The sequence below is a fragment of the Chenopodium quinoa genome, unplaced genomic scaffold (assembly GCF_001683475.1).
Source record: "Chenopodium quinoa cultivar QQ74 unplaced genomic scaffold, ASM168347v1, whole genome shotgun sequence".
NCBI classification, from domain to species: domain Eukaryota; kingdom Viridiplantae; phylum Streptophyta; class Magnoliopsida; order Caryophyllales; family Amaranthaceae; genus Chenopodium; species Chenopodium quinoa.
The window spans coordinates 2,094,388-2,219,940 of record NW_018742987.1 but is presented as its reverse complement, the minus strand read 5'-3'; the positions used below and the strand labels follow the sequence as shown (position 1 = coordinate 2,219,940).

Below are 125,553 nucleotides of genomic sequence, written 5' to 3'. Positions count from 1 at the left end.
CATTTCCAAGTCATGTCATATTCGGGTTCAACTAAGTATAAATTGATAATTATCATTTTATCAAGCTAATTATTTCCTTTGACTATAATATATATGGCAATATACTAGCTGTGGAACTATAGTCTATAATTTAGGAAGATAATTATCTCCTTTGACCATACCACAAATATATACTATATTTAACTCTTACATTTGAGGATGATGCTCCTTTCTTTTGCTCGCCTGGACTAACTTGGTCTCCCAAGACAAAATGCTTTGATCAACAATAATAAGGTGGTCTAAATTGCATTTAAAGTGGTTTGAAATCGGGTCAGGAACAATTTGGGTTGAATGTAGGTTGAGTCAATAACAAGCGTATTAATTTCGAGTCGGGTTAGTAATAGATCGGGTTGAATTTTTATGTTGGGTAAAAGGTATAAAAAAAATTCGGGTCTGATCAATAACAAGTCGAGTTGAATTTGGTTCAGGTCAATAAAAAGTCGGGTTGATTTCGGGTCGGGTTTGTAACAGGTTGGTTTATATTCGGGTCGGGTTAGGAACAGGTCGGGTTGAATTCAAGTCAGGTTAGTAACAAATCGGGTTAAATTCGGGTTTTGACGTGTTAAAACGGGTTTGGGTCAATTTTGGTTCAAGTCGGGTTCGATGCAAGTTAATTATTAAATTGGTCGTTGTAACCGATAAATAGGCATGTTGTAAACCAACAAATTGCCCGTTTAAAAGCAAATTGAATGGTTCCACACACCCAATTGGACTCACGTAGGGTATTAGGGACCATGGTGAACATTTCAAAAAATTTTATTTTCGGGCGAAAAAAAGTCAAAATTTTCACAAATTAAAGGTATTATATCCACGTATTTTTTGAGAAATTTCGGAGGTTTCGGGGGCCGGTGACGAAAAGGCTTGAAATTTTATGGGATACATGTCGGGGTCATATAATGTCGTTTGGAACCATATATGATCATTATTTGTTGTCATAAATGTTTGTGGTAGGCTTGAATTATAATGAAATCGGTGCAAGTTGTAAACCGCTAAGTTGGTCGTTTAAAGGAAAATTGGATAGTTCCACCCACCCAATTGCACTCTCGGAGGGTATTAGGAACCATGGTAAACATTTCGGAAATTTTTATTTCCGGCTGAAAAAAAAATCAAAATATTTCAAATTGAAGGCTAATTTCCACGCTTTTGAGAAAGTTTGGAGGTTTCGGAGCCCGGTGTAGAAAAATATTAATATTTTAGGGGATACATCTCGGGGTCATATAATGTCGTATGGAGCCATATATGATCATTATATGTTGTCATAAATGTTCATAGTAGGCTTGAGTTAATGAAATCCGTGCAAGTTGTAAACCGGTAATTAAATTGTCCGTTTAAAGGCAAATTGGATTGTTCCACCAACCCAATTGGACTTTTGGAGGGTACTAGGGACCATGGTAAACATTTCGGCAATTTTTATTTATGGGCAAAAAAAAGTCAAAAAATTCCAAAATTGAAGGCTAATATTCACTCTTTTTAAGAAATTTTGGAGGTTTCGGGGCCCGGTGTCGAAAAGTCTTGAAATTTTAGGGGATACATCTCGGGGTCATATAATGCTGTTTGGAACCATATATGATCATTATTTGTTGTCATAATGGTCGTGGTAGGTTTGAGTTAATAAAATCGGTGCAAGTTGTAAACCAGTAATTTGGTCGTTTAAAGGCAAATTGAATTGGATGGTTCCACACACCCAATAAGACTCTCGGACGGTATTAGGGACCATGGTAAACATTTTGACAATTTTTATTTTTGGACGAAAAAAAATTAAAATTTCAAAATTGAAGGCTAATATCCACGATTTTTGAGAAATTTTGGAGGTTCGGGGCCCGGTGTAGAAAAGTATTAATAATTTAGGGATACATCTCGGGGTCATATAATGCCGTATAAAACCATATATGATCATCATATGTTGTCATAAATGTTCGTTGTAGACTTGTGTTAATGAAATCCATGCAAGTTATAAACCGTTAATTAAATTGGTCGTTTAAAGGCAAATTGGATGGTTTCACCCACCTAATTGGACTCCCGGAGGATATTAGGGACCTTGGTAAATATTTCGCCAATTATTATTTCAGGGCGAAAAAAGTTAAAAATTTCTAAAATTAAAGTTAAATATCCACGCTAATACCCGACCCGGCGATTTGATCCGACCCACTCTTTCCGACCCAAACCCGACCCGTTTAATAGAATTCACATCTCTACCCTAAACCCCCAAAGTTTCTCAAAAAACGTGGATATTAGCCTTCAATTAAAAAAAACTTTTGACTTTTTTTTGCCCGTAAATAAAAATTACCAAATGTTTACCATGGTCCCTAATACACTTTGGGAGTCCAATTGGGTGGGTGAAATCATCCAATTTGTCTTTAAACTACCAATTTACCGGTTTACAACTTGCACCGATTTCATTAATTCAAGTCTACCACGAACATTTATGACAACAAATTATGATCATATATGGTTCCAAACGGCATTATATGACCCTGAGATGTATCCCGTATAATTTCAAGACTTTTCGACACCGGACCCAAAACCTCCAAAATTTATCAAAAAGCGTGGATATTAGCCTTCAATTTTGGAATTTTTTGACTTGTTTTCGATCAAAAATAAAAATTTCCGAAGTGTTTACCATGGTCTCTAATACCCACCGGGAGTCCAATTGGGTGGGTGGAACCATCGAATGTGCCTTTAAACGACCAATTTACCGGTTTACAACTTGCACCAATTTCATTAACTCAATTTTTAAATTTTTTGATTTCTTTTTCGCTTGGAAATAAAAATCGCCAAAATTTTTACCATGGTCCTTAATAGTCTCCGGGAGTCCAATTGGGTGGGTGGAACCATCCAATTTGCCTTTAAACAACCAATTTACCAACTTACAACTTGCACTGATTTCATAAATTCAAGCCTACCACGAACATTTATGACATTAAATAATGATCATATATGGTTCCAAACAACATTATATGACCCAGAGTTGTATCCCCTAAAATTGCAAGACTTTTTGACATCGTGGATATTAGCCTTCAATTTTGGATTTTTTTGACTTTTTTTCGCCCAAAAATAAAAATTGTTGAAATGTTTGCCATGGTCCCTAATATCTTCCGGGAGTCTAATTGGGTTGGGGGAACCATCCAATTTGCCTTTAAACGGCCAATTTAATTACCGGTTTACTACTTGCACGGATTTCATTAAATCAAGCCTACAACGAACATTTATGACAGCATGTAATGATCATTTATGGTTCCATACAGAATTATATGACCACGAGATGTATCCCTTAAAATAATAATACTTTTCTACACCGGGCCCCGAAAACTTCAAAAATTCTCAAAAAGCGTGGATAATAGCCCTTAATTTTGATTTTTTTTGATTTTTTTTTCGCTAGGAAATAAAAATTGTCGAAATGTTTACCGAGGTCCCTAATATCCTTTGGGAGTCCAATTGGGTGGGTGGATTCTTCCAATTTTCCTTTAAGCTACCAATTTACCGGTTTACAACTGACACCAATTTCATTAATTCAAGTCTACCACGAACATTAATGACAACAAATTATGATCATATATGGTTCCAAACGGCATTATATGACCCTGAGATGTATCCCATAGAATTTCAAGAATTTTTTACATTAGGCCCCGAAAACTCCAAAATTTCTCAAAAAGTGTGGATATTAGTCTTCAATTTTGGAATTTTTTGACTTGTTTTCGCTCGAAAATCAAAATTGCCGAAACATTTACCATGACCTCTAATATCCTCCAGGAGTACAATTGGGTGGGTGGAACCATCTAATGTGCCTTTAAACGTCCAATTTACCGATTTATAACTTGAACCGATTTCATTAACTAAAGCCTACCACGAACATTTATGACAACAAATAATGACCTTATATGGTTCTAAACGGCATTATATGACCCCGAGATGTATCCCATAGAATTTCAAGGCTTTTCGCACCGGGCCTAGAAACCTCCAAAATTTCTCAAAAAACGTGCATATTAGCCTTCAATTTTGGAATTTTTTGGCTTTTTTCGCCCGAAAATAAAAATTGCCGAAATGTTTACCGTGGTCCCTAATACCCTCCGCGAGTCCAATTGGGTGAATGGAACCATCCAATTTGCCTTTAAACAACCAATTTACCAACTTACAACTTGCACCGATTTCATGAATTCAAGCCTACTACGAACATTTATGACGTTAAATAATGATCATATATGGTTCCAAACAACATTATATGATCCATAGTTGTATCTCCTAAAATTGCAAGACTATTCGACATCGAGCCCTGAAACCTTCAAAATTTCTCAAAAAGCGTGGATATTAGCCTTCAATTTTGGAATTTTTTGACTTTTTTTTGCCCGAAAATAAAAATTGCTGAAATGTTTACCATGGTCCCTAATATCCGTTGAGAGTCTAATTGGGTTGGTGGAACCATCCAATTTGCCTATAATAAACGGCCAATTTAATTACCGGTTTACTACTTGCACGGATTTTATTAAATCAAGCCTACTACGAACATTTATGACAACATGTAATGACCATTTATGGTTCCATACGGAATTATATGACCAGGAGATGTATCTCTTAAAATATCAATACTTTTCTACACCGGGCCCTGAAAACTCCAAAATTTCTCAAAAAGCGTGGATATTAGCCTTCAATTTTGAAATTTTTTGATTTTTTTTTCGCTAGGAAATAAAAATTGTCGAAATGTTTACCGAGGTCCCTAATATCCTTTGGGAGCCCAATTGGGTGGGTGGAATCATCCAATTTGCCTTTAAACTACCAATTTACCGGTTTACAACTTGCACCGATTTCATTAATTCAAGTCCACCACGAACATTTATGACAACAAATTATGATTATATATGGTTCAAAACGGCATTATATGACCCTGAGATATATCTCATAGAATTTCAAGACTTTTCGACACCAGGCCCCAAAACATCCAAAATTTATCAAAAAGCGTGGATATTAAGCCTTCAATTGTGGAATTTTTTTACTTGTTTTCGCTCAAAAATAAAAATTGCCGAAATGTTTACCATGGTCCCTAATATCCCCGGTGGAACCATCCAATGTGCCTTTAAACGACCAATTTACCGGTTTACATCTTGCACCAATTTCATTAACTCAAGCCTACCACGAACATTTTTGACAACAATTAATGATTATATATGGTTCTAAACGACATTATATGACCCCGAGATGTATCCCACAGAATATCAAGACTTTTCGCACCGGGCCTTGAAACCTCCAAAATTTCTCAAAATGCGTGGTTATTAGCCCTCAGTTTTGGAATTTTTTGACTTTTTTTGCCAGAAAATAAAAATTTTCGAAATGTTTACCATGGTCCCTAATCCCCTTCGCGAGTCCAATTGGGTTGGTGGAACCATCCAATTTGTTTTAAAAAGCCAATTTAATTACCGGTTTACATCTTACTCGGATTTCATTAACTCTAGCCTACTACGAACATTTATGACAACATATAATTATCATATATGGTTCCATACGGTATTATATGACCCGAGATGTATCCCCTTAAATATTAATACTTTTCTACACCGGGCCTCAAAATCTTTAAAATTTCTCAAAAAGCGTGGATATTAGCGCCTTTAATTTTGAAATTTTTTGATTTTTTTTTCGCCCGGAAATAAAAATTGTCGAAATGTTTACCATGGTCCCTAATTAATACTCTCCGGGAGTCCAATTGGGTGGGTGGAACCATCCAATTTGCCTTTAAACTACCAATTTACCGGTTTTCAACTTGCTCCGATTTTATTAATTCAAGCCTACCACGAACATTTATGACATTAAATATTGATCATATATGGTTAAAAACAACATTATATGACCCTGAGATGTATCCCCTAAAGTTTCAAGACTTTTCGACACTAGGCCCCGAAACCTCCAAAATTTATCAAAAAGCTTGGATATTAGTCTTCAATTTTGGAAGTTTTTGACTTATTTTCGCCAGAAAATAATAATTGTTGAAATATTTACCATGGTCCCTAATATCCTCCGGGAGTTGAATTGGGTTGGTACGTGGAACCATCCAATTTGCCTTTAAACGGCCAATTTAATTACCGGTTTACTATTCGCACGGATTTCATTAACTCAAGTCTATTACGAACATTTATGACAACATATAATGATCATTTATGGTTCCATACGACATTGTATGACCCCGAGATGTATCTCCTAAAATATTAATACTTTTTTACACCTGGCCCCGAAAACTCCAAATTTTCTCAAAAAGCGTGGATATTAGCCTTCAATTTTGAAATTTTTTGATTTTTTTTTCGTCAGGAAATAAAAATTGCCGAAATGTTTACCATGGTCCCTTATACCCTTCGGGAGTCCAATTGGGTGAGTGGAATTATCCAATTTTCCTTTAACTACCAATTTACCAGTTTACAACTTGCACTGATATCATTAATTCAAGCCTACCACGAACATTTATGACAGCAAATAATTATCATATATGGTTCCAAACGACATTATATGACCCTAAGATGTATCCCATAGAATTTCAAGACTTTTCGACACCGGGTCTTGAAACCTCCAAAATTTTCTCAAAAAACGTGGATATTAGCCTTCAATTTTGGAATTTTTTGACTTTTTTTCGCCTGAAAATAAAAATTGCCGAAATGTTTACTATAGTCCCTAAAACCCTCCGGGATCCCAATTAGGTGTTTGGAACCATTCAATTTGCTTTTAAATGACCAATTTACCGATTTACAACTTGCACCTATTTACCAATTTACAATGGCCAATTTAATTAACTTTCACCGAATCCGACTTGAAACGAAATTGGCCCAAACCCGTTTTAACTTATCAAAACCTTAATTTAATTCGACTTTTTACTAACCTGACCTGAATTCAATCCGACCCGTTCCTAATTCGACCCGAAATCAACCCGACTTGTTATTGACCTAGGATTTGATTGATATTTTCATTATCTAAAATTAATTAAACTACAATTTTACAATTGTATGTCAATTTTGTTAAAAAAAAAAAAAGAAAAGAAAAGAAAAACAATTGTATGTCAATGAATTAGGATTTTTTTTTTGGTGGGAACTGAATGCCTTTTAAGATCAAGAACTACTCAAAATCTCAAATTTTGCTAAAATTCCAAAAACTAGGTTCGATATTTCAACCATCATACCTTTTAACCCCAATCTTCATGATACTTCAATCCAGATTTTCCATGCAATTTATTAAACCCTTTTCACGCCAATTAAGCAGCTTCACTTCGATCACCAAATCGCAAGAATCACCCAGAAATTCAACCTCAATCGACGCCATTAAAGAGCTTCATGGCCATTTGATCAGAACCCAAAAACACAAAGACCCAGATTCAATTTCTCTAGTTTTGCGCTCATATTCTCTCTCCTCAACCACATTACACAAAGCCCAGATTGTATTTGATCAAATTCAAAGACCCCCATTGTTAATATGGAATCATTTGATAAAGGGATTATCCAAAAGTGATGATCCAATTAAAGCAATTTATATGTATAATGATATGAGAAACTATGGGTTAACTGGGAATAATTTGACTTTTATATTTGTTCTTAAGGCATGTGGTCGTGTTTCAGATGTTTTGCAGGGTAAAAAGATTCATGTTCATGGATTAAAACTTGGGTATGAATCATATTTGTTTGTGTCAAATGCTTTGATACATATGTATGGATCATGTGGGGAAATGGTTTTTGCACAGAAGGTGTTTGATGAAATGACTGAGAGAGATTTGGTCACTTGGAACTCTTTGATTTGTGGGTATAGTCAATGCAATAAGTATACAGAAGTTCTGGGTGTTTTCGATTCGATGCAGGTGGCGAATGTGAGGGCGGATGCTGTGACAATGGTGAAAGTTATCATGGCCTGTAATGTGTTGAGTGAGTGGAATATTGTTGATTCAATGGTGGATTACATTGAGAGAAGTGGTGTTGATATAGATGTTTATTTGGGGAATACTTTGATTGATATGTATGGAAAGCGTCGGATGATGGACTCAGCCCAGGGGGTGTTTGATTGGATGAGTGATAGAAATAGCGTCTCTTGGAATTCTTTGATGATAGGTTATGCAAAAATCGGAAATTTGGTTGTGGCAAGGAAGCTCTTCCATGAAATGCCAAAGAGGGATGTGGTTTCTTGGACATCAATGATTACAGGGTATTCACAAGCAGGCAAATTTTCTGATGCTGTGAAACTTTTTCAGGAAATGATGTTGAATAAGGTTAAACCAGACGAAATTACAATATCGAGTGTGCTTTCTGCTTGTGCTCATCTAGGAATGCATGACATGGGCAAGGAAATTCATGAATTCATAATTGAGCATAATATCAGAGTAGACATGTATGTTGGTAACTCTTTAATTGATTTGTACTGCAAATGTGGGGATGTTATGATGGCATTACAAGTTTTTCAAGGTATGAGTGATAAAGACTCTGTCTCATGGACTGCACTTATAGCAGGACTTGCTGTAAATGGTTTTGCTGATTCTGCTGTTCAGCTATTTGAGGAAATGTTATGCAAAAACGTAAGGCCAACTAATGGAACCTTTGTCGGCTTATTGCTAGCTTGCTCGCATGCTGGATTGGTAGACAAGGGGATGGAATTTTTCGATAGTATGTATAGAATCTATGGAATTATCCCACAAATGAAACATTATGGTTGTGTTGTTGATCTCTTGAGTCGTTCTGGTGAATTAGAGAGAGCATATAACTTGATACTCAAGATGACAACACCTCCTGATGCAGTATTATGGAGAATCTTGTTGAGTGCCTGCAAGCTACATAAAAATGTTGCCTTAGCTGAGATTGTTTCAAGTAAGCTTCTTGAATCAGATGCTAGTAATAGTGGAAACTATGTACTTTTATCGGATGCTTATGCAGGCGCAGAAAGATGGGATGCTGCTATGAAGTACAGAGATTTGATGGAGGAAAACCGCGTGCAAAAGCCATCAGCCTGGAGTTCTGTTGAAGCAACTAGGTAAAATTCACGGTGTTTATGCCCCTTTGTCCACGAGAAATTTTGTTGTCATAGCCTTCAGTTTGGGCATACGGTTGCTTCTGCAGCACATTCAAATTAGCATTGGGTTAAAGCCAACAGCCTGAAGCAGTATAAAATAAGTTTGAGCTTTTGGTGCTTAGAGCCTGCCGTGTGCCTGTGTCCTTCCAAGGAGAAATTCAAGTGTGTTAGCCTTCAGCTTGGGCTTGGCGTTGAGCTCTATAGCGCGTTTAACTGTCTTAATGATCATTACAAATATTGTGCAGAAGCCATCATGTGAAGTTCCAAAGGCGTAGGTAGCGAGTTCGTGGTGCCTAGCCATCTGAGCCCAAAGCCAATGCCATGAGCCCAAAGCCGATGCCATTTAGGGTTTCGTAGCACATATGCTGTAGGCTTTGGGCTCATGTGTGATGGTCGCTTCCCGGGCCAAACATTTTGTTCACCACCCGGAAGGCCAGGAGTACTTGTAGGCTTTGGGCTCATGTGTGATGTTCGCTTCCTGGGCCAAACATTTCGTGTATCACCCAGGAGGCCAAAAGTACTCACATAGTCACATGACTCACATCAATGCTCCAGCCCAGTGATACGTATGAGTCAGCCTGTGGTCACCAGACTCATCATGCACTGGTGGAAGCGTCATTCTAGGTACTCTCAGGTGCATGTAATAATTTGTGTCGGTGCTACTTCCCGAATTTAGGAGCTGATGGCCTGATGCTCAATATATGTAAAGAGATGTTACACTTGTGGGAGAAGGGAGGTGATTTTCATTCAATTTTGGTGGGTCAGAGAACAAGACTAGTCTTGCTTGCCTTCTTGGAGGTGACTGTACAAGGATAAGGTCCCTGAAATTTTGAAAGTTAGTTACAAAAATTTTGAACTAAATGAAAAAAACAAAGACACAGTGTGGAAATCGTAGCTTAGCAAATTGCTTTCATGCATTGGATGATTTTTGCATTCAAACAAAATCGACAAAGTCAGCAGGAATTAGAGCCTCAGGATAAGCAACAATTTTGGAAATCGATATTATCAAAGCAAAAATTTATGTTTCGTAAAAAATGGAACATGATATTTATGACCTAGGTACTACACCAACAGAAAACATGGTTATCCAGTAAATTCGAGTCACCCTGTAACCGATTTGATTACCCAATGTGAATTGCCAAATCAAATTTACACGATCCAACACCCAACTGAGTTTTTTTTTTTTTTTTTTTTTTTTTTTAATATTTTTTGCTCACTAAACTGGTTCAATAACGAAGTGAATGAGATGTTAGTGGGGTTAGTAGATCATTGTAGTAGGGTTAATAGTATATTAATTAGTCTCGTGTGCATAACATAAAGGTTTTCTATCATGTTAAAAAGGGTTTCTCTCCTCCGTGTGAGTTTGGTAACTTGGTGAGGGATATCCTTAGGCTTGCTCGTGGCTGTTAGAGATAGGGGTGTTCGCGGTGCGGTTTGGATCATAAACCGCATCAAACCGCACCAAACCACACTTTTAAAAAAACGGACCACATCGCACCGCAAGATGCGGTTTGCGGTTTAACCATATTTTATTAAAATTGTAATTATTCTTTTTAAAACAAAACTTTTATTTTATATTACAATTATTGGTTGATAATTTAAATATTTAACTCTTTTTATTAACCTTTAATTAACTAATAGTAAAAATTAGCTCTTATATTTTAGTTCTTTTATATAATTTTAATGAAAATATAGTATAAAAATCGCAAACCGCATTAAAGTGCGGTTTGATCTCAATAATTTTGGAAACCGCACCAAACCGCAAACCGCGGTTTGATCATTTTGAAAAACCGCACCGCAATTTTCAAACCGCAAAATTGTGGTTTGGTTTGGGGTTTGGTGCGGTCTAAACCGCACTCTGTACAACCCTAGTTAGAGATGTTCCTTTTCGTTTGTTAGAAGGTCGGGCAATGTGGTTGCTCATAACTTAGCAAAATTAAGTTTTTATTATATATAGTGAGTATCGTGTTTGGCTTGAAGAGTATCCCACTGAAATTAAGGGGTTTTATGTAACGATATAGAACTTTTGGTGAATTTAATAATATGAGCTAATCTGCGGGTTTTGTCAAAAAAAAAAAGTCTCGTGTGCACGAACGAATTGAATAATTTGTTCTAGATTTTGCTAATGAGCGTTTTGGGGCGTTAGATAGTATTAAGAATTGCATGACAAATCAAGCATCAATCTGTGTATTAATGTTAATTTTACTTTGATATTTCTTCATTAGCTCTCTTATCGGAGTATTTATTATTCGGATTTCATACATTTTTCTAAAAGTTTTGTAAACAAGAAATATTTTTTATATAAAAAGATGATGTTGTAAAAAGTTTAATATTTCAAAAAAAATGACATGAGGTAAGCAATTACTTGTTTTAGTTATAGTTGATAGATGTGAGAAAATCAAGGGATATGAGATGAGAGAAAAAAATTCCCTCAATTTTTATATAAATGGAACATTTGATTTTTAACGTATTTACATAATGCTCTTTGACCGTCGGTTGTGACTTTTAAGTAAGTGAAAAATATAGTCATGTTATCAAATCATCTTGATTTACTTTCAAAATCATCGGATAAGGATTTTTTTTCATAATACAAATAAAAATTAGAGTGATACCAAACAAGTCCTAAATTAATTCTAGCCCTTAAAAAAACATGTAATAGATACACCATACACATATGAACCACCCAAACCGATACACGGAATTTCACTTAATCTTGACCGAAATTGAACTTGATTTCAACAATCCAATTACTTTATCTACATAATTGACTTAGTTAGAACAGATATAAAATAAAATATTGGAAATTGTAGTTGAAGTTGTGCAACCTCAGCTCAAAGTTGTCAACTTTAAATAGCCCTTCAATCAGTTAAAAAAAACTCACCAAGAAACACAACACCTAGTAAGAGAGAGAAAGATAAAGAGCTAGAGAGAGAAAAATGGGTAAGGGAGGAAACTCTGAAAAAGATGGAGAGCAGAACATGGCTGCTTGGTTAACTGGGATTAACACTCTCAAAATCCAACCATTTGAGCTCCCTCCTCTTGGTATTTACTTCTACTTCAACCTTTCTTTGTTTCTTGTTTTTTCCTTGTTAAAAATCTAATCTTTTGCATATTTTCTTGTGAATTTCTCAAGGACCATATGATGTAAGAATCAAGATGAAGGCTGTTGGTATTTGTGGAAGTGATGTTCACTATCTCAAGGTATAAAAATCCCATCTTTATTATTCAGCTTTCTTTTCCTGCTATTTTAATTCTGAAATTCATTAAAAAGAATTGGTTTTTTCTTCTTATTTTAGCTTAATTTATGCTTGATTGCTGTTAATGGACATGCATGCTAATGATCAAGCCATCTCATATTCAGATACTAGGAGATTTAATTTAGTGAATAAAGGAATTGATTTTGCTACTTAATTTAGCTTATAGTATGCTTGATTAATTATATGAGCATGCATGCTAAAAATGATCAAACATCAGATACTAAGGAATTGAATTGGGTGAATAATAAGCTTATTCACTTTTTTCTTCTTTTTTTTTTTTGTGATCTTGTAGACCTTAAGATGTGCTGATATCATAGTGAAAGAGCCTATTCACATTTTTTTTTTTTTTTTTTTTTTTTTTGGTTTCTTGTTTGATTTTGTAGACCTTAAGATGTGCTGATTTCATAGTGAAAGAGCCAATGGTAATTGGACATGAATGTGCTGGGATAATTGAAGAAGTTGGAAGTGATGTTAAAACATTAGTACCGGGCGATCGAGTGGCTTTGGAGCCTGGGATCAGTTGTTGGCGTTGTAATGTCTGCAAAGACGGCCGCTACAATCTGTGCCCTGAGATGAAGTTCTTTGCAACTCCTCCTGTTCATGGCTCTCTTGCAAATCAGGTAACTATTTTTTGAAACCTTCTAGTGCGGTTATCCGGAATTAATAGCTACATTTAGTAATGGTTTATGACTGAATTCCTTATACGTCTGTACTTGAATTTAACAATGTGAAGATAATGGAAATAAGGTAACATGATATAAAAAAATTGATTTGTGACATGATGTCATACTCTTAAATATAATAGGTTGATATAATGTGATAACTAGTTTCGAATGGATGCCAAGATTTTATGTTGACATATATATGGTGGTTTGTTTAATGTATATTTTTGTACTCATATCACAAAGAATGTTTTGGAATTCTATTGCTGGTAATCCAACTTAGGCTCATTATCAGAATTTGATCAATCAATATGATGTTTTACTCATGTATATAAGGGGAAAACGAGGGAGATAGTTGGAGGCTTCCTCATTGGGATAGATACAGGGTGTTGTCTTTTTCTTTCCCGCTTAACAAAATCCTCCGGAAACTCAGTGTTAGCTAATGAAGTGATGAACTTATATAAGTTTTCTTGATGCTTTTGCAATTAATGTTTTATGCAACAAATAATAGTTTAAAGTTAATATGAAAACATGTTTCTATGACTTGTGGCAGGTGGTACATCCTGCTGATTTATGCTTCAAACTCCCAGAGAATGTTAGTTTGGAAGAAGGAGCTATGTGTGAGCCCTTAAGTGTTGGTATCCATGCTTGTCGCCGTGCCAATGTTGGTCCTGAGACCACAACATTGATCATGGGAGCTGGACCTATCGGGCTTGTGACATTGCTGGCAGCTCGTGCTTTTGGAGCCCCTAGAATAGTCATAGTGGATGTAGATGAATATCGTTTATCTGTTGCAAAGAAACTTGGTGCAGATGAAACTGTCAAGGTTTCAACCGATATGCAGGTTTGCTTCTTCTTTATAAACAATTTTCTCAACATTGGAAATCCTTAAACTTATAGGGCTTCTGTCACACAAACTACTTAGTCCAAACATGGTAGTAGTGATGACTTAACCCCCCATAATAACTTTTTTGCAAGTCTATTTAAGCAAAAGGGTCAATTTAACTCTACTTAATTAAATTTTTAAAAAATAAATTACAAATACAGTATTTAAAAGATAATTATTTATTATTTCTTTCAAAAAAAAATATTTAATATGGAAAAGACATACAAATTCAGAATATTATCAATTTAAAATACACATCATATGTGTCAAATATTACACGTGTAACATGTGTGCAATATATATGATTTTTTTTTAAATGATTTTAAAGCAATTTCAATAGTGTTTATACTAGTAAATGTTTTATTTAATTGATTTGAATACTAAAATCATTTACATTTAAGTAAGAACTAATTTTAATGAATTTCAACCGCAATAAAAATGCTAGCTCCGCCACTCTATTTAAGATGGTATAAACCGAAAACTTTATTATAAAAGGTGACAACTTTTTGTAGATATTCTAAGAGTATAGTATGTGATAATAAATTTCAATTGGAAATTTAATGATTTTATGATACATTAATTATGCTCCTAATTATTCTTTCCTTCCACAGGACATACCAGAAGAAGTTGAGCAAATTCGCAAAGCTATGGGGAGAAGTGTGGATGTTACTTTGGATTGTGCAGGTTTTAACAAGACCTTGTCAACTGCTCTTCGTGCAACAGGTGAAGGTGGTAAAGTGTGCCTAATTGGGATGGGCCATGGCGAGATGAATGTTCCTCTCACCGCTGCAGCTGTAAGGTATTGTTTTTTTAATAGGAAAAAATGCAAAGCTTATAAATAGGCCACTAACTATATGTTTAGACTCTAATAATGTGTTCCATTCTTAATTTCAGGGAAGTAGATGTTGTGGGTGTTTTCCGTTACAAAAATACTTGGCCTCTATGCATCGACTTTCTTACTAGTGGTAAAATCGATGTGAAGCCTCTCATTACTCACAGGTTCGGGTTCTCACAGAAGGAGGTAGAAGAAGCTTTTGAAACCAGTGCTCGTGGTGGTGATGCGATTAAGGTTATGTTCAATCTGTAAGGAAGTGTGCAATGAGTATTGGTTACCAAAAGTTTGTGAAGCTAAGTTTACACAGCAGAGTTCAGAAATACTTAGACAATAAAAGCATAAAAGATTACTAATTGCTGCTTTATAGCTTTCCTATGCAAGTGTACTTTGAAAACCATAAAACCGGGTTTTAATTAAAATAATATTATTATTGATGCATCATGTTTGTTATAATTAGCAAAGCCTCAAGGGAGAGGTTACTGCCCATACAGGTTCTACTTCCTCATATGTTAGCGTTTTTTTTTTCTTATGAGCAGCACACCCAACATAAATAGCTTTGCTTGCTACTTTTTAACCACCACAATCCAAGTAAGAAGTTAAGGAGTATATAAGGTGTAAAATAAGGGAAGATTTAAATAGAATGCACATACTATAAGAAAGATGTTGGACTGATTCATAGGACTAGTTAGCCACTTAGCCCCAACTTTAGAACAAAACTTGGTAAAAAGCATATAGCAAAGGGAAACTAAGTGCAAAATGTACACTTTAAATTGTCAATTATTTCAGTTCTTTTTGGGGTTGATACAAGGTAATCATTAACATAAAACTAAGAGTCAAAGAAAATTAAGCTTTAGGTATGCTTCTTCCTCAAAGAGTAATGATATGAATTTTACTTCAAAAAGGGCTAAATACACTAGCAAAATCACTTAATGGTTACATACACAAGCATTACACAATATCATTCCCTCATTTGCTATAAATACATAATAAATCACAGCAAAGCTGCTGTGGAGTGTAGTAACAATTTGCTCAACCAAAAGAGTAGTCCTTATCATTGTAGAAGACAACTTCAAAGGTGCCAAGTTTGTGGCCAATAACAAGGAACATCAGCCAGGATTATCTTCTCGCAGTTCCTCAACAACGATGACCAAAGGAAACAAAAAAATAGAGAGAAAACTTGAAGGGCTAACTGCCATGAAAAATAAATAGTGCTACATAGCTGTCTTTGGTTCTGCTAACCAGTTCCAAACCCTCACTTGACCATTTCCATCACCGGTAAAGAATAATCCGCTAGGACCTGCTTGAATAGCTCGAATCTCTTGCTTTGAAATAATCTTGCCCCTCTCCATAAACCTAAAGAAGAACAGATAATTATCTATAACATGCATAATCATTAAACACATCACGCACACAACCTGACACAAGTAGAATATATTCAATTCCATGATGTATAATTGTACAAGCCAAATTTACCCAGCTTTCAGGGCCAACACCAGGCCAAAACTAGCCCATTTAAATTTGAGTGAGGCCCAACCCATGACCAATGTTAATAGATTTTCTAAGTATGGTGGTAGAATGACATGGATTTCCTACACTAGGATAAAAACTTACGATGGCAAGTCATATATGTGGACAAAATTGTCATTGGTGGAACACAGTAACACTGGCTTTGCTTCTGCATCAAACATCCCGCAGAGAGTGAGTATACCCTGCAAATTAAACAACCACAAATCAAAACTCAATTGGTAACTTAATCAAAGAAGGAAGATTATGGAAGGAGTTAAAACCCAGTGGATTCCTACGCCAATTAAGGGTAATCTACTAAACAAGCAACAGAACAATCACCCCGGCACCAAGGAAGTAGGGCAATGATAAATTTATTTTGTATAGCTGGAGGCCTGGAGTGAGATGGTGAAAGAGTGAATGTAAAGTTTAATCCTACCTGTAAACATGTGCTTTACAAACTAGAATAAATGGTTGACTTGGTGGGGCTTGGAGTTGGAACAATTTGGCTCTTTTGTGCATAGAAGGTTGGCTTGATTCATTCCCACAAGAAACAAGAAACAAATTCCACATAAAATGATTACATATAAACTACAAAATGCACACCTAATTCAGTCAGATTAACTGCACTACAAAAGCTCTTTTGTGCATAGAAGGTAGTGTAGTGCTTTAGGTGGTAAATAACCACTGGTTATTATCAATGAAATGGTGTTCTCAAGTCTTCAATCCAAAACTACCTCTTCTACCAAGCTACCAAAAAGAAATAAAATCCTTAACTGATCAAATCTTGGCTGAATCAAAGCAATGCCACAGCCAAAGATGATCTCATATTCTTTATTTTTTTTTTTTTTTTAAATAATAATAATAAAAAATAAATAAATAGTTAAAGCAAAACTCAAGGAGGTGATAAGCAGACTTCATTGCTTTCACAGAGAATGCATCATTATTTTAAAAAAATGTTTACACAATGAGAGAGGGTTGTGATCAAAACTGGGAACAGAGCAAGCATATCCACGTACACCCCAGACAATCACAAGTTAGCAATAATGCACTTAAGTTACTATGCGGTTTTTCTTTTGCTGTCTACCTAAGCTAGAAAAAGTAACTTGGGCTTCAACCTCAGCCTTGGAATAAACTTAGACAAGTATTTATGCGCATGAAGTTTCTGCTGACCAGCAATAATGAGAAGCAGATTAGATTGATTAGAGAGTAACAGTGTGTTTGGATTGAAGGAAATGGAGGGAAAGGAAGGGAAGGGAAATGGAGAGATGGAAATTCTTTCATTTGGATAACAAATGAGGAAGGAAGGGAATTGGAGGGGAGAGAAATGGAGGGATTAAATTGTTGGAAATTGATCCCTCCAACAATGGAGAGATTTGAAAGGAAAATTCAACATTCTTCCCTCCCCTCCTCTTCACCTCCCTCCCCTTCTTTTCCTTCCTCCTTTTTTATCCAAACACAGTGTAAAGTCTATTAATTTATACCAACATGTCAGACACAGTAAAACACAATTCACATAAACCCAGGTACGACCTTAATTTGGGTATCCCCCACTCTCCCCCTCTCTACTTCTCATATTTCCCCCACAAACCCTACACTAAATCCTTAGACCTCACGAACAAAAAATTGCAACCAGGCATGTTTTGCAAGAAGCACTACCTCAACGTCTCATGGGATCAGGTGCACACCTAAGTGCAACAATCTAACCCACATAACCAAAATTCAATCCCCAGGATCACCTTTTCCTAAGCTATTTCATGGGATACAACCTCACTGATTAAAGAAAGAAATTGTTGACCAATCGAATAGCTTTTACATTGTTTCTTAGCAGAAATAATTTAGTAGTTTCATAAGAATCATGGCTAATTTGTGCACCTCAAATATGATACAGCTTCAATGCAACTAAGTCCAAATTGTCAGGTACTGAGGTTATGCCTTACAATACTAAACAAAAACTTCAGACCAAATGGATGATCCTTAGAGCAAAGCAAAGAGATGTAGCTTAAAATCACTAATCGGAAGAAATGTAGCTTAAAATAGCAAGCAAAGAAATGCTTAAAATGACAAGAAAATATTTTAAACATACATGCTCTTCAGTATGAGTATAAGTCACTTCCAAGTTTCCGCTTGGAGTAGCAGCCCAGACCTGCACAAAAACAATCAAGTTGCAGAAGGGTTAAGGAAAAAAGAAGTCATGAAAACGGTGGCCAAAACAAAGCCATACAAATTCCATTTATTGGCCAAAATTATCAACTAGGCAAACAAATAACAACCTTTATAGTGTTGTCCAGTGAAGCTGATAATAGAAACTGCTCCCAACAAAGAACAGACATAACAACAGAAGTGTGCTCTGTCAAAATCTGTATGCATTGCAATGTCTCAAGATTCCACACCTGTAAAAGGCAATATTAAGATCAAACTGGAGACTATAAATAACAATACCTCGGAAAAGCAAAGTAAAGCATTAATAAACACTGATATCAATATCATGAAACAGCTTACCCTTATAGAATTATCCATTGAACCAGAATAGAGTCTATTAGCTCCGGCAAACATAGTAACAACAGCACTTGTATGCCCCGTAAGGGATGCAGCTGGTTCAAAGCAATTAGTAGCCGGGTTGAATTTCCAAGCCAATATATTCCCATCCTACAAGAAAAAAAGATACCTAGCTTTGAATAAACTTAAATACAGGTATAAAAGCATATCAAAGTTTCAGCAGAAAGAAACATTCCTCAGTTCCAAATCTTCAGACTTTAGTTTGACACAGAAATTAAAAGTAGTAATAAAAGGAGAGTAAAAACATAAGCAGATAAATAAAGAAATAGGGTTGAAGATATAATATATGGATTGTTGCCTTCATTGGACATTTGGATAAATATTTGATAGTGAAACTGAAGGTCTTTTTTAAGGAATTGGGATAAGTTTTTGCATCTTCTTTCCTAAAAACTATCACTAAGGAAAAAGGAATATGGATAAATGGTAAGAATTACAAACTAAATATAAAAAGAAGTAATTTGAGACAATCCAAAGAAGATGTATCCTATCATTAATGGACGGCGAGAGTCATCAAAACTGAAAAGCATCTACTGTAATAATGAAAACAATATTAGCTTTAGCTCAAACATTCAAGCAACTCACTTATATCCAGAATCTAATGATGCTTAAAAATAAAGAAAGCTTTCAGCAACAGAAACCAATAAGCCTCTGTAATTTTCTTTTTCATGGTAAGCCAACACTAGAAACAAATATATACTACCAAAATCATCAAAACACTAATTCAGACTGAACAGAAAAATCAATCACCTGTATGCCAGCAAACAGCATATCATTCCCCACCACCAGAGAATAAACCTGACCAACAGGTCCACTGAGACTCATATCAGTGACAGTCTCAATGTTCAATGCCTGCAAATATGACGAATCAAGAAACTTCACACATTAGCTTATTATAAAAAGTAAGTGTGAACTTTATATATTATCTCACAGAAAATCTTGCATCCCACCTCACCTTGACCATATTTGGCAACCCTATAAAAACCCAGGGCCCTTCATTGATCATACAGCCAATTTCTCCGCCCAAATGAACAGCACTGACACACTACAAAAACAGGCAACAATGCAGAAGTATGTTCCCAATAAGAAGCGCATATTTTTTTTTTTAAAATGAGAATAAGAAAATCTCAAGACCTAAGGATTTGTCAATGGCTCACAAAATTGGGAAAAGCAAGAGAAGTGAACACGATGACACATCAGACATCACATATGTCAAAGTTGCACACTTTCCAATTAATCTAGGACTAATCCATTTACAAAACAAGCAAATTCGACAATAAGCTCCATAGTTACAGGATGCCATAGCTTCACTTTTAACAACTTTCGCAGACTATGATATATAATGTCAAACCTCCAAATATCACACACATACATTGATACATGTTAAAAGTTGGTCTAGTGCAATTGATTCTACAAGTTCTTACATTAACCTAAATCAACAATTCATATGATTCATTCAAATAACTCTATACAATTTTATTGCCTAAATTAGGTTCTCTAGCATGTAAAGGTCTTTTACATGTAGAAGCCACATGCACTTATGCCCAACAAATTGTACACGTAACCAATCTTGTCTATGTGAAGGACACACCCATATCTAATTTATACGCCATAAAGAGTATTCTAGCAAAGCAGAGTATTTCAACCCAGGTGATCGAGGAGACGGGGAGGCTATTTTTAACAAACCAAAAGGTTTTAAACTAATAAAATACATAGGGTCATAGCCCAATATAGAGTATATGTTAGGGGTAAGGGAATAAATTGCTGTGCATGACCACTTATACTGCGCCCAAAAAAAAAAATGCAAAAAGGTAAGTAAAGTATGATAGCATTTGGCTGATTTCAGGTACAGCTGAATGATTTTGGTCTACTATCTCCATCCTAAAAATAAGTTTATTTTAAGAATATGATCAAAAATTAAGAATATGATCAAAGGTTAATGATATGAGAGTTTATAATGGTAATAATAACAAGTATCATCATTCTGGTATTTTAAGCCAACCCATAATAGTGCATTGATATTTTAAGTGACAAATAATATGATGCAAAAAGTGTTAGTTAAGTGGACACTTGTTCAAATAATTTCCAAACAAATCGCGTTGTACACTGTAGTCCAAAATATATAATAAATTAAAAAATTAGGTATGGAGTGAAAAGTCCAAATAGCATCAATACATCAACCATACAATAAAGAACAGCAATCTGCTAATCACTAAAACAAAAGTTAAAGAGCATATTCGAATAAAAAAGAACAAACCTGTCCTGATGCACAATCCCAAATCCTGACATGCTCGTCTTTACTGCCTGTGTAAAGCTTATCCCCTGATGGCAAAGTGATCCCAGTTACAACCTGACCCGAAAACACATCAATTCAAACGCACTGTAAATCAAGTCCCCCTAGGAGGAGGATATTTCCAATTTTAGCATCAATCAAAACATAGAAACACCAAATAAAACAGCATTCAACCCATCAAACACAGCTTCAAAAACCCGATAAACCTAACCCATCAAATTCAGGCAGCATTAGTTACTATGAGTACACTGTCATGATCATGTAAAATTCACAAGTCTCAACTACAGTTTGATCAGATTAAATAGTGAAGATTGCATCAAACAAAACAATAAAATTACTCCCCGAACAAGAATTCAACCCATCAAACACAGCTCCCAAAACCCGATAAACCAAACCCATCAAACTCAAGCAGCATTAGTTACTATGTGTAAATTATCATGATCATGTAAAATACACAAATCTCAACTACAGTTTGATCAGATTGAATCATGATGAAACATAAACAATCCCTAATATAAACAAAATCAAATTAAACAGTACTAAAAACAAATGAAAATACCTTCTGATGACCCTCAAGAGTAGTCAAAAGTGAAAAGGAACCACCAATCGACCAAGAATGCAAGAATTTACAACCATCACCATAATTACATTTCCCTTGAACCCAGAAATTACAAACTCTTTCCATCTTCTTCGGAGGAACCCCACCACTAGTACCACCAGGTCTACCCCAAGTATTATTAAAATTAGGGTTTTTACGGCTCGAAAAGCCGTCATTTCTCTGACCACCACCGCCCAAACCACCATGAGCCCTCTTCGCAGGGCCATTAAACGACGACGAAGAAGATGAAGAAGAAGAAGGGTGTGTAGTAGGAGGAGGAAGAGGAAGTTCTCTGTGAAGAAAAGAACACGGGTTTCTCGCACATCTTCCAGCTTGCCAGTGATAACAAACTTTTTGATTTTGAGGATAATGAGATTGTTGGTGTTGGTGATGAGGTTGAGATTGTTTGTTTCCGAGTCGATGGAATACTCGTTTATTGCCGCCGTTTGAATCAAAATCCATTATTGGGGAAAAAAATTGAAATTGATGAATTGATTGAATTGGGGAAATTGGGAGGAGAGAGAAATTAGGGTTCTTTGATTAGAAAAAGGGGGTTTTTGTTTTGGTGGGTGTTAGTGGAGGAGGTGGGGAAGGCGGTGGTCGGAGGAGAGAGAAAGAAATACGGCGGTGGAAGAAGAAGATTTGGGTTTTGGTTTTGGGAGTAAATATTTATTAGTTAGTACTAGTTGTAACGCGCCATCTACACGCACGAGGATAAAATTTTGTTTTGGGTAGGGATCGAAAACGGAAGAGTTCACAATGGAACTTTGGAAGTGGAAGATCCGACTCGATCATCGCCACCCAAGATAGTAAGGGCGTGTTCGGCAAAATTGATTATTACTACCTCGTATTGTAGTTTGAACTTTGAATTAGTTGGTAGCTGAATAGATGTGGAAATAAATGATATTGTGTATTAGGTATTTGGTATTTGTAGGTTTTATGGAGCAGATGTTAATTGATACTCCATATGAGATATATAATTGTCAAATTAACACTATGTGAAAATAAAAATAGTTAAAGCAGTTGTTTAGTGAAGATAAAAGGCAAAATTTGAATGTTAACATTTTAAGGGAAATTTTTTTGTAGTTTTTAACAGAAAGTGCTACTTTAAAAGCTAAAAGTTACCATCCAGTTCGCATTATCAAACACTATTATTTGAATCAAGTAAATAGTGCTAGTTGTTACCCAACTTACCTTAATGTTTAATAACAAAAAATTTTGCTTGACAAACTTGTTGGTATGAACGATTTTGTACCTATTCATAAAATAGTTTAAATCAAATAAAACCTACAAAGAAAACACATAAGAGTACTCCATAGCATTGTTGTGTTTCGTCAAATTGAGAATTGAGATATTAGTATTTGATGGAAATGAAAACATATAAACTTATTTTGATTTATTTGATGGAAATGAAAAAAATATAAACTTATAGCTTCTTTTCATTACTAATGATCCAATGGAAATTTGCACTTCTTCAACCCATTATCACCTTCCATTGTCTAAATACACGAAGGCACGACTCCTGTTCCTCCCTTTAACTCTCTCCACATATTACTCTTCAATAAACTCATAAGTATTAGAACATTATTGTCAACAAAGCATTTTAGATATTTCAATGTTGTTAAGCCCGAAACAGGAAATGTCATTTAACATTGCTAGTCAAGGAAATTGATTGAAAAAACAAATTCCCTACTTTGGGTGTGGCAAGGAAATATTGTGACCTAAAAAAGGATAGCTACCATTGGAGTAATAAGACTTAAAAAATGAATAATTTTACCAATAATTCAATCATATAAGGATGTAGACACCAGCTTTAATATTTTAAAAGTTATATCATGGCGGAACACCTATCATGCATGGAGTATAATTAGCTAAGTAATATTCCTCAAAGTAATGTTTCTTACTCACATTTTTTTTAGCAAATTTGGTAATTCAAAGCCTACTAGACTCCAACTAATTCAAATATGAGTCGAGTTAAAACCTAATTGAAAAAAGCTCTTCCAATAAGTGTTACGGAATAGGACATTCTCAAATCTCGAGCCCAAAACCTTAATTAAGTTGGAATAACTTCCTCACAGATAGATCAATACACTCCTATTTTATAACTAAATTTCAAAAGAAAAAAAAAACCTCCTTTACACTCTATACTCTTACAGTTTACACCAGGCACCAGCAACTAAGTTGAGTCTCCTGTTCGACTGTTCGTTCAATCAACTTCTACTGTCGCCAAGGTTCTCTTATTTATTTTACAGATTTCTTCTAATTTATGTTGATGAAATTATAGATTAAACAAAAATTCATTGCAAAATTATAACCTATAGTTTCAATTTCCAGGATAACTGCCAAACAATAACAGAATTGATGAGTGCAGCTCATCGAGCTCTTTTCAAGGAGGTTGTAAAGCTTACCCAAGAACAAAACCTTCAAAAGGGTAAATTGATTCATGCAAAAATCATCAAATCAAATTATTTTTCCAATGTATACTTAGCTAATAGCATAGTTAATTTGTATGCAAAATGTGGCCAATTAACCCATTCTAAGCTTGCTTTTGAGGAAATCCCCATTAAAGATGATGTTTCTTGGAGCTCAATTATTAATGCCCATGCTCAATTTGGTGGCAATAAGTCATCTTTCTATGTTTTTGATTTGTTTCGTCGAATGCGGGTCGAGAATTGTCTCCCCAATGGTTATTCATTTGCTGGGATTTTTAGTGCAGTTTCAAATGTGGGTGATGTTTGGGCTGGAAAACAGGTGCATTCGTTGGTGATTAAGACTAATTATGGTGGAGATGTGGTTGTTGGAAGCGCGATCCTTAACATGTATTGTAAATCGGGTTTTATGGATGATGCACGCCAGATGTTTGATGAAATGCCTGAGAGGAACTCTGTGTCATGGGCGACTATGATATCTGGGTATTCTGCGAGTGGTATGGCTGAAGAGGCTGTGGGGGTTTTTAAATTGATAGTGAAGGATGAAGAGGAGCGAGGGAGTCCCTTTTTCTTGACTAGTGTGCTTAGTGCATTGGCTATTCCGGAGTTGGTTGATGTTGGAAGGGAAGTTCATTGCTTTGCTGTTAAGGTTGGGGTGATACGAATTGTGGAAGTTAGGAATGCTCTTGTTACTATGTATTTGAAATGTGGGAGTGCAAACAATGCGCTTAAGATGTTTGCATTGTCTACTGATAAGAGTCCTATTATGTGGTCCGCGATGGTCACTGGCTTTGCGCAGAGTGGGCACTCTAAGAAAGCTCTGGAGTTGTTTTCTAAAATGCATTATTCTGGGGTTAGGCCTAGTGAATATACTTTCGTTGGGGTGATTAATGCGTGTAGTGACGATGGTGCCGTTGAGGAAGGCAGGCAAATCCATTCTTATTCGGTTAAAATGGGATTTGAGAATCAAATGTATATTATAACTGCACTGGTTGATATGTATGCGAAATGCGGTAGCATTGCTGATGCTAGGAAAGGTTTTGATTGTTTGCAGGAGCCAGATGTTGTTTTATGGACTTCAATGATAGGAGGTTATATACAGCATGGAGATAATGAAGAAGCATTGAGTTTGTATGGCAGGATGGAAGCAGAGGGAATTTTACCTAATGACCTAACAATTGCTAGTGTATTGAAAGGCTGTTCTAGTCTTGCTGCTTTGGAGCAAGGCAAACAAGTCCATGCCCGGGCCATAAAGTATGGGCTTGCTGGAGAGATGACTATTGGAAGTTCTCTTTCATCCATGTATGCAAAGTGTGGGTGCATTGGCGAAGGCAACATGGTCTTTCAGAGGATGACCACAAGAGATATAGTTTCTTGGAATGCTATGATATCTGGTCTTGCTCAAAATGAGTGCAGTGACAAAGCTTTGGATCTATTCGAGGAGATGAGATCAGAAGGTGTAAAGCCAGATTATGTTACTTTTGTTAATATTCTTTCTGCTTGTAGCCATATGGGATTGGTTGAAAGAGCCTGGGAATACTTCAAGATGATTTCCAGTGAATATGGCCTACAACCTGGATTAGAGCATTATGCTTGCATGGTTGATGTGTATAGCCGTGCTGGGAGGCTTTTTGAAGCCAAGGATTTCATTGAATCAGCAACTTTGGATCATGGGATGTGTTTGTGGCGAATATTATTAAGTGCATGTCGAAATCATGGTCATTATGAGCTAGGAGCCTATGCAGGGGAGAAACTAATGGAGCTAGGCTCACAAGAATCATCAGCTTATGTCTTATTGTCTAGAATTTATACTGCACTAGGAAGATCAGATGACGTGGGACGAGTCATGAGGCTTATGAAGCTTAGAAGGGTAGGCAAGGAGGCTGGGTGTAGTTGGATTGAACTGAAGAGTCTTGTTCACGTGTTTGTTGTTGGAGATCAGAAGCATCCTGAGATAGCAGATATATGTAGCTGGTTAAGAATTTTAACTAAACAAATGATTGATGAAGGTTACCGACCAGCTTATGATCCATTTTTGACGACCTCAACTTAACTATGGGAAGATCGAGTAGAATCAGACTTGATCTCTGGTACCAACCTATTTTCATTTAAACTTTGATATCATGAGATTTTTGATATATATATATATATATATATATATATATATATATATATATATATATATATATATATATATATATATATATATATGTTTAGTGCTGTTATTCAATGTGTTTGGTCTTTTGCCCAGTGTCTTCACATAACAGGAGAATGTAGGACTTGGAGGTTCCAAGCTTGAATTTCCCAATTTAGTTTGTCCAAAATTCCAAACCAACTTATTTTCTCTAGGTTGCTAAGAATGTCTATTGTTTCTAGCATATTGCTTGGCTTCAGTTACTATAGAGTTTGTCATTAGTAGGTTCTGTTAATAGTTGGCCATCAAATGTCAGACCCAGGGGGGTTGGTTATATCAGATGGCCAACTTATATAGAATACTTATCTTAATTAATTATTTGGTCTAAGACTTAAATGGGCCATATGATGAGTTTGGTAATCTAATTACTAACAAACACTTTATATAAATATGCTTTATTGCCGCATGAAAGAGATGATTTGCATATCAACTTCAGGTTTATTCACTATGGGGAACTTTCGTTTGCTTGGGTTTATCGGTGCACTGATTTGCCTTATTGTTGCATGCAGAGCCACCATGTACATGGTCGGTGATACCTCTGGTTGGGATATTAGTACTGATCTTGATTCATGGGTGATGGGCAAGAGATTCGTTGTTGGAGATGTTCTTGGTAAGGCTCTTTCCCCTTAATTTCCCGATTTTCTTGGGTGCTGTCTCGTAATTTGAACTTGCGTGAATAGATCGAAGTGCCATATCGTATAAATATTCAGATATTTGGCTCCAAACTCAGCTTTTTTCTCTCTCTTTTTCTTCTTTTTTTCTTTTTTTTTTTCATGGTGTTGTTGCCATCTTATGCAACAACTCCTACATTTCTGGATTATAGACCACATTTCTACCTAAGGTCATTGCAAAATAATTAGACAACGTCTTAATTAATTACACTTTGTATTTTCCCATTTTGTTCTTTAATAGAACCCTTGAAATTCCAGATAAAATTTAAATATATGTACTCTGTAAATAGAACAGATGCCAGCTGAATAGCTGATGCATAGATTTATCAGGCTAGTTTGTACCAGTATTCTTATTTTCTTATCATATTTGCAGCATTTCAATTCTCATCATCATCAGTATGTGAGCTGACAAAGCAAGAGTTTGATAGTTGCGACACCAATAATGCTCTGCTTAGAAGTACCTCAGGAAACACAACCTTCCCTTTAACAAAACCAGGAGACAGGTACTTTGCTTGTTGCAACCGACTATACTGTCTAGGAGGGATGAAGCTTCACGTACATGTTGAACCCAACTCAACTGCTGTGTCAACTGCTTCAACAGCAGGAGCACCTGAAGCAGCTCTTGCACCAAATTCCGTGGGCTTACTGCCCAAAACTTCCAAGAGCAATCACCCTGTTCTAGCTTCCTCAGCTGAGTTTGTCAGAATTGGCGACGCTTTCTTCCTATTTTTGCTTGGTTTTCTGGGCTTCACAATTCTGAGTGTGGGTATTATATGAGATTATTTCTGGTTATATGTTTGACCATTTATACATAATACATGAGTTGAAGAAGTATCGTATACATATTCTTTGTGCTAGAAACATAAGCTATTATTGAAAAGAAATATACATTGTATGTAATATTACAATTTTGTAAAAAAAAAATTCGTTTACTTGGAAGACAAAGCACGGCCTTTCTGCTACAACTACCAGACTAGAACAACGCCTTTTCTCTCATCTGTGGAGAACCTCGCCTTTTAACATAGAACTATGCACCGAAGAGGATGTTATTGTATTGTATTCTTTCATATTCTTTAAGATGTCACAGGATTAAATTTAGATATGCAAATTAGGCGCAAGGAAACAAACTCGGTTCCTCAATTCAATCCTTGACTTTGCTTAGTATTCCTTCCATTTGAATAATACTTGTAGGATGAGAAGACAGGTATTTTAAACATACAAAGTATTTTAGTAAAATCATGTTGAATCCTCAAGTATGAGGGGTTAAGACAGCTATTACTCTAGCATGGTGACAATTTTCCATTGGCTCAATTCATCTCAGCTAAGAAGTGAAGATAATAAAAATGACAGCATATATAACACAACTTTTGCAGGCTTATACAAAACCACTGGATTGCTCAGCTGTCTGCATCGCAAAAGCTAGTAGGGTAGTAGAATAAATGGATGAATTTGAAGAACCAACATCAATCATATTGTCAAAATTTGCACTGTTACAGGATCTCTGTATTGTATCTATGACAGAAGTGATAACTAGAAGTATGTACAAGAACGACACAGTACCCTTAACGTTGAGTCCCAGGTCAACTAGCTAGTTTGAAAGCATCAATAAATAGACCATATGTAAATCCCATCTTGAAATTGTTGAGAAGGGCGATTGGAAATGTTACCTTCGACCGACTGTAATAGAATTTTGTTGCATATTCAGTGAGGAGCACACACAATACAGCAGCAATAACATCATTGACCCCTAAAGCTCCAAAGGACAAAGAAATTGTTTGTGCGACGTAAAACCCACCTAATAAGGCAATTCCTCCAAAGAGCGCTCTCCTTGAAGGTCTCTTGAAATAGTTTCTTGAAATGTCTGGTACAGTACGAATAATGTCTACCAGCCTTCGAGGGCCCACGTTATCTTGCACAGCTCGAATAGGACGAAATCGGACTGGCAATTTTGAAACAAGGGAGTCAAATCTTCCATATGAGCTCTTTTTATTGATATTTAGGCCATAATTAAGCAACCCAATGGGGCTCATATCCACAGCAATCGCCATGGAGGAATAAAAAATTTGTTACCTGCAGAGAAAGGTATGCTATGTCAAAGAACTGAATGCCACAGTACACAGAATGTTCCTAATCTTAGCATTGTTACTTTAGGCATGCTAAATAGAACACAATCAATTCCTCTTTCAATTACAATTATTGGCTACATGATGCTAAATACTTCGTATATATGTTTCACTTCGTTAAATAAAGATAAGCAAATGCAGTTTTAAATCTTGCACAGGATGACAATGTATCAAGCCAACCGATGCTAAAGTTTATTATGTAAGCTTTACACATAATGTGAATATTAGAGAATCAGCAAAACATCCCAAGGGAATAATATCTGAGCAGATCCCAGCCCAGAAATGCTTCCGCACAACCTATGTATACATTTCTTGCTTTCCTTCCCCTCCTTATGCCACCAATCATTTTCCTGGTCCAGGGATGGAAAGGTTGCTAAACAAAGTCGATTAATTTGGAAAAGAAAACAGCCACACCACACCAATTCTACAGCTATATATGCAACAAAGCATGCAATTAGCTTGTACCCCATTGGCGACTAAACCTGTGAAAGATGAAAGAAGAAAAAAGCAGATTGTAATGCACAACAGCAGAACATTGCTTCAATTTCCCAAACACTTTCAAGCTTCAATGTCTCACCACCAAAGTGCTCTTCCAAAATTTATTACTCTTCCAAAGACATCAATGAATCATAAGTAAAGCTAAATAGGTATCAGAATTAACTCTTACAGAAGATCAAAAGAACAAGCATTCCTAGTTATAGACAATTGCGCATATAAAACTATTACAAGGGCAGATAATTAATCCCAAAAACAATTTCTTTCTCTACTCTCCCTTGCTCTCTTCTTTCACTATAGCCAAGCTAATAACCATGACCTTGCCATTTGCATAGGAACACACAATCAACTACGGGAATTAAAGTTTTGATCCAATCTCAATTCTTTTTATTCCAAAATGCCCTTTAGGTGTACCACTGTACCAAATTACCAACGAACCATAATATCAAACAATGCTATCAAAATTTGATTATGAATTCATCATTTCTCGGTCTTGCCAATCTTGCACTCAACAAAATACACTCGAGGCTGAATCGGGTGCTAAGGCTAATGCTCACCTCTCTCACCTCTCATAATTCAGGTAATTTTATCAAAATAGAATCTCAAAAATTCAGAACTCAATAGCTCCAAAGTTCTCATAGATGATACTGCTTCCCAGTTTCCTACACCACCAACTACAACAAGTCCAATACGATTAAGAGTTTTCCTTTAACTTCAAAAATCGAGCAAATTACACAACAAAAAGCTGAAATTAAACCCCTAAAAGCTGAAACTTATTAATCGGTCAGTCATCCTAAATAACAATTTGCTAATTAAAAATTGCTTTGATGCATCCACAACAAAAAGAAATGGAAACCCTAACCCCAAAATTGTATTCAAAACTGGCCAAATTACACCACAATAAGTCATTAATCAGCCCCCAAAATCCAACCCAGAAACAACATAATCATGCAATCATATATTGAAAAATTAAAACACAAAATCAAATTGAGCAAAACAATCGACAAAGTAGAGCTTAGATAATTAGAATAATATAATTAACCTTAAAAATCACAAATTTAGTCAACAAAATGACAAAAAAACTAACCTTGGCAGAAGCAGATAGGTCGAGAGAGAACTAACAGCAGAGATATGAGTCCACTCTGTGTGTTTGGAATTGATAAAGATTGTCTAAGCTACATTCATTCCAAACCTTTTGGATTCCTTCCTTCTTCTTCTTTTTTTTTTTTTTTTTTTTAAAAAAAAAAAGTCACTATCATGTAGTCATGGTCTCATGGACTATTGTCATGGAGAAATGATGGATAAATTTCTCAATTTTGAGTTCCTTAATTTGGTTGAATTTGGGGGTGTAATTCATAATTTTTAATAATCTAATCTTATTTCACTTTAAACATCTATGTCAGATTCTCGACATTTGGACATGAGTATAACACTTACACACATTACTTTTAGTTCGAATCTTGAAATATTTCGATTGGACATGTACCCGTGTCGACCATGGGTATCCGACTATCCGAGTCCATGTAACATAGGTTTTAAGAATAAATATTTAATGCTACTAGCGTTATATATGGAAAAAATGCGTGTTTTAATGAGGAATGATAAATTTATCTCTAAACAGGTACAGTAACATTTTGTGAAATTATAAGTATATGATCTATACAAAGTACAGGGTATATTTTAGTACATCATGAGTTTCTACCCTCTTGTAAATTATTTTTGAAATACAAAGAATATCTACCTATTATCCAATCATATATTGAAATGAATTTTATTATTGATGTTACACTACTTTAAGGTACTAGGGCAGCTAATGCGCGCGTCATAGCTGACCATATCTTGAAGGTTTTTTTGGTTTGGCTTTTAAATCACAAAATTAGTTAAATTAACAATAAGAGAAATTTTTCCTAAAAAAACAATAAGAGAAAATATGTAATCAACTATATTTAGGTGATATAAATGTTCAAGACAACTAACATTTATGAAAGCATAAAAGTACATAAATATTTTAGAGGGTATAGTTGTCTAAACACTATTCATTAAAATAGCATCTACATATTAATGAGGGTATGTATGTAAATACACATTTTGAAGGGTATAATTGGCATTACACTATTCATAAGAGTATGTTTCTACTTTTTATAAGGTAGGGATTTATTATAAGAAAGGAACACATGCCAAGCTTAATAAATCTTAAGTCAAATATATTTAAATGATTTCCTTAAGCTACACGAAACTTTAAATATTTGAATTTATTAACTTTGAAATAAATTCAATTATCACTTTTTTTTTTCGGTTAGGAACTTGTTGCATGAACTCAATTAAATTGAACTTTTACAAGCCTTAAATTGAGCTAAACTAGCTTACCAAATTAAATTCTCAATTAATAACGATCCAACTTTCAACTAACATATTTAACTACTTTTATGAAGAAAATCACTATCAATGTTTTTATTTTATTTTATTTTTATTTTTTTGGACATCGTTAATATTTGTCTTATTAAACTATTTACGTTATACATTAATGCAAGAAGCGCTTATATCGCCTCTTTCTTACTTTAGCTTTGTTCTATGTGTGTTTTAATTGTATATGTAAGTTTACCTAATCGGTCACTAACTTTCTCTACTTTTTTTTTTAACTATAATAAACCTATTCTCATGCACAACTATTGAAATGTTAAGGAAGTACAAGTAGCTCAATAATGATATAGAAAAGAGGAGAAAACTTTCTCCTAAAACCCTAATACAATAGATTACCTTAAATGCAAAAACATACTCGTATTAGTAACATAATTTTTTTATTTTTATTGTTGTTCGAAATAGAATACTTATAAGGAAAAATCGCCTAACCTTTAACACTGGAGTAATAAATATTGATAACAAACTAATCAAACAAGGTAGAGATGGAAAGACAATTGACAACTAGACAAGGAAGAGTAAATTAAGCAAATAAAGAAAGCAAGCAAAGTAAACATAAATTAGTTAAATTATAGGAATAGTTACTCAAAAATCACACTATTAAATAATCTTCAAACTCAACTTAAACAAGCAAGTTGGGCAATTCAGAGCCAGAGTAGACCAGAGAAGGCAGCCCCCACTTTCAGAGGGCCATCTTCTCCAACGTCTCCCTCTTTCTCTCTCTCTTTCAATCTATTCTCTTCTCTGCTTTCTCTCTCCTGAATCTTCCAGGTTTCTCTCTCTTCTACTCTGCTTGTAATAATTTAAAGAATTTTTTTTTAAAATTTTTTATACTGAATTTGTGCTATGAACTTTGTTGCTCGCTTTGCTTTTATGCTAGATTTTTTGAGTTGGGTTGCTTTCTTTTTGGTTTAATTTTTGTGGGTGTCTGCTGAATTCTGCTGATTTTACTCCAGTAGTTGGTTTTCAGTTTGTGGGTGTTCCACTGTTTTTGATTAATTAATTTGGGTTTGAAATTTAAATTTACTTAGGGTTTAGTAATTTCCATGGTTTTTCTAGATTCATTTGCCTAATTTTGATAAAAATGGTATCAAATTTGATACTTTGAATTAGTATATCTGGGTTTGTTTAAACTTGAATTTTTAGTTAAGTGTGATCTGTTAGATCATTTATAAGGTGCTTTGTTTGGTTCAATTTTATTACTAATATTTAGCGTAAAAAGTGCATTTTAATTACTTTTCTGTAGAATAAAATTGGGATTCTAAGTTTTGGTGCACTTATTTTTAATTTGCAGATCCAGGTATTACAAAATTGTTTAATTGGGTAGCTTGAACTTTACCTGTTCTGCTTGATCTGTTGAGCGTGGAAATTTAGCTGATATAACGCCATATAATCTAGATGCATTTGTTACTCAAGTTGAGTTTCATCGTCAAAATTTAAACCTTTAGTAGCTAAAGAGTGGTTCTTTATTCCGTTTGAATTTTGACCTTTGAGTTTGGTTTTGGTACTGGGGTGGTTGCGAAGCTTCCAACTTCAAACGTTGAATTTTATTTTGTGTACTCATTTCTTTTGAGGAAGGTAGTGCGAAAGCTTGGCGAAAATTGACCAACTTTACATAGAAGGAACTTTGTCTTCTGTACCCTATAGTATTTGCTTTAGTCCTGGTTTTGGACTTGTAGGTTACGAAATGGCTGTTGGCAAAAACAGTAGCAACTCTGGACAATTAACTCGTCCATGCCGTTGTTTCAAGGTGGCGGACTTGAAGGAAACTATCTTGGATGCAACTGAGACATCTGATTTGAAAGATCGTTATGTTTTGGGAGATCAGTTGGGTTGGGGGCAGTTTGGTGTGATCAGGGCGTGTGCTGATAAGTTTACAGGAGAGTTATTGGCGTGCAAATCAATTGCCAAAGAAAGGCTGGTAACCCAAGATGATGTTCGAAGTGTGAAGCTTGAAATCGAGATCATGAGCAAGTTATCGGGTCATCCTCATGTGGTTGATCTCAAGGCAGTTTACGAGGAAGAAGATTATGTCCATTTGGTGATGGAGCTCTGTGCTGGTGGGGAGTTGTTCCATCGATTAGAGGAAAAAGGAAGGTATCCCGAGTCTCAGGCAAAGATCATATTTCGGCATCTAATGCAGGTAGTCTCGTATTGCCATGATAATGGTGTTGTTCATAGAGATTTAAAGCCTGAGAATATTCTTATGGCAACCAAGTCATCTTCTTCACCAATCAAGCTAGCCGATTTTGGTCTTGCTACTTATATTAAGCCAGGTAGAGCACTCTTCTACTAATTTGTTTACCTGTGTTACCTGAACTCTTTCATTTCACCTCGATATTAATCCATGTTGAAAACTGTAGATACTTCGACATAGGATAGACACTTGACACTCTGATGAAAAGATGCAATTTTTTCATATGATGGTCAGTTTGATCATAAACAATATTGAGTAATATTGGGTTTTAGCAAGTGGTTTAAGCATTTGGTTTTTGGTCAAGCAGGGCAGAGCTTGCATGGGACAGTGGGGAGTCCATTTTATATAGCACCTGAAGTTCTGTCTGGAGGTTACACCCAAGCTGCTGATGTATGGAGCGCTGGTGTGATTCTCTACATTCTTTTGAGTGCTATGCCGCCGTTTTGGGGTAAGACAAAGTCAAGGATTTTTGAAGCAGTCCGAGCAGCTGATCTGCGCTTCCCATCTGAACCGTGGGACCGAGTATCAAAATCTGCCCAGGAACTGATCAAGAAAATGCTTTGCATAGATCCTTTGAAGCGCTTGACAGCTGAGCAAGTTTTAGGTATGATTTCGTCCTCTTTGCTAGATACAGATGACGAACATCAGTGTACAAATTTTGTACCACAAAGTGGTTAGTGTATCTTATTATATGTCCTGATGGAGATGACTTCTAGAAGGCATCAAGCTTGAATGACAAATCTTCTTTACCTAACATTAATGAATCAACTATACCTGATTATTAGTCAAATTAATAATATCTCCTTGGTGTCCTTGGACACTTGAACCATTATTAGTAAATATTGTTGCATGCTTAGTTTTTTGGAAGTACTTGATAAATTAACACTCCGTGATTAATTTCATTGCTTTCCAAACAATATACTGTACAGATTACAAGCTAGAATTATGGCTCCAATTATGTTAACGAAATCATGATGTTATAAGCTAATTATACATATGCTAAGTATAAAAGATTATTAACATAGTACTAATAACCATATTCTTTTGATTACCTGTAGCTCACTCGTGGATGGAAGAGGTTTCTTCAGCCACTGAAGATTCACATGAACATGATGGTTTTAGCTCCAGGCAATTAAAAACTCGAGATAGCTCATTTATAGCCAGAGATCACGATATTAGCTTTGGCACTGGATCAGCAGTAAACTGTGAGCCTCAATCACCAACATTTACATGCAGATCATCTTTCTCAGCGTTTTTTGTGGAGCCATCCACACCCACCCTCATATCAAGTGGATTCTCTTTCCGAAGCAGCGGGGATTTCTCTGCTATTGAGTTTGTTTCGCCCATTCCTTCCATGCCTAGTTTCACATTTTTCAGCCCTAGCTCAGTAGCTGAGCATGTAAGTCAACATGGGAGGTTTTCGACCGACGGAGAAAGCACTGATGAAATTCATGCAGGTAGATTCCACTTTTCTATTCATCATCGTTTCTTATTGGCAGATTTGCCACAGGTTCCCTGGTGTCAAATTTTCAACTCCCTTGGTCATGAACATACTTTAGTCTCATATATAGACCCTCGTAACTAAATAGTTATTATCTTAATCTAATGTTGGATTTGCAACCTAAACGATTTGAGTTTGTCGGGAACTTCTTGTTGAATTTCCATTTATGCCCACCACATCAGTAGATAAATAACATTTTTACGGTGTCCTATTGCACTTCTAGAAAACATAATTTTCTGTTTCTGTTTCTTGATGATTGATTAATGTAGTGTGTTGAGCTTCCTAAGTCCTAACATCTAGGTTTGATTGATACCATTTGTCCTAACATCTACGGAGTAGGTTTTATTGACGTCACTTCATACAACTGATTTCAATGTTTGTTTATCAGGAGATGTCTTGGAGAAACAATCTGAATCACCTGATTCTTCCCTGAGCTCGGAAACTGATGCTAGGGACCTGGATCAGAAGTCATCAGACTCTAAGAAAAGTGTAGGAACAGGCTTGAGGATTTTCGGTATCCACAGCAAGAGAAATAGAACGATTGGGCTTGGAGAGTTTGACCAGCTTGATATTGTGGTGACTGAATCAGTTATCCGATGGGCTTCATGCACCAACCTACCTACCGGATCATCACTCAGGTCTTCTCTTGTATGCTGATGGTCTTTGGACCAATCCATATTTATCGATAACATCATATATCATGATACAAAGTTGGACAACATGAAACCGTGTGGATCCTGCTGTTCTTGTACAAGATTAAATTACGAGGGGTTGAAATTGCGTGTACTGTTGTTGATGATAACTCTTAAGTTAGAAAGCTAATGTTAACGGTTAGATTGCAATGAATCTGCAGAGAAAAAAGAGCAGATTCTTCTTCAAAATGTGTAAAGCATGGATTTTGAAGGCACTGATTTCCTGAACTTTTTGGGTCATAATTTTACAAATGTATAGAAAGCTTTTTTGTTCTCATTCCATGTCATGACCAAATTCCTTGCACATTTTTTTTAGGTCCAAAGGAGCTACAATGACATTTGCTAATCTATGACGCCCTATCATTTACAGATCCTCAATCTTTGTCACTAGGCCAAAAACCCGTGATTATGTAAGGTACTGAAAACCTATAATCTCCAAATCAAGACCAACCAAATCATGAACATGTAAATTTGACTCAAATTAGTACTGTATAATACTAAAGTTCCCATGTTAATAAGATGTTATTGGAGAGATATAAACGTGTAGGCATCTTTTGAAATTATTACAAAGCTGTTGACTTTTTTCATGTGTGGATAAAATTGAAAGATTGATGTATAATTTGATACCCCAAAGTGAAGTAAGTAATGAATGTTAGAAGATGTTACAGTAAGAGAGTAGAGAAGAATCTGACATTAATAATGAATTCAAAGAAATGGCCGACCGAATCACAATGATCTGGACCCAGGCTGGTTTATCTTTGGTATAAATGCTTCATGTACATTTACGTGATCTTTACTAATATTATCATGATGGAGGGACCATGCATGTATTGATGTATATGTTATATATTCGCTGGAATCAATACATTGAAATCATTCAAAAGGGGGCATTCAATGTCTAAAGTGGTGCAAGTATATGATTTTGTACACCGGTGTGGCACGTGTAAAGACGAGGTGAGCGTGGGATGTTCATGCACGGCGTGTGACATATATGTTTCAACGTGTGTTATGAATGTAGTATACGTTGTTGTACCATACGTTACAAATAATACCTTCAAATATACTACTATGTAACAAATTTTGAGAAGTTCTGCTTTAGTGATTACACTTGAGGTTAACATGTTTTGATTGCATCCTCTAATTTCCAACATTTTTAACTAACACATTTATTAAGTTCCAAATAAATGAAATAAAAGTATACTATTATTATTACCCATAATCATCTAATAGACTTTTCAATAAAGTTAAGGTAAACATATTATGCGCCTCCACATTATCCTTCTTTAGAATACACAAATAAAAATCTCAATCTCGAATTTATAAATCCAAAATAGGAACTATCCCTGGACTTGAGATCTGTATAATTTTCTTTACAAATAATTGATTTCCATATTTAAATAAATAAAAAGGAAAGTCCATAGTTGTTGATGCAAAATTCATGTGAGGTGTTGATGATGACAACTAGTCAACCACCAACAAGTCAACAAGTGTGATTCCCTTTGCAGATTCTTAACAACAGAAGATTGATAAATATACATGCCCAAATTAATTGAAGGTCATCATATTTTATCTTGAATTCTTGATTCAAAAGATTTGAGGGGCCTATTATATTTTCTTTACCTAAATTTTTACAGTTCAAGGCATAAATGTTTACATACTGTTTTCTGTTGCCTGTTGGTCCATATGTAAGACATTTAAAAAGACAGTATAAATCACTATTAATGCTTATGCCTTTTCTTTTCTTCTGTTTCTTTTTTTTCTTTTTTTCCAAAAAAGGCATGACTATTACTAACCGTTTAATTGTAGTTTTCTTTCTCTAAAGGTTGTCAAAAAAAAAAAAAAAGCTTTTAATGACGTTGACTTTAAAATTTGAAAGTTGTTTGATTAATAATTATGATTAGTGTTAACATATAATTCATACAACACTTCATAAAAGAAATTTATCTCCATGCACAAACTCTGTAATTCTTAAATTTGAATCGTAAATCAAACAGTTTCAATATAAACTATCAGGTTCTGTTTACTTCATACTTATTTTCAAACCATTTTTGTTTTTATACAACATCATTACATGATAAAAAGTTAATTTGTCCCACATATTGACTTCTTTTAATACAATATCATCACATGATAAAGTTGTTCCCATTAAGAATGGTTTATTGTCTGTGCTTGCTTGTTGCTTCCATGATTTAATAGGTATCTCCGTTATGTCCTCCAAAATGGGCCGTGGAAAAATTTTGATAACCCAAGCCCAATTTACAGATCATATCTAATGAAAAAGCTGCCCAAGCCCAATATTCAAAAGAATTTTTTTTTCTCTAAGATAAATTTATTTTCGTATGGTCCACCAATTTGAAGCTTGTGGCACTGATATGATGAACAAAAACCTGACCACACACATTCATGAAACAACATTATGTTCATATGCTTTGTTTCATATTAAGTCCCAAATATCATATTTCATAAAATTATTCCTAAAAAAAATGAGTTATCATACTAATTTCTCCCTAAAACCTCAAAATCCATGCACAAAACTTCCTACTAAAAAACCACCAACATTATTATTAATCTCATCATATTATTTGTCACAACCTAAACTACATAAAACTCATGTTGTAGCTCTATCTTCATCCACCCAAAAAACCCAAGAAAATAATCAGAAACTAAGCTCACCAAATTCTTATAATGTTGAATTTAAGACAAAGGGAGGTTGTAAGCTTGGAATAGCAAGATATCCTGATTTTGAGTATGATGCTGAAGGTGGGTTTGGGAGTGGAAGTGGTAAAAATGAGTCAAATGGTAAAATTTTGGTAGAATTTGATGTTGATAAGCTTTATATTCCACCATTAACAAGTGGGACTACTAAGTTTTTGGGGTTGCCTTTGCCACCTTTTTTGAGGATTGATATTGTGCCTGAGATTTTCAAGGGATGCATTGATCAAGAGTCTGGCAGGGTTAGAGATGTTTCAAATTTCACTGTTTTTTAGGCTACTTTTTATGGTTAAGGTTTGTTCGTCAAAAGATAATTAGTGGATAAAGGTTAGCCGTCAAAGCATGTGTTTGATGTAAATGTTCGGCATAAATAGCTATTGAAGTAGTATTGAAAAAAAATGAGATTGAAACTTACAGCTGAATATATTCATTGCAGGTTGATCTTGAATTCAAGGCCAAATTCTGGTTTTCAATGGGGACAATCTACAAAGCACCACCATTACTGGTTTCGACGAACTTGACATCTGAAGAATCACAAGGAAAATTGAGAAAAGGGAGAGGGCAAAGAATGGAGAAAAATGGAAACTGCATGTTGGTAGGGGTGGCAACAGTGGATCCTATTGATGATCTCTTCATGAATACCTTTCTTGGCCTTCCTACTGAATGCCTTGCCGTTATGAACGCCACCATCTCTTTATAATACTTCTACTTATATGGCTTAGCTTCATATTCCCAGCTCGCTATCGACGATAATAGCAGATGAGTAATTATAGACTATTGTTAGTAGATATCTAGTGCGACCATTGTATATCCCAGCACAATAAAAAAATATGGTATTAAGAAACTTTTATATAAATATACTTTTTGAGGTTGGCAAATAATCTCATTCATGCTTTGAATGTTAATTGCATGAAAAAAGAGATTTGTTTTTTTTGTAAAACAAGAGTGAGCAGGTATTTAAATACACCTAGTACCAATATTACAACTCTAATTACAGCTTGTACATGACTAAAGAAAAAACTCCAATCTACAAACAGGATCAATGGTTATCTCCTTCATCCTTTGAGTCTTCTTCAGCCAGCAACCAGAAATGCAGTGCTCCAATTCTTTCGCTGTAAACCAAATTATTGTTTCTTAGACACAATTATCAAACAATAGTATTACAACAATGAAGGATTTAGACACTGAATGGCTGCAAGCTGCACATTTCATTACAGCTATAACGGAAGTGGGAGATGGACCAGAAACCATATCAAATCAAGAACGATTAAGTCAAAGGCCAAGTTCCAGTCAGATAAGATTTTGACAATCACAACACCACAGTTTAAAGGGTGAATCCTGCTCCCACCCTCTTGTGAAGACTGATATCGTCTTTGAAATCATCCAACGAGGAATCTGGAAAGGTACATACTGAGTACTGACTATATGGATAAGAAATACCATAAAAATTACTTCAGCATACTCAGATAAAAAATTGTAAATAGACCAATTCCACAGCTAATCCTCTGCTACATACGACTTCAATCATTGATTTGAAAAAGCTGTTTGTGTGAAACGAACAGCAACTTTATGCTGTGCAGTTTGCCAGTACAAGTCGAACTAAATTAATCCAAACTCTTGGTTTCCATAAGGAACCTCCTCTCCCCATAGATATGATATTTACAGCTGAAGGGAGCACCAGAGCACTAACAATGAGCAACCGAGGGCAGAGGCTGGCAAAGATGGGAGTTGCAAGTTGATCAGTGTGGCTTGAGTTGATCTTCTTGATGACAACTACATAAATATAGCTCTTGGCCTGCCTTCTGAATGCCTCACCAGATTGAAAGCCACTATATCTTATTTCTAGTTTAGACTCAATACAAACCCAAAAGTTCGAATGTTCTGGGACAAATAAAATAAGAAAGAGAACCAAAGCAAAGCGCACAGAAGGATCAATTTATCAAATAGTTAGTCAACCATGAAAGTTGCATGCAATAAAAGGAAATTCCCATTGTTTCTTACCATGTTTTACAGCAATGAATCAGCAGCCGACTGTAACAATTGATTGTTGAGCTTCTTTAGATGAGAAATGTACTAAGAACTTTCTTAGTTCTTTATCTTGTTATAGTGTTTGAAGTATCCCTTTGAAACTGAAGCATATCTTCTAGAAAAAACAGACAAATAAAGAAAATTTAAAATAAATTATACGCAATAGTGCAAATGGGATCATTAAGAGAACAAAAAATTGCTAGGAAATAACCTTTCCACCTTCGGTAGCGCTTTATGATGGACATTGACAGCCATTATGGTAATATACTGCAAATTCACTCAAACGCAAGCCTCTGGGATCCCACTAATGAAGCATATTGGCCATCTTGTGACAACAATTCATAATGTGTCCCAAGTTCTGCAATCCTCCCATCAGAACAAAGTGCAATTTGATGGGCATTCTGGACTGTGCTTAAACGGTGAGCTATTACCAATGTTGTTCTTCCTTTCATAAGATGATTCAAAGCATCCTGGACCAAACGCTCGCTAACTGTATCCAAGGCACTTGTAGCCTGCATGAAATTTAATTATAAGTCAAATATTCAAATCTATTTGTCTATGCAGCCTGAAGGCTTGGAAACAAGATCAATATACTGATGTCAGTATGCCTTTATCAGAGAATTAATATTCATCATCATAGGAAACACTTTTCTTCTATAAAAATAGATAATTTTCCTTCACTGGTGGGATGGTCCAACTTTTCAGTTACTATTGTTTTCCTTTAAAAAAAAGAAAAAGAAAAAAGGTCACCAAGATGGTATTACATACCTAAGCAAAACAATATGTTTCACAGTTTTCACATAAAATCAATGTTAACAAACGGAAAAATTAATAAGGGCTTCATCATTTTCATCTTTCTTTGTCACCATAGCTTTCACGAGAAATAATACGAGAGGCACTAATACACAAAATAAAGAATAACAAATGAATGAGTGATATGCTGAAGACAACTAATGATATCCATTGACGTGACTGTTTATCAAAATCAAGAAGTTATATTTAGGGAGACAAAGCAAAGTACTTGGATTTACGGCCCTGCAGGGAAGGGGAAGATATAAGAGAGGAGAAAGAGCTTTTTCTCTGACACAGCAGAGATTGGTAACTACACAGTGGCTATTCAACAACATTAAGTGTCAACCAAGAGGGTTACAAGAATAAAATATCAACAACAAGCAGCAGTCAGAAGGCAATAGAAACACAAATGATTTATAAATACCTCATCAAGAATCAAAATTGGAGCATTTTTTAGAAGCGCCCTCGCAATTGCAACTCTCTACAGAAGTATAGAGAACAGTTACAAATTAGAATGTATACCTAATCTTTTACATCCTCCGTAGAAATTCAACAAAATATTAAAACATGTTATACCTGCCTTTGCCCCCCACTAAGGAGACCTCCACGCTCACCAACTAGAGTGTCATAACCCTTGAAACATACAATATTTAGCAAGGATATTATCATTACATTTATATTTTCCTGTTTCAAAGGAGCCAATACAAACCTGTGGGAGTGATATGATAAATTCATGAGCATTAGCGGCTTTTGCTGCTTTTACTATATCATCCTTAGATACATTAGCATCCGGTTGACCATATGCAATGTTCTCTGCAACAGACACAGAGAAGAGAACTGGATCCTGCATTCAGAAAGACATCATAAGACTGACAATTTGAGTATCAGATGTACCCAGATGATAAGTATAAGTATACTTGATGTAAATACATGTATATGTAACCAACTTGACAGTTTACCAGCGTGTTGATTGGTACACTGGTTTGACAAGTTATACCAAATAGCATCTTCAAATGTTTGACTGAACTAGCAAGAAGTCCAGCTCAGCAGTCTGAGCAGCCAGTTCAGTACAGTTTTCAAAAATAACAGTTCTAGTTACAGGGAGCCAACTGGTAGGACAGGACATATTTACAATGGATGTACAGTGGGTTTGGTAATTCCAGGTTCAAATTACCAAAGGGTCGGCCCTCAGACATATATTAGGGTTCAGGTTGACCCAACAGTTGAAAGCACCTTAGAATCATTACATATTGCTGGCTACTGAAAGCATTTCAAATTTTTTAAACGAGTCTAAGGAGAAAAGGTTTTCCTTTACTAAGAAAGTAAATAACACATTAATAATGTAAAAATCTACTCAGAATTTAGTTGGTGTCTAAAAAATCCAACAAAAAACTACTCCGTACTAAATTGAAAAAGAATAATTAACAGGGGAAGGAAATTGTAGTAAGGAAGATCAAAAGGAAAGCACGAGGAGAAAGATATATAGATCTTGAAGAACATGAATAGAAGAACAGTAAAGCAAAAGACTCAATCTATAGATTCACAGACAGAGCATAATGGTCAAAACATAAGAGTAAAAGACCAACCAAAGGCACTATCTCCTAATGGTGTGAACTTTATGCAATTCAATTAATTAGTTCATGAAAGGTTTAACTGATTGATTTGTGATTAGACAATCAGACCCATCCCAATCCAGACTCTTCTGGTTTAAATGGACAGAGATGAATTTGGGAGGGTTTCTTTTCTGGTGTATGGCGGCCATAGTTTAAGCTGCATCTGATGCCACATAGAAGCTATCTAGATTCAAATGCCCAAAAAAAATAAAAGCAAAAGTTAAACAGCTAAAAGCTTAATTGCTGAAAACCTACTTGGTTCACTATTGAGACAGCTCGAGCCCATTCACTTTTATCAAACATTCTAACATCTTCTCCAGCCACAGTTATGCGGCCACTGGTTGGCTGCAAAACATTAACAAGGCTTGGTCGTGTTATAAAACAATAAGTAACCACACTTACAATTAGGAGAGAGAAAGAATCAATAATGCAAACTAAACCTCATAAAAACGTGCCAGCAACTGTACAATTGTACTCTTCCCTGCACCGCTTGATCCCACAAGAGCAGTAATAGTTCCACTCTTTAATGTAAGGTTAAGACCTTTAAGGACCTCAACATCAGGTCTCAATGGATAAGAAAAGTGGACATCTGCAGTGATGGGGAAATGTTAAACTAGTAGCTGGCATCTAAAAGCAGATTCGTTTTACTAGAAGAAGTGCAGAATTGATTTTCCAACAAAGCTGAACATATAACAATGGCAAATTTTCAGGTTTGCTTCAAAATGAACTTCAAATGTCTCACTACTATTCAGTCCTTTAATTCTTATTAGTAGTGAAGTAAAAGCTCAGTCAACCACCCTTTTCAAACCAAGAGTGCACCAAACATGGTCTCTAGGGTAATGCTTATAAGATCCTTTCATCAAATGAGGCAATGGATTATAATATTGATAGAAGCAACAAATAAGAAAAACAAAGCAGGAGAGACTCACTTAATTGTAGATGTTATATGTCAGTTGTACAGACACTACTATATATTTCAAACCCCGGAAGTTAAGAAGGTTCTCCAAAGGAGAAAGCCCCTCACCCCTGACATTACAAGGATTGTTGTTCAACATGAAACTATATCAATAAGGCACAATAAACATTCAAAGATCAAATTTTACGACCTACATCAATCTCTTAGTACTATGCAGGCTCAACAGTGTAAGCATATTAACATAGACCGCTAAGAATTTTTTTAGGCTTTTTAACAGCTTAATCAATAAAGCATATCTTTCGTCTAAAATCTTGTCTAGGAAAGTATAGGAGCCCAGATGCTGTGGTGTTGACAGCATTTGGACTCTATGAACTCATAGTATTGAGAGTAATGCTGCTAGCGTAATTGATAGGATTGGAGAGGAAATCATAATGATGATGTCTAAAGGGATTGCAAGGTGGGGATTATAACAATTGGAATGCTTACTACTATCTTCCTATAACAAGTTCATAGAGCTGATCCTAGAAGAAGTGCTATGAATAGGGGGACAAGAAATCAGGACTTCCCCTCAATGGGCACATAACCTTCATTTTTGGTAGTGTAGCAATTGGGAAGCCAGGAAAAGCAGCTTGTAAAGGGCTTATAACTGCCTTCAAGATAATGTTGATTGTTGAATATCTTGTTGGGGGGCCGGTTTCTAGTCCCCAGTAGTTAAGGATACAAGTGATGCTGGAGTGCTTTCCATTATGCAAGCCAGGGTAATGCTACTGAGTAATGACTCACAACTGTAATTCCCTGGATCAAGAAGCAGTAAAGACCTTGAGCAAACTGAAGAATATTTCATTCAGATGAATTGTTGTCTCGAAAAGGTAGGAAAATTCTGTTTTTCATACTGCAAGGGGAAAAAAAAGAGAAAAATATTGCTTATTGTTTAGATAGGAAGATTTTGAATAAATTTTTTGGGCACAGAGCTGCATTGCATAATCTCTTCTTTTTCCATTTAAAGGGTTTTAGGATGCATAATCTCTTCCTTTTCTATTTATAAGGCTTTAGGATGCATGATCTTTTCTTATCCCATTTATAGGGATTTAGGATGCATAACCTCTTCCTTTTCCATTTATAGGGCTTTAGGATTGGTTAAATTGCTAATGAACCGTAAATAGCCTCCTAACTGATATTTTTTTGCAGTTTTTTTTCCACATTTCCAGGGTCAAAAGGTACCTGGACAAAGCACATTAACGCTGAATAACAGGTACACAGTAGGGAGAGAGAAGATATACCAAGTAATTATAGCATCAACCTGACACAAGTACAAAAAAACAAGTTTGGAATACCTTCAAGACTAATGTCACCGGACCAGGCTACGTTATACACATCACTTGATGAGCCCAAGGCTGACATGTAATGCATATGATTAGATTGCTGTTTCTCATCAAATCCATTGACAACAAATAATTGAAACTTTTCGTCCTGAACATCTTTTGGTTGAATCTGTCTTTCTAAACCATAAGCAAGAGCTTCGTCAATTTCTGACCCAGAGAGAATCGAATTAATCCTCTCGACAGCAGCAAAAGCCCCACGTAGATCTCCAAATGTATAAACCAATCCTTGAACCTGCATAGTATATATAATAAACATGGTTACAAGGGACAGTAATAATTTTTAAAAAAAAAATGTATAACAGCTAAATTATTAGCCAGAAGCAAGAACTCACAGCAAATGTCAGAGTAAAGGTATATCCGATGAAAGAAACCACGGTTCCAACTGAGAGTTCACCCTGCACATTCCATTGAACCATATAAGTAGACTAATTAAACATGCTCATAGAGTTTGAATTAATTGTTATGATACTAAGGTCAGAGATCATTGACAAATAAATATATAATGAGGAAAAATAATATAGCTGCTAAACAAGTTGAGAAAGGAGCAAAACAAAAACCCTATGCTCTAGAAGATTAGTACCCTCACTGGAAAACTGCACTCTTGTTTAAACATGAAGGTCACACTTCTAAAAGAGGATTAATAATTTTTTAGCCTTAAACCAATTCAGCGTCAAATGACTCACCTTTCTTTTCTGAAGGGCACAAAAATTTGCCCACATACACTTCATAATTTAGATGCAAGATTCTCATCCCATCGGTCAATAAAGGCTATTCCTATGTTACCGTGTTTTACATTATCATAAGGACTAATGAGTCTCTTTCAGTCATGTTCATTTTCAATTAACATTCCAATTGATCTCTTTTCTTTGACCTCTATCACAAAAGCTTTTAAAAAATCTGCTTCACCCTTCCAATATCCCAATTCAATGGAGCTGTCAAAAGTTGACCCGACCAGAAATACCGACTCAAACCCGACTATAAATAGACCCATCTCAACCCGAAAAAATGGTGACCCAAACCCGACCTGAAACCAACCCTAGACCCGAGTTGACCCAGGTATGTGAGACCACGAACCCGAACATGAACTGACCGACGCGAATGTAACCCGTAAATTATTGACCTCAACCGAATCCGACTTGAACCAGAATTGACCGAAACCCGTTTTAACCCGTCAAAACCCAAATTTAACCCAACTTGTTACTAATCTGACCTGAATTCAACCCGACTCGTTCCTAAACCAACCCGAATTTAACTTGTTACAAACCCGACCCAAAATCAACCCGACTTGTTATTGACCTGACCCAAATTCAACCCGACTTGTTAATGACCCGACCCGAATTTTACCGATCCAAAAATTCAGATCAGTTACTAACCCAACTCGAAATCAACACGAATTGTTATTGACCCGACCTAAATTCAACCCAAATTGTTCCCGACCGATTTAAAATCACCTTAAATGCAACTTGACAAATATATACTTATTACTGTTGATCAAAGCATTTTGTCTAGGGAGACCAAGTCGGTCCAGGCCACCAAAAGAAAGGAGCATCATCCTCAAATTTAAGAGTTAAATATAGTATATATTTGTTGTATGGTCAAAGGAGATAATTATCTTCCTAAATTATAAAGTATAGTTTCCTAGTATATTGCCATAAATATTATAGTCAAAGGAAATAATTAGCATGATAAAAATAAAAATTATCTATTTATAGTTAGTTGAACCCGATTATGACCTGACTTGGAAATGAACCGACCCGATTGTAACATGCAAATTATTGACTTGAACATAACCCGACTTGACTCCAAGAATGACCCAACTTGGAAATGACCCAACCTGAGTATAACCCGCAAATTATTGACTTGAACCGAACCCCACTTGAACCTAAGAGTGACCCGACTTAAAAATGACCCGACCTGATTATAACCCGCAAATTATTGACTTGAACCGAACCCGACTCAAACACGAGAATGACCCGACCTGATTCTAACCCGCGAATTATTGACTTGAACCGAACCCGACTCAAACCCGAGAATTACTATAACCCGTATTAGCCCGTATTAACCCATAAAAACCCGAATTAAACCCGACCTATTGTTCACCCGACCCAAATGTCACCCGACCTAAACCGACCCAAACCCGATAAGAAGTATGACCAGACGTGTCCCGACTAAAGCATGACCCGACCCGCATAGGTTATGGAATTAATCGAGTTGACCCGACCCACTCTTACCGACCCAAACCCGACCCGTTTACCCGAATTGACAGCTCTACCCGTAACCTCCAAAAATTCTCAAAAAGCGTAGATGTTAGACTTCAATTTTGGAATTTTTTAACTTTTTTTAACCCAGACATAAAAATTGCCGAAATGTTTACTATGGTCCCTAATACCCTCCAGGAGTCCAATTGGCTGGGTGGAACCATCCAATTTTCCTTTAAACAACCAATTTACCGGTTTACAACTTGCACCAATTTCATTAACTCAAGCTTACCACGAACATTTATGACAACATATAATGATCATATATGGATCTAAACGGCATTATAACCCCGAGATGTTTCCCCTAAAATCTCAATGTTTTACGACACCAGGCCCCGAAACATTCGAAATTTCTAAAAAATCGTGGATATTAGCTTTCAATTTTGGAATTTTTTGACTTTTTTTCGCCCGGATATAAAAATTGCCAAAATGTTTAACATGATCCCAAATACCCTGCGGGAGTCCAATTGGCTGGAGGAACCATCCAATTTACCTTTAAACGACCAATTTACCGATTTACAACTTACATCGATTTCATTAATTCAAGCCTACCACGAACATTTATGACAACAAATAATGATCATATAATATGGTTCCAAACGACATTATACGACCCCGAAATGTATTCCCTAGAATTTCAAGACTTTTCCAGACGAGGCTCCAAAGACTCCAAAAATTCTCAAAAAACCTTCAATTTTAGAATTGCGGACTTTTTTCACCCGGAAATAAAAATTGCCGAAATATTTACCATGCTCTCTAATACCCTCCGCGAGTCCAATTGGGTCGGTGGAACCATCCAATTTGCCTTTAAACGGCCAATTTACCGGTTTATAACTTGCGCCGATTTCATTAACTCAAGCCTACCACAAACATTTATGACAACATATAATGATCATATATGGTTCCAAACAGCATTATATGACTCCGAAATGTATCCCCTAAAATCTCATTTCTTTTCGACATCGGGCCCAAAACCTCCAAAAAATTTCTCAAAAAAGCGTGGATATTAGCCTTACATTTCAGAATTTTTTTACTTTTCTTCGCCCGGAAATAAAAATTGCCGAAATGTTTATCATGGTCCCTAATACCTTCCGGGAGTCCAATTGGGTGGGTGGAACCATCTTTTTTGCCTTTAAACGGCCAATTTACCGGTTTACAACTTGCACCGATTAAATTAAATCAAGCCTAATGCAACATATATGACAACATATAATGATCATATATGGTTCCAAACGACATTATAAGACCCCCGATATGTATCCCCTTAAATCTTAAAATTTTCGACATCTGGCCTCGAAACATCCCAAATTTCTCAAAAAAAAAAAGTGATTTCAATTTTGGAATTTTTTTACTTTTCTTCGCCCGGAAATAAAAATTGCCGAAATGTTTATCATGGTCCCTAATACCCTCCGGGAGTCCAATTGGGTGGGTGGAACCATCCTTTTTGCCTTTAAACGACCAATTTACCGGTTTACAACTTGCACCAATTTAATTAACTCAAGCCTACTACAAACATTTATGACAACATATAATGATCATATATGAATCCAAACGGCATTATATAACCCTGAGAAGTATACCCTAAAATCTCAAAACTTTTCGACACCGCCTTAAACCTACAGAATTTCTCAAAAAGTGTGGATATTAGCCTTCAATTTTGGAATTTTTCGACTTTTTTTTGCCCAGAAATAAAAATTATCGAAATGTTTACCATGATCCCGAATACCCTGTGAGAGTCCAATTGGTTAGGTGGAACCATCCAATTTGCCTTTTAACGGCCAATTTATCGATTTACAATTGTCACCGATTTCATTAACTCAAGCCTACCACGAACATTTATGACAACGAATAATGATCATAAATGGTTCCAAACGACATTATATGACCCCGAAATATATTCCCTAAAATCTCAAGTCTTTTCGACACCGGAACCCGAAACCTCCAAAATTTCTCAAAAAGCGTGGATATTAGCCTTCAATTTTGGAATTTTTTTACTTTTCTTCGCCCGTAAATAAAAATTGTCGAAATGTTTATCATGGTCTCTAATACCTTTTGGGAGTCCAATTGGGTGGGTGGAATCATCCTATTTGCCTTTAAACGACCAATTTACCGGTTTACAACTTGCACCAATTTAATTAACTCAAGCCTATTACAAACATCTATGATAACACATAATGATCATATATGGTTCCAAACGGCATTATATGACCTTGATATGTATCCCCTAAAATCACAATACTTTTCGACACCGGGCTCCGAAACCTACAGAATTTCTCAAAAAGTGTGGATATTAGCTTTCAATTTTGGAATTTTTGACTTTTTTTTTCCCGAAAATAAAAATTGCCGAAATGTTTACCATGGTACCGAATACCCTCTGGGAATCCAATTGGTTGAGTGGAACCATCCAATTTGCCTTTTAACGGCCAATTTGCCGATTTACAACTTGCAACGATTTCATGTACTCAAGCCTAACACACACATTTATGACAACAAATAATGATCATAAATGGTTCCAAGCGACATTATATGACCCCGAGATATATTCCCTAAAATGTCATGTCTTTTCGACACTAGGTCCCGAAACCTCCGAAATTTCTCAAAAACCATGGATATCCATCAAATTTGGAACTTTTTGACTTTTATTCGTCCGTCAATAAAAATTGCCGAAATGTTTACCATGGCTCCTAATACCCTCCGGGATTCCAATTGGCTGGGTGGAACAATACAATTTGCCTTTAAACGACCAATTTACCGGTTTACAGCTTGAACTGATTTCATTAACTCAAGCTTACCACGAATATTTATGACAACATATAATGATGAGATGTAATCCTAAAATTTAAAGGCTTTTTAGACACCGGGACTTGAAATCTCCAAAATTTCTCAACAAGCATGGTTCTTAGACTTTCATTTTGGAATTTTTTTAATTTTTTTTTGCCCGGAAATAAAAATTGCCGAAATGTTTACCATGGTCCTTAATACCTTCCGGGAGTCCAATTGGATGGGTGCATCCATCCAATTTGCCTTTAAACGACCAATTTATCGGTTTACAAATTGCAACGATTTCATTAAATTAAGCCTTCCACTAACATTTATGACAATATATAAGAATCATATATGGTTCCAAATGGCATTATATGACACCCAAATGTATTCCCTAAATTCTCAAGACTTTGCTGACATCGTGCCCCGAAACCTCCAAAATTTCTCAAAAAGAATGGATTTTAATTTGGAATTTTTTGAGTTTTTTTCACCCGAAAATAAAAATTGCCGAAATGTTTACCATGGTCCCTAATACCCTCCGAGAGTCCAATTACGGCCAATTTACCGGTTTACAACTTGCACCGATTTCATTAACTCAAGCCTACCACGAACATTTATGACAACAAATAGTGATCATATATGGTTCCAAACAACATTATATGACCCCGAGATATATTCCCTAAAATTTCAAAGCATTTCGATACTGAGCCCCGAAACCTCAAAAATTTCTGAAAAAGCGTGGATATTAGCCTTTAATTTTGGAATTTTTAGACTTTTTTCGCCCAAAAATAATAATTGTCGAAATGTTTACCATGGTGCCTTATATCATTCGGGAGTCAAATTGGGTGGGTGGAACCATCCAATTTGCCATTAAACGGCCTATTTACCGGTTTATAACTTGGACGGATTTCATTAACTCAAGTCTACTACGAACATTTATGACAACATATAATGATCATATATGGTTCCATACGGCATTATATGACCCTGAAATGTATCCCCTAAAATATTAATATTTTTCTACACCGGGCCCCGAAACCTCCAAAATTTCTGAAAAAGCGTGGATATTAAGCCTTTAATTTTGAAATTTTTTGATTTGTTTTCGCCAGGAAATAAAAATTGCCGAAATGTTACCATGGTCCCTAATACCCTCCGGGAGTCCAATTGGGTAGGTGGAACCATCCAATTTGCCTTAAAACGACCAATTTACCGATTTACAACTTACACCAATTTCATTAATTCAAGCCTACCACAAAACATTTATGACAACAAATAATAATCATATATGGTTCCAAATGGCATTTTATGACCCCGATATGTATCCCATAAAATTTCAAGACTTTTCGACACTGGGCCCCGAAACCTCCAAAATTTCTCAAAAAGCATGGATATTAGCCTTCAATTTTGGAATTTTTTGACTTTTTTCGCCCGGAAATAAAAATTGCAGAAATGTTTACCATGGTCCCTAATACCCTTCGAGAGTCCAATTGGGTGTGTGTAACCATTCAATTTGCTTTTAAATGGCCAATTTACCGGTTTACAACTTGCATCGATTTACCGGTTTACAACGGCCAATTTAATTAACTTGCACTGATTTACCGGTTTACAACGGCCAATTTTATTAACTTGCACCAAACCCGACTTTAACCGATATTGACCCTAACTCGTTTAACCTGTCAAAACCCGAATTTAACCCGACTTGTTACTAACCTGTCCTGAATTCAACCCGACTCGTTCCTAACCCGACCCTAATTTAACCCAACCTGTTACAAACCCGACCCAAAATCAACCCGACTTGTTATTGACCTGACACAAATTCAACCCGACTTGTTATTGACCCGACCCGAATTTTACCATACTTGTTACTTACCCAACCTAAAAATTCAACCCAATCTGTTATTAAGCCGACTCGAAATTAACACGACTAGTTATTGACCCAACCTAAATTCAACCCAAATTGTTCCTGACCGGATTTCAAATCACCTTAAATGCAATTTAGACTACCTATTGTTGATCAAAGCATTTTGTCTTGGGATCCAGGCCAACAAAAGAAAGGAGCATCATCCTCAAATTTAAGAGTTAAATATAGTATATATTTGTTGTATGGTCAAAGGAGATAATTATCTTCTTAAATTATAGACTATAATTCCCTAGTATATTGCTATATATGTTATAGTCAAAGGAAATAATTAGCTTGATAAAAATAATAATTATCTATTTATAGTTAGTTGAACCCGAATATGACCTGACTTGGAAATGACCTGACGTGATTGTAACGTGCAAATTATTGACTTGAACATAACCAGACTTGAATCCGAGAATGACCCAACTTGAAAATGACACAGATTATAACCCGCAAATTATTGACTTGAACCGAACCTGACTTGAACCCGAGAATGATCCGACTTAAAAATGACCCGACCTGATTATAATCCGCAAATTATTGACTTGAACCAAACCCGACTCAAACCCGAGAATGACTTGACTTGATTCTAACCGGAAAATTATTGACTTGAATCGAACCCGACTCGAACCCGAGAATTCTCCTAACCCGTTTTAACCGTAAAAAACCCGAATGAAACCCGACCTATTGTTCACCCGACCAAATGTAACCCGGCCTGTTATTAACCCGACCTACACCCGACCCAAAGATAAGAAGTATGACCCGACGTGACCCAACTCAAGCATGACCTAACCCAAACCCGACCCGCATAAGTTATGGAATAAATCTGAATTGACCCGACCCGAGTTGACCCGACCCACTCTTACTCGACCCTAACCCGACTGGTTCACCCGAATTGACAGCTCTACAATTCAGCAAGATGTTGTTGTTTCCTTTCTATATCTCCTCGACATTTTATTATATATGTACTAGTCAAAAAGACATATGAAACCTTCGACACAAGTCAAAAACATCCCGTACATGCATGTCAATCAAGAGGATTTATTGCAAAATATTATCATGGAAAAAACAGGGAAAGAATATAATGAATAACAGGCTTGGTAAGAAAAAGGGCAAAAATACTACTGCCATTGAAGAAACCTCACCGCTTTAACTTTGTTTCCTCCAAGGATATACAAAGCCAATAATGATACATAAACTGCAATTCGGGTCACTGATTCATTAATGGATTTGTAAGTCCCCAGCTTAATGCCACTCGCCTGATAAGCAAGTATCTGCCACATCAAACAGAATAAATATCAACAAACATAACGCACAAAATCCCTCAGAAACCAAAACGGATTTCATTTTCCGACTCAAGGACATGACAGATAGATTACCTGGTTACCAAATGCTGACATTTGGCGCTTTTCCCCACAAAAGGATCTCACCTGAAATATTATATCAAGAGTTCAGTACAGCATATGTGGATGGATCATAGATCCCATTACGCAAAAGCCAAAGTTATAGTTTATGATTATCCAAATCACCCTTAAAAGAGCTAGAGCTGGCATTGGATGCTAAAATGCTATATTGCACAACTGCAACTCACTGGAACTCACAGTGCGAATGGCCGAAATTGTTTCTGTCACACAGTCAGACATTGAAGACTGTGCCAAACCATGAGCTTTAAAGATAGGCATAGTTGACCGCTTGTAAACAGCTGAAGAACAAGATGTTAAAAACAAAGTATATAGGTGGATGGAAATCAGAAGAAAAGCAAGACTAATCTTCAAAGGAGCTAAATGATGATACTCAATGCAATTATGCAATCGAATCTACGTCAATAAGTACATTGAATTGAACTACATGATAAGAATATGCATCAAGATATATTATTGACTTACAGAACATACAATTCTTTGATTTCAGCAAGTCAAACAACTAGATTTGGATCCATGAATTGTTTCAGGATGCATGTTTATGATGTTCGCAGTATAAGTATGGTTGTGTCATAGCAACAATGAGTTACAAAACACATGCACGCAAATGCACACATATAGATATGCTGGATCTCCTTCTCTCAAGTCTCAACCCTCGCCTCCATGTTGACATGTCTCCTTCTGACATTGTAAAATCTAATGGATATCATATTTGGCAGTTATGAGGTTTTAGTCTTCAAAATCTACATCCTTAGGTGGTGGTCATTGTTAAAGGGGTGAGTATGGGTCAGGGGTGCGTTGTTGATTGCACAGATGGTAGGCGTATTGGGCTTAGTTACTAGGAATGACAGATGAAGGGAGAAGGTGATGGAGAATTTGGGTTGGTGATGATGGCTTGGCAGGTAACACTTGAAAATGATTATGTTAAGAGCAATGACCTGCGATGGGGAAATACAAAGTCTAGGGCAGCGTAGAGGAATCAAGAAGGCATTTGGGGTTAAAGGGGTACCCCTTTTGTTCTTACAAAGTGGGTTCTTGCCGAGCCCACTCCAAAAGCTTAGCTTTAGCAATTACATACATAATAGAAAGTTATATTGATAAGGTAAAGAAAATCCTACCTTTACCTTAGGTATTAATAACAGTGGATAAAAAATCGCGAACATCCACATTTCACCCTCGGACATGTATGTGATTAGCAACAATGAGATAGGTTGATTTTGACTCAAAGAAGTGGATTTTAAAAAAAAAAAAAATTAAAAAAGAAAAAAAAAAACACGTCACAACAAAGGGAAAGGAGGTGGACAATTCCTTTTCTATACATGACATCCTATGAGAAAATTTATGACATTAACATTTAGGTGGAAATCTTTCAGAATATTCCAAACAACCTTTTCTTAAAAATGAATCAATTTCTAAATAGAGAATTGATATGCAATGAGATAGATGAATAATAAAACAAAAGAGTCAATAAATAAATTTTAAAAAAAAAAAAAACATTTACCTACTAAAATGGAGACAATAAGCATAAGCAAACCCAATATTGGTGCGAGTTGTGGTGAAAGAGTGAACAGGATGCAAATAGTTCCAACAATCTGAAAGTTATGAGGATATTTAGAAATAAGAATCAACAAAAAATTTACAGAAACATGTATGGATGAGATCATACCATGTTACAAAACAACCTAGATTATTGACAATCTTCAGTTGACTAATTTTATAATACAAGTAATAAAGTTATACTCCCTCTGTCCCATAATACTTGGGACGTTGGGGTGGTCACGTAGTTTAAGAAAACTACTAGTGGGTTATTTTAAACATTTGTTTATTTTATACAAAATTCTCTTTTGTTTTTTTATATTACAACTTTTACAAGAAAACACCAAGTGAGGTGGGAGTGGGGTAGGTGATGAGAGAGAAAATGTGGGAAAATACTTTTTTTATTAGTGGTTAAGTATTGTGGGACGGACGAAAATGGAAATTGTATCAAGTATTATGGGATGGAGGGAGTAATAGAGAATATATATCCACATTATTCTGATTCCTTTCCCCTGTAGTAAGAGACTGAAGGCTCAGTCCACTTCAGATAAAGCTAGTTATGGATTCTAGCATTCTACACCTTAAGAAGAATCATTCCTGTTTAATTAAAGTAGCTTGCCTCGGAAAGTGCTCTGAATCCTCTGTCCCTTGAAACATTTTCACTGACAATGTCTTTAACAGACCCCAAATCAGAGGTCAACAATCCAGTCAGTTCCCCAACCTGCAAAATTTAGAAACCACAAATGTTGAAACTGAGAAATTATAATCATTTTAAGTAACCATGACTAATGCAACACATGAAGAAGAAAAAAGGGAAAGAAATCTAATGTCCATGAAACAAAAGCAGATTTTTTTAAAACAATTACGAAATTCTGAGATGAAATTTTCCATCTAAAACAACATAGTAATGTCATATGCAATTAATAACCTGATTCAAAAGTCCCATCACCAAAAATCTCAGAGAAAAATGAGAAACTTCGAGAAGTATGATCCCAAACATCGAAATGTGAGATACGCCAGGATCAACATGCTATAGAGCCAATAGCTGACTAAAGGAGAAAAAAACATATATATCATTAATATTCAAAAGCACCATGGTGCTCTTATTATCAGAGTATGACCTTACTACAAGGTCAAGGCATCTGAAGGTGGAGAATACTTATGAATGGATGCACCTCGTTTCTGGGAATAAAATGCATCCAGCACAAACTATGTTGCATCAACAATGATGAAAGGCGACAGGAATAAAATATATATATTTTGCCAAGAACACACATAATATAAACCATTTCAGAAATGTGCTGGTAAGATCACCTAAAATAAAGAGGAAAAGAGATCGACAGATCACAAACTATGAGCAGCTGTAGAGATTGATAAGAATATGAAAACCACACCATACCTTGTAGCGGTCAAAAAATTCCACCTGCATGGAACAAATGAAAAAGTGACAAATTAGAATTAAGCAACTAATGAGTTTCGGAATACTACACAATGTCTTATCAAAATGTCGCATATACTAAAGCAGACACAGATCATGAAATGTGAAAGGCAAAAGAGATTTTTCTATAAATCATATGTACATTTAGGTGGCCCAATTTGGTATTTACATTTAACAATCATAACAGTGCTACTGCAAGGCATTAATGCTACTGCTTTTCAGGCATGTAACATATTCATGTTGGTGAAAAGGCAAGAAAAATTCAACCAATATATATGATCTTGCTTAGTACTGCAGTCTTGGTCCATCCCACTGAAGTGCTCAAACCTCAAGATAATGTAAAAATCAAACACTCCTATTCTACTAAGCAATTTGGTCCAGAAGCCAGAAAGTCATGAAATTGTTTAATGCCGCTGCAAATTTATAGAAGCTATGTGTACAGCTATAGTCGTTACAATTAATATTAGTGTACTTCTTACTGGTACAGTACAGTCTCACATGCACATAAGTAGATACAATTACCATATTTCCTTGGGGGTCTTAATAAAGTATTAACACAAGCATACTAACAGCAATACTTCCTCCGTTCATTATTCATTGCAACAATTGGATTTGACACAAAGAATATAAGGGAGGAAAGTGGGTGAGGTGGCCCACCCTATACTCATGTGATTATATGATTAGAGGAGAAACAAAAGATGATAAACTAGGGCAAAGTTGTAGCTTTTAGTGTGAAATGTTTCCCAAAAGAGAGTTAAATTGATTATTGTGAAACTTCTATAAAAGGCAATTGTTGAATTAACTAAAGAACGGAGGAAGTAACAGTTAAATATGTTGTTCTGTACTAGACGGCTAGATGCATGATCCTCATTGGTCACCTATGTTTTTTTCTTTGATTTACTATCCCATGGATAATGTAATATGTTTAAACAAAACATTAAGAGGTTTCCTTGTTTCAATTGTTTTATTAGTTACACACTAGCACGGTATAAGCATATATGAAATTATAATGCCTGATAAGACAAACAATGAGACTAGATAAATTCAATGGGCTAGGATATGCAATGCTACCTTTTGAATTAACATCCTCCGGAATATCTGAGCTCTTAAAACAGACATAACCTTCTCCCAAATTTTGTTCATGTTTATGACAAATATCACAGTGAAGATTGGTTCTAATGAATATACAAATGCAATTTTACTCATTACTTTCCACAAAGGCTCGGGTGTCGTTCCTGAAAGAACTTCAAAAAACCTCCCTGCATAATCACGACACATAGAAGCATATAAGGGTTTTTTTATTTTAGCAACCAAAAAAATAAGATGGGGGGATAAACCAAATATAAATCAAGTAGAAAGAAGATACATCAAGAATTGTCTCCATACTATAAGAAAAAATTAGCTAATATGCAACATGCCAAGGACCAACAAAGTAGAGCCTCAGTGAAGAATCCTAAGCTGCTTACAGCTGCAGTGTCTATGTGATCATCTGGATCAAAAATTGGAAAACAGATGTTGTCCCTACCACTAAAACCCTCTCTCAGCCATCTTCTTCACAATCATAGAGGAACCATGAAGGTAAGGGGACACAGGGTACGAGGAGATTGGATCTCAAAAGAGATGTTGGGTTAGAAATTGGGAAGAAAGTACATGGAAGTTTTCTTTCTTGAGGTGAGGAAGTTCTACTGCAAAAAAACAGTATTTCCTTCACTAGTAACCGTTTAGCCTCCAGAGGTGATACTTTTCCTACTACTAAAGATGGCAAATTGGCAAATCAGCAATACGGATGAGGCAGCGGAAAAGTAGACTGGAAATTGGAGTAATGTGTTAGTTGCATATGTGATAATAAAGGTTAAACCTGAGATATATGTGCTAAATCACATCTTAATTACCACAACTATGGAAATTATGTCAATAAACATTCATCTGCTGCATATGATCGAGATGAAGTCATACATTCAAGTTTTTACTCCGCTAAGCGCTAACATCAAACCTATGGGCACTACATAAGGACAGGGTTGAATGTGAATTGTTGCAAGCTTATTTAAACTAAGCCAAGCTTGACTTAGAGAGACATCAGCCAAAATATATACTTAAGTTGTGTTATCCCAAGGACTCAAGGTGAGTCATAGTTGATAATATGATTGTTTTGTGTTAAGTGAAAAGTATACTTGAAAACCAATCTACCTTGTTTGCATATTTAACTTTATTATCCACAAGACCGACAACTTCTTAGATTGTGGTTTCCTAAATTGCCTTTCTATCTCATTTCTTTCTAGGACCATAATGTGTATTTCAAAAATTCCATGCATGATAAAAGAGACTCCTCATCCAAGCCTCTTTATGCAATAGCTATAAGACATTAATTATAGGTTATCATTCAATACTTTTTAGAACGAGAAAGGATTAAAAATCTATTTATTCTATGGAGAAAGAGTATGGTTAGAGAAATGTCCTTAGTTAATAATCCTGTAATGTCGAATACACCTATGATCACTCGCCTAAAGGTCAATTTAGCAATTTCCACACATTAACAAAATTAGATAAATTTAGTTGAAGTTGCATTGCTATTGTAAAGTGATATTTAACATTACATGTTGGATTTTAGAGTGAGAAAAGCCAAGCTTCAAGGCTCCATCAATAAGAAAAGGCGTCGCCTACGGGATTTAACTGCTTAAGTGTTGTCCGAGTGAATATGCTATTCATCTATTCTTCTCTGATGATCAGATACATTTACGACAAAACAATTCAATATCTATCTCTACTGTTCACCAATTACTAAGTACAAACAATCATAACAAAATTGAAAACCCTAAATTATCATCAAACAATTCAGCTACAATTGTAACCCATAATTCCAACTCCAATTAAATCAAACTATCTGATTATTTAAATAAAACATAAACAACTGAAGAATTAAACAGTACCTGAGAAAAGAGGCATAGAAAGGGTACAAGCAGTACCCCCAACAAGAGCAGAAACACAAAGAGCAAGACGCCATTTTTGGTCCACCAACAAATTCCAGAAAGTTCCCCAACTTATGGCAACTTCTGGTTCAACTTTCTCTCTCCCAAACCCCTCGACTTTCGGGTCCGGGTTCGGGTTCGGGTCAGATACCGAATAGTCTGAAGCGGGTCCGTGTACGTAAGCTGCTGGTGCCCATTTCTGCTTCGGAGTTAACAGTCGGAGGTTGGTGGTGCGGCGGAGGTGGATCGAGGAGAGAGAAAATAGCGGGAAGTGATGTGATTGGATGCGGGGGTGAGAGAAGTGGAAGTGTGTGCGGGTGATTGATGGGGAGGAGAGAGAAATTGCCGCCATTTGTGAACGGGGATAGCTTTCTGTAAGAGACTCACGATTTACCCATTCAACATATAATATTTGTCTTTTCTTAAATGAAAATTGTAAACTAATAATCCCACCTTTAGTCGGTCTTCCAGAAACAATCCCACTTTTTGAAATTACAGAAATAATCGCACCTTTAATATGTATCTTCCACTAACGATCCCTTTGACCTACAACCTGTTAAACAGGTTAATTATTTTTTCTTTTTTTTTTAACCTAAATCTCTTTTGGGGCCACCAGTCCACCACCATGGTCACCCTAACCCCTAACCGCCACTGCCACCCACAAGGCCACAACAGATTCTTCCAACCATGCTGTAACCACCCCTAAAACTCAACCTCCGCCCCCAAAAACTTGACCCACAGCCCCGAAAAACCTCCACCCAGCCTGAAAACTCAACCCTCAGCCCTAAAAAGTAAACCCCGGTAGCCCCAATTACCTCTAAATTCAATTTTTAGCTTGAAATTAAACCCAGAAGCTCCTCTTTAACCAAGGCTCAATACTCTTATACTGATTATAGAAATTTCTCATATCCGCAACCACCATCTTTAATCACAAACATATGCAGCAACGACGTAGTCATCGAAGCCGATGAATCGATCTTCAATTCGTAAGACCAGCGAGGACATTATGACCATCGATGTTCATAGCACATAAACCACAAATTTCTTCGCGGCAAGTTCGGCAGAAGGTGACTAGGTGAGAGAGAAGGATCGATTTTGTTCTTGATGTTGATGAGAGCGTCGAGAACCATGAGACCATACTCCTTGAGGTTGATCTCATAGTTTTTGAGCTCGGGTTTCGAAGGAGTCGGGGTTCTAGCGGTAGATTTGGAAGGTTTTCATTGATATTGGTGGCGGCAATGGTGAGTTGAGGGCTAGGTTGGGTTGCCGGGGAAAGCAAGGGCGGCAATGGGGAGGGGAAAGCAGTGGTGGGGTGGGGCTAGTGGCGGGGCTGTGTTGGGGTTGGAGATGGGTTTTTTTTTATATATATATTATTATTAAAAATTTGAATAAATCTATTAAAATTCGACACGTGTCTTATAACCTAAGAAAACCGGTTACCAAAGCTATCCAACCGGTCAGGGATTGTTAATGGAAGATCCATGTTAAAGGTGGGATTGTTTCTGGAATTTCAACAGGTAGGATTGTTTCTGGAAGACCGACTAAAGGTGGGATTATTAGTTTACAATTACCCTTTCTTAAATACTAGGTTACAAAAAAAATTATGTACGTATTATTAGTTGTCATATATTGTAATATCTCGTTTTTAGTCATTAAATTTTGTCTATCTCAATGGTATCCTTGAAACGAATATTATGTTTGCCACATAAAAACTTATAGTAGAAGATTGTATTTTTTAAAAGATATTTACAAAGATTATATTTTGCTATTCTATTTTCCATATTAATTAGTTAATTTAATGTAAATATAGAAAAAAGGTAAATATCATTTTATTTATATAGTAATTAAATTTTACAAATAATTTCCTCAAATAAATTTTCTATTAAATATTACTAAGAACACACCAGAAATTGACATGTGTCATTGCTAGTGTGTCTTTTAGTATATAGTTATTGATTGATTATTGATGATTGATTGATGCATACGATGCCCCGAATGGCTAGTTTGTACTCCCTCCGTCTCCGAAAAAACGACCAATTTGGGTTGATTTCGCGGGTATTGATAAAGTTAAATAAAAAGAAGTTAAAGTATATTTGAAAATTAAATTTACATAGGGTTGTAGAGAGGGGTAGTAATAAAAGTATATGGAAAAACAAAATTTTATATGGAAAAGATAATTTTGCACAAATATTGTTGCAAATTAGTGGGTATTTTAATGCTAATGGGTCATTCTTTTTGGGATTAAAATTAGGCCAAATGGGTCGTTCTTTCGGAGACGGAGGAAGTATTTGTTTAATTTGCTAATCAAATTCGACTGTTTAGATAGTAAGGCTCGTTAGTTTCGAGTTTAAGTCTTGATATAAACATTTTTTTAGTTGTCAAACTCGGCTCAATCATTACATAATGGAAACAAATTGTATAATAAGACACAAATTAACTTATCTAAGTTAACTATAATTTTGTTGGATAAAAATGCACAATTAATAAATGGCTAAGATGGTAAAACTCTTAACTTAAAACTTGTTGGTCTCCAATCTACTACCTGGGTGTCTATTATTCGGATAAAAACCGAAATCCAATCTAATCTAAACCGAATTATTGGATCGGATCGGATTGATTTTTTTTTTTTAACTTCAGATTTTCAGATTGGGTAGGATTGACCTTATTCTGATCCAAAAAACCAAAATAACCGAAATATGAAAGTGTTATTTTATAAATAAATATTGTTAATATTAATTATGTTAAACTATGTTTATGATTATAATAAAATTAATCATGTAAACCTATGCTTTCAATTGTATTAATTGTGTACAACTATCCTTTGAAGACTTGTATTTTTATTATTACATTTTTATTTTTATAATAGCATTAGGCCAAAAAAGTAGCAAGTAATGTATATTAATTAGGATTTTCGGATTGGATCCAAATAACCGAATTATAATTCGGATTGGATCGGATTGGATTTTGTTATGAATTCGAATCGGATTGGATTTGAAAATGAAAAAAGAAATTTATTTCGGATCGGATTGGATTTGGGCTTAATCCAAACCGAAAACTGAATGGACACCCCTAACTGAAACTGGGTGGGGAGGGAACGAATGTCTTCGATAATATGATTGATCTGCAAGGGACTAACCAAATGTCTTTTATTGACTCAATGACTAAAAGCCTAAAAAGTTATTACCACCTTCAATTTTAATTGTTTGAATGGCGCAATGAAGAGCTAGTTGGACTTCTTTATGTAATGTTATAGCTTTTGCTAAGGATGCTTTGGTTTTGCCGAGATTGAATGTAAATGTTTTAATGATGCATGACTCCAATGCAATCTTTGGTAGTGACTCGTGTTGTTGCGAATTGAAATATAATTTCTAATAAAAGAGGAAAACTATTTGAAAAAGTACGGAGTATCTATTACGAAGTGTATGTGAAGAATGAAGTAAGCTACAAAGTTCTCTATTTTTCTTTATTTTTTGCCCTTACTAATGGTTTACTCTAACTCCGGAAGATGAAAAGAGGAAATAGCAGTTGAAAATGAAGACATTAAAAGCCGTAGAAATATTGAAGAAAAGCACAATAAGATAACAAAGTAACACAAGACATTATAGCATACAAACTTCATGTTATAAGTATATGTTGAGTTAGTGTAACACGAGTTAGTGTGACACAATAAATTCCATAAGTTCAACTAATTATGTCTCAAGGATTCTAAAGATTTATGGAAAATTCTCGTAGGTTGAGAACTTGACACATAATTGTGGAAAATTCTAGAATTGGTGAATGGCTATAAAGGTTCTAGATTAATATGACAATTTAAAGAGTAGGTGGGTAGAAATTTTAACACACTACTTCCACCTCCATTGCCTCCATACATCACCTATAAATATTACTGTTGGGCATTATTTGTGAGTAATATATACATAATTCTCCAATGTACCGCCTAAGCAACAAAACACACTAAAAAAAACTATTAAAAACAAAACTTGGAAAATTAAATGAGAAGAAGATGATAAGTGAGTCTGTATAAAACACACTAAAAGAGCAATTAAAAACAAAACTAAAGATTTCATTTGTTTTTTAGTTGCATAAATTTTGTGACGTGTATTATACAATTTTAAAATAGAAAGAAATAAAGAGAAATGTAAATAAAGAGGGCTCATGTAATATAACTATATAAGAAAGATAGAAAATTTATTAACTAAAAGGGGAAGTGATGCATCCGAATTGAAACATCCATTTTTTTTTTCCAAAGTGAGTTGATCAATACGGAATCCAACACAAAACTTTATAATGATGATTAATGAATTAAAGTTTTAACATAAGCTATTCATAAATAAACCACAATATCACCAAATGAAACCACCATCGCTACCTGTACCCATATATACTGTCTTTCCAATCACTTAATCAACCTAACCATCTTAATCTGAATCATCGCATATATTTTCGAAATCACACTAATTACCTCTAAAAATATTATCCAATTATAAATTTTTATAATTATAATGCAAAGTAATATAAAAAATACTCCTCATTATCCTAATATTTAAATTAATTTGATAACACTGTTGATTCAATATCCTTACATCTGCCCGCTTCTTTTGCATGGTTTTTTTACTCATCTTATATACTCTTTGTCTCTCTTTATCTTTAATTATACCTAAATTTAATATTTGTGATTTACTGTGTATTCTTAACTCTATTAGTGTTTAGGTGGTGGATTCTAATCACACAACTAGCAATCACTTTAAATTTGTATTATATTGAATAATATGAGTATATAATTATTTGACCACATCTCAAATCAAATATCATTCCCAACCTCAAAATTTAATGGTCACACAATACACCCGTCTCACACGAAAACCAATAACCCGACCTCGCGGCAAGCAATAAACAAAACTAAAGATACCTTAATCATCCACAAATCTACCCCCACGTGTCAGGTGATAGTCTCAAAAAATTATATACAGAAAATCAGTTTGTCATTCAAATCATGATTTGTTCCCATTTACCAAAACCCCCAAACTCATTTCAATATACTAACTTCCTTCCGTACCATTTTCCCAAACTTATTTTATATCTCTCGTTTTTTCTCCCACTTGTCTTCTTCCCAATTTTTCCGCGCAATTAAATATTTCTCCCAAAAAAATCCCACAAAATCTTGCACCTCTATTTTCTCTCTCCTCCGAAAAATGTGATTGTAAATCGCCTGACTTTTGCCGCCATAGCTGATAAAGCTTGATCTCTGTTTACCTTTTCTCTCTCCTCCATTTTTGTTGGGTTTTTCCCAGATGGCACTTTGTCATTGGTTGGTTGTTTTCTTTGCTTTTTTCGGCATTGCTCGTGCTCTTAAAGCTACTGAAGGTGATGCTGATCCAATTTACAGGTTGTCTAATCTTTGCTTTACTTTTATTTTTTGTGGTTTAATTTTGATGGGTTTAATTTGTTTTGTTGATTAATTGGTTAATTTGCAAATGTTCGTTGTTGTTGTTGCTGCTAATTAGGGTTTAAATTTGTTGATACATGGTGATTTTTTTGTTGTTTTTTGAATTTGAAATTTGGGAATTGATCGATTATTGGAATTCATGGGTGTGATTGGTGACATCTAGTTTACTGATTGATTGGATGGTTTTTTTTTTTTTTGGATTAAAAAGTGGAGGATTTTAAAAAAGTGAGTTGAAGAATGTGACTTAGTGGGGTTCTGAGTTGGATGGATATGATTAAGGTTTTATCTTTTTTAGAAGAATTGATGCGATGATTCAATGTTACAATTTTATTCTACCCTGAGTCTTTTGCAATGGGTTGTTTGACCTTCATAATGAGATTACTTACTTATTAGATCTTAAGTTTTAGTGGTCAATGAGGGGTGGTGGTGGAGGGGAATGTTAAAGTGGATTATATCCCGTGTTGTGGTCGTGATGGTGGATAGTCGGACTTATTAGATGTTCGTTTAAGGTGGTTCCATCCTAAAACCAATTGGAAATTGTGGGAATGTCAAAGTTACTCTCTAGCCGTTTAAAGTAAATAAACCTTTTTGATATGGGACTATTCATAAGCCATTAGCTCATTACTCACCTGTGAACTTGTTAAGTTGAGCAAATTGGACAGCTAATGACATCCTATTGGGGTTGAGCATCCGATAGATATTAAGTTCTTGCCTAGTTGCTTGATTGACAACCTTGAAGAAGTGCATTGGGTTCTAGTAGCTTTAATTGCATAGAAACTCTTTAAGGTAGGATGAGAGGCATCAGGATTAAGGAATTTTAATTGTTTTTATAATAATTTGGTGTAGCCTTTGTTCTTGAGTGACTGTTCTCCTAAACTTCGTATATATTTAATAAAGTGTATATTATGAGCGAATTCAGTGGATGATTCGGCCTGTAGTTTGTCAAATATAGTGTTGATGTTAGAAATGAGTTCTGGCAATGTTTTAGCATTATTATTAGATTAGTAATTTAGTATAGACGATGTGCACTTCGTAGCTTTCATTGACTTTGTTTTATCTTCTTCTTGCTTGACTGTTTGGTACAGAGCTTCTACTGATTATATATTCTGTCATGCTCTAGGGGTTGTGTGGAAAATTGTCAGGAGACCGGTTGTGTTGGAAGCCATCAGTGCTTTCAACATTGCATATTCACTGCCGATGGTAACATTTCTGATGGTCGATGGTATCTTCAAGAACCTCTCTATCTGAAATGGAAACAGTGGGATTGCCACAGTGATTGTCACTACTATTGCATGCTTGCAAGGGAGGAGGAAAGGAGAAAGCTTGGAGAGAAACCTGTCAAGTATCATGGAAGATGGCCTTTTCGTCGTGTATATGGAATCCAGGTTCTTTTGTATTTCCCATTGTTGAAATATGTATAGTATTATAAAGTACTTTTTAATTTTGTTTATTCTTCAATTATCCTGTTTAAAATGGTTCCCATTTGTTTCTCCAGGAACCTGTTTCTGTATCTCTTTCTGCACTCAATCTTGCCATACAATTTCACGGTTGGATATCATTCTTCATTCTTGTTTATTACAAGTTGCCTTTGACGGATAAGCGGAAGACATATTATGAATATTCTGGCTTGTGGCATATCTATGGTGTCTTGGCAATGAATTGTTGGTTCTGGGCTGCAGTTTTCCACAGTCGGTCAGTACTCATCCTTTTGCATTTTTCTGTGTAATTCATTTATCAAATTTATGCATCTGCCGCAGCTTTAAGATATCCCTGAGTTCTGCATCCTGCTATGTATGTTCTTGATAGCTTCTAAATACTTTGATGTTGGCATCTTGGCAAAAAAGTGCAATTCAAGATTGATTTTTACACTCTCAACGGTTCTCACACCAATAGAAAGGGAAAAGATATAGGCTAGAACGAACAAGGCTTTTATTTATTTTAAATGTATATTTTATACTTATAAAGTTGTTATTGAAAGCTTAAAACTGGGAAATTTGTGGCTCTGAGGTCGCCATCAGTCATTATTACATTATAACAAGAATTACTGATTGTCTAAACCTGTTAGGCTACTGCTGCTCTTGCATGTCCTTATGCTTATAGTCAATGATGTGGAAATGGGTTGGCATCTGTAACCTTTCCTCCTTTTACAGAGATCTGGACCTGACAGAGAAGCTAGGTTACTCCTCTGCTGTGGCATTGCTTGGCTTTGGTCTTATCCTAGCTATCTTTCGAGCATTTGAGATAAAGCGGGAAGCCTCTAGGGTTATGGTTTCCGCACCACTAATTGCATTTGTGACGACACACATCTTGTATCTAAATTTTTACGCTCTTGACTATGGTAAATCTCTCTTTCAATTTTTTTTTAATAATCTATTTATACATTTTTGATTTATAAGGAAGTTTGTTGATTTACAAAGCATCATTTCATGCATTTCATTCATGAAGTGGGGAAGAGGATTTGCTTCTTCTGGGTTGGGGTCTGGGCCCTTGGGTGAAACAGTGCCTTGTTACAAATGCAGAGAGACTCTTTGCCCTTAGAATTGCCTATTAGTAATTCACAGCAAAATACGAAGTATGAAATAACGAAAAAGCAAATTAATATAATCCTTGAGATCCAAAGTCGAATGTTTTGATTGATCATTGAATTGTGATTGTAAATATTACCCCTTCCATACATTATAAACAGTTGCTCATATGTGAAACTCTCTAGCATGTAACTTTATATTACTGACCTCTCTAAAAGGTATTTTTAGCACGGTGGCCAATTGGCTGTGGTCCACATCTGCTTTTTGCTAGAGCTCTTTGGCTGTTCTTACAGCCTAAAACTGGTATTTATTGCACATATTTCCCTTCCCTTGATAGTGGTGGCTTTAGGAGGGAATTATGAGTAAACTGATGAATCTTAGTTGTTTCTAGGCTTAGTTATTCTCTTGACTCTCAGTTCCAACTTGCATGTAAATTATTATGATGTTTCATGATCACCTGTCTGAATTCCATTTCCTCTGTGTCCATCAGGTCTGAACATGAAAGTGTGCCTAACCATGGGTTTGGCTCAGCTTCTTCTGTGGGCTGTATGGGGTCGTATGAGTCAGCATCCTTCACGTTCGAAGTTATGGATTGTAGTTTTTGGGGGAGCTCTTTCTATCCTCTTGGTGATTTATGATTTTCCACCTTACTGGGATTTTGTGGATGCCCTTGCTGTGTGGCATGCCATTAGCATTCCTCTTTCCTACATTTGGTGGAGCTTCATTAAGGATGATGCAGAGTACAGAACATTGATTCTATTGAAGAAGGCCAAGTAGATATTTCTGCTTCGGCTTGTATACAGAGTAGATTCGTGCTGTGATCTCAGCTATTTCATCCGTTTTTTCTCTCGCCATTGTGCATCTCTCTGGGATGCTTGCATTGGTGGGTGTTTCTGCTTTGACACCCCTTGGTGGCCAGAAGAACGGAGTTTGTTTCCACATTAATGTGTAATGTGTTGACTAGGATTTTTGTTGAAGATGTATAGTGTAAACATTGTTTGGTCTTCCTCAGTTCTCATGTTCTGTTAAGTTTTTTCAGCTTAGTCTGATTGACTATCTGAGTATCTGTGCACTCTGTTCAAGATTCATATCTTTATTTGGCAATATGGGGGTTGTTATTTCTGTTACAAAAAGATTCATCTAATTTGGTACTCTATTATATATCCTGGCCTTTATTTTGTACTTCGTATTACCTTTTCTTTTGTCAATTTCTCTTAGCCTTTTCTGGATTAACGGATACGTGTCAAATGTGCTGATTGGCCGGTTGGGTGGTCATTTTATGTTTTCATATTTAAGTGTTTCACTGAACTAACTTTTAGTAGGTTTCTTGAGATCATTATTAACAATATGGTTGGTTGATGTCGTAGGAGTTGGTACAATTTTCATGCTATATGGTCAAGTCAAGTTAAATCGATAAATTTGTGTATTTATGTATGAACTTAGAAGTGCATTATTTGTTATACATGGCTTTTATCAAGTTTAAGCGATATTATTAGGTCAGAGTGATCACCTAAGAATCTAAGATTATATAACTGGCAAAAAAATCAGTTGGGTACTCTGATTATGATTAGTGATTAGTGTGTAGTTCTTTACCTCTCTTTTTACTACGAATTGAAAGTCAAAAGTTCAAAATATCTTATGCAATTATTGAGAATTTGTCATATATATCCCAAAGACATTCTGATTAATTTTTCAATCTTTTCACATACTATTCAATCCCTCTTATCTTCCTTAGTTTCCTCCTCATCACCACATCTTCATCATCCCCACACCACAGTGAAACTAATTATGATGCTTCGACAAGGCTCGCCTTCAACGGAGTTTCTATCTACATACACGTTGATAAATACAACGGTTGATAAATACAGGATGATTACATTGAAGGTGATTGTGCTAATTAGTGATCTTATTTGATTATTTATAATATAAAGTGATGTGATATGCTATGATTAGCTTGTGATTTTTGTAATTAGCCTTTTATACTTTGGTTGATATATGTTTGTACAATTTGAATGCAGGGAGTGTTGAGGCCATATTTGAGTCATTTGACAGGTATGAAATATCCCTGCTGCCATAATTTCAGTTTAATTGCATTCTAATACCTTTTGGTTTATAAATGAATTTCAATTCAAACTCTTAATGTCGATAAGGATGAACTCTTTGCTAATCAAACGGTGTAATGCTGATTTATACAAAATTTGTAGTCAAAGAAAATGCGACATTCATAAACCTCATTCTAACTTTACTTATGATTCAACTTTTTTTTTGTTAATTACTGTATATTCTTCTTCAATGCTTTAGTTGAGCAATTAACTTAAGTAGCTGTTAATTACTTTTTTTTTTTGGTTGAGCAATTTGGTTGAAATGAAGTTGGTGGATCATACACGAAGTCGGACACATGAGGTAGTCTTTTTTTTCCATTCCATTAATTGTAAATCATTGAATTCTTGAAATGTTTAATTTACATGTTCGGAATATTCTATTGGTCATTAGTCAAGAAGGGAGCCTCTTAGCAATTTTGACCTTCCTTTCCTTAAACTTACCTCTATCTATCATTGAAAGTGTTGGCGCTCGCTGCTAATGCAGCAAGGGACAACGACGGAACAGGATTAGTTTAATGTCAAATTCAATGGGCTATAATGTGACAATACCTGTTGCGGCGGAGTTGTAGAAATGGATTTACACTTAGATAGCTTTTTGGTTTTAAGAATTTGTTTTAGTTTTGAATTCGAGTTCATATAATTAATGTATAAGCTTGAATTTGAGCATTCTGGTTTGAAATCTTAATGCCAAATTGTTGAAGATAGGCGTTTGTAGCAAATGAATCCCATAACCTAAGACTTAAGTGCAAATCAACCCCTTTAAAATTAATCGAAGCAAATCAGCCCTGCACCTTTAGAGAACGTGTAATTAGCCCATACATTGTATATTCTGGCCATATATAATCGGAAAATTTTAATTCCACCGGAATACCACTATAATTTTACCATTATACTATCCTTAAACCATTGAGATACAACCCTTCTATATTTGAAGTACGTTATTTATAACTTACATACAATAACCCTATAATGAAATTAAAAAATACATCCAAAAAAAAAAAAAGTGAACTACATGAACAACAGCTCCACGTTCAAGCACAACGCTCTCCAAAACATCTCAACTCTCTTCCATGGCTTCCTTTACAGGTAACTTTGATTTCTCTCTCATGATATAAACCATGATTAAAACCTAATTTTAAATTGTACTTGTAGAAACACATCGAGATAATATGTAATTGGGAAAACCTAATAACTTTTTTTGTAAAAAAACAATGAAATTCAGATTATTCAAATGAGTATGAATCAATTAGTTTTAGACATGAAATTGTATGAATCAATTACCAAATAAACTTACAACATTCATAATAAGATCTATGAACTTGATTAACAACTTTGTAATTGACAAATGAGTATTACCTTTGTAATTGTAGTCCCTAGCTGCGCTATATGTTGGTTGGAGCTCTGATGGACAATGGATATGGCGATACGATAGTGCTAGAAGTTCTACATAAATTCTTTGAAAGTTGTAGAAGGTGGTAGTGAATATTGACTACTAATAGGATTCGTAAACAACCCAATTATTCCTCTCATTAAATTAGCTACTTTAATTTGCACTTAGATTTGAAGATAATTTGTCATTGGAAGGAGAGAGAAAAAATGAGAAAAGGTGGGTACAGGGAGAAAGTTGTATGTAGAATTGATGAAGAAGTAGACCAAAAGTTGGTAAGATGGGAAAAATGGGATACATGTGTCATGAATTATATTAGCATAAATATACGTGTACTATTTATTTGGGGAAAAAAATACGTAGTAGTTGTTTTCCGGTTTGTATTATGTATTAAGATTAAATGTCACCGGAAAATATCTAATGAGAGTTAAATTGCACGATTTAAAAAGTAGTGGGGTTAATTTGCTGTTATTAGTACTTAGGGGGCTATTTTGCACTTAAGTCTTAGGTTATGGGGCTCATTTGCCACATATTCCGTTGAAGATAGATCATGTGTTTACATTGATTATTCTTCGTCTTTTGGCATTTACTTGAGATTTCAAAAGTTACTCAAAGTTTAATAACTGACTAGAACTTAGTATGTAATCTATTCCTAATATAAGTACAACCAAATTAAGTCTTCCATTAAGTGAAGAGTCATTGTGTAGGGGGAACGGGAATGCGCACATAGTATGTGGTCCTACAACTAGTAGTGTTAGTATAGGCGATAACTGCATCCTTTGGAATGGGTCATGTCCCGTTGACAAATTGTTTTCTTCGAGTTGGATTTGATTTGATCATGTTCGAGTCAATTGTAAATAGTTTACATACAAGAGTCCTTAAATTTCAAATAGTCCCTCCATTACTTAATTTTAATCACGATGTTTTTAACATGTCCAATGCTCAACATTGACCCTTGTTATTTTTGACTATCTTATTACTCTGTAATAAATATGTTTAAGTTTTGAAGTTTAGAACCTATACAACGAGTTGATCTAGTCTAACAATCATTTCAAATGTATGTTATAATTTGTTTCTAATATTACTTCTTCTATCTCTAAATCATATCTTGACTTTTTTTTTGTGAGACAAATACTGTATTCATAGAAAAAAACTTTTAAAAACAAGAGGAATAGTCAACATATTCCGTCAAAAACTTTAAAAGATACTATTCCTCACAATCATAAATAGTGCAAATGTTGCGATTATAAAAGAACGGAGGCTGTATAAATTAATGCAGAGTGCGGCTGCCTGCCAGCAGCAATAGGCCTCCTTTCTTTTTGGAGCCATCCACCAAGCCAATTATTAATAGCAGTTCACAATTATTACCATTACAGTTAACTATAACCTCTTTTACAACAATTTAAACTACCTTTGATGTGATCTTTCCCTCTTTCTGGTACCCATGAACCCAATAACAGTGCACCAGCTAATAAATTATAATACAAAAGAGACGTATTTCAGCCACAATTGCTGTCTTTTTCTCTCTGGATCCTTCTCCTACCTTTATACACGAGATCTACCTGGGCCATATGCTCATATATGCTTCCTTTCCATTTCTGGTTGGGTCACAAGATGTTTCTTTTCAATTTTCTCATCAATCTGTTTACATGGAAATCGCGCACCACTTCCGTTGTCATTGCATATATGTACAGACATGTAAAAATATATATATGATTCAGAAACAGGTATAACTCTTCCAAGCATAGCTTACCAGCTTGCAAAAGTAAAAATTAATTATAACACTTCTTTTACTACAAAAAACTTCTTAATCTTGAGTATAAAGAATAATTTTGACTCTTGAGCACGCGCATACTGAAGCATGTGGGTGTGGCTTTCCTGCATAAGAACATTCTTCAAGCGTTTTTGCACAAACGAGCTGAGAATTGAGCATGGTAGCAGCTATGACAGCGTGTTTTCCAATGATATTTTACCGTCTCTTGGAGCTCAAATCAACCAAACTGTCGAGCTCAATAAATATGTCATCTCACCATTCAATCCTCGCTACAGGTGAGATAACAAAGTAGGATTGAACATTAAAACATACACTCTACTCTATCAAGGTTTTTGACATAACATACTTCACTGCTGCTGTCATCTTTCTGTAAAATTGTATCAAAGTTGTCATGAGAGTTAAGTGAAAAGGTTCAAACTTTCAGGGCATGGGAGATGCTGCTAATAATCCTGGTTGTGTATTCAGCATGGATCTGTCCATTTGAGTTTGCATTCCTGGTATACAAACAGGATGCACTCTTCATCATTGATCACGTCGTGAATGGTTTTTTCGCAATTGATATAGTTCTTACCTTCTTTGTTGCATATATTGATCGTAGAACTTACTTACTAATCGATGATCATAAAAAAATTGCAATCAGGTTAGTATAATTTTATGCAGCAGTTCTGATTCCATCCGTTCTAGATACTAAAGTTGGACTTGAAAAGTTTTCTTAATTTTTTTATAGGTACCTGTCAACCTGGTTTATTTTTGATGTCTGTTCAACAGCACCACTTCAGACGCTTAGCCTTCTCTTTACAGACCACAACGGTGGACTAGGTTTTAAAGCACTTAACATGCTTCGACTCTGGAGACTTCGGAGGGTCAGCTCCCTCTTTGCAAGGTCTGTAATCAAACTCTAAATGAACTGATGAAGTAAAACTCTGGACGATACGACAGTCTTACAGTACTCAGTAATTTTTTGCAAGAGTACCAGACTGATTTGTGTTTTTAATGAAAACTTTTAGTAACGACTTTTTACTTTTCTGAAGGGTAACTTTTAGTACCATCTTATACTTGTTATTTGATTACTATGAGACGGTTTCACCTAAGACTTTGCTATGATTATTAACCATCTCCAGGCTCGAGAAAGATATCCACTTCAACTACTTTTGGACCCGCTGCACCAAACTTGTCGCAGTAAGCCATCATGAACTTCGCTTACCATTTTTATAGTCAACTTAATTGAAATAGTTGTTAACTTTAATTAGTAAGTGCCTAAGTGGTATCTTTTCTTTTGACTAATATTGAATTACAGGTAACATTATTTGCTGTTCATTATGCTGGATGCTTCTATTACCTGATAGCAGACAAATACCCTGATCCAACTAAAACTTGGATTGGTGCAGTGAACCCGAACTTTAAATCACAGGGCGTGTGGAAGAGATACATTGCCTCGCTATACTGGTCTATTGTGACACTAACAACCACTGGCTATGGTGACCTGCATGCTGAAAACACTATCGAGATGCTGTTTGACATCTTCTACATGCTATTCAATCTAGGACTCACGTCTTACATCATTGGAAACATGACAAACCTTGTTGTTCACTGGACAAGTCGCACCAGAAATTTTGTGAGTGGCTCAATATAGCTAGATACATATAAGTTTTTATTAGAATTAGATGATATGAACAAATGCTCATGATTAATGGTTCTGCAGAGAGATACAGTCAGAGCTTGTACAGAATTCGCAGCACGCAATCAACTTCCTCCCAGAATACAGGACCAAATGCTGTCACATGTATGTCTGAAGTTCAAAACTGAAGGGTTAAAACAGCAGCAGACCTTAAACAGTCTGCCCAAAGCTCTCCGATCTAGCATTGCACAATATCTCTTCTTTCCTGTTGTTCAGAAAGTCCAACTTTTCTGTGGAGTTTCTCAAAAGTTTCTCTTACAACTGGTAAGACCTCTTCCTGCTTGACAAGCTTTAAAGCTGATCTTATTTTCCAATCAGTATACGAGTATATGCTTAATTTCTGCTGTACTCTTGGCCAATGATGATACAATGCAATCTGTATTATGTTACATATGCCATTTTCAGACTATTTCCCCTGATTCTCCTTGTGTGCAGGTTTCGGAAATGGAGGCTGAATACTTTCCACCTAAAGAAGACGTGATTTTACAAAATGAAACGCCGATGGATATATACATTCTCGTATCTGGTGCAGTGGTAAATCTTTATTGTTTCAAGCACTTTATGGCTAAATAATTAATTGTTAGCTACCTAAAACTCTAACAGGCTAACAATTAATCAAATCATCAAAAGACTTATAACTGATGAAATGTTATCTTTTATTTAGGACATGGTGGTACACATTAATGGGCGTAATCAGGTAATAATGCTGTCAATTTAACAGAGACAGTATGCTAGGAAATAAAAATTTCAGTGTCTTAACAGCGAAAATTATACTTTGTACTCAGGTTGTTCAGAAGCTACTTGAAGGGGAAATATTTGGAGAGATTGGGGTTCTATGTAATAAGCCTCAGCCATTCACTGTCCGGACTTCAGAACTGTCTCAGATATTAAGGTTAAATAGTACTTCATTTACGAACATTATTCAAGCAAACGAAGCAGACGGACATATCATCAAGAGCCATCTATTTACGGTAATTCTTCCAAAACTAGTATATGAGCAAGCCTAATTGATTCTCCCTCCATTCTCATACGAGCAGAATGAGTAGATGATACTGCTATTAATCTAGGTGTTTGCGTGTTTTATTCTGCAGAAACTAAAACATCTAGCAAACCAAGGTTTGTTGGAGCAGCAAGATGTTGAGGAATATACTTATGGGGAGCGGTTTAATAGCCAACATAAATGTATTACATGCTTAAAACATGAAATTGAACACCAATTTGCTGAAAATCCCACAATGTACAAAGGATGGAATGCTACATACAAGGTGGAAACTCAAAAATATTATGATTCAGTCACATGTGGCATGGAGGCAGCATCGGAAAACTTGAGGTCAAACAGCTATGTAGAACATCCTGGAGCAGCGATTACAAATGTTAACAAGATTAGAGTGATCATTCACATGCAGTCGCAAAGCGACAGTATGGAAGAGAAACAGTTTGGCAAACTTATAGTCCTGCCAGATAGCATTGAAGAGTTGTTCAATCTTGCAGGTACCAGCCAGTCCCTACTTTAAGATGCTTTGTGCCGTTCCGGGCCATGCCTCGTGTCAAGCCCACATGATTTGGCATTAGTTAGGCTTGGCCCACAAGTTTCATGCCGGGTCGGGCCAAAGTTTTAAAATGTCGGCCCATGCCCACCTGCCATCATGCCGGGCTTAAGTGGCTAAGCAAAACTGCATTGATTTTAGCCGGATTTTGCCGTGTTTTATTGTGCTTCTCCTAAATAAAGGCGGCCCACGGCCGACACGCGCAATAACATGCGTGTTTTTTTTTTTGTGCTGGGCCGTACCGGGCTTCACAGCCACATTTATCCCTACTCATTGACAATCAGGAGAACCTCATTTTTTTTTCCTACACATTGTTCAATTCTTCGATTGTGTGTTTCTGATGACAAATTCAACCCTTTTGAACTGCAGGCCAGAAGTTCAGACGACGCTTCACAAAAATTATCAGTACAGAAAATGCAGAAATCGAAGACATTGGTGTGATCAGAGATGGAGACCATCTAATTTTCATGCAATAACACTGAAAAGAATTGGGTGTAATTTAGTTGTACAGGTAGAGTTTAGATCTTCCATATAATTTTGAAAGGAGGCTAACAATTATTTCATATGGCCGGAATTAATTGATACTCCGTACTACTCTAGTAGTGTACGTAATTTAAACTAGTAATGCGAAAATTTTTTTTTGGCAGCTGAAGCACAACTTAATCCAAATGGAAAGTACAAAATTATATCTTTTATGTAAGAATTTTTCGAAGGCATTGAATTTGAAGGATTATTGAAACTCGAAAGCAGGGTAGAATGGTAGATCATACAATGAGGTATATGCAGCGGCTTCCTCTGTATTTGAGGAACCACATTCTATAACTTTATTTATTGTCTTTCATACTACATTTATTGGTATGCTTGGTAAAGATATTTTATAGGCTTTTCTCAAAAAAAAAAAAAAAACAAAAAACAAAAAATTATAGGCTCTTTTTCTCAACAAACAAAACAAAAAAACTGAAAAAAAAAAATTAAAAAAAAAAAAAAAAAAAATAGGCTGTCGTGCTTCATGTCAAGTCTGATTACCTCGTGGGTCGTAGCGCAGCCTAGGCCCATAGTTATGTGGTGTGGGCCTTATGCTACAACATTCAAAAGGGTGGTCCAGCCACGGTTCGAGTTCACATGTCTATTATGTTATCACCATATCTTGTCATTCTTCACCAATAAAAATGTCGCCCTAACTATACCTCAAATCTTTTTTTTTTTCTTTTTTTTTTGGGACAAGCACTATACCTCAAATCTTCTATTATTTTATTCGACTATATGTGGGTCGTATGATTCATATCATGAGAGACTGAGAGAGTAGTTTCTCAAAAAAAAAAAAAAAAAAATGTGAGAGTAGTTTCCTGAAAAAATTATAAGAAGTTTATGTTATGTGAGAGTACGAGGGAAAATGACTGGATAAGAGGACCTTCACCCCTTGAGCCATCCCTTGAAAAATTTGAATCCTTAATCTCAAGAATTTGAGATCCAACTAAGACACTAAGTAGACAAAGTATAGTATCATATTATACCACTTAAAGGGCTTGATCATGCCTAGTGTTATACTGCCATGTGTTTTTTAAGTACCCGTTATGACTTCCTCACTATTTAGTACTTCGTATTTAAATAAATACTTGACCAATGTTTGTACTTTATACAAAAAATCAACTATAATTATATGGGTAATTGTTTTAGCATATAGTTTTTTTTAAATATAAACTTATTAATTATCAAAGATAGTATAGGTCAAAATTCAATGTTTTGTTAAATTAGGGCTCTGGCAGAGAGGGTATAACTTAGACTTCATTTCTAATTATTTGGTGCATATTTGGCCCTTTAAATCGTCTAAAATCCGAATTTGAATTTTATTTTGGATTTTATTAATAATCATATACGAAGTACCAAGTATTTATAGATTCTATTAATAATCATATACTTTTACATATTTAATACTTCGTATATAACTACGAAATTAATAAACCACAAAAATTCATGTGATGGATTTGTATCTGAAAAACATAAATATTTTTTAAAAGAAGCCTCTTTCAAATAGTTTAAATATCATTTAATCCAAACGACCCAATTACCGCTTTTGTAGGTTATCAATGCGAATCATGACCAACAGTCCAACACACTACACGTATGTAGTATGTACATATTTAAAACATGAAAACGATTTTCCTTTTAATTTTTAATAAATAAAAGTCTTCCTTTATTATATTCTACTCAGATCCGTATGAAGTTATGTTTTGTAGAAATTAATCATGTATCTAATCCACATCGTGTAAGAGATTCAGTTTTTTTAGTCCTCCCGACAAAATATAGACAACAGATTCAATTAAACATTCTACTACATTATAATAATATGAGCAATCCAGCGCCGCAAATTCAATCACTAATACGACATCATGAAGTACTAATTAAGTAAATTATTTGCGCAAATCAGACATTATTATCAAATTCGATTATTCTTGTAATGTAGCTGTTAGATCCACTAATGTAACAGCGCAACATAATTACATGTTATAGTATACTCCCTCCGTCCCATAATATAATTCTTGTTTTATATTTTGGAGATAAAAAATGTTGTGTCTATATAATATACGTATGTAAAATTCATTATCGCTACTTTTTTTTAACTTTATTCATGGTATTTCCTAATTTACCCTTGAATTTTGCACATATTTTGTACATTTTTTCACTTTCTCTCTTTAACTTTTATTTATCATTGTACTTCTCATTTTTATTAATGTACTTCATCCTCTTTTTTCTCCTATTTTTTAAAAACTATGAAAACACACAAACAAAAAATTATGGGACGGAGGGAGTACTTTTTTTGACACAACAATATACCACCTCCGTTTTTTTTAGTTGACACGTGTTGACTTTAGCACTATTCCCACACTTTCCTTTGACCAAGTTTTGTGATTTATACGTAATGAAAAATATAGTCATGTGAGGTTTTGTTAAATTTGTCACGATGTATATTTACTAAATATCAACTTTTTATTATTTTTGGAAATCGGTAACTAAAGATATTAACATTTGAATTTGTAAATTGATAAATATGACTAAAAAAACGTATCAACTAAAAAGAAAACGGATAAAATAGTTTTAATAATATTCTTGGTATTATCCACTATGATAATACAACTAATAACAATAATCTAGAAAGTACGTAGAAAGTAGGAATGTAGGATAATGACGACACAGTAAACAAAATAATCATGATATTATTAATGTCTTAATAAAACAAGATATTCCTCCTGTAAAGCAAGATTTCCAAAAATAAATATCCAACAAAGCATCTAAAAAAAAAATACTTCCGCAAATGGTAAGAAAGTCACGTGGTTCACGCGTTTACGCGGAAAAAAACCTAACAGTTGAATGACGGAAAAAGGGAAACAACCGTTAGAAGTGAGTGTGTAACTACCAACTCACCAAACGTGTGGGAAAGTTTACTTAATTAGTAAGTGAAAAATAAATCAAAATTAAAAAAGGGTAAAGTGACTTATTGAGTAGTCAATTCTAAAAGCTACGTTTTGTTGTCTTATGATCTAGAGTTTCTAGAAGGGACGATAATGTTTTTTATTTCGTTTTTGGAAATTTAAGGAGGTGGCAAACCGTGTGATTTCGTGAGTGTGTAAAATTAGTGACTCATAACTCATTGGTCTTACTCGTTCTAATAACAATGGTTTGTCATTGGTTTGTCATGTTATAATTTGGCTAAATCATTCATGGTCTACTGGTCTACGTTTGTCCCATATCTCTTCAAGGGGTGTCTCTTTAAAATTGCTCCATTATTTTCCCATCTACAAGGTTATGTAACGAACTATAAAATAAGTAGCATATGCGAAGTAATTTATTGGGGTTAAGCAATAGATGGAGTTAATAAATATAACACAAACTTTTTAAAAAAATCGGGTGTACAATAATTATTGTACATTCATTATAAAGATAACCTAGAGTGATTAAAAGTTACCCCTGAAATGAATAAAAATTACCCCAATATGCGTTAAAGTAACACAATTCAAATAAAAATTATCTACGCTTTATTAGTAAAGAATCACATTTTAAATGACTAAAAATCAATTATTAGTGATTGAATGTAATTAAATTATCTTTATAAAACTTTTCTTGTTGTTGATTTATATAAAAATTGTATTATGTTTAAAGTTACCCAAAAAGACAAAAAGTTACCCTAAAATTAGCTAAAAGTTATCCTTATACTGCTCAATGTACACTAATATTAGTGTAAACCGGATGTATACAAAATTTTTTGTAAATATAAATGCTAAACTAAAATATGGGTGTTATTTTGAGATGTCTATAAATATGGTCACATAGTTTATTTGTGCTCTGTTTAATGTTACTAGTCATTAGAAACTATATACATACGGTGCTTGTTTGATTTAGGGCATGTTCACTTCGGCTTAATTTCATTTCATTTTAGTTCGGTTCAGTTCAACTCCAATTAATTCAGTTTAGCTCAATTCAATTCAGCTCCTAACTTTCTTCTCTCATAAAATATTCATTTCAGCTCTATTCAGTTCAGTTAAGTTATTTCAGCTCAGTTCAGTAAATGTGAACAAGCCTTTAGTGTGCAAATTGATCAACTTTGTCAATAACAATCAAATCTAGTGAGTAGTTGGTCAAATTATTTATTCAATAGGTTGATGAGCTAGTAGTTTTATTTTTCCATGTGAAAAAAGGTAGTTAAATGCTGTCACACTACCCTAGAAAAAAAAACTACGAGTATCATCAACGCGTATCAAGATTATATTACCCTTATTTTTTATTTCATTATTCACCCCCATAAATTTAAAAGAACGCGATCGACCAATCAATTAACTTAATACAACTTTAAAATACTCGGTAATAGAAATAAAATAGCGAATGGAAAAGGACAACAAGACTATAAGAGTTTTGCCACACTACCATGATAGTGATGATACCCAACTTCTATATGGACCTCAAATACAAACCAATACACAAAAGGCCAAAGAAAATCTCTTCTTTTTTTTTTTTTTTTTTTTTTTTTTTTTGTTGAAAAAGCAATGAAAATCTCTTAAAACCAAAAAAAAAAAAAAAGGTCTAGAACCAACTCCAGCCTCTAACTACACATGGTCACCTAAGAGGCTAAGAATCATCCATTTCGAATCAAAACTTTATGTAGCTTTCAAAGAAAAGAAAAATATCTTAAGTTAATGATACAAGGACAAAGGTCCTACTAGTGCACAACATCACTCGCTCAGTCGCTCTATCGCCTTTATTTCTCTCATTCTCTGTATCTTACTGTAACATAGCGTCAGTCTGTGTCATACTCTTTCTATTTCATTTTAATTTGTCAAAATTTTATAGTACTCTGTAGCATGTTTTCAAAAGATAAATACTACTGTACCTAAGTTTCACATTTTTACATTTTTTGTTACGACTTGACATAAAGTAGCGTTGAGAAATAAAATATCTAATCCTTGCAAATAATATTATAAAACGGAGGTAGTTAAACAAACAAACTTCAATTCATTGTATTCAAATCGGGTGAGTTGGTATTAATATGACATTGAAAATTGGAATATTAAAAAAAAATAGCAATATTGACATGTCAAAATGGTAATTACAGTAAATAATTTATACGGGCTAAAATGAATTATTTTGACAAATATACTGGGTTGGAGGGAATATAAGATTTCTCCATTCTTAAAATTGATCCTAGTGTCTAACATACTCGATCTTTATAAATCTGTAATACATCCTTACACACAAATTACCAATGAAAACCTCTTAAGTGATCATATAAATTTAGTGGCTCTAGAATTACAAAACTATTGTTATAGGATCATTTCAACCTGTAATCTTTCAAGAACACTTCATCAATCACAATTCGATTCAGAATAGCATTCACCAAAAATCCAAAAATATATGTAGCTTTCAACGAAAACAAAGTATCTTAATCTATGATACAAGAGGCCCTATAAGATTTTGTCATTTTGCACGATCATATAGTATTTATTATGAAGTAATATAATATCTCTTATAAACCTATTATGAATTCACACACATAGATTATTGACAATAACATTATACAATTATATACTATTGGTTAATCATCTAATTCTAGTAGTTGGAAGTTTTTGTTACCGTATGTCCATATTATTAAATTTGTTGGTCCAAGATCATTTCCAACCTCTAGTTTTGAGGTTTTCCTCTGGTCACCTAAGTCATCCACTAGACAGTCTAGAAAAGAAAAGAAAAAGAAAAAAAAAATCCACTAGACAGTCTAGACTACATACAATTATTTACTAAAACTTCACGCAGCTTTCAAAGAAAAGAAAACAACTTAAAATATAATGCAAGAGCTAGGTCTTACTAGAGCACAACACGTCAACACTTGCACACTTTTTGTTCTGTATATTATTACACCACTATATATATACTTTATCTGTATTTTTTATTGATACATTTCTATCATCACGTTTGTCAATATGTGTTTTTAGCGATTAATACCTATAATTAACAACATTGTAAAATTATAAAAAATGGATATTAATATTATATATTGAAACGATTCAAAGAATATCCCACATGAATATAATCGTGTATATAGACTACAAAAGCGAGTCAAAGCGTGTTGTGTGAATAGTGTAAAAGTCAAATAGTGTCAACTAAAATAAACGGAGTATATATATACAATTAAAACAAGGTGAGGGTTTAGCTCTCGAGTTTAACCATATTAACACAAGAACTGTACCGGATAATGGGGGTTTACTCTACTATTAGTACGGAATATATTGGAGCATGTTCTGTATAGTTTATTTTGATTTGGATTATTCGGGAAAATTAATACTTTCTTCGTTTTTTAGTTGACAAGTTTCCCTTTTTATTTGGTAAGTTTCTCAATGTATAGTTCCATCTTTGTATCGAACCACACTCCTTTCTATATATTTTTACCATTACTAAGGGCCTGTTCTCATACGTTTATTTTCAGTTCAATCCAGCTCCTAATTTCCTTCTCTTATAAAATATTCATTTCAGTTCAGCTGAGTTCAGTCTATGAGAATAGACCCTTAATTAAACAACTTTAAATTGATTTGTAGTGTGGTAGGTAGGGGTATTATAATTATTATTATTACCTTATACTCCCTCCGTTTTTTATGAAGTGCTTGATAGTAACATGCGTGAATAGTGCCAAATTTGCTAATGGGGCACTTTAAAAAAAAAAAAAAAAAACAAACAAAGGTAGTAGCAACTCTTGTACACCTCCTTAAAATGTGTGCATAAATGAAGTGTACTGGCTAATAATAAGAAACAAAGGTTGTTAAGATAAGTTTATACAAATTAAAGTAATTTAGATAATGCAAGTTAGACACACTTACAGGTTTGAACAAAACAAGTGCATCAGACTATATAAAAGGTTTTTTTTTTTTTTTTTTTTTTTTTTTTTTTTTTTTTAATACACCGATAGTTAGCAACATATATACTATGATAACTCCGTCTCAAACAAAAAGCCATTGTTTTTTAACGGTTGTGGCGATCATATCCATTTAACTTTTGAATAGATCAACATACACAGATCGCCTATAATTTTTTTTTCTAAATCAATCCTCTAATTTTAGTGGTTGACAAAATCGATTCTGGAATAAAATGTCCAGAAACTTTTCCAGCCTCTAATTTTTCATGATCACCTTAAAAACCATGCATCATCATGCATCGGGGAATATCTTTCATCAAAAAGTTCATACACCATTCAATGAAAATAAAAATATCCTAATCCATGATATGGACTATGGAGTATAATAGTTCCTACCCACGACCACGAGTATGCAACACAGACACAACAGTATAGCAATATGTGCTCAAATAACAGTCTCTAGTTCTATTACTCCTATCCAAAAAAAAAATAAAGGGATTTTTTCTTTGAACCAATCAAAACACACCAACAATTAAAAAAAAAAGGTTCTTTTTTAGGGGATATTTTACAATGTAGTCTATTGATATTTTATTTTTGAAGTCAAATAGTCACTCTTCAGATATTTCCTTGACTAAAAGACAGCTACTAAATAAAACAGCTACTCTTATTGGTTAGTGAAGAAAACTTTTTCCATCGCTTTATGGCCCCACATAAATGAGGAATTAGTTTCTTCAAAAAAATAAAAACAAATGAGGAGTTAGTTAAGCATTTGACAAATGTCACTTGTTCACTTGATGTACCCAAATTTCCATGGCCCACAACACAATTTGCCAAAAAACAAGTGGGCCCATTACAAAAATTATTTTGAAACATCAGTAAAAAAAACATTACTTTGTAAGTCCGTAGTAAAAATTATTATAAGGAAAATGTTAAGGGATAGAAGTATTAAATTTATATTTGAAAATCGTAAAAGGTTAAGAAATTATAAAAATATAAACACTAATTATACTGATTTATGCGTATTTTTGTCATGAATTTTTAATTTTATATAATTTTTAGGAGTAACTTATATAGTGTTTATGACCTGAAAATAGAGAATCATTGTCTTTTTCTATCTATTTACACAACCATTAAATCACTAATTATACCACTTATATGAATCGTATCCTATGTTTTTAAACGGATTATTCCCAAAATATATATCTGACCATTAATTATAATTGACCCATGCCTTCTTTTATTATTTTTAATTATTATTTTTTACTTTATTATTTGCTGGCTGAGGAAAGGCCCATCACTTTTCTTAGCAAGTTGGATATACGTAAGTATAAATAGCACCCAATTACGGCTTTATTTTGTCCAACAATAACACAAAACAACTCCAAAAGATAAATAGAAGCGTAAAAAAAAAAAGAAAGCTTGAGAAGAAAATAAAAATAGTACTTCACACAATCGTATATACTCATCAAACAAGTTAAATCCTCTATGAACATGTCTTACACTAACCAAGGATCTTCATCCGACAGCAGCATGAGCCCCAACTCCACTGAAGAAGAGGGGCTCATGCTCGCTTCTGCCTACCCGAAGAAACAGGCAGGCAGAAAGAAGTTTACGGAGACTCGTCACCCCGTTTACCGTGGGATCCGCCAACGGAACAACGGTAAATGGGTGTGCGAGGTCCGTGAGCCTAACAAGAAAACCCGTATATGGCTCGGCACCTTTCCTACTGCCGAGATGGCTGCCAGAGCTCATGACGTGGCAGCAATGGCCCTCCGTGGTCGTTCCGGTGCTTGTCTCAACTTTGCTGACTCCGTTTGGCGGCTCCCTGTCCCTGCATCCTCCGATACCAAGGACATTCAACGCGCAGCCGCTGAGGCTGCCGAAGCATTCCGCCCTCAACTTCCGCCTGTTGAAGAACTTCAACAGGCGGTAGATGAGAAGGCGGAAGAGGAAGCTCAATCGTCAACTACTGCTACAATGGATGAGATGAACAACATGAGTTTTAGTAATAATGAGAATGGTATGTATATGGATTACGAGATGGAACTCGAAACCCCGGGATTAATCGCTGATATGTACCATGGAATGGGGATGCTTCCGCCTCCAAATATGACTAGTTTCAATGAGACGACTTATGAAGACGATGATATGGCAAATGGAACTGCTGACTTGCCATTATGGAGTTACTCTTTTTAGAAACCACTCCATTCATTCTTATTCTTTTAATAAAGTTTTAGGATAATTTCAGAATCTATAAAAAAAGAAAGAAAAAAATTTAAATTTTTGTATGTTAAAATTTAGAAGTAGAACAGAGTACTATGCTGGCATGATTTTTGGTTAGTTAGCCGTTACCGATTGTTTTTTGTTGGTTGGTACAGGTGGTATGCAAGTATTGTTATTTAGAGTGGGAAAATTTAAATAAAAAAATAAAATTTAGAAATGTACTTTGTTAGTTGCTTTGGAGAAACAGAGCACAGCTGAGTGAGTGAGTAGTATTACTAAAAATAGAAGTATGATTGTAAAGTGTAGTACTTAGATCATGTACTACTTTCTTAATTGACGATGATTCGTCTCTTTATTGGTTAAATTTGGTTGTATCTTGTCTAACTTTAGGGAGTAATACACTGTTTTCAAGGAACATGTTCATATAAAATAAGAGGGAAATTTGAAAACAGAGCATGTTTAAATTTATGAGCAAATTATTAATTTATGCTTGTTATGTTGTTATACCTCAATATGTGATGGGATGGAATTATGGAAATGCTATTTTGTTGTTTGTAAAATGGCGTGTATCAAATGAGGAACAAGGAGAGTAAATTTTGTCACGTGGATAAGACGGGTGACTGTGTAATATTTCTGTAGTTGTATCACTAATAATTCACATTTTTAACGTAAGTGTGTGTGGTATTGTACCTATTTTTAAATTTTTCCATAATCATGTGTCATACTTTATACCTAGAAAAGATAATTGTCGGAACTAGAAGATTTACAAATTTAGATCCTGCTGCACATAATAATGATAAAATTCGTTTGTTTTTAAAAAATAATAATACAGTCACACACCTTGGTACAATAATCCAATAAAAAAAAAAAAAAGTAAAAAGCCAGATAGATAGATGGATAGGTAGATAACCTTTTGCATGTAAGCAAACATCAATAGATTCTCTAATGAGAACCAACATAATATGTTTTGTCATAACTTATCTTATAAGTTATCAATATAATAAAACCACGAAGGATACACAAGTAGGATAACTGGATAATACTGTACTTGGTTATACAATCCTTTTACTTGGCTGAAATTCAAAGGTTCATTCATCAATCATTCATAACAAGTATATTCGGTACTACTAGTAGTGAGACTATTGGAGCATTATCATCCACAAATAAAATTTCACTTTTTGGACCCACATTTCAAAGCGAGTTTCTTTCAACCACATGTTCACACGTTATTGGGCCCCACTAATGTTATCTTCTATTTATTTATTTTTTTGACAATTTCTCATGTTATCTTGATGTCCACCTACATCACACACGAATCTCACACTAAACCACTTTAAAAACCCAAACAAGAAAAGAAAAGAAAAAAAAAAAAACAGTAAATGCAAAAACCACTTGTTAAGCTGTTATTCATCCATGGCAACTCCGCCGTCATCTCCGCCGTCACCGTCGTTGCTAATCTCACAAACTTCGAAACTTGTTAATTTTAAGCCCAAGCCCAAACTCAAGGCCCAATTCAGTTGTAAAGCGTCGATTAAGGCTCCGCCACCCGGGTTCGATTTCCGATCATCACAAATATTTTCGGATTCTCGGGCCGTAATTTCGGGGGCCCACCCGGAGCTTTTGGATTTGGTTGATATGGGGAGTTTGGTTTTGGTCCAGAAGAATCAATTTGGGCCTGTACCATCTTGGCGGGCCGAGTTTGTTGAGCCCGATGAGATTTGGTTGGTGGGTACTAGTCACATTGATGAGGGTTCATCTTTGGATGTTGAGCGGGTTGTTCGGGCTATTCGGCCCGATAATGTCGTCGTTGAGCTTTGTCGTAGCAGGCAAGTCTTCTAGCTTTTTGGTTATAAGACTAGAAAGTTTCGATGATTTTAATTTTTTTGAATTTTAGTTAGATGTTGGATGGAAGTAGTTTTAGATTCTAACATTCTGTTAAAAAAATTGTTTTCTTGGGTGTTTAAAGCGTGGGGTGATATAGACGGGATTTGATCTTCGGTCATAACTGAGCCGATTGACATCCATGGCTAAACATTTTTCGTATATGTTATTAGGATTTCTAATCAAGCTAAAAAATCAACCATATGAATTATTAATTCAAAGTTTATAAATTAAAATCCGGGATTAACAGGATTTACAACATGACAATTTTGGTGAATTGGAATAACTTTTATCAACAAAAATAAAAAGCAATACTCCGTATCAATTTTTTCTTCAATTTAAGTTAGATCCTGGAAGGAATTAACAGAAACCTGAAAATTAATTAAAACAAAGATGATGGACTTTAAATAATAATTAAAAGCTTAGCATTGACGAAGCTTAATTATGAGATTGAGCTGTGGTAATGATGACTAATTTGTGTGATAGGAGAATTAAAATAAAATATCATTCATACAACTTAATATGTTCATAGAAAAATTCCTGTTTGATTGAAAGATCAAAGTTTGGAGCCTTAATTCAAATTTGAGGGTATCCAAGAAAAAAAATGGGGTTAATAGGAACGCAATATTTCGAAAAAGAGAGGGGGTCCAGCTTGTTTTATAAAGATTGTAAGTGATGTTTGTGAGCTCTATTGTCTACACTGGAGTTATGTGAAGTTCAAGGTCATTATTCTGTATTTGGTTGAACTACTTGTATATGCTAATCAACCAAAATGTGTTTTAGGAAAGTTATAAGAAAGATTATTAAAGGGTGTATTATAATGCTTGATAGTTCGTTGTATATTACTCAATACACTGGAGTTGCAATACTAAGACTTCAGTTGCCCCTAGATTCCACTACATATTCACCTCAGACATCCCATGTAAACGAGATCAAACACAAAATCGGATATAGGAAAATGGCAAAAGGCAATTCGGTGGAGTTTTCTTTGGACAAGTATGACATACGAATACTATTTTGTTAGAGATAAAACTTTGCATGACAAGTATGTGGTTTAGGACTCTAGGCATCAAGCTTGCTATAATGCTCCTTACTGTGTTTCCTTAAAGCATGGTAGTCCTTTGAGACTTGAATTCTACGAAGTCTATAGGACTATAGGAGCAGAATTCTATGCAGATACAGTTTTCACATTACAATACTAGAGGCTTCAGCAAAACCTGTATCAGAGATGATCACAGGTTGATACTTGATATTTAGAGTTGCACCTTGCACCTTATTCTCCGAGTGACACTATCCTGAATGATGCAGAAATTTTGATAAAGGTTTACATGACAACTATTTCTTGATTGAAGTCAGAAGTTATGGTTCAAGCAGGAATGTGTAGCATTTTAGATTATTTTATGCTCTTTTCTAATTCTAAATTCTTGCCAAGTACTCTGAGGACAAATACATATAAATTTCTGGATATGCTTTTTATCATGAACAATCTAACTAAATCAAGATATGAAACTAATTTTGTTAGGATTCAGGGGCTTCGAATCCAATATGTAACTTGGTTTGATGTCATTACATTAATTTAAAGCCTTTTAAATTTGTGCATTACAAACTACTTTAATGAAAAACCTTAATGGCAGTTTTATGTAATGTTTGTCGATCACTCTATCATAAACCTATCTTCTTAGCCTCTTGTTGCTGTAATGGCGCTTTATTTTAATATCGTAATGTCAAGTGTTGGCTATGGAATTGATACCTCTAATCCTTGTTGTGTCATGTTGACATGGTGTGGAACTAGAAAGGCCAAGTTGGAGTAAAATACAATGTATAAATAAATGATTGTGGCTGTAGAAAATTAGGTGTTATCCTCTTATATGTGAATATGTGTGTGTTATATCTTCATTCCATGGCTTAACCTTAATTATTACAGACTTTCATCTTCAGAGCTGGGATAATGTACTCCAGCAGCAATCAGCCAAAAGCAGAGCTGAAGTCCAATATGTTTTCCTTAAGTGGTGCTGGATTTTTCGGTGCTGTTAGTCGTAGCATAAACTTAGGTAAGCCTGGATTTACACCTTAATCTTATCTACATATATGTGAAGTGTGCTTCATTTGAACTTGGTGGCGTTGTGGGCCTGCGTGGCTGATCAGTGGTTTTTTCTGACTTCTTATGATAGGGGGACAAACTGCTTTGGCATTAAGGCTATTGTTGGCCATCTTTTCATCAAAAATTTCTTCGGATGTTGACAGGCCTTTTGGAGATGAGGTAGCCAACTTGCAAAGGTTAACTTTAATTTGGATACAGGAAGTCATCTGATTGACTGAGATAATATCCTTTGTTTACAGTTTCGTGCTGCTCGGATGGTGTCTGAAGAAATTGGTGCACAGATAGTGTTGGGGGATCGGCCAATTGAAATTACTGTAAGTCTTATGCAATTTCCAACCTGTAATAGCACAGTTTTGGCTTCAACAGTTTCAATTGATGAGGCACTTTTAGGCTCATTTTGGGATTATGTTCTGTTTGTCATACGTTGCAGCTTGAGAGGGCGTGGAATTCACTGAAATGGGCCGAAAAATTAAGCTTAGTGAGCTCAGTTATCCAAGGAATCACATCTTCATCCGAGACTTCCACAGCCAATGTGAAGGTCCTCGCTACTCTATTGTTTTAATGTGGGCTATACATTATTCTAAATTTTGTAGAATGACACTTAACAAACAACATTCAACTATCAGGATTATAAGGCCATTCCTTTCACACTGTACTCTCTTATGACTATATACCTTAAGATTCTCGCTTAATTTCCCAGTTGTGATTGGTTACAGGAATCGGGTACTGATGACAACCCTTACCAGCTATATGAGAAACTTAGCTCTGCTTACCCTTCCCTTTTACAGCCACTTATACTTGAACGTGACACGGTAATGGTCTCATTTCTCTTAAGTTCTTTACTCATCCACAAGAGTGCATTTTTTAACCTGATTATTGTACTGTGCAATGATTATCTTGATACTATGATCAATACAAAGAGTCCAGAATCACTGATTATTCAAAGTTCTTTCACTCTTTTTATATACTAACTTGAAGTTCACATTTGCAGTACCTAGCATGGTCTCTAAAACGGAGCAAAGCTGTAAATAACTGTAAGAGAGTGGTGGGAGTAATAGGAAAGGGTCACTTGAATGGAGTGATTTACGCGCTGATTTCAGACCTGGGAGATCTACGCTTTCGCGACTTAGCTGGGAATAAATCTGGTGCTAATGTTCCTAATGCTTGGATCAATAAAATTGTTAAAGATTTGGCAAGAGATACATTGATTGGTGTTCTTTTGTGGGCATTATATGAGCAACTGAAGTCTGGTTTCTGAGTAGGCTGATTCTGCAGTTTTAGGTCCAATCTTTGTAATTGTATAGTACGACTGTACGAGTATATAATTTGGTTGTAACTCTTGTTCTCACATTGTCGAACCCTATGTTGTCCACATATGGGTCATTTTGTATAGACTGTCCTCATTGGATAGGCCATGATTTTCAATATGAGCTTGTTGAAGCACTCATAATACTACACAAATGTTAAGACATTATTTATTCTATGGAATTTGGTTATCATTAGGGCTTTTTTTTTTTTTTTTTTTTTTTTTTTTTTTTTTCCGAATTATCTTATATTATAAGGAGTACGAACTAAATATTCTTGAAATAATTTTTTTTAAAAAAAGGTTGAAAAGAATACAACTTCTACTATTTCAATAGAAATTTTTAATTTTTAATTTTTTATATGCACCTGTTGATTTGCACCAAAATACTCACGTGATAAAGAAAAAAAAAGTTTAGTAACGACTGTTAATATTGAATGACTACTAGTACCAAATAAAAAAAAATAAAAAAATTACATGATTTGAAAGAAAATGAGTATTTATTTAATTTGGTGTGTCTGAAAGAAAATCAAAAATGAAAATTGAGCAATTAATTTAAAACTTTAAAAAAGACAAATGGTAAAATTTAAAATATTTGTAAAAGTTTAAATAAAATAAACACAATTCGATCCTCTAAAATTCGAACTAACAAGCTAGTTATATTTATCAAATTTTTGAAGCAACAAGCTAAACAAATTTAGCATCCACCTAAAGTCCTATATATGTAACAACATGCATGCATGTTTCAAATATACGTACTATTTTTTTTTCTTCTTACCTTAATTTTTTTTCAAAGTAATTTTCATTTTCCACTAATTGTTTGCAATTTTGGCATATTACATTTATGAATTAAATGACAATTTACATAACGAAATGCAAATTAGTTTTTGACGTATTTATTTATTTTGTTTAAAGTTATGTCGAACACCTTTTTTCTTTTCTCTCCTAAAAAAAACTTCTTTCTTTACACTATTGATTTTAATGTCAATCTCCTTTATGTTTTCTTCTCTCCTCAAAAAAAAAAACAACTTTTTTCTTTACTCTCCCTAAAAAAATAACTTTTTTTCTTTGCTATAAATACTTAACAAACACAACCAAGAAACAAAGATGGTGAGTTCACTGAGTTGAATTCGAGTTTAATAAAGAGTTTTATGGAGTTGACACCGCTTTCAAACCCACTGAAATAACATACCACTCTTAGAAAATATCCCCAAGTAACTATTTTAGACTTTACTATACATATAACAAATGGCATAATATGCACAATATAAATAATATTTCATATAAATAATCTATCTAGTCACAAAGAGTAACTAACCGTTCAAAATCATTAAAGTGTTTGAATTATTGTTGAAATGCACATATATTAAAGTAATTAGCCACTTTTTAGATTCATTTTCTTAACATACATAATTTTCCTACAAATTTTAAAATGTTAAATTTAATTTGTTTGATTGAATCACAAGGGTTGTTATTACACTGTTTTTTTAGTTGAATTGATCTTGAAAGTTGAAATAACTCTCTCTAATGTAAGCAATTTGGACTATAATTTAAACTCCAAGTTTATTGAATCAGACTGAATATAAACATATAATATTACATCTGATTGATTCGATACGGAATTTTAAGCTATATCAAATTGATCTGGATACGGTATATTCATATCATGATTCATTATCTGTATTAATTTATTTATAATTTTTTCCAACAAAAATGATTCGATACGTAATCAACATTATTATTAGTAGAGCGTATCTCTTTTATACCTCTATCTTTTTTTAACCAAATAGTGTATACTTCAGATTTTAATACTTAGGTTGAACACTATATATGCCCTTAAGAGCGGATAAAAAAAAAAATCAAGTTAAAAGTAACATAGTTAAATTTGCGCATTAAAAAGTTCACAATAAAACTCATATTTTAACTCTACAATTGATAAATTATGTAATAAAATTAAAAAATCAATGTTTGTGTTAAGGACTTAAGGCTATGTAGATATATTCCTATATCAAAAACAAAATCAAGGATATAATTGAAAGAAATAAATCAGATAAGGCTATGGTCATCTTTCTAGATTATGGAACTAAATCTTAATTACACAATCTTCCCAATAACTTAATATCAAGTGCAAAAAATATTGATTTTCATAATAAGTAGAAACTTTTTTCTTAGTCTATTCATATTGTAACACGTGCACACAATGCTCATTTATCTTACCAACATAGTTTTTATTAAATTAAATTAACCATTATTTGTGGGCAAACGTCGTCATAACGATATAACTTACCGTTTATCATTCACATGATCTTTTTTATTTGAAACCGATTTGCATTTATTAGGTAATAAGGAAGATAATAATACAATCAACCCTTTAATGATGTATATATACATGAGGTGAAAACATTTGTAGAGGTCCACAAAGAAGTAGAGTGAGCATTTTCCCTCTTACATTTAACTATTTAAGTCATCACCCAATAGCTTTGTTACATTTTCAAAGTTCTTTTCTGTTGTGTTTAGGGCAGTTTCAAGCAAAAGGAGAGTTTTTCATAAATTGAGATTAGTGAGAGTTAATATGGAAAAGACAAGCAATAACCCAGGAATTAGCATCCTTATTATTGATGATGATGCAATTTGTCTTTCAGTTCTTGCAGGAGCTCTTACAAAAATGAATCATCATGGTAGCAATTCATCTTTTCTATTCATCTAGAATACATGTTTTATATTGTTTTAATGTATTTTTTTTTTAATTTTATTTACAAGTAATTTCTTAAATCTATTTTACTAAACTGAAATAACTTGTTGATTTTTTTCGTAGAAAAGGGGTGAAGTTAAAAGTCTCCGTCTTTCAAATCACTTATAATTTTCAAAGTTTTCAGGATGTATGGAGACTCAAATGTCATGTGTCTACAACGAGTTTGATAGAATTTTTAATCTTGAATTATTTTCTATTTTTATTTTTTAAAAAAACAAAGAAGTTTTATTTTTTTTGTTGACACAAAATTTTGAGATTTTGATTCTACAAGAAAATTATTTTGGACATGGTGTTTTCTCAAATATTTTTTCAATCCTATTTGTCTCAATTTCACAAGTAGAATTCATGGTGTTTTCTCAAATATTTTTTCAATCCTATTTGTCTCAATTTCACAAGCAGAATTCTTTATAGAATGAGGTGGTTTGTTTTTCATGAGGTAGTTTGATACTCCGTACTAAAGTTAATTCATTTTCCCCCTTTCATGGGTCTTAATTTGTTTTAAGTACAAGTGTAACATTTTTTTTAACTATTTTTTGTATAATTTGTCAATTCCATGAAAAACATACAAGTCAACTATCAAACCATAGTTGAAAAGAAATAAGTTATGTTAATTGTATTTATATAATTTTAATTTGATTCGTTTTTGTAAATTCTTGATAATATATACTATGAATTTATACTAAAATGTTTAAATTTCATTAAATCTGCAGTTATTGCTGTGACCAACCCATTAGACGCACTAGAAGTACTAAGGAGGAGGAAAGATAAAAAATTTGATCTGATTTTGTCGGATGTGCACATGCCACATATGAGTGGCATTGAGCTCCTTAAACATGTCGAAGAAGAGTACAAGCTTCCTCTTGTTTGTAAGTATAAATACTCCAATTTTATACTTCGTAATTAATTTATTCTCACTGCCTCTATTTGTGTTTCTTGTCGAAATCTTTCGAAAGACCATGAAAGAAGTGTTTTTTTTTTTTTTCCAAATCCAACATAGCCTAATTCTTGTGTCCCATGACACCACTTGGTCATGATTTTTTTATTTAGGTTTTTTTTTTAAAAAAAAAAAAAATTAATTAATTTATTTTTTAAAAAAAATTTAATTTTGCTATTTTTTTTATTTTATTTTTGTCATGGAAATTCATATGTTACATTTGTAAATTAATATGTCCAACTAATAAATTTACATGGAATTTAATTCATTTATGACTCCCAATTATTGAAGGTTAAATAGATCATTAGACAATAAAAATTAAATAAATGTGGTATTTTATCTTAGTTTTATTTTGTTGAAAAATTATAAATTTCTAGTTATCTAATCAATTAATCAAATTAAACATTTTGATGATTTTTTTTGCAGTAATGTCTGCTGACCAGGATAGAGACATCATCCACAAAGGTTTACAAAGTGGAGCTCTATTCTACTTTGTGAAGCCTATTTCTCCACACAATCTTTCAAAAATATGGCAATTTGCTATTCCAACAAAGGGTATAGCTAATAGCAATGCTAACTCAATAGACATGTCTCGTGTCATAACAAGTGATCCTGATACTTTGATGCGAATCTTTAATCAACAAGAGATGATGCACGGTGTCAACAACATTATTAACAACAACAACAACGTTTGCAACAATGACATTGTGCAAAACTACGCGCCAATTACTAATGGCCAAAACAAGGTGAATGCTACACCATTAGTCTACACTAACAATGGTATTAACAAAAGGCGTAGTAATTCAGATGAGAGGGTTGTGAAGAAGAATAAACCAGCTATGAAGAAGCCGAAGCTGGTTTGGACTACCTCACTTCATAGCCGATTTTTGGAGGCTGTCAATAACCTTGGTGTAGACAGTAAGTTGTACTATTTGATTTTTCTTAGAAATTTGATATCATGATTTTTTTTATTATTTTTTTTGAAATATGATATCATGATTTGGATATGGAATATATATATAATATATAATCTTTGAATTAACATTTTAATTGTTTTATTGTTTTATTTTAATTATCAGAAGCTGTGCCCAAGAGAATTTTGGAGTACATGAATGTTCCAGGATTGAAGAGAGAAAATATTGCAAGCCATTTGCAGGTGAGTTATTTTTTACACTAGCTAATTATTTTAACTATAAATTTTTTTACATTATGGTTAATTATCATACACTAGAATAATAGAAGATTATTATCAAGGATATTTTCATCTATATATACTTGTATAACTTGTTAGCTACTAGTATTATTTTGTGTGTAAATAATCTTTATTCTTCATTAGAACAGTGTCCATGCATGCACATGCACACGCACACGATGATTCTTTGAGAAGATACACCATATACGTATCTTGCACGTAATTGCGATCTGATTCTCTTATCAAATAGATTTGTTATATGGTTATTTGTTTCTTATTATATGAAAAGGAGTAGAATATATGATTTATAATATCGCAATAATATTAATCCTATAAAAAAATGATTTATTTTATTTTAATATATTTAATCGTATTTACATTATAATTAATTTCCTTAATATATGATTTTTTTTTAATTTTTTTTGAAAAAACTTAATATATAACTACTTAAATGCAAAGTATTCAATTCTCAAAAAGGAAGCATTGTTTTTCTTCTGAATATGGTAATATAGAGATATAACATTTTTTGTTTTTACAGAAATATCGCATATTTTTGAAGCGGGTTTCAGATATTACAACTGACAATGAAAATGGTATTCCCAATAATTGGAATGAGAGGCCATTTAGATCAAGCTTTGTGTTGAATGAAATCACCTTTCTTACAGGTAGCATTCAAGATCAGTATCGAGGCCTCGTAGCAGAGCGTTCTCTAGGTAATTAATTAAAAATTGTTCTATCAATTTAAAATTGAATACACTTGGAGGTGCTTTTGATTATTATTATTATTATTATTATTATTATTATTATTATTATTATTAACAATATAAATATAAACCCATTATTAATTCAACAATTGGATCCTAATTTCTAGTGTATGTACTTAACTAATACATTAGGGCATAACTGTTGACAAAAAATTGTTGAAAAAAATACATTAGGGCATAATTGTTGGATGTTACTACCAAATGCAAGTTTCATTTTTTTTTTTTTTTTGGTTTAGAATAATTCAAAATTGATTAATATTAATTATACATGTATGTACTTGCCAATTGATTTTTCTAATAACTTGTCAATGAAAAATATTTTCTTTAGTTTCCAAATAATCGATCGAGGATTCTAATGAATTGTAAATTATTGTCACAGGAATGACAAATGATCCTAATTTTGAAATAGGGGAGAGTAGCACCCAAGGAGCTAATGGTCCAAGGAAACAAGCAAGGTGCGGTGCTCCTAGTGATCTTAGTGAGGCAGTTCGAAGCCTAAAACAAAAAATCGAACTACTTGAGAAATTGCAAAAGCTTCAACGTATGCATAAACAAGTTTCTCCTAGTCCTATTGATGGCAGGGTTCTAAGCAACCAGCAGTTTCATCCAGCCAATTGCAACAATAATAATAACTATGTCGGGCTTCGAATTAGTACTGATGGGGAGCTGATTAGCCCTACTAACAACACACCAATAGTTCTTGGTGATAATAATGTTGCTAATGCTAACTTTGCTAATGGCATGCATGGTAGCAATAACTTTACTGAAAATGCTAATAATAATGCTCAAGAGGTCAATTATTATGGAATGAATTTTGCTGATAATTCTTTTCATAATAATACTAATACTCCTCTTGCTGATCTTTTCTCATCTGATGTTGATGATTGGAATTTTAACACACCTAATGTTGATCAAATTGCAACTCCTCAAGCAAATCCCTTTGGAATGTCACAAGAAATGCCAAACATGCAAGGTGGTATAGGTGATGAATTTATGGAACTTGGTATTGACATTCCAATGGATCAGGTAATTTATCTAATCAATTAACCTTGCTTGCTTTTGTAGTTTAATTATTGCTCCCATTTTTAGCATGAATTAAATTGATTTATTTTCATCTCTAGATCTATATTTTTCTTTAATTAAATTTAAGTTATAATAATAATAATAATAATAATAATAATAATAATAATAATAATAATAATAATAATAATAATAATGTTGCATTATTGTCCGGTTAGTTTAATTTATAACTGTGGATCTGTGTGTGGCTAATTATTAAGGACTTGTTTGGAATTACTATTAAAATTAAATGTTTGGTTGTGAGTCATAAGTTATTTTACTCTGTTTGACATAAATAATTACTTGTATAATGAACTGTACTTATATATTCATTTTGATCATAAAAGTATATGTTTTGAAAAAAAAAATTCAATACAATACAAATTGCTTTTCATGGTTTAATTTTAAAGAGGTATGTATTTTGAAACTCAAACTCCCAACAATATTGAACAAGCATGATTTCAATTTGTTGCAGGACTATTTTGACAACAATTTCGGGTTTGGACCTTTTGATGCTCAAGGTAATGCTCAGGGAGGTTTCGCTGAAGGACTTGATCAGGCAAGTTACACCCCTCAAATAATAATAGTGAAGTTATATATTTGTGGAATTTAATTAATTTCATTTATATTTACAATGTTTTCCTAGTATATATGATATGCAACAATGTTCTAAGACTAATTTCCTGCAGGGAATTACTAACAATGGCGACATCTCTTTCGATAACTATGTTACTCAAGAGGGTGGACAAGAATTCATCAATCAGCAGGCAAGTAAATTGATATTCTTGATTGATATTAAAATTATAATTGGTATTACAAGTATATATGAATGACTTGATACTTGAAAAGTACAACTTCACTAGCTTATTAATCCTAATATTGGTTTCTTACATATTTAAATATGGAGTAAATATGATATTGAAGTAACTTATATGTTCTTAAAGCGTTATAGAACCTGAAAAAGGTAAATAATATTGCGCAGTAGTAAGCATTTATAAAATAATAAAGTATTTCCCCTGTTTTTAAAATAAGTGTTGTTTTCAACTTTTGAGGTATAATTCCGGCAATAATTTTTTTTAGAAAAAAAGTTTTGCTAGTTTCAATTTTAAATAATAATTGATCTTCTCATGTATATATTCATAATCCATATTAATCAATTATTCAGACTAATAAAAGTTGACATTAAGAGCTGAAACCAATCAGATTAAATATTTAGGGAATACATATTTATATTTTGGCTGGCTTTTTCTTTTTATATTATGCATGAATCTCTCAATTGATGCACTCCATCTTTATACAATAGACTTAGAACTCTTCAGTATAATTATTGTATGAGAAATTATATATGTAAAAAAAAAAAAAAAAAAAAAAAATTCATGTGTGTATAGTATTAATTAATGTATACACTGCAATAATAATGTGCTAAGACAAATTAAACATCATGCAGGGAATTAATGCTAGCAATGATGACATCCCTTTCGACAACTATTTTGCTGAGACTGAACTAGAATTCCTCAATCAGCAGGCAAGTGAATTGATGTTCTAGCTTGAAATTGAAATTATAAATTGTTAATACTAGTATATAGGAATTACTTGATACTTGAAATGTACAACTTTACTAGCTCAATCCTAATATGAATATATTTGAATACAAGTAATCTATTTTATACTTTAAAATAGGTAATAATACATTATTTAATTTCCTCTGTTTTCACCATTTTAAGGTCTAATTTCGACAATAATATATATATATAAATTGTTGCTAGATTCAATAATTAAATAACCATCATCAATTCATAATTTGTACCATTATTATACGGAGTAGTTTATAAATTATTACAGTCTAATTAAAGTCGGCATTAAGAATTGAAACCAATATAATTAGAAACATAAGCAATGCACAATATCATATTTACATTAAAGTCGACATTGTATAAGAAATTATGTTAATAAGATTCATATTAACATGTTAGTAGAACATATACTACTCTAATAGATACATATATATTATGATACAATGTTTTTAGAGTATAAGAATAATGGTAAATTGGTAATCTAAGTCATAACTTGAAACCCGTCTACATTATCATATCGTAACAGTTAACTTACACATGATTTTGTTGCACTACTTTGGCAGGATGGTGGGGCTGATTTCATGGGGCCTAACTGAAGCATTAAATTTGGTGCTGCCGTGGCTGGAAGTGATCGATGACTGCTATAATTTAAAGGATAAAATCACAAAGTTTAGTTTTCGATCAGTTTACATAAAACTCAACCAATAAAAGCTAGAGCCAATGACTTTCTTTTGACTCTTTTGATAATGTTTTATTTCTTACATTGGGAATTTGGGATTTTGGATAAACTGCTTTAAAGTTATGCATGTATATGTTGCTCAATATCTTTGTCTTCATTATTCTCTGCATGTTTTATGTTTCATTATATTGTTTACATGCATATTATTGTTTGAGTGTATGTAATATTTATGGAGCTCAAGCTCAACTGCCTGATTAACATGGAGGATTTTTGGCTATTAATTAATTAGGCAGTTGAACTCGATAAATATTACATACTCATACAATAATATGCATCTAACCGATACTTTGTTCTTACTTATGTGTTTACAAAGTTACAAGTACATAATTATAATTGTTGTTATCATGAAAATAACATTTTTGTCATTTCATGTCTTTGAAATTTCCTTGCTATATATCAATTGTAGCATATTATTATGTTCTATGATTGAGAAGCACTGAACATTTGAACAATAATTTTTGCTAAAAAAACAAATCTTTTGGGTGTTGGATATTTCACTTTGGATGTCTAAGGGTTTTTTTTTTTTTTTTTTTTTTTTTTTTTTTTTTTTTTTTTTTTTTTTTTTTTGGAACATGTTTATATATGTTGGGTACTAAAATTTAATTAGAAAATGTTGATTATAGTCTAGGTACCTTTTGACATGTTGTATGTGAAGCTTTGTGTGCTTTTTAAATTAGAAATTTATAGACAATTACGATAGAATATGTCTTTTAAAGTAATTTTACTTGCGAATTATTTATTATGTTTTCTTAAGAAAAAAGAATGGATGGCCTAAGATCTTTTTGGTAATTCACAATTGTCATGGTTAATTTAATTTGTTTTAGTTTTTTACATTGAATGAGAAAAGTTATTATGATCTATTTATGTAATGTTGATTTATAGAGATAAGTTGATAATCCTACTTTGCATTTTGCTGGTTCTGACTCCATAAGAAGCAGATAGCTTTGAACTAATGAAGTAGAAATTACATAGAAAATTAGAGAAGAAGTGAAAAAACTCTGTTTAGTATATATAGTGGAGATTCAGAGAATTAAAATTTATCATCTCCCCTTATTTTTTAGCAAGCAAGCATACAAGCCTAAAGCTAATTGTAACCAAATTTTCATTTTTTGCTCCTATGACAAATTTGATCGACCTCGGACCTACCAACCCTTATTTCTAGTGTATGTATATCGCTTAATCATGATATTGTCCAACCTTCGTTCACAAGTACACGGTTTACATCAACATCATGAATTGCCTTTGCTCATGATAAAAATTAGTTCGAAGTCTTGTTTTAGAATCTTGTCCCCCCCCCCCCCCAAAAAAAAGTATATGTATGGTTGCGTACAAGTATGGTCAAACCAATTTATTTACTCCCTCTATTTCATTATAATCACAAGACTTTGATCGGCACATATGTTGATGCACAACTTTGACCATTAATATTAGTTATTACATTAATATTAATTATTATATAATTTTGAGAAGTATAAAAGCCTGATCTAATGAAAATATGCATACAAATTTAAAGACTTGTATCACATGACAATATATATATGATTCTTATACATTAGTTATCCAAAAATATATTGATTAAAAAAAAAAGAGAGAGAGAGAGACAAAGCAAACCTATAAATAGTGTAAAAGTCAAAATGCTGCGATTTTATGTGATGGAGGGAGTATGTATGTCAAGTTTCAACCTTGTATTATTTTCAATTATGAATAATTTAATTTTTTTTCTTCTTTTGAGGAAAAATTATGAATAATCTATTGGATGACAAGTATATGAGTGTATGTGTATAATATCCTTAATAAAAGCATTAAATTAAATTTGTAATTAAAAATTGAATGCATTAAGCTAAATGAGCTAGTATAACTGAGTAACGGCTAGACGACTGCCGCTCCAAAACTATCAAGGCTAAAAAAACTTTCCAAAATATAGCGCAAATTTTGAATAAATTTAGCCGTTAGAATCTCCTTTCCCTCCATAACAAGCTCTAATGTCTCTCTACAAAATTAAAAGTTTTGTCATTAGCAATATAAATTAATTATTTATGGCCGTATAAAATCTTCCATATATTATTAGATTATACTCAAAGAACGACACATAGATTCATAAAATCTTTCACATTTTTGGCTAAATCTTCGTATAATAATATAATGGCTAACCATTCTCGTTGTGCAGCTTGCAAATATTTGAGGAAAAGATGTCCATCAGATTGCATTTTCTTACCTTATTTCCCTTCAAATGATCCTAAAAGATTTGAAAATGTGCACAAAATCTACGGTGCCAGCAATATTGCCAGAATGCTTCAGGTATTTTATTAGTATACGATCTTTATACGATCTAATGTTGGTCATTAGAGATAAGGGTGTATACACTATCCTTAGTTTCTAAAAAGTATGGTTTATGATCACTATATATTGTGCGCGGGGTATGTTCTATTGTATTATATATATGTAGCATGTCCTAAAAGTATCCTTTTTGAAAAGTCTTGATCAACGAACCATTGTCCAAATCATTTCATATTCTTTGATGAATAATTGCAACCTTAGATAATTAATACTCCAGAGTCTCAATTTATAATCGAAAATTCGATATCGATCCATCCAAAGTATTTTCATTCTAATGAACATGAATGTAACTTTTTTTGTCTTGTTAATATGCAGAGGATTCCAGTACACTTGAGAGAAGATGCAGCAAATTGTTTACACTATGAAGCACGTTGTCGAGTTGAAGATCCAGTTTATGGTTGTGTTAAAGTCATTTACCAATTACAACAAGAATTAAACATGGCCCAAAATCAACTGGTTAAGGCCCAATCTGAAATAGCATTAGTACTCAATGTTTATGGGCCTCCAGAAGACTATATTTCTGGGCCACAAACTAGTGAAGAAGATTTATCATCTAGCTTTGAGAACTACTATACTCAACCCAATATTCATGGGCATTTGCCATTGGATCCATCTTCATTGGGCTCACTGGATGCAATGTGATCCAGCAACACTTCAATTTCTTTGCTTTATTTTATTTAATTTTCTTTTCGTAACTTCATATTTTAGCTGCAATTTTACACTTTGACACGTGTGATGTACGAGCTGTTATCAATATAAAAAGAAAAGGTATTACTTGAATGAGATTTTTTGGCACGTATTATCTGAATGGGTTGTTTTCATTATCTTATGCTTTTGTTGTTAGAAATAAAAATAAAGGTTTTAGAAAAGGTAGACATCATATACAAAAAAAAAAAAAAAAAAAACAAAAAAAAAACCGACATATAACTAATATAAAGGCCGTGTAAGTTACTCTCCCTCTCTTTCTAAAAGATTACTCCGTGAAACAAATTGATCTAACACACACGTCAGCGTATAAAGCTTAAAGGCATGTTCGACACTAGCTAATGGACTGACTTTTTCAAGCCATTAGTAAAAAAATAAAACCTTAGTGTGTTGGCAATGTAGTGGTGGAAACAGTTTAACTATTGAAGTAGCTTTTGATAATTGAAGGTAGCTCTTGAAATTTTTCTTCAATTTTTTTTACCGTTAACAATTATTCTACAAAACACACATGCTTAATTATTTATCACCTTCGCTAGTTCAATACTAAAATCTCTAATTAACTGAACAACTCTCAATTACATGCCTAATATTTACCTATATTTTGCCAAACACGCCTTAAAAAATATACCCGAATGGTTGATTTAGGAGCAGTTGTTATTTTCCCTCTATTATTGCCAAGATATTTTAGAGGAGTGGAAGAAGAATGGTAGATATTTTTGTAGCTGCTGACGTTATAAATCTGAAAATTGATGAGATAGGAGGACAAGGTGGTTGGTTGACTGATCCAACCAATACAATTACGAGCAGTTATATCATACTCCTATGATTTAACACAAATCCCCAGAAAAAGTTAATCTTGCAATTAATACAAGTTTTAGGGGCAATTATGTAAATAAGAAAAACTTGTATAACCAAATCTTGCTTCATTACATAAAAACTCATCTCTCGTGAATTCTATCGGTTCCTCTCTTTTTCACCCCAAAAAAAAATTAAAAAAAAAAAACATTTTTTCCAAGATTTAGGGTTTTACTTTGTAATCATCTACAAATTGTAGCAAATTGTTTCGCAATCTCAAGGTTTTTCTCTCATCTTGTATGCTTTTTGAATGAACATTTATTTCAGATCTTGTTATTTATTTATCCTTATTTATTTTAATTTTGATTTTAGTTGTATAATTGAATGTTGTAGATCTGTGATAATGTTTGATGATTTAATTGCGAGTTTTGGGTGTAGTTTTGATGGATCTAGTTTTTGTTACTGATTTTGCTGTGATTTTTCTATATAAAAATTATTGTGATTGTTTGTTTTAAGTATAGAGAAATTGAAATTTGTGGATAATTTCAGATAATTAAGTATAACTAGCCAGAATTATGTTATGGAAATCATTGGTTTTGTAAAGAATTGTTAAAGTTTGGGGTTAGGGTTTTTGAATTGGGGATTTTTCCATGAAAGTATTTTAGGATAAATTTAACCGTATGAAATGACATTTTTAGGGTATTGATTACTTGTTAGTTTAATGATGGATGCTGAGCCAGCTTTATTATACTAATTTTTAAGTAAAAAACATTTTGATGGATTTTTAGTTCTGTAGTTTATTGCTTGTGTTTATACTTCTCAATTTTCGGCTGGATTTGCCTTATCTGTGGTTTTAATTGTTATTGCGGGTATGAGAGAGAAATGTATTATGTGGGAAATGATGAGCAAAAGAGCAAGCCTTTATGAATGTCATTTGAAGCAATTACCATTGTTAGAGAATTGAATTTTTTTTTTTTATTTTCCAAACAAATGAATTGATCCAAAATTCAGAATTTGAATGAAATTCATATTTCCAAAAAGACCATAATTTAATTATAGTCATCAGGGGAAAAGAAAGTGGGGACAGGGAAAGGAAAGATTGAGAGAGACTTGGTTTTTTTATTTTGTGACACTGAGAAACGTATCATTCCATAAACTTTATAAATCATCTGTTCAATCAATCAGCCTTAATCTCATAAGTGGGATAATCCTTAAGTAAGAATTCTGAAGTTTGTTCAATACTTTTCAGAAAAATGAGGCCAATCTTTTGTGGCAACTTTGATTACGATGCACGCTCTTCTGATCTGGAGCGCCTTTTCAGACGATATGGAAAAGTTGATCGAGTGGATATGAAGTCTGGTAATATTCTTGATTAATGTCTGATATTTTAGTTTTTGCTTTATGTGTTTTATTCTGCATCGCTTATGTACTAGCTAAAATTGCACATGCTAAAACAGTAAAACGACTCAGTTTTGTATTCCTTGATTTTTCCAAATTCAACAATGAATTGTGATATCAATTTTATTTGTTTGTTGGAGCTACTTCTCCATTAATGCCTATTGCCTAACTTGCTTCCAGCTCAGAATCTTGGATACACATATTTCATTTTGTTTAAGAAATTCTGCATGAATACAATGTTTTAGGCTTTCAACCGAAAGAACAAAATTAATTTGCACAATAACCCTTGGCTACATTTGAAAGTCTGTCAAGACCTAAATTAGCATAAACCATTAACTTACAGTAGATGAGGTAGATATCTAGTTTTAATAATCTCGATCCCCCTTTCCTTTCCCTGCCACCTGACTCTACCTTCGCCGTCTGCTGCCCCCCCCCCCCCTACTCTCTACCTCTGATTACCTCCATTCCTTGAACCCCTACAGAACCGTCTAATTGAAATATGTTTCTTATTTGCTCCCAAGACACTTCAACATTGGTATGGACACCTAGGCACGTTGTTCAGAGCCAAGCCTGTTTAACATAGGAATACTCTCTCATGTTTGACAACATTATTTTTACAAAAAAGAATAAATTTATTGAAATGTTGTGGAGTAATAAACATCCTGTAAAACCCCTGACTATATCTCAACATTTTGCTCACTTTTTGGCGAGTGTGTACATTAATTTATGGCTATCACAAAGTTTGAATGTCAACTGATTTGATTAGTGTTGTGAAAATGCATCTTAAACATGAAAAGTTGAGCATGGTTTTGTATTGTGTGGATGAAGGATGTGATATAGTCATTGAACTTAAGGATATTGCTACTGGAATGGAGGCAGCAGTACTGGGGCGTTGGTAGGTTAGAATGCTTTGTAGATAAGATTTTTTTACCCCTCTTGTTAAGGTCACAAAAGCTTTCATTTTACAGCTAAAATATACTACCTCCGTTACATATTATTTGCAATGATTAGACATTTTCCCTCTTTACTTTATGTCAAATCGTTGCAAATAATATGTAACGGAGGTAGTAATAAGAAGTCAGCATTTTGTTTTTAAAAAAAAATTCCTTAATTGGAAGTATAAAAATAGGATCAGTAAAATTTCACTCTTGTATTTTTTGGTTTAGAGAGGGAAATTGGTGTTAATGTTTAGAATTCATGTTCGTGTTAAATAAATGAGGTGATTTACATTTGTTTACTTTGCAAGCAGTATGGAAGTTTTCGTTTTGTTTACTGATCATTGTTGAAACTATTAAGCATCTTAAAGTATGAATTTGCTTTTGGAATTCTGTTGTACTTTGTATTTTTTATGGTTAAATATCTGAACTTACAATAGTCTCTCAGTGGATGAAATCAGTATTGTTTAACGAAAATTTAGTGTCTCCTGAATTACTTTGAAACTTGTCATCAATTTTTTTGCCTGTATGTACATATTGAAGTGTTCAGTGTCATTAAGATAGTACATATTGAAGTGTTACTGTGGATCCAGTCTTGTTATAATGATTTTATTTGGATATCATCACGTGGAAAATAAAAAGGTTTTTAAGGGCTCAAGTGATTACTTTTGCCTGTTAAATTTCAAAATTTATGCCCAAATTTTGCCTGGGGAAGTGCCATTAGAGAATGTGCGGTGTCTGACATCAATCTTACAAAGATACAGCTATACAAATCTTTTATGAATTTGGATTCATAAGGAAAATAGAGAATACTGCGAGATACTCTGCAGGCCTTTTAAGTACAAACTATATGGGAAATAGCGTGTGAAAGGTCAGCAGCCCATGAAGCAGATCCCAAAATACCGAGCCAACTGATTTTGGTAACTTCTGTTTTTGAGGGTGCACTAATCGTGGGTTGCTCAATTATTGATCAGGATTCGTTCGGACAAATCTGTGTCAATTGTTGAGTTGTAATGGGGTTCAAGATACATTAAGAAGAAAACTGTTTTGTTTAAAAGTGTCAGCCCCTGTACTCAACGATTTCTTTGGCGCAGGAATGTATTGGCATATTCTTATCTCCCTTGGCTGATGGAAGGGCCATTCCCTCTATTTCCAGCTTATGTCACATTTTCCTCTTCTTCTTCAAAGAAGAGCCTGTCTGATCCATCCACGATGACACTACCATCCTGCACTTGCATGAGACACCACCATTGCCTCCCATTTCTTGTGACATTTGTCCAACCTCTAATTTTGGACATATTTCATAGCACTTACCTTGCCGACCTCGCAGCGGAGGCAGCAGCATACGTGGAGATGTCCCTTCTATCACTGTCATTCCATGAACTTTTGGAATTTGTCCTTGACATCATTTAGTCGATCTCAGAAGGTCTGTTGGTAAATTCACTTAGCTTTATAGTTTTAAGTGGTGCATATATATAATATTTTCTTCAGGAAGTTCTATATTTCGATATTTGTCAATGTATGGCAGGGATGTCATAGAGTCCTACAGTGGGATTTATTGAAGGTGTTTGTGAAGCTTAATTTAGTATATTTCTCTGTTGTCTCATCTGCTGATTTTCTTTTGTTTCATGTTTTCTTAGGATTTGCATTTGTTTACATGGACGATGACAGAGATGCTGAGTATGCAATTCGAGCCCTTGATAGATCTGAATTTGGTAGAAAAGGGCGGAGGCTTCGTGTTGAATGGACAAAGGTAGCTTGCATACATTTGACTTCTCATGTACCTTTTTGTTTATTTTTTACCTTGCATATCAGCATATAAATCTCTTATGATGTCAATCTGTCCTTCAGCATGAACGAGGTGGCAGAAAACCAGTCAGTACAAGAAGATCTGCCAATCTAAGGCCTTCTAAGACCTTATTTGTTATTAATTTCCCTTATGATACAAAGACAAGGGACTTGGAAAGGCATTTTGATCCATATGGGAAGATTGTTAATGTGAGGATCCGAAGAAATTTTGCATTTGTACAGTATGAATCCCAGGATGATGCTACTAAAGCTCTGGATGCAACAAACTTAAGGTCAGTTTTTTTTTTTTTCCAACACTTATAGATTATCATGTTTATTCACTGTTTTGTTTCATTTCAGCTTTGAATGTTCCTCTTTCGTTGTCTGTCTATATTTTGTAATATTGGTACAACATTTATCATGCAGCAAGCTAATGGATCGAGTCATATCAGTTGAGTATGCTGCTCGTGATGATGACGAAAGAAGAGGTGGCAGTAGCCCAGATAGGAGAGGCCGTGACAGATCACCTAGTAGGAGGAGGAGGTCACCAAGTCCTTACAAAAGAGAGAGAGGAAGTCCAGATTACGGAACTGGCTCCAGCCCTGCTGCCTATAGGAGAGAGCGTGGCAGTCCTGAGTATGGGAATGGCTCTAGTCGTAGTCCTCGGCGAGTACAGAGGAGTCCTGAATATGGGAATCGTTTAAGCCGCAGTCCTCGTCGGGTACAGCGAAGCCCAGAATATGGAAATGGTATGAACCGTAGTCCTCGCCAGGCATCAAGGAGTAGCCCACATTATAGTCGTGCACGTAGTTCCAGCCCACGTCCTGAAGAGAAGCTTTCTGATTTTCGTGAGCGTAGTCGAAGTCCTCGTGGAGAGAAAAATGGTCATGGTCATGGTCATGGTCGTCCCCTTAGCTCAAGCCCTTATCCTGAGGAAGGGGCCATCTCTGATGATGCTCAAGAACCCAGGAGTCCGATTAACAAGCCTTTCTTGAGAGAGAGCCCTACCGGTGAATATGGAAGCCCAGTGGATGACAGATATAGAAGGTTGATTCTCTATTTTTTGGAATCTTATAGTTAATTTTGCAGTTGGATTTTCATATATTAATCTAGAATTGTTTTGTGTTGCAGTCCCTCGCCTCTAGCACGTGAAAGATCGCAATCTTGATCCTGCTTTGCTTCAATCTTGTTCCAGTTTGGCTGCTTTCCAGTTCTAAAAGGCGGAAGCTGTGACATGCTCTCTTAGATTTATGTAAGAATATTAGTAATGGCTAAATCATTCGTAGTTAGTCCAGCTCTGTATTACAGTAGTACCTGATTCTCACCAATTTTCGATGACTTAAATTTAAATTTGTTTAAAATTCTAAAAAAAAAACCGTGACTTGCACCCTTCAGGTCTGTGCTCTGTGTATCTTGTGTATGACCTTTGCGTGCATGGTTTTCCTCAGTCAGGAACTCAGCTTTATGTTATACTCCGTAACAACGTTACCAAGTATGCTTTGGTTTATTTTTGTAGTGATCTCCTATTCTTGCTGAGTAGGTTGAAGTGGTTTGCGGCCTCCATGTTTTCAGATTGAATCTAGACGACTTGAATTACTACCTTCAATCAATCATTCCCACTATCGTAATTCCTTATTTAATGTGTGTATCAGTTATGGCAAAGAAAAGTAGTGCAATTGAATGTTCTAATGCTTAGTTTTTGTACTTTGGATGTGGGATTTCTTGTTACCTACTCTCAACTTCACAAGGAACCTTGTTTGCTAAATCATGTTTGGTTGATTCTCGAGGAGTTTTGAATTGGTAGGCGCTACTCCTTATCCCCTGCCTTGAATCTTTTTTGTGTACAATTATTAGTACTAGTAGTAATTAGGAGATATTTGTATTTAGTGGATAGGAGATCATGAAAGGATGAACTGGATAATTGTTGCTTATTGTTGCAATTGACATAGCTTTGATGATATAGATGTGGAGGATAAGGCTTACTGCACCAACTTTATCAACTCTTAGAACTACAAATTCACATACATTAGAAGGGATAAAAAGAAACGGCTTAGCTAGGAATGGTTTAGATGTTGAGTTGTTGACACATTAACATAGTGATATATAAAGCAAATCGAATGCACTAATCAAGTAAAAATAGGATGGTCCATTGGTGTAGCTAGGGTATAAGATTTGGCAACATCAATAGTGGACCTATCATAAACGTATCAAATTATAAGAAAATATTACAAAATGTATCATCACTCGTTTATGATTCAAGTATATCTTATCACATTGTCAGGTTGTATTCTTTACTCTCTACTTCAAATATTTTGATTCAAAATTATTAACAAAACCTTACTTCACACAGCTAAGCTTATGATAGAAAGGACAACAGTTTCTCTAAGCGGTCCTAAAAGGATTACCAATAATTACTGTATAAGACACTGACAACGTATACTGATAACAGCCATTCAGACACCTTAGTAGTGTGTCATTCTCGCTCGACTAATTTGATTAGCTTGTTAGTTGTTATTGGGATGGAGGCTAACCCTTATGGGAGGTAGTAGTAGAAGAGAGATATGGAAAAATCTTTTAGTGGTCCTTTAGAGAGGGATGGTACTTGATAGAATTTGATGACATTAAGTGACCCTTATGGTTAATATAGGGTCATCAATCAAAGAAAGGAAGTGACCAAAAATAGGACCATGATTTTCATCAAAAATATGGACAAGCAAGTTTGTGATTTACACCCAAATTTTAAGGTGACATCTCAACCAAGCTTGCACAAAGCCACAAAACACAGCTTTGTTACAGCTATTGGTGGTCACTACTTTGCTTCCCAATTCTATTACGGTCCGAAATTTTCCGACCATACTCTATACCGATTTCAAGTTGGTATATAATGGACCCACCTTTTTTTGAGACTTTTCTTTTGACAAAATTTTACTCCTCTTTGGTTTTACAAAATTGGTCTGGAAATTGGCCGATGTTTGGTACTAATCATTTTTTATGAACAATCAGCAGACATTATTTTTTACTATTCTCCTGTGAAAATGCTACTGTACTAAAAAAAAGTTTATGTTAAAATAACGAATGATGATGATGATGATGATGCATGTAAAATGTAAATACAAGTGCAGGTTGTAGGACTCCAGTATCACATATACAAATATTATTAGGGCTTATAGAAGAGTTATAATGTGCGTGTTTAAAGGTTTCGATGTAATATGCATACGCTTATAAGATAAAAAAAAAATGCTTCAATAAAGTTTAATAAATTTACACTCTTATTGTCAGTTTTAATAAAATAAAGTGTTTAAGATAAAATGTGCTAAGGTCTTTTGTTCTTTTCTTATATTCAATTTTAATAAGATAAGGGCGATAGTTTATTTTATTTACCTTATATTGATAAAATAAGGGTGATAGTTTATTTACCTTACACTGCACTATTACTATTAAAACCCCTTACAATCACATCATTAACTGTATTACCTTAGTACTCGTAATACATTACTCTCATTCCAAATATATATGACCGAATTAAATAAAGACCGTGCTACATTAATCACTACAGTACGTCCTAAGGGCTTGTTGACCATAGTTAGTCTTAATAGGGCTACAATGGGTGTCAAAATTGACACGTAACATAAGTTTTATCGCCACGTCATAATACAGAAAATGTGGATGAACCCAAAACAAATATACTATCCAATATGATTGGCACGTGTATTTCACCAAGTGAAGCTAAGAACAATTCGCCAAAATGTGCTTTCGTGAATTGTGAATATGTCAGAAGAAGATAAAAGGATCAACTTTTTTTATTTGAACAAGATAATAAAGTTTTCTTTTTTGGCTAGTACTTAGCCGAAAGATCGACAAAAAAATTCTAGGGCAATTTCTACAGTTTCTAGCAAGATACTTTGCTTATTCACAAACGCTTACTAAATGCTAGTTGCTACTTCAAACTTTTCTTTCTCCATTCTTATCTTTTATCCTAAACAAAATTCTTTTGCTGTCTTATTATTAGTTTAGCCCTTGTAGCCTTGTAGGGATTGAATAGTTTATGTTTTATTAATATATAAAAAAAGTTGTAAGAGCAGGATAAAGTAAAATTAGTATACACTACTGCTATAATAATCTTACTTAGCTTGTTCGATCAAAGTTGTGTTTGTAGCCTATAGGTAACTATAATTAAAAGCCTCTTATGTGTAACCGAACATCATTCAATAAATTTATACATAGATGAATTCACTCACAAATTTATATTAAGCATGAAACAATTTTGTTTTAAACGTCTTTTGTTCATTTATGTGCACAATGTTTTTTTTCTAAACTTACCACCTTATTATCATAGGAGTACCTGTTTTATTTCTCTCTATCTCTTTTCTCGGTATGTGGCCTTCTAAAACACTTAACATTTTTATGTGCTGCTATAATAAACAAATCGTGTATGTGATTTTTGAGGACATAGACCGATATTCTATCAAACAACAATGTGAGTATCAGATTATTTTAGTGAAATACTACTATGACCTACTATGAATAGTTGAATACCCAATAGGCCAATACTCATTACTTTGATTCTTCAAAACTATGGAATACGTTCATATACATACATATCATTTTTGTAGTTCAATTTATATTCTCAATATGTGAGTACTATTTCGTACTTCCTCGGTTTTTTAATAGATGCACATTCATTTTTTCACTATATATAATAAATGTGGGGTTTACATGATATAATACACTTTAAAATGAGATGAATGAATATTAGGAGTGTAATTTGGTGGACCATATGCTTTAAATAAGAGAAATAATATAGTTTTTCCCTAAAATAACTTTTCATTTATACTATGTTGCAAGTATTGTGACATTTTCATTTTAGAAAAGTGTTACAAGTATTAAAAAATAGAGCAAGTATTAACTTACCATAAAAAGTTGTGTTTTTTAATTAGTTCTTTTTAATTCATTGTACGAGTATGATTTTTCTCATGTCGAGGAAACTTGAATAAAACTCCAAAGTAAGAGTCAATAAAAAACGTTATGAAGAGAACTAAAACACATAAAGATTCTTTCATGCATGCAAAAACAACTTTAATTTGTTATATAGTAGTACCCCATATTAGAAGTTAATTTTAAATTTGAAGTGATTTGTACGTATATTGTGACCAAATTAAAAGAAGGGTGGAATGTCTTCTCAAAAAGAAAAAAAAGTAAAATATTGGGTAACTTGCATCACGTGGATACCAGTTACTTGTCAGTTGTCACTACTACACTTGAACACACATACTCATTGGACCTACCTTTTTATTTTAGTGTAAAATGTAAGACTTTCCTTTTTCTTAACTCAATCTACAAGACTACAAGTATTATTCCTCCCCAAAATAGAATACACTTGCACTAGTAAACGTTAATACGAGTACGTTATATACTAGTAGCACAAATTTTCATATATGTTTGATCATACCATGTGGTCAGATTATCTTTTTTTGTTAATAGAGATTACTTATTCTAAACAAGGTTATTTATTAGGAGGTTACTCGATTAGGGGTAACTTAATCAGGGTTCACTCAATTAAGAGTTAATTAATCGGACAAAGATTACCTATTAATTAAGTATTTAGTGTGTGTCAGTCAGTCACATAATGTGCCCAGCTACACAAAAAAATTGCTAATTGATCGAGTAATCCCATAATAATTTAAGTAACTCTAGGCACACCATGAAACTAGCCACAAAAAAAATGCACTACACACTAGTATATCTATTATATAGTAACAAAACATAAGTTAGGTGTGTGAGTACTGAATTACTGACTACTACTGAGTGAGTGAGTAATGTAAAAAGTCAAAATTTTATGAGATTATGAAATGAAAGGAGGAATATTAAGTAAAATAAAATAATTTAAGTATAGTAATACTCAGTACGGGCCTGTTCTGATTGGCTGAAATGGACTGAACTGAACTTATTGGAGCTGGATTGAATTTATCTTATTAAAGCTGAACTGAACTAAATATTTTTATGAGAGAAGGAAATTAAGAACTGAAATGAAGTGAACTGAACTGAACTGAACTTATTAGAGCTGAACTGAACTGAATTAAACTGAACTGAAAATAAGTTGAAAAGAACAGACCCTACATATTAGAAAGTTGGGGGCCTAAGTATATTTGAAATAAAAATTTTAACTTCGTTTCATCACTTCAATTGTACTCATAACTAAGTCATTATTCTAATAGTTAGTAGCAACAAGCAACATTATGGTTAAGTTACATGGCCTGACCTCTTACCTCTCAAAAGAGTTTGTGTTGTCTCCTAAAGTCCTAACTTTCTTCATATCTTGATTTGTACAGTTAGTTTCATTCATAACATTGGAGTATTTATTACATAACGGTGGCAATTATTTTGTGATGAGCTTCTTCAATAACTTCAGTCACATCTAGAACGAGTCTTTAAATGCCTTTACAAGAATGCCGACACTTATTTATTTTCAATCAAAACAAGAATAGGATCAATATGGTATAACAAATGTACGAACTATTAGTCCTATTACTCATATGAGACCCATAGATTAATAATAACATTTATAGGGTTTTATATGTCGGACTTGTATTAGTTTAGCCTTGTGCAAACATAAAGAGAAATAGAAGTATTACATGATACATACGACGACATCCGAGTTTAATAAATTATAAAGGAAATATACTACAATACCAAATTGGAATGTACTCCACAAGCTTCGTATTGGTCACATTTTCACTATTTAGCAAGAAAATATAATACTGGTAAACGTATATTAGATCTGTCCAAATATACAAAGTTTTAGTACTATATTGTTAGTTTTAAAATAATTTTTATTAACTTAATAGATAATTAAACATATTATTAACACTTATATTTTTTAATTAACTAACGTGACATTCAAAGTGAAATAATTAATTGAATCACAAAAAAATTACAAAGGGAGTTGAACATAGGACCACACAAAAAGCCCCAAAGGTTCTAGCAAATTCAAGATTTGCGTTGACCTTACACTAGATCTCGTCATACAACACGTACGAAATTTCTTCACAAACTTGCTAATTTAAACGTCTAATTTCAAACATTAGATGACTCGTATAGTCCTAATCAGTAATTAGGCATATAAATGGAAGACTACGGCATTGACGATCTATTACCGTTAATGGAAAATTCAAAATATTCCTACTCATTATTTTAAGTTGTATGTAGTGTACTAGTATTAACCAAATTGCACGTTCATTATATATGTCAACTAGCTCTAATTTCTAACCATAAGAAGTTGAAGAAGACTGAAAAAAAGGCTGCTATATTACATTCTTACTATACACTAGTATACCTTTTAGGCTTTAGCCCATGTTATTAGAAGTTTCTTTTGTCCATTTTCTAGTTTTTTCCCGCGTATTTTGTTTTTGGTGTGGTTTATGGTAGACAATTTAGACATAGTCATACTTTGATACTTGACACAAGTGTTGTTCTCCCAAATTTTAACTTCACTTATAACTTCTAGCCCCATTTGTACGTACATTGGCACAAAAGTGTTATAAAATTGTATTTTTGCCATAAGAAGTTATCATTTCGTTTAAATGTGAGAAATATGCAGGAAAAGATGTAGTCGAAGAATAGAAAACCTAATATGGAAGACTTAAGTTGACTTTCCTATGTTTTTTAATGCTTCTTATTCCAAATCAATTTTAATTTTCTAACCAACAGTTTGTTTTTGAATAGTTGTATCATTTTCTATGCATGCACTCAATATTCTCATTTTAGTCAAAATGTTATGACAAGTAACTAATAAAGTATTGACCAATTTTGTCCAATAATAAAATAGTACTAATGGCATTGTGATGAATGTCTCAATAGCAATTAGCAAGCATCCACCGTTAGGGTTGTGTTAGTTATAGTACAACTTATGTTAGACATAACATAATTATACAAGTGTAGTTGACCTTTTCTTTCCTTTGATAATTGGTTGAACTTTTGTTAGATGGCCTACTTGAAGCCCAAATACATACAATAAATATGTTCCTTAACTCTATTCACCATTATAAGAAATATAACAATTAAACCACTAAAGCGCGAATATAACAGTCAAATTGTTATCTACGTCGGGCCTGTTCTCATACGTTTATTTTCAGTTCAGTTCAGTTCAGTTCAGTTCAACTCCTAATTTCCTTCTCTTATAGAATATTCATTTTAGTTAAGTTTAGTTCAACTCAGTTCAGTTTAGTTCAATTCAGTTCAGTTCAGTTTAGTTCAATTTAGTTCAGTTCAACTGATTTCACTCTATTAGAACAGGCCCGTAATATTTTATCAGTAGCTTAAATTTCGTGTACATGTACTATGGTTTTTGCCGCCAAAGGCCCATAACTATTAATGAACTCTCCAAACTGTTGAAAATTCACAACACTTGGTCCACGAGAAAAATGTTACATTGACTTGGTAAAATCTTAACGACAGGAGAAATTGAATCAAAGTGATGTTAGAGTCGGTGATATATAGCTCATTGACAGATATTATAGTTATAATGGGTAATTATAACTAATCTTAATACAGTAATCGAATCGGGCCTCCATTTTTTGACATCTTATTCATCTTTATGGGGCCCAATCTTAGTTACACACTTGATACTTGTTTTAATTTTAATTTATTTATTTGAGTCACTGTTGTTTTTATTCATAAAATATACTTTCTCTCGTCACTTTACATTTGTCGATGCAATATTTGATCATTAATATATTTAATTATATTTAAATAAAAATAAATAAATGTTTTGATGAATCATGAGATGTCATTTCATATTTTTTTTCTTACAGAAATCACAAAACACAGCCACAAGAATTTGTGTAAATAGTATAAAATTTCAAATGATGCAGTTAAATAAAACCAAAGAAGTATTTATAATAAGATCATTAATAACAATAGTATTTGATTTTCACACCGCCCATTAAAACTCATGCTTGAGTGATCCCCACTATTTTTATTAAAAAAAAAAAAAAAAAAAAAAAAAAACTATGAAACAATGTTATCCTATTGCATATTTTTAAATTAAGAATTTTTGTAATGTATTTAGTTGAAGAGATAATCTAAAGTAGTATGACCTGTGTTTCTTATTTCAAATACGAAGTATTAAAAATATATATTTGCATGATCTGTGTTCCTATAACCATACTAGATATAATTAAAATCGCGTACAAGTACATAATATTATACTCGGACGTTCATTTATCCAAACAAAATGATATTTAATGATTTAAAATAACAAACAACTAGTATTTCTTTTTTCCTTTAATAGTAAGAATAAGGAGGAAGTCCATTTAAGGGAGAAATTATTAAGAAAAAATCCTTCTACAATAAAATTAATAAGATACATCCCTTGACCTCACACCGAAAAATCATGTTATGACATGGAAAAACTGCGTGATATACAATTTACCCCTTGTATAAAAAAAATACTTGCACAGTATAGTTCAACATCAATATTAGGATTCCTGTTTTTTTTTTAAAAAAAATTTATTTTTTATTATTATTTTAAAAATGGTCCAATCTTAGAAATACTAGAATACAAAAAAAATAGTAAATTCAAAAGGTAGAGCACAAATACTACCCCCGTTATATATAAAGACCGTGCCAGCCTTTCCCCCCTAACTCCAAACAAGAAACAGCCTCTTCTCTCATTTTCTCTCTCACATATTCTCTTTCTTTCTCTCTCTCTCTTAATTTTTCTCTCTCCTAAAAATATTCTGTTCCCAAAAATGTGCAAGCAGGCAGGCTCAGATGATGGATTTATCTCCAGCAAATGCAACTCAAACCAATCACCAACAAATTACCCAATTACAATATCAACCAATGATGACCCTATGGCCAGCTTGCATGCCCCATTGCTACCCAATTCTCCAACACCCAAAATATCCTCCCTTTTACATTCACCACAAGATCATCATACTACTACACTACTTATCTATAACCACCCAACTTCTCCTCCTCCTCCTCCTCTTACTACTACGAATAATGATAGTTATAATGATACGGATATTGATCATAAGTCGCGTATCAGCTCAATTTCAAGTTCGGGTTGTGTTTCCTCCTTACGCGAGGCTAAGTTACTAGGTGATGTCGCGTTACCAATGATACTTACCGGTTTGTTACTATACTCACGCTCAATGATATCAATGTTGTTTCTAGGCCGACTAGGCGAGCTTGCCTTGGCAGGCGGCTCGCTAGCGATAGGGTTTGCTAATATTACTGGCTACTCTGTTTTATCCGGGTTGGCTATGGGTATGGAACCAATATGTGGTCAGGCATTTGGTGCTAAAAAACATTCTCTCCTTGGCCTTACTCTTCAAAGGACTATTATCCTTTTACTACTTATCTCTCTCCCTATCTCCTTCTTGTGGCTCAACATGGAGAAACTTCTCTTCTTATGCCGCCAAGACCAAGGAATCGCGGTCCAAGCCCAAGCATACTTAATCTACACCTTACCTGACCTTTTGGCTCAGTCCATTCTACACCCGCTAAGAATCTACCTTAGGACTCAGTCCATCACCTTACCTCTCACCTTCACCGCGGCCTTAGCCATCGCGCTACATCTTCCTCTTAACTGGCTCTTGGTGGTCAAGCTTAAGCTAGGGATCAAAGGGGTGGCTTTGGCTGGCGTCTTGACTAACTATAATATGATACTTTTTCTAATGATGTATGTTTTCTTTTCGAAATCTTGTAAGAAAGGTTGGGCTCCTATTAGTAAGGAGTGTTTAAAAGGGTACACAAGGCTACTTCAGCTGGCTATCCCTAGCTGCATTTCCGTCTGCCTCGAGTGGTGGTGGTACGAGATCATGATCCTCCTCTGCGGCCTCCTTGTCAACCCTAAGGCCACCGTCGCGTCGATGGGGATCCTCATCCAAACCACCTCCCTCATCTACATCTTCCCTTCCTCCTTGAGCGTCAGTGTCTCCACCCGGGTCGGCAACGAGCTTGGTGCGGGCCGGCCCATGCGGGCCAAACGGGCCGCCGTAACGGGCCTGTTCTTCAGCTTCATACTTGGGTTTTCAGCCCTTTTCTTCACCTTCATGGTGAGGGAGAAATGGGGCGGGATGTTCACCAAAGACGGAGACATTATCAAGCTAACCTCATTGGTTTTGCCAATAATTGGGCTTTGTGAGCTCGGAAACTGCCCGCAGACAACGGGCTGCGGGGTTTTACGTGGGACGGCCCGGCCCAAAGTTGGTGCCAATATTAACTTAGGATGCTTTTACTTGGTGGGTATGCCGGTGGCGGTATGGCTCGGGTTCTTCGCCGGGTTCGACTTCGAAGGGATGTGGCTCGGGTTATTAGCTGCCCAAGGGTCTTGTGTGATCACAATGATGTTGGTATTGAGTAGAACAGATTGGGAAAATGAGGCTCAAAGAGCTAAGGATCTTACTGATCATGCTTCTCCTCCTCTTCTTGTTCAAGAAGAAGATAAACATACTCATAAATACGATCAAGATCAATCTTTACTTGTTTAATTAATTAATTTTTTTTAATTTTAGTTTGGCGGGTGAAATTTTGTGTAATTAATTAACAGGGGAAATAGGTTCTATTTTTTTCATGTGTTATTGAAAAGATGAATGAGGAAATAGTAAATTTGAAAAAAAGGCAACTTTTTTTGGTGAGTTGGAGGGAAAGTAGTAAATTTGGAAAAGTATATTCTTTGGAAAAAATATTAACTATAAATCAAAAGTTTACTGAAAGTTATTATAATCATTCTTTTTTGAGTGAAAACAGAACAAACAGGGGGCTGAAATTCGACTGGATTATTCCTGAATTTGATTGTTCCTAGTACCAAAATTAAAACATGATACTTGCCGCAGCAATTTTCGACTAGTATTAACATCAAATCAAGCAACCAATCAAGTCCGTGCTTAGATAATATTGATTAATCGGTATAATGATAGTGTAATTTGAATTAATAACATCACCGTTATATTTTAAACAGCTTAATACTTTTTCTATTCGAAATTAATTTTATAATATTCGATGACAAAAATATCTTAGTAGCAGTGAACAAAAAATAAGACAAAAGAAATCTTATAAAAATAAAAGGATCACAAAAAGTGCAGATATCATGATGATAGCGTGGTAAATCGTTGCAGGTACGTAATAATCTTGTAATAGTCATGTTATAATCATGTACGTCAATTAGTGGAGCTTAGCTACTTAATGAGAGATGACAAAGAAATTCAAAGCCCACAAATGAAATACGTAGTAGTAGTAGTAAGAAGAAGGAAAGTGTCAAAATTAAACACTTGTTAAACACGGTAAAGTTTTACAAGTTGTAATAACTTCATGCGCGCAAATTCGGCAAGATTTCATGCCGTACGGTAATCAAATAGCTGTAGTAGTAGTAGTAAAAAGTTGGTGACATAGTTATAAAAATCTAAGTAAAATTCATTAAGCGAAGGTAGAAGTATACAAATTAAAGTTAATTACTTTATTAAAAATCTAATTATATGTCATGATGATGTAAAAGGAGCGTTTAGGTGAGGCATGTGGATGTGGGTCGTACTTGGTGAGTTGTGCTCGTGGGTTTCAACATCACAACTAAACCGAGTACATAAAAATGTATTGAAACTTCGCAGCAGAAACTTGATTTTTGGTGAGATGTTTCCAAAATTCCAATTCATTTCATAGGTGTATGTTTCACTTACTTATTGGATGAAAATATTATAAGAGGGCTCTACATTTGGAATGTAATCCAGGCCTTTTGATTTTGACTGCTTCATATAAAAGTGTCATTGTATGTTTTTGCATTTCTACGTCAATGTTGAGTTGATGACAATCTTTACGGTACTCATCGATTTTGTTTTTGTCATTCATACCGCTATTATTACTAGAGGTACGAAATTGATGCTAACCATTGATCGGAGAAGATTTGTTGGTATGGTTTGTTTTATTTTATTTAGGAGTGTTATATGTAATTTGAAATTCTGTAATACTTCGGTTATTTCATCATTTTTTTAAAAATCAACAATAAATACATTTGTGTTTTAGGGTGAGACCATGAGAACATAATTTAATTTTTTTTGTATTTGTTCCAATTTACTTAATAATGTAGAATTAATATTTAATACGAGTAAATTTTATACATAATAATTCAAATACATTTAGACTTTTTGATCGATCCCCACATACATTCCATTTGGATTTTACTTGTTGGTATGTAATTTGTAGAATTTGCCAATTTTGCATTCAATTATGGGTTTATGTTTATGGTTGATAATGTTGACTTCAAGTCACCTTTTCTTGTCTTATTATTAATTAAGTTTGACTCAAATTTGAGTTTTGATTCTCTTTAGATTATCACCAAATCGATTTTGAGAGTCTCGCAACTAGATTTGCCTTATTATCACCCATGCTCATTATTTTCATTAAAGATCAAACAAAAAATAATTAATGGATCCCGTGAATTCAAGCTTTTTCCACAAGCAACTTTTTTGAAGTCAACCTAAAATAATTAACGAGTCATCACAACTCATAATAATCGGGTAATTCCCAGTTTCTCTTCTTGAGAAATAAGGAGCATTTCTCATGGGGGTAATTTGGTCTATTTTTGTTGGGATATGAGGGTATAACTGACATTTTCGTATGACTGCATATTTTCATTGACAAAAGCCGTTAAGTTTTAGTTTTGACGGAATGTTAAGTGTTTTAATTTGTAATTTTTACCCCCTTTATAGTTATCCCCTTGAGAGTTACCTACTCCTTATCAGAGGTCCATCTCTGTTCGCAAAGGTGGACAGCCCAAAGCGGTGCCGTTTGCGGCGGTGATGCAGACTTCGTATGTAGGAGCTTCAACGGAGGAGGGAAAAAGCTCACAAGTGTCTAACACCTATCCATAAGGGGTTAAACATACCCTTACTTTCAATATTTTCTTTAGGGATTTTCGTTAAATTCCGGCGGCAAATCCGCCATTCAATGGAGAAATTCGAGCTTTGGCGGCGAAGCTTCAATGGAGGACGGTCACCCTTACCCTTAGGGTTGACCATGCCATAAATTTTACCCTTTCTTATAGGGGCTTTAATTTGATTTTGGCGGCGATGATGGTGGTTGTCGTCGGTACGGTGTTGGTGTTTGTTGTCGCCCTTGTCAGTGGAGGTGAAAGACGAAAGAGGAAGGTGATGGTATTGTGGGTGGAGGGGAAAGACGAACTTCAGATCTGGAATAATCCGACGACACGACCAACACAACAATTTCGTTGGACTTCTCTGACTGATCCTCCAATCAGATTTGTTGGTTCGCTCCGATGACATTGAGAAATAACCTTGAATATGAATGATGAATAACAATAATTTTGACAAACTGTTGAACAAACGCTGTTAACTTCACTGTCTAATGTTGCCTACACTGGTCCACCTCACCAGATCAGTGGAACCCACAACCAGCAAATGTTCAGATTAATATACTATTTGTTTACAATTCCCAAAGCGTTTTTATTACACAATTGCCACTAGAGAAACACTTCTTGTTTCTCAAGAAGAGCAACTGGGGCGCCCCCATAATAACCACTCTCAATAACATATAAATTCTAATACGATAAATAATCGAAACAAAATTGCTCCATAATTCTCTTAAACAGATAAATCGGTCATAACCTGACCTACTCCATATCATCATATATTATCCGATAAGAGTGTGACACATAATTTAAGATAAGTAGATAACTACGTAGTATTATTTAAATAAGGCACGAGGTCAATGAGTGATGAATCCATATTGTGTTTATAACATACAATCGAAATCTACTAGTATAGTTACATTTAGTAAGGCATGCTTAGCTAAGACATGCGTGCGTGAAGCATATCATGAACCTACTACCATTACCCCATTGCCGAAAAGCAGCCGTCCAGAAAATATATATGGGGACTGGGGAGTTAGTTAGTTAATTAGTTTGACCGGTAGGAATCTTATAAAGCAGTGTGAAAAATGTCCTGTTTCATACACTACATTTTTTAACTTTACCAATTTGTAAGATTTGACGACGTGCGGTACAATTGTTGAATGCCCTGACGACCATTGTCTACCGCACGAATGCATAATGAAATACTGCTTATATTTTACAATTATTATTATTTTCTTAAAATAACCATATCTGTTTTTGTGTAAATAAAACATCACGTAATTTTTTAATAAATATGAGAGAGGTAATAAAGTTACGGTGTATGAGATAACAATTCTAGTATTATGATTATCTATCTAAGCTACCTACTGTAGATTGATGAGGAGTTTAATTAATTAATCAAATTTATATTGTGTATTAAATTCGAGTAGAAAATTGTACTCTATATATACACTACCAAGTATGTTTTTGCAACGGTTATTTTGACAGCTTATATCTATTTAATTAGATGGAGGATTGCATGACAAGAGTGAGAATTTAGTACCATCAAGTCTTGAAGTGGAGAAAATGTTGAGGGAGAGCTTTCATGGCCGGAGTGAATTGAGAGTTAATAGTGTTAAATTAGTCAATATGAAAGGGTAGATTAAAACATGAGGTAGAGAGGATTATTAGATAAAGTTACAATCAACGATAGGAAAAGCCACGTGCTAATGTCATCGTTTATTTTTCATGGTTTAGGTTTTATCAATTTGAAATTATTTGTCACATTATTCTAAAGTATATTTTTTAACATATTAATGCAACTATCAAATTTAAATGGATGTAGTACAGGCGTGCAGTTGGCACGTACTATATATGTCTTAAATGTGTATAATGTTTATACATAATACGTGTTTAAACTTGAATTGATTTGTGAAATGAAATGTGTGACAACTATTTAAAAGTGACTCAAAATTGTATGCATTTTTTGTTGGTCCATATATAGTACACATATATAGTACTGACAAAGAAAATTTTAGCTTGTTTTCTTGTGTGTATTTGCTATCTGATTTGAGCATGGTTTTGTTTGTAATAGAGTCATGCAAGAAAAAACGTTTCAGCATGAGAATTTCACGTACACTAGAAATCAAAATGTACTGTTACCAAGTAATCTTATACGTAGTACATACGTTAGCTGCACTGATTAAGATATCGAAGGAGATCCTCTCAATAATACATTAATATACCTAAATGCATGGTCAACCTCACAAGAAGTACATAGTACTATATTGGCATACATAATTCATTAGCCTTAATTAGTGGGAAATAGATTATAAAATTTAGTTTAATTTCATATATTGACCATAGATGCATAATTAAATACCATATTGTTTGTATGAGTTGTATCTATGACTGACTAAGAATAGAATTTACATAGAACATTAAGTGTATATTCTCTATCAATAACAAAATTATCTAGTGATTAGCCCTTAGTTAAAGGCAGAAGCGGTCATATAATAGTTATACATAGGCAATTGATGAAATTTTAAATAGATGTAAAACACTAAATTAAAATCGATATAAAATCTACTAGTAATAGCTATATGTAAAAAAAAAAAATAAAAAAAAAAATAAAATAAAAAATCACATGCATTAAATTTTCAAGATATCCTAACAGTGGACATTCTAGTGAAGTAATTAGCCTGAAAACAAATCCTATAAAATCTTTCAATATAATAAATAAATAAATAGTGTATGTGGTAGTATAATGCAACCCTATATTCCCGTTAATAAATAAAATAATGACAATGTAACCTTATATTGAGCTTAAAAGATGTGTTTACCACCGTATACTGTATCCTTGGAAGCATGAGAAAGCCAAAAAAATATGGGAATGTTGCGGATCGTAAGTAATTATTACTCCAATCACACGGCTAGAATCACCCATAATCTAATAATCAAGAGATGCTTAGCTTAATTAAAACTAATCTTTCTTAATCTTTGCGATGATTTTAAAGATTCCTAGGTGATTAACTTTTATGAGTTGCGTCAGTTTATTTTAAACAATTAGAGTATTAGAGTATACTCCATAATTTATTTATTTTTGGTCTCAAATCACAATGTAGAGCCACTTCAATTAACTCTTTAATCATCTTGGTTGAAGATTCCTAGATTTAGTTCATATGATTGGCTCCTAGAATAGAATAGTTAGAAGATTCCTTTGTCAATCAAAGGGGCATATCAAATAGTACGAACTACTATATATGCTATATATTGT

General features: G+C 34.1%; 17 protein-coding genes across 30 annotated transcripts; 14 read left to right on the top strand and 3 right to left on the bottom strand.

The window, feature by feature from the left end:
- The first annotated feature begins 7,033 nt into the window (after positions 1-7,033).
- LOC110729728 (pentatricopeptide repeat-containing protein At2g29760, chloroplastic-like) lies at positions 7,034-10,544 on the top strand. Its single transcript, XM_021909514.1, has one exon. It carries the CDS (start codon positions 7,106-7,108, stop codon positions 9,020-9,022), a length of 1,917 nt encoding a protein of 638 aa, XP_021765206.1. The 5' UTR covers positions 7,034-7,105; the 3' UTR covers positions 9,023-10,544.
- Positions 10,545-11,896: 1,352 nt separating this feature from the next.
- LOC110729727 (sorbitol dehydrogenase-like) lies at positions 11,897-15,135 on the top strand. Its single transcript, XM_021909513.1, has 6 exons — positions 11,897-12,099; positions 12,191-12,258; positions 12,698-12,934; positions 13,530-13,820; positions 14,474-14,661; positions 14,757-15,135. Exons 1-6 carry the CDS (start codon positions 11,994-11,996, stop codon positions 14,947-14,949), a joined length of 1,083 nt encoding a protein of 360 aa, XP_021765205.1. The 5' UTR covers positions 11,897-11,993; the 3' UTR covers positions 14,950-15,135.
- Positions 15,136-15,447: 312 nt separating this feature from the next.
- LOC110729726 (zinc finger CCCH domain-containing protein 48-like) lies at positions 15,448-22,582 on the bottom strand. Its single transcript, XM_021909511.1, has 9 exons — positions 21,609-22,582; positions 21,014-21,106; positions 19,712-19,801; positions 19,507-19,608; positions 18,703-18,849; positions 18,474-18,593; positions 18,287-18,346; positions 16,309-16,406; positions 15,448-16,050 (listed from the first exon to the last, which is right to left on the bottom strand). The coding sequence occupies exons 1-9, from the start codon at positions 22,107-22,109 to the stop codon at positions 15,909-15,911; spliced, it is 1,353 nt and encodes a 450-aa protein (XP_021765203.1). The 5' UTR covers positions 22,110-22,582; the 3' UTR covers positions 15,448-15,908.
- Positions 22,583-23,467: 885 nt separating this feature from the next.
- On the top strand, positions 23,468-26,869 carry LOC110729722 (pentatricopeptide repeat-containing protein At2g33680-like). The gene is made up of 3 exons (XM_021909508.1): positions 23,468-23,878; positions 23,982-26,166; positions 26,780-26,869. Exon 2 carries the CDS (start codon positions 24,009-24,011, stop codon positions 26,127-26,129), a length of 2,121 nt encoding a protein of 706 aa, XP_021765200.1. The 5' UTR covers positions 23,468-23,878; positions 23,982-24,008; the 3' UTR covers positions 26,130-26,166; positions 26,780-26,869.
- LOC110729724 (mavicyanin-like) lies at positions 26,671-27,906 on the top strand. The gene is made up of 2 exons (XM_021909509.1): positions 26,671-26,880; positions 27,315-27,906. Exons 1-2 carry the CDS (start codon positions 26,676-26,678, stop codon positions 27,716-27,718), a joined length of 609 nt encoding a protein of 202 aa, XP_021765201.1. The 5' UTR covers positions 26,671-26,675; the 3' UTR covers positions 27,719-27,906.
- Positions 27,907-28,299: 393 nt separating this feature from the next.
- LOC110729725 (uncharacterized protein ycf20-like) lies at positions 28,300-30,888 on the bottom strand. The gene is made up of 2 exons (XM_021909510.1): positions 30,647-30,888; positions 28,300-29,011 (listed from the first exon to the last, which is right to left on the bottom strand). The coding sequence occupies exon 2, from the start codon at positions 28,987-28,989 to the stop codon at positions 28,522-28,524; it is 468 nt and encodes a 155-aa protein (XP_021765202.1). The 5' UTR covers positions 28,990-29,011; positions 30,647-30,888; the 3' UTR covers positions 28,300-28,521.
- Positions 30,889-32,585: 1,697 nt separating this feature from the next.
- On the top strand, positions 32,586-36,644 carry LOC110729721 (calcium-dependent protein kinase 26-like). Its single transcript, XM_021909507.1, has 5 exons — positions 32,586-32,748; positions 33,272-34,253; positions 34,482-34,778; positions 35,233-35,631; positions 36,064-36,644. Exons 2-5 carry the CDS (start codon positions 33,665-33,667, stop codon positions 36,330-36,332), a joined length of 1,554 nt encoding a protein of 517 aa, XP_021765199.1. The 5' UTR covers positions 32,586-32,748; positions 33,272-33,664; the 3' UTR covers positions 36,333-36,644.
- Positions 36,645-38,413: 1,769 nt separating this feature from the next.
- Positions 38,414-39,819, top strand: LOC110729720. Of its 2 annotated transcripts, none has more exons than XM_021909506.1 (2): positions 38,414-39,321; positions 39,516-39,819. In XM_021909506.1, the coding sequence occupies exons 1-2, from the start codon at positions 38,707-38,709 to the stop codon at positions 39,777-39,779; spliced, it is 879 nt and encodes a 292-aa protein (XP_021765198.1). In that variant the 5' UTR covers positions 38,414-38,706; the 3' UTR covers positions 39,780-39,819. The 2 variants fall into 2 exon arrangements, 1 of the variants encoding a protein (XP_021765198.1); XR_002512942.1 differs by having other exon boundaries at positions 39,180-39,406; positions 39,516-39,678.
- A 91-nt stretch (positions 39,820-39,910) lies between these two features.
- LOC110729719 (ABC transporter B family member 28-like) lies at positions 39,911-60,556 on the bottom strand. Of its 7 annotated transcripts, none has more exons than XM_021909501.1 (18): positions 60,057-60,555; positions 58,201-58,388; positions 57,091-57,114; positions 56,311-56,412; positions 55,657-55,747; positions 54,336-54,436; positions 54,114-54,164; positions 53,880-54,008; positions 46,143-46,205; positions 45,763-46,042; positions 43,953-44,101; positions 43,768-43,857; positions 42,609-42,743; positions 42,476-42,532; positions 42,324-42,380; positions 41,319-41,619; positions 41,081-41,222; positions 39,911-40,191 (listed from the first exon to the last, which is right to left on the bottom strand). In XM_021909501.1, exons 1-16 carry the CDS (start codon positions 60,445-60,447, stop codon positions 41,383-41,385), a joined length of 2,145 nt encoding a protein of 714 aa, XP_021765193.1. In that variant the 5' UTR covers positions 60,448-60,555; the 3' UTR covers positions 39,911-40,191; positions 41,081-41,222; positions 41,319-41,382. The 7 variants fall into 7 exon arrangements, with proteins under 7 accessions (XP_021765193.1, XP_021765191.1, XP_021765194.1 ...); XM_021909499.1 differs by having other exon boundaries at positions 39,970-40,960; XM_021909502.1 differs by having other exon boundaries at positions 39,970-41,219; positions 60,057-60,556.
- Positions 60,557-65,092: 4,536 nt separating this feature from the next.
- Positions 65,093-69,255, top strand: LOC110729718 (post-GPI attachment to proteins factor 3-like). The gene is made up of 5 exons (XM_021909497.1): positions 65,093-65,481; positions 66,662-66,926; positions 67,037-67,233; positions 67,692-67,879; positions 68,557-69,255. The coding sequence occupies exons 1-5, from the start codon at positions 65,387-65,389 to the stop codon at positions 68,841-68,843; spliced, it is 1,032 nt and encodes a 343-aa protein (XP_021765189.1). The 5' UTR covers positions 65,093-65,386; the 3' UTR covers positions 68,844-69,255.
- A 502-nt stretch (positions 69,256-69,757) lies between these two features.
- LOC110729716 (potassium channel KAT3-like) lies at positions 69,758-77,300 on the top strand. Of its 4 annotated transcripts, XM_021909494.1 has the most exons (14): positions 69,758-69,950; positions 70,085-70,469; positions 73,416-73,604; positions 73,754-73,969; positions 74,057-74,212; positions 74,451-74,508; positions 74,627-74,944; positions 75,032-75,271; positions 75,443-75,541; positions 75,672-75,704; positions 75,793-75,978; positions 76,099-76,498; positions 76,924-77,065; positions 77,202-77,300. In XM_021909494.1, exons 2-13 carry the CDS (start codon positions 70,465-70,467, stop codon positions 77,028-77,030), a joined length of 2,007 nt encoding a protein of 668 aa, XP_021765186.1. In that variant the 5' UTR covers positions 69,758-69,950; positions 70,085-70,464; the 3' UTR covers positions 77,031-77,065; positions 77,202-77,300. The 4 variants fall into 4 exon arrangements, with proteins under 4 accessions (XP_021765186.1, XP_021765187.1, XP_021765185.1 ...); XM_021909495.1 differs by having other exon boundaries at positions 73,443-73,604; positions 76,924-77,300; XM_021909493.1 differs by having other exon boundaries at positions 76,924-77,300.
- Positions 77,301-85,018: 7,718 nt separating this feature from the next.
- Positions 85,019-87,448, top strand: LOC110729715 (dehydration-responsive element-binding protein 1A-like). The gene has a single exon (XM_021909492.1). The coding sequence runs from the start codon at positions 85,433-85,435 to the stop codon at positions 86,141-86,143; it is 711 nt and encodes a 236-aa protein (XP_021765184.1). The 5' UTR covers positions 85,019-85,432; the 3' UTR covers positions 86,144-87,448.
- Positions 87,449-87,478: 30 nt separating this feature from the next.
- On the top strand, positions 87,479-91,651 carry LOC110729714 (traB domain-containing protein). Of its 2 annotated transcripts, none has more exons than XM_021909490.1 (7): positions 87,479-87,996; positions 89,990-90,102; positions 90,223-90,311; positions 90,392-90,466; positions 90,583-90,690; positions 90,869-90,964; positions 91,144-91,651. In XM_021909490.1, exons 1-7 carry the CDS (start codon positions 87,584-87,586, stop codon positions 91,408-91,410), a joined length of 1,161 nt encoding a protein of 386 aa, XP_021765182.1. In that variant the 5' UTR covers positions 87,479-87,583; the 3' UTR covers positions 91,411-91,651. The 2 variants fall into 2 exon arrangements, with proteins under 2 accessions (XP_021765182.1, XP_021765183.1); XM_021909491.1 differs by having other exon boundaries at positions 87,862-87,996; positions 89,976-90,102.
- A 2,376-nt stretch (positions 91,652-94,027) lies between these two features.
- LOC110729499 (two-component response regulator ARR12-like) lies at positions 94,028-100,326 on the top strand. Its single transcript, XM_021909231.1, has 10 exons — positions 94,028-94,133; positions 94,918-95,103; positions 95,568-96,059; positions 96,221-96,297; positions 96,872-97,046; positions 97,477-98,123; positions 98,632-98,715; positions 98,846-98,923; positions 99,604-99,681; positions 100,294-100,326. The coding sequence occupies exons 1-10, from the start codon at positions 94,028-94,030 to the stop codon at positions 100,324-100,326; spliced, it is 1,956 nt and encodes a 651-aa protein (XP_021764923.1).
- Positions 100,327-102,611: 2,285 nt separating this feature from the next.
- LOC110729498 (LOB domain-containing protein 24-like) lies at positions 102,612-103,922 on the top strand. Its single transcript, XM_021909230.1, has 2 exons — positions 102,612-102,767; positions 103,122-103,922. Exons 1-2 carry the CDS (start codon positions 102,612-102,614, stop codon positions 103,446-103,448), a joined length of 483 nt encoding a protein of 160 aa, XP_021764922.1. The 3' UTR covers positions 103,449-103,922.
- Positions 103,923-104,343: 421 nt separating this feature from the next.
- On the top strand, positions 104,344-109,938 carry LOC110729713 (serine/arginine-rich splicing factor RS41-like). 3 transcript variants are annotated; one of them, XM_021909487.1, is made up of 6 exons: positions 104,344-104,587; positions 105,556-105,665; positions 108,280-108,392; positions 108,491-108,720; positions 108,854-109,474; positions 109,559-109,938. In XM_021909487.1, exons 2-6 carry the CDS (start codon positions 105,560-105,562, stop codon positions 109,593-109,595), a joined length of 1,107 nt encoding a protein of 368 aa, XP_021765179.1. In that variant the 5' UTR covers positions 104,344-104,587; positions 105,556-105,559; the 3' UTR covers positions 109,596-109,938. The 3 variants fall into 3 exon arrangements, with proteins under 3 accessions (XP_021765179.1, XP_021765181.1, XP_021765180.1); XM_021909489.1 differs by lacking the exon at positions 104,344-104,587 and adding an exon at positions 107,734-108,065 and having other exon boundaries at positions 105,554-105,665; XM_021909488.1 differs by lacking the exons at positions 104,344-104,587; positions 105,556-105,665 and adding an exon at positions 105,673-108,065.
- Positions 109,939-117,743: 7,805 nt separating this feature from the next.
- On the top strand, positions 117,744-120,277 carry LOC110729712 (protein DETOXIFICATION 49-like). Its single transcript, XM_021909485.1, has one exon. The coding sequence runs from the start codon at positions 118,177-118,179 to the stop codon at positions 119,923-119,925; it is 1,749 nt and encodes a 582-aa protein (XP_021765177.1). The 5' UTR covers positions 117,744-118,176; the 3' UTR covers positions 119,926-120,277.
- The last annotated feature ends 5,276 nt before the right edge of the window (positions 120,278-125,553 follow it).

Bases quoted from the DNA above. Each gene is read 5' to 3' on its own strand.
- LOC110729725 (XM_021909510.1), bottom strand. From the start codon at position 28,989: ATGGCGATTGCTGTGGATATGAGCCCCATTGGGTTGCTTAATTATGGC.
- LOC110729718 (XM_021909497.1), top strand. From the start codon at position 65,387: ATGGCACTTTGTCATTGGTTGGTTGTTTTCTTTGCTTTTTTCGGCATT. The intron at 65,482-66,661 runs GTTGTCTAATCT...GTCATGCTCTAG, and splicing joins GATGCTGATCCAATTTACAG to GGGTTGTGTGGAAAATTGTC. The intron at 67,234-67,691 runs GTCAGTACTCAT...CTCCTTTTACAG, and splicing joins GCTGCAGTTTTCCACAGTCG to AGATCTGGACCTGACAGAGA.
- LOC110729716 (XM_021909494.1), top strand. The intron at 74,509-74,626 runs GTAAGCCATCAT...ATTGAATTACAG, and splicing joins GCTGCACCAAACTTGTCGCA to GTAACATTATTTGCTGTTCA. The intron at 74,945-75,031 runs GTGAGTGGCTCA...ATGGTTCTGCAG, and splicing joins CAAGTCGCACCAGAAATTTT to AGAGATACAGTCAGAGCTTG.
- LOC110729721 (XM_021909507.1), top strand. From the start codon at position 33,665: ATGGCTGTTGGCAAAAACAGTAGCAACTCTGGACAATTAACTCGTCCA. The intron at 34,779-35,232 runs GTATGATTTCGT...GATTACCTGTAG, and splicing joins GACAGCTGAGCAAGTTTTAG to CTCACTCGTGGATGGAAGAG. The intron at 35,632-36,063 runs GTAGATTCCACT...TTTGTTTATCAG, and splicing joins CACTGATGAAATTCATGCAG to GAGATGTCTTGGAGAAACAA.
- LOC110729720 (XM_021909506.1), top strand. From the start codon at position 38,707: ATGGTCCACCAATTTGAAGCTTGTGGCACTGATATGATGAACAAAAAC. The intron at 39,322-39,515 runs GTTAGAGATGTT...TATTCATTGCAG, and splicing joins TTGATCAAGAGTCTGGCAGG to GTTGATCTTGAATTCAAGGC.
- LOC110729712 (XM_021909485.1), top strand. From the start codon at position 118,177: ATGTGCAAGCAGGCAGGCTCAGATGATGGATTTATCTCCAGCAAATGC.
- LOC110729722 (XM_021909508.1), top strand. From the start codon at position 24,009: ATGAGTGCAGCTCATCGAGCTCTTTTCAAGGAGGTTGTAAAGCTTACC.
- LOC110729715 (XM_021909492.1), top strand. From the start codon at position 85,433: ATGAACATGTCTTACACTAACCAAGGATCTTCATCCGACAGCAGCATG.
- LOC110729713 (XM_021909487.1), top strand. From the start codon at position 105,560: ATGAGGCCAATCTTTTGTGGCAACTTTGATTACGATGCACGCTCTTCT. The intron at 105,666-108,279 runs GTAATATTCTTG...ATGTTTTCTTAG, and splicing joins TCGAGTGGATATGAAGTCTG to GATTTGCATTTGTTTACATG. The intron at 109,475-109,558 runs GTTGATTCTCTA...TTTGTGTTGCAG, and splicing joins GTGGATGACAGATATAGAAG to TCCCTCGCCTCTAGCACGTG.
- LOC110729498 (XM_021909230.1), top strand. From the start codon at position 102,612: ATGGCTAACCATTCTCGTTGTGCAGCTTGCAAATATTTGAGGAAAAGA. The intron at 102,768-103,121 runs GTATTTTATTAG...GTTAATATGCAG, and splicing joins ATATTGCCAGAATGCTTCAG to AGGATTCCAGTACACTTGAG.
- LOC110729728 (XM_021909514.1), top strand. From the start codon at position 7,106: ATGCCTTTTAAGATCAAGAACTACTCAAAATCTCAAATTTTGCTAAAA.
- LOC110729499 (XM_021909231.1), top strand. From the start codon at position 94,028: ATGGAAAAGACAAGCAATAACCCAGGAATTAGCATCCTTATTATTGAT. The intron at 95,104-95,567 runs GTAATTAATTTA...TTTTTTTTGCAG, and splicing joins ATACTCCAATTTTATACTTC to TAATGTCTGCTGACCAGGAT. The intron at 98,124-98,631 runs GTAATTTATCTA...AATTTGTTGCAG, and splicing joins TTGACATTCCAATGGATCAG to GACTATTTTGACAACAATTT.
- LOC110729727 (XM_021909513.1), top strand. From the start codon at position 11,994: ATGGGTAAGGGAGGAAACTCTGAAAAAGATGGAGAGCAGAACATGGCT. The intron at 12,935-13,529 runs GTAACTATTTTT...GACTTGTGGCAG, and splicing joins ATGGCTCTCTTGCAAATCAG to GTGGTACATCCTGCTGATTT. The intron at 14,662-14,756 runs GTATTGTTTTTT...TCTTAATTTCAG, and splicing joins CTCACCGCTGCAGCTGTAAG to GGAAGTAGATGTTGTGGGTG.
- LOC110729714 (XM_021909490.1), top strand. From the start codon at position 87,584: ATGGCAACTCCGCCGTCATCTCCGCCGTCACCGTCGTTGCTAATCTCA. The intron at 87,997-89,989 runs GCAAGTCTTCTA...TTTCATCTTCAG, and splicing joins GTTGAGCTTTGTCGTAGCAG to AGCTGGGATAATGTACTCCA. The intron at 90,691-90,868 runs GTCCTCGCTACT...GATTGGTTACAG, and splicing joins CTTCCACAGCCAATGTGAAG to GAATCGGGTACTGATGACAA.
- LOC110729724 (XM_021909509.1), top strand. From the start codon at position 26,676: ATGAAAGAGATGATTTGCATATCAACTTCAGGTTTATTCACTATGGGG. The intron at 26,881-27,314 runs GTAAGGCTCTTT...TCATATTTGCAG, and splicing joins CGTTGTTGGAGATGTTCTTG to CATTTCAATTCTCATCATCA.
- LOC110729719 (XM_021909502.1), bottom strand. From the start codon at position 60,447: ATGGCGGCAATTTCTCTCTCCTCCCCATCAATCACCCGCACACACTTC. The intron at 58,389-60,056 runs GTACTGTTTAAT...GTGATTATGCAG, and splicing joins TTCTATGCCTCTTTTCTCAG to GGAGGTTTTTTGAAGTTCTT. The intron at 42,744-43,767 runs GTAGGTTTTCAG...TTCTGAATGCAG, and splicing joins CTGTCTCAATAGTGAACCAA to GATCCAGTTCTCTTCTCTGT.
- LOC110729726 (XM_021909511.1), bottom strand. From the start codon at position 22,109: ATGGATTTTGATTCAAACGGCGGCAATAAACGAGTATTCCATCGACTC. The intron at 19,802-21,013 runs GTTTGTTCTTTT...CTGTTTTTGTAG, and splicing joins GGGATTGTGCATCAGGACAG to TGTGTCAGTGCTGTTCATTT. The intron at 18,347-18,473 runs GTTGTTATTTGT...GTTTTTGTGCAG, and splicing joins CACTGGACAACACTATAAAG to GTCTGGGCTGCTACTCCAAG.